General features: G+C 43.1%; 1 protein-coding gene across 1 annotated transcript; it reads right to left on the bottom strand.

Annotated features, from left to right (window-relative positions):
- Positions 1-297: 297 nt before the first annotated feature.
- Positions 298-91,921, bottom strand: slc30a2 (solute carrier family 30 member 2). The gene is made up of 8 exons (XM_078541268.1): positions 91,836-91,921; positions 59,238-59,446; positions 52,909-53,055; positions 14,317-14,470; positions 12,271-12,481; positions 3,926-4,031; positions 1,678-1,812; positions 298-613 (listed from the first exon to the last, which is right to left on the bottom strand). Exons 1-8 carry the CDS (start codon positions 91,913-91,915, stop codon positions 468-470), a joined length of 1,188 nt encoding a protein of 395 aa, XP_078397394.1. The 5' UTR covers positions 91,916-91,921; the 3' UTR covers positions 298-467.
- Positions 91,922-121,896: the final 29,975 nt, after the last annotated feature.

The raw sequence follows: 121,896 nt of genomic DNA, 5'->3' as shown, positions 1-121,896 counted from the left end.
CTACTCTCTTATCTTAGCTCCCTAAATACAAGAAACATACCTAATTTTTAGATCTTGGCTGTATGCTTCCGCAAGTTGTGCCTAATTATTATTGTACTATTACATACTAAGAGTTGTTAAACTTGCACTCAACTCTCTGTTGACCCACGCCCACCTCCCCCTCACCCACCCGCCCCACCACCCCCACCCCCCACCCCAGAATTATCAGAAGTCCTATTGATTTGGTTAAACGCACAGCAGGGTTTCTACACATTCTGGAACAATTTGATCTCTCCTCCTTATTTTCTTCTTCTTTTTGAATTTTTGCTTTGCAGAGGGAAATTGAGTCTTGTACTAAAAGTGTTTATTCCACTGCTCTGTAGTAGGGTAAACTGGAGTAGGTTTTTGAAAATCCTGTAAAATACAGAGACAAATATACAACACAACAACAAACGGCACCTCCTAGGATCTTAAATTTGAAAGAAATCTTAGTCTTTTGGATCTTGACACAGGCTGCAGTCTAACATGTCCTCTGAGAATTTTTCCACTTGAATTGTTGTGGTGTGGAAGGTAAACTTGCTTCGAAGGATTTCTGTGGTTTCCTTCAACACGGTTTGAGCATCTGCATTCTCCTCTGTAATGGCAAGAGCATAATTAACAGAAGGCAACAACGAATAGTTGTTTCAAGCTGCAGATTTCTCTAGTTGCCTCTCCAAGTTCCATTGCCTCACTCTGTTTTAAAGAGATGACCCAGAGAAATAGCTATTTAATCTTTAGTGGTTTATAAGGTTAATTACTTTTGTTCTTTTAAGACAGACATTGCACAACTTCAGCTAAAGAATTGCTAAATGATATTAATCTGTTTAAAGAGATTACTGTATGAATGGTACTGTTGATGCTTTAAAAAAAACCCTCCCTTTGGTCTTCTCTTTTAGTTTTTAAAATTTCCCACATCTATTGAGAGAAACCTTCAGTTAGAGCACTGCTTGCACCAGTCCCCAGAGACCTGCATTTACCATTAACCACAACCCCATTCAGCGAGCATTTACACATACAGGCACACCCTTCATCTCTGATGGTCTGAACCTGGAAGTCGCATCCAAACAATTAGTGTTGACAAAAAAAGCGAATAACATCATTCTCAATAGTAACGATCACAGAATCACAGGACTGTTGCAGTGCAGAAGGAGGCCATTTGGCCCATCATGTCTGCACCAGTTGTCTGAGCAATTCACCTAATACCGTTCCCCTGCCTTCTCCCTGTAACCTTGCACATTGTTCCCTTGCAGGTAACAGTCTAATGCCCTTTTGAATGCTTTAGTTGAACCTGCCTCCACCACACTCTCAAGCAATGTATTCCAGACCCTAACCACTCGCTGCGTGAGAAATCTTTTCCTCATATCACTTTTGTTTCTTTTGCCAATTACTTTAAATCTGTGCCTTCTCATTCTCGATCCTTTCATGAGTGGGGGCAGTTTCTCCCTATCTAGCATGTCCAGACCCCTCATAATTTTGAATATCTCTATCAAATTTCCACTCAGTCTTCTTTTCCCCTAAGGAAAACAGTCCTAACTTCGGTAATCTATCTTCATAACCACAATAAACACTTGAATGGCCACACACTGACAAATATTTCATATCTAAATTGAAAGATAAAATTAAATGGTAATAGCAAAGTGTGTTTATACCCTTACTCACCTATGGCAATGTGAACAGAAAGCACAGGCTGGTTTATTGTCAAGGCCCAGAGCTGGAGACTATGCATGGCTTTCACTCCTTTAATAGAAAGAAGAACTTCCTTCACTGAATTGAAGTCCATTCCTTTTGGGGTACCTAAGCAGGGAAAGTAGGATTTGTTTTATTCATTTATTTCAAAGAATAATATTTGTTCAAAATAGGAAGTGATGCAAAGAAATTTTCTATGGTAATTTTTTTTCTCGAGGAATTGAATTCCAAAACATCCTTCTCTTCTAAAATCATCGCAAAATATACACCATTTCTGACACCAGCTGCTTGCTCAATTGAACCTAATTACAAGCTCACTGTAACAGAGTCTTTAGTTTATCAGTTTTTAATTAATTGAGTATTGTTCGAAGACATTTTGTCAAAGCTTTTTTGTCTTGCACTCATCAGGATAATTCACAAGAATACCAATGTAAGGGAAAACAACAACATTTATACTGTATGAGAACAGAATGCTGATTTGATGGAAAGTGGACTCTGATTGGTAGAGGCGTTGTTGTGGAGGATGCATCAGTTGATGGTGATTGACAGGTAACTGCCAAGCATTGTTTGAAAATTAAACCAGGTAGCTTGACTATGATTGTTCAAGGCATTGCCCTGAGGAACAAACCAGTGAATGGCTGTCACTTATTTTGTTTAGCTGAAACAGGCACAATGTGTGTACATGTTCTTTCTGTCTGCAAAGAACGGGGCCTTGTGTATTATTATATGTAGATTCCAGTACATGCAAAAGACCGGGAGCCCGAATGACAATCTTAAATTAGATGTCAGTGTAATTCTTAGCACACTGAACATTATTTAGCAAATGTTGGCCAATCAAGGAATCACATCTAATGTTGGGCACCATGTTTTGAGTTATGTAAGCATGAGTTTGTACACTGTCCAACATTAGATGTGATTCTGCAATTGGACAACATTTGCTAAATAATTCTGTGTGCTAAGAATTACACTGACAACCAATTTAAGATTGTCAGTAGGGCTTGCAGTGTGGTGCATTTGCATGAACTGGGAGCTACATATACTAATACACAGCGCACTGTTCTTTGCAGACAGAAAGAACGTACATACATCATGCCTGTTTCAGCTAAACAAAATAAATGATAGCCTTTCACTGGTTCATTCCTCAGAGCAACGCCTCAACCAATCAGAATCAAGCTGCCTGCTTTAAATTTCAAACAATGCTTGGCAGTTAACTGTCAGTCACCATCAACTCGTGCATTCCCCATGGCAATGTCTCTACCAATCAGAGTCCACTTGCCAACCAATCAGCACTCTCTTCTCATATGGTATAAATTTGTTGTTTTTCCCTTACATTAGTATCCTTGCAAATTGGCCCAATGAGTACAATATGATAAGCTTCAACAAAATTTTATTCAGCAAAACTTAAGTTCTGTACTACCTTTGTCTTTATAAATTAGGGTTTCACCATTCTCGAAGCCTCACTCAATAGCCTCCTCTTAAAGAAAAGAAATAAGAAACAGGGTGCCCTGTTCCAGTTAGCAGACAAGAAGTGTGTATTTTGTGGTCATCTGTCCGTTAGCATGAGCACAGTGTTAGCACCTTGAGCACCATGCTCTATCACCTCAGATGCAGCTATCACTGTCCATTGTCTGAACTGCGATGAATGTATTGTGCGTTTCCAACATTTTGTCATTTTAATTTAAGTAAAAATACATTCTCCTGATGTATTTATTAGATTTTCTTTTGTTGCCATAAATCTGTACTTATGTTTGAACAAAATGTTTGCTCATCTATCTGGTGTTTTGATCCTATACACAGTCTTTTACTTTTAATCAGTTAGTACAATGGGCGGAATTTTACACTGGCGGGATTTTATGGTCCCGCCAAAGTCAATGGCCTTTTGAATGGCTTGCTACATTTTATGGCCCTCAGCGTGACAGGGCTGTAAAACATCCACTCAATATTTTATACATATGTTGCTCAATGAAGGGTCATTGTTCAAATGACCTGCATTACAACAGTGACTACATTTGAAAAATACCTAATCGACTGTGAGGCACTTTGAGACGTCCAGTGCTCTTGAAAAGTGCTATATAAATGCAAATCTTTCTTCCTTTGTAAGTAAACATTGAGAGATACAAACTACATCTTTTTCATTGATGATCTGGTTGGGGGGAGGGGGGGAATGTGTCGCTGTATATATTGTATTTCTCCAAAGAAATTGCGTTGAAATATGTCCTACCTTCCATGAGTACACGGAAGACATCCTTTAAAATAGTAATAGTGGAACCCAGGACAAAAATGGAGAAAAAGAATGTAGAGATAGGATCGGCGATTTTATAAGCAGGCTGTAATTGAAAAACAAACAATAAAGAGACCAGCTAGCGTGCGTATATTCAAAAAGGATGACACTATAGACAAAGACACCTATAGACCCATGAGCTTTTCTTAAGTTTATTTAAAATTCTAAAATGGATTATAAGATTAATTTTCTCCCCATCTCTCTTGAAGACATGGCCTCCTTACTGAGGTACAGGTGTGCGGGCAATGATTGGACAGCCTTAGGCATGTGTTCATTATTCTCATGCATGTCCCTTGACAGTGAATGTTGTTAGGCTAATTGACCACAGAGGGCATCACAGCTCAGGCTAATCCTGTTGTCATATGACATCTACACAAGTCATTCCAACAGAGGCCACTAAATAGCGATCATGAATTAGACTCCTAACTGATTTCCCTCTTCCCACCCTAGCAGGTCAGATAACTCAACACAGATCAGGGCTCAAATCAAAGACTTTCCTGGTCTGGTAGTTTGGTTCAATGGTTCACTGAATAAATTTACTGAGCCATTGGCTGAACTGGGTTACGTTAATTCTTTTTACAGCTCAATCGCAATTCATCATTATTGATTCTAAGGCTACATAAAGCCATGTATATCAGATCAAACATGCTTCCATTACTTCTCAGAAAATGTAAATGAAATGGTGAATTCATCTATTCTGATCAATCGTAATATACTCCAGAATCCAACAGATGTCTGGATTCCTTCCCTCTTATCCAGGTCATTTATACTTTACATTTGTTTCCCTCAACAGGGTTTTCATCTGCTTTTAATGGAGGTTAAAGCCAGTGACAGACAAGGCCAATAGAACTGCCTCAATTGGTTGGAGGTCAGTCAATGTGGCTGTGGAGCACCACCTCAGTTTGCTCCCAGGAATCTCTGTCACCCTTCTTTAGTCTCCAGTTTCAGTCTGCAAGTCTGCAGCTCCTGGCCCAGCCTTTGGACTAGGTATGTGGGCACTCGTCAATACCCAGCTCAGTCCCTGTGCTGCCAAGTCAGCCAAACCTGGAGTTCAATCCAGCCCCCTGGTTGGGCAAACCTGGCTCAACAAGACTAATGCTATTTGCTCCTTTCCCTGAGAATGATATATGTATATTGAGTCCTTCCTTCTGGATTTCTCATTTACACTTGTTCAAGTTCAAGGTCCTTACTTCCCACCCACCCCCCCCACCCCCCACCACCATCAGATTTTGATATTTCCTTATTGATGGAATGGTCTTCCTCATCTGGATTTATCTTCGAATTTTTTTGGACATTGGGAAAACTCCCTGTCCTCTTTCAGCTGATGCAATGGGACCTTTCGCATCCACTTGAAGAATAGGCAGGCTTTGGGTTTAAATTGTCACCTGAAAGAGAGCATTCTCTCAGTAGCTCACTGGAGTGATGGCTAAGGTACAGTCCTGGTGTGGGTTTCCAAGGCATAATCTTTGAGTGCCCAACGAGTCAGGTTGACACAAGCTGCATAAAATTGCTGGTTTAAAAATTGCTTGTGTTTTAATGCAAATTTGCTTATCCATACACTACCTGCAAAACATGACGTAGGCTGTTAGACAGCGTCATCGTCATTTTGTTTCTGGAATGAGCAACACTCCATACATGAGGGAATTATCGGTTTAATTAAAGTGTATTTCCTAATAGGAAATCGCCTCTGTGAGTAAGGGATATTTTCTACTCCACAGACCTCCAAATTTTACTGCTCATTAATCAGAATTATTTTAAACAGACCACTTACCATATGTGTTCTTGAATTTCCCATTCCTTGAGGCTATTCTCACACTGCTGTAACAGCCTGGCCACTAGATAGCAATGGGACTACATTCCAGGGGAAAGTTTATTTTAAAGGGTAATGACTGTGTTAAGGAATTTTATACAAGTGTGTTAATTAGAATGCTGAATAAAGCGTTCAGTCAAATTTCAGCCCAGTTAAGGTATCTAACACCTTCCCAGAATCAGACTATTATTAAAAAAGTGCTTCCTGATTTCACTCCTAATTGGTCTAGCTCTAATTTTAAGCTCATGCCCTCTTTTCCTAGGTTCTCCCAAGGAAAGAATTTCTTGAGTATTGCTGAAGGAAAAGAGACATGCTGTTGAAGCTTTATATCTTGCATTCGTCATGCCAGGAATACCAATAGTAAAGGGAACAACAATTTATACTGCATAAGAAGAAAGTGCTGATTGGTTGACAAGTGGACTCTGATTGGTAGAGGCATTGCCATGGAGAATGCATCAAGGAACAGTTAACTGCCAAGCTTTTGTTCAAATTCAAAGCAGGCAGGTTGACTCTGGTCAAGGCATTGCCATTGGGAATGAACTAGGGATTGGCTATCCTCAAGCTTTTGGTTTCATTGAAAAAGGCGTAATGCGTGGACATACTCCTTCTGTCTGCAAAGGACAGGACCCTGTGTGTGAATATATGTAGCTTCTAGCATGCGTAAGTGAGCCACACTGGGAGCCTGACTGATAATCTTATATTGGTCTTCAGTGTAATTCTTAGCACAATCAGGAAGCAAATGTATCATATACATATCGGAAATATGCAAGGGGTAGGAGGTTTGCTGTCATTCCATCAAAGAAGTGTTTCTCATGGCAACCAGCAAAGATGTTTATGAGAGCTGGGCCTAGAGGGGATCCCATGACAACACCAGTTATTTGGGCATACATGGTGTCATTAAAACTGAACTCAACTGCATGAGTTGCTGAGTTTGTAAGTTTAATTAATACAGATTCAGACAATGGCGGTGTGTCTAGATCACCATGATGTTGTGACGCAGTGAAAATATCTATGGTTTCCTCGAGTGGTACAGTGGTACAATAGTAATTAGGCTAGCAATGTTGAACAACCACATGGACACGGCATTGCTATTGATATGCAAGCCCTGCATGACCTTCGCAAAGGTGAAGGAATCTTTCACTGTGTATGTGGAAAACTTGCTCAAAACTGGTTGTAGCAACTCACCCAACCATTTGGCCAATTCATGTTGTGCAGAACCAGTCATAAATAAGATAGGACATGGAGGGACATCACTTTTGTGTGTCATGGGCAGGCCATACATATGTGGATGCAGTGATCTGCGAGGGCAAATCCCATTATATATACTACCTGGCAGCTTGTTACTCTTACCTAAATCCAACAAGTGTTTTTGTAACTTGCTTTCAAGCAGGGCTGTCAGGTCATGCTTAATGGCAGGTCCGATAGATATTAATTTGGACCCATCTTATATATATGGTATGTAGGATTAGCCTTCACACCATGAGTTGGCCAGGTGGTTGGCTGAGTTGCTACAACCAGTTCTGAGCAAGTTTTCCACATGCATGGTGAAGGATTCCTTCACCTTTGTGAAGGCCATGCAGAACTTGCATATCAATAGCAATGCTATCTCCATGTGTTTGGTCAATATTGCTGGCCTATTTACTAATGTACCATTCAAGGAAGCCATAGGCATTTGCACCGTATCACTATATCATGGCTATCTAGACACACCGTCATTGTCTGAATCTGTAATAATTGAACTTATGAACTCGGCAATTCGTGCAGAGAGTTCAGTTTTAATGACACTATGTATGTCCAAATAGATGATGTTGCTATGGGATCCCCTCTAGGCCCAGCTCTTGCAAATATCTTTGTCAGTTTCCACGAGAAATGCATCTTCGATGGAATGACTCCTAACCACCTACCTCTTGTACAGTTCTGAAATGTAGATGATATGCTTGCTTCCTGATTATGCTAAGAATTACACTGAAAACCAATCCAGGATTATCAGTTGGGGTCCTAGTGTGACTCACTTACTCATGCAAGAAGCTGCATATACTCACACACACAGCCTTGTCCTTTGCAGATAGGAGGAGCATGTCCACACATTGCACCTTTTTCAACTAAACAAAAGCTTGAGGGACAGCCATTCCCTAGTTCAATCCTCATAGCAATGCCTTGACCAATCAGAGTTGACCTGCCTGGCTTGAATTTGAGTAAAAGCTTGGCAGTTAACTGTTCCCTGGTGCATTCTCCATGGCAAAGCCTCTACCAATCAGAGTTCACTTGCCAACCAGTCAGCGCACTCTTCTCATGCAGTATAAATTGTTGTTCCCTTTACTATTGGTTTCTTGCGAACTGTCCTCATGAGTGTAAGACAAAAGCTCCGACAGCATGTTTCCTTTTTATCAGCAATACGAAGAGTTTCTCTGTACTACTGTCACAGACAGGATGAATCAGAACTACTGAAGTCTTTGTTTCTTTCCCTAATGTCTATAATCGGTATATTTTTTGAAAAGGGGGATGCATCCCTGGTGGTGGTAGTGATGGGGGTGGGAGTGGGTGATGGTGGTCAATTTAAATAGCCAGCAGCAAGCTTTTCATGGGCTTAAATAAAGAGGATTATTTATTCACAAAAATCTAGCACTATATAACTCACTTACTTAGTCTCACACACACTCAAGGTAAGTGCAGTTAAAGAGAATATTGCACTGTTACAAGTTATAAGCAAAAGAATAGTTTGTAATTCACATGATTGGCTCATTTTGGAAAACACACGTTGCAGGCCTGATGAAGAAAACATTTTCACTCCCAAAACTTTGTCTAGGTGAAATCAATAACAGAAGTTGTATGCCAGGTGCAGGTTTCTCTCGAAGAGATGGACATTCTGCAGGTCTTGAGGTTCATTATTTTTAGTTTCATTACTAAGAAGTTTGTTTGCTGTATTGATGGACGTGAAAAGGTACAGGCTGGGAGACCTTACAATGTTGCAGTCTCCAGTTCCTAAGGCATAGGTGAAGCTGCCCTTTCTGTTGCTGCTGTTGCTTGTTTTTTCATTCATTCATGGGATGTGGGCTTCGCTGGCTGGGCCAGCATTTATTGCCCTTCCCTGGCTGGGCCAGCATTTATTGCCCTTCCCTAGTTACCCTTGAGAAGGTGGTGGTGAGCTGCCTTCTTGAACAGTCCATGTGGTGTAGGTACACCCACAGTGCTGTTAGGAAGGGAGTTCCAGGATTTTGACCCAGCGACAGTGAAGGAAAGGCGAATTATTTCCAAATCAGGATGGTGAGTGACTTGGAGGGGAACTTGCAGGTGGTGGTGTTTCCATCTATCTGCTGCCCTTGTCCTTCTAGGTGGTAGTGGTTGTGGGTTTGGAAGGTGCTGTCTAAGGAGCCTTGATGAATTCCTGCAGTGCATCTTGTAGATGGTACACACTGCTGCTACTGTGCATCGGTGGTGGAGGGAGTGAATGTTTGTGGATGTGGTGCCAATCAAGCGGGCTGCTTTGTCCTGGACAGTGTCCAGCTTCAGTGTTGTAGGAGTTGCACTCATCCAGGTAAGTGGGGAGTATTCCATCACACTCCTGACTTGTGCCTTGTAGGTGGTGGACAGGTTTTGTGGAGTTAGGAGGTCAGTTACTCATCGCACGATTCCTAGCCTCTGACCTGCTCTTATAGCCACAGTATTGATATGGCTAGTCCAGTTCAGTTTCTGGTCAATGGTAACCCCCAGGATGTTGACAGTGGGGGATTCAGTGATGGTAATGCCATTGAACATCAAGGGGTGATGGTTGGATTCTCTCTTGTTGGAGATCGTCATTGCCTGACACTTGTGTGGCGCCAATGTTACTTGCCACTTGTCAGTCCAAGCCTGGATGTTGTCCAGGTCTTGCTGCATTTGGACATGGACTGCTTCAGTATCTGAGGAGTCGTGAATGGTGCTGAACATTGTGCAATCATCAGTGAACATCCCCACTTCTGGCCTTATGATGAAAGGAAGGTCATTGATGAAGCAGCTGAAGATGGTTGGGCTGAGAACACTACCCTGAGGAACTCCTGCAGAGATGTCCTGGAGCTGAGATGACTGACCTCCAACAACCACAACCATCTTCCTTTGTGCTAGGTATGACTCCAACCAGCGGAGAGTTTTCTTCCTGATTCCCATTGACTCCAGTTTTGCTAGGGCTCCTTGATGCCACACTTGGTCAAATGCTGCCTTGATGTCAAGGGCAGTCACTCTCACCTCACCTCGGGAGTTCAGCTCTTTTGCCCATGTTTGAACTGAGGCTGTAATGAGGTCAGGAACTGAGTGGCCCTGGCGGAATCCAAACTGGTATCAGTGAGCAAGTTATTGCTAAGCAGGTGCCGCTTGATAGCGCTGTTGATGCCCCCTTCCATTACTTCACTGATGATGGAGAGTAGACTGATGGGGCGGTAATTGGCCGGGTTGGATTTGTCCTGCTTTTTGTGTACAGGACATACCTGGGCAATTTTCCACATAGCCGGGTAGATGCCAGTGTTGTTGCTGTACTGGAACAGCTTGGCTAGGGGCGTGGCAAGTTCTGGAGCACAAGTCTTCAGTACTATTGCTGGAATATTGTCAGGGCCCATAGCCTTTGCAGTATCCAGTGCCTTCAGCCGTTTCTTGATATCATGTGGAGTGAATCGAACTGGCTGAAGACTGGCATCTGTGATGCTGGGGGCCTCCGGAGGAGGCCAAGATGGATCATCCACTCGGCACTTCTATCTGAAGTTGTAGCAAATGCTTCAGCCTTATCTTTTGCACTGCTGTGCTGGGTTCCTCCATCATTGAGGATGGGGATATTTGTGGAGTGTCGTCCTCCAGTGAGTTGTTTAATTGTCCACCACCATTCACAACTGGACGTGGCAGGACTGCAGAGCTTAGATTTGATCTGTTGGCTGTGGGATCGCTTAGCTCTGTCTATCATTTGCTGCTTATGCTGTCTGGCACACAAGTAATCCTGTTTTATAGCTTCACCAGGTTGACACCTCATTTTTAGGTATGCCTGGTGCTGCTCCTGGCATGCCCTCCTACACTCTTCATTGAACCAGGGTTGATGCCCTGCCTTGATGGTAATGGTAGAGTGGGGGATATGCCAGGCCATGAGGTTATATAATGTGTTTGAGTATAATTCTGCTGCTGATGATGGCCCACAGTGCCTCATGGATGCCCAGTCTTGAGTTGCTAGATCTGTTCGAAATCTGTCTCATTTTGCACGGTGGTAGTGCCACACAACACGATAGAGGGTATCCTCAATGTAAAGGTGGGACTTCGTCTCCAAAATTGTTGTGCAAACAGCTCTTAAAGATTAAATAGGGAGGCTAACGTGGCTGTGTTACCATGTGGCTTCTCACAGTTCCTTTTTCCAAATATGGTGTTGGGCTTAAGTTGACTCGCCACAATCTGGGTTGTTGTTTGCACATACAACTTGGAGAGGTGGTGAGGGCAGTGTGTTGAGACAATCACTGTCTTGGTTTCAGAATGACCCATTCAGGTCTAGGGAATACATTTTGATGGTCTCAAGAGATGGGTAGTGATACCTCCTTAGTCTAGAATGTGTCCCTTTGTCCTTTCAAGACAGTATGGTAGTTTCAAATCCACAGATCAAGTCAGATGACCCTTGGCACCCATCTTTTGTAGAATTTTATTGCCCATCTTTAAATGAAAGGTCAGTTCCAGAAGATTCCACACTGAGTTCATGTTTTGAAAGGTATGAATGGGATATGCTTTTACTCTATGAAATCCTCTCATCATTTTAAATACTCAGTTAGATCACTCTTCTAAACTCAAGGGAATATCTGCAAAGTTTGAATAGCTTGTCCTTATAATTGAGCCCTGGTATTATTCTAGTGTTTCTGTGCTGTACCCCTTACAAGCCCAGCATAACCTTCCTAAGGCACTGCAATCAAAACTGAATGCAGTACTTTCAGATAGGCTTCTGTACAATTGAACCATCACTTCCTCACTTTTAAATTCCAACTCATTTGAGACTAATTTTCATGCCTGTGCAATGGTTTTTAATGATTTAGATACGTGGACACTTAAATCCCTTTGCTCCTCCACAGCTCCTGGTTTCTCACCATTGAGAAAATAATGGTGTATAAATGTTATTTTCCAGTTGAATTTAGCATTGAAAGAATTAAAAACAAATTTGTAATTTCTCTGCTCCTTTTTAGTGCAGTGGTTAACATGATCACTGCAAATTCCTGAGTGCTAGCTTAGCAGAGGCATTAATCTATTTAAAATAAATAGGTTGTTGACTTCATTAAAATAGTCAACAGAAATTAGATGCAAATATATTCACCAATGCACTATGAAGAGATCACAGAAGAGTTTCAGTCTATAAGGTGCTTTAAACTACATTTGACAATGTTGTTTTGATATGTCATCACGCGAGTGTTAGATTTACCTCACTGAAATAAACTTGTATAATTAAAATACCATGTAAATACAGTTATTAGAACACAGCAGGAACCTTAAAGAAGATGACTGTTGCTGCCACAAACACTCCGATGCTCTGGAACAAATCTCCAATGACATGTACGAAGGCTGCTCTCACGCTGGTGTTGCCCAGATGGTTTTGTTGGGAAGAGTTTTCATCAGCTGTGCTGTTTTCTAACTCCTCGTAGCCAAATGCATGACCATGGCTATGGGAAGGGTTTGATTGATGGAGTATGACAGCCATTCTGCAACACAAAAAATTGTGGTGACAAAACTTATCAAATTCTTTTTATTTTCAAGGACTTTGGTGAATTAAATTTAAGCTATTTCAGCACTTGTAGCTTTCATATTCTGCAAATAATTTCAATGATATGTCAAATTCAAAGGCTGTTGTAATATAATGTATACACTAGCCTAACCTTGATATATTTTATGACTTTGAAACACCTTGAGCTATCTTAGTGGTGTTCATCCATTTGACACATTCTTAGTTTGAATATTTAATCCACGAAACTAAATAAAGTAAGCTTTTCTACATAATTTATATTTAATTAACACCGTTGAACCTTTTGATGACATTTGTCTGTATTTTTCTGTGAATAAAACTCATATAACACATTGCATCATCCTTAGTGGCATACAATTGCACTCCATTCAACGTGTTAATTAAGAGGGGAAAATCACATTTAAACAAGAGTGTTGTTCGTAAACGTTTGAGTAATTGTGTCCCATGGTTTCCAGGCCTCCGGCAGTTTTTGTATTCCTCATCCCTCCTGTTACTCCTCATGCACAAGGTCTGGCCAACTTTCTGGCCATTGCAGCATGGTCCTGCTGAAGTTGCAGTCCAAGTGGAACAGTCATGAATTTTGAGGGCTTACATGTTCTTAAAAGTCATACAGAAAATGTAAGCAAAGAATTCTGAGCAAATAAGAACAGACTACAAAAGAGATAAGTAATGATTTCTGGGTAACCAACATCCTTTTTCCTACCAGATAATTGTGGAGTGTACTATAATCAAACCATCGCAGCTAAAGCACCATATCTCAGAAGGAGATCTCTTTTAAAGTTTGCCTATACACCTCAGTGGAAAATGCGTGATGTGTGTGGCACTGAGATATACAACACATGAATGTCCTCGGTTTGACCCTGATCTATGTTGCATTATCTCAGTAAAAACACAAACTGGACATAACACTTCAGACTAGAGAGGTTAAGAAAAAGCAGGGTTCCAATCCCTGATTCCTGCTCCTGCAGGAATGAGAGAGGGGTTAGGCTTGACAATCATTCCCACCTTTTTGAAATAAACTCCCAGCATTATTTAGGCTCATGTGAAGAAAGGGTGAGGTACTGAAGGTCTTGAGCAGCTATGGAACTATGCCACAATATGAGTCAGCAACTTCATGCTACAGGGAAGAAAGTAGTTACATTTATTAGCAGATTACTTATTTTGTTAGTCGAAATGTAATTTGCAGTGACTTCTTATGTTTTTAAAAAGCCACAATCATGATGTGTTAATTTTCAAAAACGGGAAAGGAAAATTCAATATAAAAACAGGTTTAATTAAAAACAAAGCCACTCAATTTCATCATCACAATTTAGGTTATAGTCTGTGTATAAGAACATGACATAAAAAAATTAGGAGCAGGAAGAGGCCAAAATGCCGCTCGAGCCTGCTTCGCTCTTCAATAAGATCATGGCTGCACTTTGCCTGATCCCCAGATCTCTAGGCTCCCTCAGAGTCCATAAATCTTTTGATCTAAGCCTTGAATTTACTCAATCAACGACTGAGCATCCACAGCTCTTGGGGATAGAGAATTTCAAAGACGCACAACACTCTGAGGGAAGAAATTGTTCTTCATCTCAGTCCAAGATGGCAAACCCCTTATTCTGAAACTGTGATTGCCTAGTTCTACACTCCAGCCAAGGCAAACATCCTCTCATAATCTACCCTATCAAGCCATCCCCTAATCTTATATGTTTCAATTTCTGTTGGTAAAAGACTTTATGCAATTTTTGTTGGAATTCTGGAATAAAATATTATTTATGTGATTAAATGCTCATGTACATTAATATTGCTTACATGATATTGATTCCGACTGCACACCCAGATGTTATAAGCATGACATGGCTTTCAATCTCAAAATCTTTGCTGATCAGTCGCTGGATAGCAAGGTAAACCAACACCGCTGTTACTGCCCAGATTGACAGTACAGAAAGAAGAGCCCCCAGTATCTCTGTGACACAAAGCAAAAATACAGGCATTAGAGCAAGGCAGTCCTTCTATCACCGTACAGTCCCCTATAGCTCCCGCTTTCAGATTCCCAGCCAAAAAGTGGAATAACATTCATGAAGTGACAGTCAGGAGACTTGTGTACTGCACCATGCAGCTTGTCTCAGAAGCATTTATTATGACTATTTTACAATAAAAATCTATAAGATAAACCGGATTTTAACGTGATTGTTTTAATTAGGCAACAGCTTTGTTAAAATCATAGAAACCTACAGCACAGAGGGAGGCCATTTGAGCTGCCACATCTCTGCTGTCCCTTCGAAAGAGCAGTCGTGCTTTGTTCCACATCCACGCTTTTTATCTGTAACCCAGTAAGTTCCTCATCCTCAAGTACCCATCCAAATAAAATTATTTATGGAATTAGTTTCCACCATTTTTTAGGTAGATTGTTCCACATCCTGACAACTCTGAGTGAAAATATTTCTACTCATCTCCCCTCTAGATTTTTGCCTATGAATTTTCATACCAGGAGCAGCACCAGGCATACTTGAAAAGGAGGTGCCAACTTGGTGAAGCTACAACACAGGGCTACATGTATGTTAAATAACAGGAGCATGCGATAGACAGAGCTACAAGATCTCCAAATACAACAGATTAAATCAAAGCTCTGCAGTCCAGTCACATCATGTGAATAAACAACTAATGGGAGGAGGAGGCTCCACAGACATCTCCATCCTCAATGATGGTCAGGTGTGTACAAAAGACAAGGCTAAAGCTTTAGCAACCGTCTTTAGTGAAAAGTGCAGAGTGGATGATCCACCCTGGCCTCCTCTTGAGTTCTGTACCATCACAAAAGCCAGTCTTCTGCCAATTTGATTCACTCCATATAATATCAAGAAATGACTGAGTGCATTGGATACAGCAAAAACTGTGGATCCCAACAACTTTCTGGCTGTAGTGTTAAAAACCTGTGTACCAGAACTTGCTGCGCCTCTAACCAAGCTGTTCCAGTGCAGGTACAATATTAATATCATCTCCTGACAAAGTGGAAAACTGCCCAGGTATGGCCTGTCTACAAAAAGCAGGACAAATCTAATCAGACCAATTACTGCCCAATCTGTCTACCCTCATTCACCAGCAAATTGATGAAAGGTGTTGTTAACAGTGAGCCACTTGCTAGCTGATACTCAGTGGGTCCTGCGAGGTCCACTTGGCTTCAAACATCATCACAACCTTGATTCAAACATGGACAAAGGAGCTAAATTCTAGATTGAGGTAAAATGATATTAAATGCCTCGATATCAAGGCGACATCTGACCGAGTGTGAGGAGCCCCAGGGCAGAATTTAAATCCCGCGGGCGGGTGCCCTCCCCACCAGATTGGGCATAAAATCGCGCGAGATGATGTTGGGTGAGTGTCCCAACATCATCGCGCACCCGCCATATTTCGGTCGGCGGGCGTGCACAAGAGTCGGAATTGCTGACAGTGAAGCGGGCAATTAAACCCATTAACAGCGCAATTGCGATTTTTAGTGGCTGGTCCAACCATACGGTTGGCGGACAGGTAAACTGGCCAGGCGGCCTTTACATTTTTCATCAAACATCACTCAAGGATGGGATGAAATTTCCGTTAGGAAATAAAAATAAATATCTGGGGACAGCATTTTTATGGGGTTTGCTTTCAGGTGCTTGACTGTGATGCGTGGACTTTTTTTTACAGCTTTACTTCATTATTTTCAGGTCTACAGCTCCCTGAGGCAGCCGTCTGCCCTCAGGGAGCTCTCTCACAGTGCTCACCCCCCCACCACCCACGGTGATGTTGTCGCCTGCCCTCTTCCCACGCCCCAAACCAGCAGTGCTTTTCAGTGTGCATTTCACACGGGCTCACAGTTAATTGGCCAGCCAACGTGAAATCGCGGTCAGGGATCAATCGCGGTCAGGGGTCCGTTTCCCAGCCGCTCCCTGACCCGCCGATCATGTGCGGCCGACGGCCGAAAAATTCAGGCCCGAGTGAAATTGAATTCAACGGGAATCAGGCAAAACTCTCCATTGGCTGGAGTCATACTGAGCACAAAGGAAGATGGTTGTGGTTGTTGGAGGCCAATCACCTCAGCCCCAAGACATCGCTGCAGAAGTTCCTCAGGGTAATGTCCTAGGCATTGTCCATTTCATTTAATGAAAGCCCACATCCCGTGAATGAATAAAAAAAATTCGCTGACGCATTCCTCAGGGCAATGTCTTGACCAATCAGGATCGAGCTGCCTGGTTTAAATTTCAAACAATGCATGGCAGTTAACTGTCAGTCACCATCAGTGGTGCATTTTCCATGTCGATGCCAACCAATCAGCATTCTCTTCACATACAGTAAAGTGAAGAGTCATACGGACTCAAAACATTAACTGTGTTCCTCTCCACAGATGCTGTCAGACCTGCTGAGTTTTTCCAGGTATTTTTGTTTTTGTTCAGTATAAATTGTTGTTTCCTCCCTTACATTGGTATTCTTGCGGGGTAATCTCAGCTGGGGATTGTAACACCATGTAATAGTTGTATTCTCTGGAGACTGTATATACATGATGTAGATGTTGTAGTGCAATGTTTGCAAGCCTGAGCACCCAAGGTGTTGGTGTTGATTAAAGCAATAATTCTCTCAGTATAAGTAAGCTGAACATAAATGGATTGGAATACAGACTTGTTAGTCATGCCAGTGAGTGACTCACCTCTTGACTCTCCCCAAGTTTGGATAAGTGCAGTTCCAACAATGCTCAAAAAGCTCGACACCATCCAGCAAAAAGCAGCCCACTTGATTGCCCCTCCATTCACTTAAACATTCAACTCCTCCACTACTGACAGACCCTGTTTGTAATGTGCACCAACTCGCATGATGAAAGAAGCCTTGGTGATTGGCTTCTTCGACAGCACCTCTCAAACACACAACTTCCACTGTCTAGAAGAACTAGAGCAGCAGGAACATCGGAACAACATCAGGTGCAAGCCACACACCATTATACTTGGAACTATATCACCATTCCTTCATCGTCGCTGGGTCATAAACCTGGAACTCCCTCCCTAACAGCATTGTGGATGTGCCTACACCACAGATCCTACAGTGGTTCAAGAAGGCAGCTCAGGACAAGGAATAGGCAATAAATCTTGGCTTTGCCAGCAATACCCACAACCCATGAACTGGCCTACTTGCCAGAGGGAACAATTTTCCTCTAACTACTCTATTAAAACCTATAATCTATTAGGACACCTGGTGACCTTCTTTGTTCCAAGGACTTAACTTTCCCAACTTCTCATAACTGAAGTCTCTTACCCCTGGAAACATCCTGGTAAACCTTCTCTGTACCCTTTCTAAGGCCTTTATATATTTCCTGAAGTGTGGTGCCAGAATTGTCCACTCCAGCTGAGGACTGATTTATAAAGTTCTAGAATGATCTCTCTGCTTTTAGATTCTGTTCCTCTATTTATAAAACCCCCTCCTTATTAACTTGTCCTGCCGCCCTTATGGATTTGTGTATATGGACATCCAGGTCTCTCTGCTCATTTACACTCTTCAAAATCATGACATTTATAGTAAGCTGTCTTTCCATATTAGTCATCACAAAGTGCATCACTTCGTACATCCCCATACTGAACTCTTGTCATGCTTCTGCCCACTTCCTCATCCTACCTATATTGTCCTGAAGTCTATAACTCTTAGGAAGTCCCGTGGGATCGAGGATGACTTGCTTCCACTCCAGTTCGGTGAGTTCCGAAATGGCTGATAAGTCCAATGCACGACCTGCAGACTCTGCCACATGCGGGGCAGGTGGTGCATGAAGGGTTGGGTATATGGGTTGTTTGGAGGTTTGTGCGCTCTCTCTGATGCCTCAACTTCATCTCTGCCTGTTCCCGACAAATGTGTTCAGTGCCTCCCTCCCCAGAGCCTACTCCATTTTAATCAGTCACAAGCCAGGGCCTCCCGTGAGTTGGCGGGTACCTTTGACCTCGTCGGGGATACTTTGAGGACACCCTCAAGGCCTGAAATTATCTTCATCGCTGTCCACTATTTTGCTAATTTTTGTATCAGGTACAAACTTTACAATGCTGCTCTCACAACTGAGTCTGGGTTATTAATAAAAATTCAAATGAGTAATGCACCCAAAACTAATCCTTGGGGAAACAACGTCTCCCAGTCTAAAAAAACATCCATCCAGCATTGTCCTTTGTTTTCTGTCATGGAGTTAATGTTGTATCCAACATAGGAGATGCAGCAATTTCACACAAACAATATAACACATTGGTACAATTATATTGCATTAGCATAATTTCATCCACTTGAGATTTCAGTTAAAGTAGCAGGATAGCTCTGTTCTGGCTGAACTCACTTCTCACACATTAGCATCATATTTTATAGGCTTTACTCCAACCCTACTGAATATTTATTTTTCTGTATGAGATAGAATTTTAGAGTTCAATGTCAAGTTTAATGTAAATTAGTTGAACCAAAATAATAGAATTTTTTTTTTCTAAATTCCTAAGATACTTGATTCCCAAAGGGGGAGAAAACTTTGTTTGCTATTTGCATCATCCCAAATATTGTGCTATTCCCCATTTCTATTGTAAATGCATACTCTGGTTTAGGATTTTTCTGCAAATAGTGGTGAGAGAAAATCTTCTCCTGAAGCCATTCAAAGTTATAGAGGTTAATGAGTTTCACTTGGATTTATAATAGTGATGCTGGCACAGAGTCCCTTGATACTCTTTCGAGTTATCAACAGTCACAGATTGCAACTCTTTTGACTACAATCACAGTTCTCGGTTTCGGACATGAACCCACAACCCTCTGATTCAAAGACGAGGGTGCTATGAACTGAGCCACAGCTGACACCTCCCTTGATCCTCTTTCGAGTTATCAACAGTCACAGATTTCAACTCTGTCGAGTACAATCACAGTTCTTGGTTTTCCGGGAGTGGGACATGAACCCACAACCCTCTGATTCAAAGGCGAGGGTGCTATGAACTGAGCCACAGCTGACACCTCCCTTGATACTCTTTTCGAGTTATCAACAGTCACAGATTGCAATTCTTTTGAGTACAATCACAGTTCTTGGTTTCCAGGAGTGGGACATGAACCCACAGATTCAAAGGCGAGGGTGCTATGAACTGAGCCACAGCTGACACCTCCCTTGATGAGGGACAGTATGCCATATATACTCAATAACAAAGCCATTGCTCAGCAGGAAATCTTCAGCTGCTGGCTAGTGGCTCATTGGCACATTGTTGTAGCAATCACCTCATTAGTCAAATTCCAGCTGTGAGTGATTTCAAATGAGCAGAGGAATTTGTAATGGGATCAGTAGAATTCTCAGTCCATTCCTCAATCTTGAGTTGTACAAATTACACTTTTAGCTTAAAGAGAGGGAGGGAATTGTTTCCCTCTCCATGACTTGGTCGGTACTTTTATATTGTGTGGCATCCCTTGCAGAGCCAGTTAGACGTAAAACTGCCAGGACTCAGCAGGACAAATGACCTGTTCAAAATGGGCCTTCCCGGCAGAACGGTCTTAAATATCGGTTCTAAATCTACCTTTCGCTGTTTGGATTTATGTCCTCGCCTTACTCTCAACAACACTCCAAATTTAATCTTTTTCATTTTCAGAACAATCTTGTATACCTCTACAAGATCACCTCCTAAGCTTCATTTCCATGTCCAAAATTCTCTAAACCTTCCTCATGACTCAAGAGTCTAACAGCAGAATTAGACTTATGGCTCTCCTCTGCACTCCTCTAACATTTGAATGCTTCTCTTGTAAATCAGTGGTTAGAGTTTGATGCTGTACTCTTAATAGAACATTAAGCCATTTGGTCGTGAAGGTATTTTTATATGCAGCAAGGCCAAAGCGAATGAGGGCAGTATATTATAAAATGTTCCTAAGGAACAAAGTGCCACTGTTAGAAAGGTAATCAATTTCCTCAGATCGATTACCTTTATCTGCAAAACATTTTTGAGGCCTTTTTAAGGGCCTCAATGGAACTCATAGCAATTCTTACCTGAAGAAATATCCATCGAGACTTTACAAGGAGGTAATAGGCCAATTCCTGCGATAGCCTGACAAGTTCCACCAACACCCTCGGGAACATTAGAAGGGAAGGACTGGAAGACTAGCCTACTAATTCAAATGGAATTTACAGTACTTCTTGCATGGAGTGAGATTCTGTCTCTCTCAGCAGCTGAGTCACCAACTCTCCACCCTCTCTGGCCCCTGGAATTTTGTGACTTACAATTCTCATTGTATTGAGATACCCTGATGTAATGATATGGTTCTGGGTCACACAAATGAGAACATTCCAATTTTGACCCTTGGTCTGAGCTGAATCCAGATAGGCAGAGAGACAGCACAATTGAACTCAGCATTCCCAAGAAAAGAAAATTGGTTTGGATTTTCATGGGCTGCTATTAGTGAACTGTATATCAAAAATGCCCTCCCCACTCCTTCTGCTCCTTTAAGGCCCACTTTAAAACCTAGCTCTGATCAAGCTTTTAGCCACTTCTAATATTTCTTTCTTTGCCTTGATATTGATTTTCCTTACCCCTTTGCGAACTGTCTTGGGACATTTTTCTAAAGATGTAAGTTGTTATTGTTGCAGGGAGTGTGCATATTCAGATACCAAATACGAATGCAATTGTCCGGTGATTCAATATCTCACTAGCACTCACTGTTCCAGTTTACGTGAGAATGGCCATTTGAGTAAGGTCCAAAAGAAACCCATATCAATCAATGTCTTCAGGAGAGGAGGAATGAAGAGAACATTTTAAAGATCCCTTTGTTTCATAGGAACTTCCATTTAATATTTGAATTTCTAAATTTATTGTTCACTATAGTGAAGAAAATATTTGCTAGCATTATATCAGATGCTCATTGAGAAACATATAGGCTATAAAGAGCAACTATGTGGATCTAAAGCAATATATTAAGCTTCATTAATCTAATGGAGCATTTAAGAACCAAGGGCTATCTAGTGTATATAGTTTAGTATTTGGTGTATATATTTCCATCAAATAAAGCCACTTGAACCTTTAGAAAAAAATCAAAGTTTGTGAAATTAATTGCAAATTACCTAGCTCAGTTATTCTCAAACTATAACAAAGCCCACAGGTCAGACACAACAAGGGAATTATGTAGGATTACATCGGACATACAGCACAGCAACAAGCCATTTGGCCCAACCATTCCATGCCCCCAGCATTTATGCTGCACTCAAGTCTCCTCCCATTTTTCATCCTCTCAATCTATCATCATAACTGTTCCATGTGATGGGCCAAAATGGCTACAGACCTGAAACCTTTATGTACAAAAGATGACATTAGAGGTCACGTGAGTGTGGCAAGCATTTCTCCAAAGAACCCCATTTTTCATAAAAAGGAAAAAAAACATTGCATGCACTGTCATTTGCAGTTGCAAGTTACCTACACACAAGGTCTACAAGGAAGATCACCATGCATGAACAAAAAAATTTGTTGATTCTAGTCTGTCCCATTTTCATCTGCCCCTACAGACACATTGCACATAATCTTTCAAGTGTTCAGGTCTCCTAATGGTATGGCCTGTGGGTTGCTGTTATCTTTTTGTCTGGTGTCTGCTCGTCTCTGGGGTGATGTTGCCTCTCTAGGGAATGTCATTGCTATGGCTAGTGTTGCTGCTGTGGTAATTGTTGCTGCTGATCTGTTGCATTTGTTGGAGAACAGTTTACCTTTGGGACTGAAGGTCATTCAGTTCCTTGTTCAGTCGGTGAAATCAACTGTTCCTCAGCAGCTGCCTGCTGTGAGAGAGCAGCTTCTACAATTGCACATGTGTTTGTGCTTGCAACAATACATATAGTTGTTCACTTTTACCGTGTATGATCGAGGTGACAATTTATGTACACTGGTCCCAAGTTGCCAAGGGGGCTGTCTCGCTGGTAGGCAGCCTCCAGTTTGCCCACTAGGACATTACCTCACCGCTTCCTCACACAGGGGGCCATATTTAAACTGCAGCCGTGCGCACACTTCTCAATGCTGGCAGCCCAGGACTACTCTGGTGAAAATATGGCCCCAAAAGACCAGAAGAGTGCAGCCCCCCAATTTAGTGACGTATCCCTAGGACGCCTTCTGGACACCGTGGAGGCCATCGTGATGTCCTCTACCCTGGCTCTGGCCGCAGGAGGCCCATCAGTCTCACAACTCTGGCTTGGGAGGCAATGGCAGAGGTGGTCAGTGCCAACGCTGTACATAAGACATCAGCCATCCAGTGCAGAAAACGGATGAATGATCTCATCCGTGCCGTCAGGGTAAAGCAACCATATTATCACTCTAAACTCACATACTCACAAGGCCATCACACGTTCACTGGCATCTTATTCACTGCCAGCTGGGGAGGCAGTGGCATAGTGGTAATGTCACAGGGCTAGTATTCCAGACACCCAGCGTAATGCTCTGGGGACCTGGGTTCGAATCCCAACACGACAGATGGTGAAATTTGAATTCAATAAAAATCTGGAATTAAAAGTCTAATGATAACCATGAAACCATTGCCAATTGTTGTAAAAACCCACCTAGTTCACTAATATCCTGCTCTGACCTACATGTGATTCCTGACCCACAGCAATGTGGTTGACTCTTAAAAATGCCCTCTGAATGAGGGCAGTTAGGGATGGGCAATAAATGCTGGCCTAGCTAGTGATGTCCACATTCCATGAATGAATAATAAAAAAAATTCTCAAGGGTTATCACCACTCACTCTTTCACACACACCCTCACATCTCCATCTGGCCTCATCTCCTCTGGAGACTGCCTCCTCAGCCCTCACAGATCAATGCATCCCTACACACACCCTGGGATACCCCCCTTCCCCAGTACAGCTCACACCCTGCAGCCTCTTCCCTTGCCTGAGGCCTCATCCCCAAGCAAGCCCTAGCCCTGCAGCTATTGAAAAGCTACCCCTGCCTTACACTGGTCTGGTAGGCAGAGACCTGCCCATGAGCCCCCCTACAAGCGATGTGGTGCTGCCTGCGAAGCCTGGTGCTGATGACTTCAAGTGCTGCCCGAAGCAAGATAGACAAACAAACTTTGAAGTCCTGAGGAAAGTGCAGCTTGCTAGTGCATGGCGGTTATGTACAGTTGTGAAACACGTTGGTGAGCAATCACGCTGACGTGCCCAGATGATCCAGCGTGGGGGGATGATTCCAGTGAGCAGGGCTTGTATTGAGATGCTAATGTATTGAAATTAGATTCCCCATGTGCGGCAGTGGGAAACGCAGCCTGCCATTGACAGGTGGAGTGGACGATTGCAAACTGGTTTCACGATAGCGTGAAAACAATTTTTGAACGTCTTGCCATATATCGTGCCCCTCCCCCACCCCCCGCCCCCTGCCCAGACACCCAACACCAACGGGGCTGGAAAATTCCAGCCATCATGCTGCTGGCATTGATACTCTTCTGGAGCACTAGAAATGCCAAACGGTGTGTGCCACCATCTGGACCTCCCAAATGGCATCCAGAGCATAGTCAGAAAACTTCTGCTTTCATCCTACTTAACTTGCCAGTATCCATCCTCCCCAACCAGGGTGGTAAAGACCTTTGCCTTGGCAATTTGCGGCAAAAATTCTTCAATGGTTGGCATGGGGTAGTGAAATCTCTTCAAAACTTTATTGAGGTCTTTTGGATCTATGCACACACTCTGCTTTCCAGGTTTTTTCACTGCTACCATGCTGCTAATACAGTCTGTAGGAGTGTTTACTCTTCTGATTACTCCCATCTTTTCAAGCTCCTCTATCTGATCTTTCAGGTTCGGCTTGAGGGCAACTGGAACTCTCCTCTGAAGATGCTGAGATGGTCTCACAATCTTATCTACTTCAAAATGATATTCAACAGGAAGACATCCAAAACCTGTGAAAGCATCTTTGTAACTTGTCAAGGTCTGTTTAGCAGTCAATGGCTTGGTGCCATGAGAAAGACTGCAAATCTCTTCTGTACAGGGAGGGTTACCAGTCCAAGCTTTTGACTTGCTTCAGCTAAGATGAGAGATTTTCCTTAATATCTACTATCTAGAACTGCAGATTTTCTTCCTTCCCATTTAGTTTAGCTTAGTTTGTCATCTTGGAATGAGCATTCTTCCATCATATAGCCTCAACTTTATCTTCGATGGCTTCATTTTTGTGTGACCACCTTGAGCCATTTCTCACGGGTCTGTGAAGCTCATGATGTTTCATGTAGCACCGATGTCTATCTGACACTTCACGTTAACCTGATGCTTCCTTTCTGCAGTTATCATTCCAAGAGTCACAAACCATTTCTTCCTTGCAACTTGATGGTGCCAACCTGTTCTAGGGTATAGAGTAAGTCATCAGAATCATCGTCCAATATCTCTCCAGCAATCATCTTTATAAGCTTGCTTTTCTTCTTTTCAGCAAAACACTGGGTGTAAAGTGATTCAGCTTCTTGCACTTAGAGCATTCTTTCCCCATGCTGGACATGCTTCCTTGTCTTTTTAATGGTACCCTCTGCAATGTTTACATCCAGTACCCTGGCCTTGATCTTTCTGCTAGCCCTTCTGTAAATAGTTCTTCCTTTTCTCCATTGGCTTGTGCTTGTAAGGACTGAACTGCCTCTTAGGACAGTGTAAAGTCTCATCAGTTCTCCCATCAATACTCTTCAGCTGATGATTAACAACCTCAGAGCTTCTTAGCATGTCAACAGCTTTCTTGAGAATAAGTTTCTCTTCTCTCAGCAGACATGCTCTCAGGGCGTGATCTCTTCTTCCTCTAACAAGATAGATCTCTCTCTATCTCTAACTCACAAGATTCAGCGACATATCTCGGTGCAGTCACATACTGATCAATATTCTCCCTCTCGTCCTGAGCTCCGGTGTTAAACACATACTATTCATAAATAACATTAGTAAAGGTTTCAAAGTGGGTCTTCAAGGCCTCTAAAATTTCATAAGACCATCTTTTGTGCTCCTCAATGAGGTCTAGAGTGCAATACAGCTCTTCCCCCAGCACTGATAACAGTTGCTACTCATATTTTTCAGATGTCTTGTTGAACTCTGTGGCAATCTCACAATTCTGCCATTGAGACTGGAAGAATTTCCAATTCACTCTCAAGTCTCCCTTCATCTCCTAAGGAGCATGTATTGGAATATTCAAAGCCATACTGACTCACCCAGCAGTCAATGTCCTGTACAATGTTGCAGGCTGAAGTTTTAATTATTGAAGTTGCACACTTCTGACACCTTGTTCCATTTGGTGGGCCAAAATAGCGACTGTCCTGAAACCTTTATGTTAAAAGATCACATCAGAGGCCACATGACTATGGCAAGCCACAGTGCACAAAGGCGTTTTTCCAAAAAGTAATGACCCATCTGTGCTACCCATTTGTTTTTCCAGTTTCCCCATAAATGCTAGAACCTACTCCCTTTGGTAGCAAGTTCCACATTGGGTAAAGAAGTTTCTTCTGAATTCCCAATTGGATTTCTTGGTGACTATCCTACTTTGATGACCTCTAGATGTGCTGTTCCCCACAAAAGGAAAATTCTCCCTGTCTCCACTCTATCAAAACCTTTCACAATTTTAAAGACCTCTATTAGATCACCGCTCAGCCTTTTTCAAGAGAAAAGAGACTCAGTCTGTCAATCCTTTCCTGATATGTATACCCATGTATTTCTGGTATCATCCTTGCAAATCTTCTCAGCACCCTCTCCATCACCTCTATATCCTTTTTATAATATGGTCACCAGAACTGCACACAGTACTCTAAATTTGTCTAACCAAAGTTCGATACAGGTTTAGCACAACTTCCATACTTTACATTTCTATCCGTCTAGAAATAAAGCCTAGTGCTTGGCATGCCTTGCTAACCTGACTCAATTTTTGGTGGTTGGTGAAAGAAACACACATATCTACTTTTCCCAAATAAACACACAGATTACGGAAAGTTAGGGAAAGGGTTTCAGTTCTCTCCTGACCCTCTCCGTAACATGTTCAATAAGGTTGGTCAAGTAAGATTTTTGTTTCGAAATCCATGCTATTTATTATTATATTTTTTGTTTCTAGATGTACCTCTATTCTCTCCTTTAGAAAGGATTCTATTATCTTTCCTACCAAGCTGACTCATCAATAATTCCCTGGACATGTTCTGTCTCCCTTTTTAAATATGGGAATTACATTAGCTATCTGTCAGTCCTCTGGCACTACACCTTTCTCTAACAAATTATTAAGTATGAATAAGAATGCCTCCGGTATTTCTTCCCTAGGTTTTTTTTAAAAAATACTTGGATGCAGTCCATTTAGATCAGGGTTTTATCCTGTCTGAGTTTGCCTAGTTTATTCAAATCATCCACATTATTTATTTTAAATGCACTTGTCTCATTAAAATCTCATCATTCAACGTCATATCACCCTGTTCTATCTCCTTGGTAAATATCAAAAGGAAATAATTATTTATTTCTGCTATCTCTCCATCATTACCTGTGATCTATCCCTTAATGGTCCTATTCCCATCCCAGTCTTCCTTGTTTATTGATGTGCCTGTATGATATTTCATAATTTTGTTTTTTGCTCCTTGAAAACTTAATTTCAATGTTCTTTTCTGCCTTGCTAATTGTTTTTCTTTGACTTCTCTTCTAATCTTTTCATGTTCTCATGCATTTCTCAGCTTCCTTCACTTAGTGTTTGTCTCTTTCCTAACTCTCAATCTCACTGGTGTTTAGTTTATTCCTTCCTTTTAATGGAATATATTTTCCCTGCACTCTGTTGAATACCGTTTTAAATGTTTCCCAGTCTCGTTCTACATCATTGTTTGCTATTATTGTTGCCCATTTTATTTTCCCAAGTTCTCATCCCCTCAAAATCAACTTTTCTCCAATTTATTAATCTAGTTTTCATCATATTTTCATCATACTTAGGGGGCCCGATTCCTAATCTACTGCCTCTTTAGTGATCCACCTTCTTTAAAATAGCAGAGGAGTTTCATGTGAATGTGTTAACAAAATTGTTATTGGTATCTTACAGCGAGATGTCAACCCTCGTGATTGCAGTCGGAAGTAAAAATATTGGGATAGTAAGAGCTGCCTCTCAAGTTGGGTCCCCATGCAGGGCAGTCCATTTCCCAAAGGAGATCAAAAGCTGGTCCCTCATTAGCAATATTCAAACAAACTCCTCGACACCTAAAAAATGACTTATCCCAATTTTGGGTTGAACATTTTTCAAGTATCCTTGAGGCGCCCAATGGTCCCCATAATTGGACGTTGTTCTGCCTGTTTTATACACCCTAAAGTAAGTACCACAACATTTACATGAAATATAAACAATATGTTTTGAAAATGACATTAGCATTTCTGACACAGTTGCCTTAGCTCCCTCAAAATCATCTGATTGCAAAAAAATACAGGATTTTCGTAGAACCTACAGTGCAGACTTTCAGATTCTTATCCGCAACATAGTACCTTGCAGCAAATGTATATTGGAAAATCTCGATTAGTGGCTCCACCTCAGAAAAGCAGCCCTTACTGCCCCAACAGTGGAAATTTTAATGTGGGAGAGTGCATGGTGAGGGTGGGGGTGAAATCCCAGCTAAATATGAGCACATTGGGAAACCAGCTCCAACCTGCTGACTTCTGTATTTAACTGCAGCACATTAGGCTGCTTACAAGCACCCCTTGGCAAGGAGGGTTGTTTATTTCAATATGTTATTCACTCATTTACAGCAATGTTAAGGGGGGTTTGGAGTTTAACTTTGGCTCCATGGGTTTCATGGGCTTCCTGGGACTTGCCAATGAAGGCAAGGCAAGAGGAAAGTAGCAATTGAGGTGCCATGACAGAGAAACATGCAATAAGTACTGACACCTCAGCTGTTTTCTTACCTGCCTGTGTGAAAAGGTTTGTTACAGTACATATGTTGAGAGGTTGCATTACACATTTTGGAGGAGTACTTATCTGCATTTCATCTACACCAGGTTGGAAGTCTGATCTGCAGCTCAAATCTATCAGATCAGCATGGGTGCCGCTGACCGTGTGCAACTTTGGACTTCAGATGGAAACCAAAGATGACCAGCATCTGCAGGTCCTGCACCAGCAATAGACTGCAGCTCACTGCTAGGAGAGAGGGGATCCGTAGAAACATGCAACTCTGAGAGAACAGCAGACACATGCAGCTCAGAGAGAGGAGATCAGCAGAGGCATGCTGCTCACAGGAGAGAGGAGATCAGCAGAGGCATGCTGCTCACAGGAGAGAGGAGATCAGCAGAGGCATGCTGCTCACAGGAGAGAGGAGATCAGCAGAGGCATGCTGCTCACAGGAGAGAGGAGATCAGCAGAGGCATGCTGCTCACAGGAGAGAGGAGATCAGCAGAGGCATGCTGCTCACAGGAGAGAGGAGATCAGCAGAGACATGCTGCTCATAGGAGAGAGGAGATCAGCAGAGGCATGCTGCTCACAGGAGAGAGGAGATCAGCAGAGGCATGCTGCTCACAGGAGAGAGGAGATCAGCAGAGGCATGCTGCTCACAGGAGAGAGGAGATCAGCAGAGGCATGCTGCTCACAGGAGAGAGGAGATCAGCAGAGGCATGCTGCTCACAGGAGAGAGGAGATCAGCAGACACATGCACGTTCGGTCGACAGACAGTGGATAAGCTTCCTTGACATACTGGAACACTGGTATCTCAGGAGGTTCACGGTGTGGAGTCAGGTGGTGGCAACCATTTGCAACCTGCCGGAACAAGACCTCTGCCAAGTGGACTTGATGACCTCAATTTACCAGTGATTGTCAAAGTCACCACCACCCTCAACATTTTTGCCTCTGGATCCTTCCAGGGCTCTGCGAGAGACATCTTCAGGATTTTGCAGTCAGCCGGCCACACGTGCATAAGACAGGCCCAACAGTTTTGTGAACTTTGCCTGTGTTGATGTCCATTATAGAATGAGCGGGTGCTTGGGCTTACGGCTCTGGCTGGCTACACACAGGTGCAGGACATCATCAATTGTACACAAAAGGCAATTAAGGCCCACGTAGATCAGCAGGATTATTCATCAATCACATGGGCTTTCACTCCATCAATGTGCGGCTAGAGGTTTATGCATGTGTACACAAGATTCCCAGGTATCTACCTTGATGCCTTTGTCTGGCATGCAGCAGTCCACCATTCCTGACCTCCTTGCATCTGGAAGCAGAGCTACCAGCTGGTTGCTTGGAGACAAGGGATACCCACTTACAAGATGGCTGATGACATCTCTCAGAAACTCAAAGAATGAGGCCCAGGAGTGATGCGATGAACCCGATATCACCACCAGCTGTGTGATTGAACAAGTACCTGGCATGCTGAAGATGTGCTTCGGATGCCTGGACAGATCTGGAGGTTCCCTCCAATACACCCCAGCAAGGGTGTTCAGAATGATCACATTGTGCTGCACTCTGTACAACATGGCACAGCAGCAAATCCTGGACATGGAGGAGGAACAAGGTGCAGAGTACAGATCCTCTTCAGATGATTCCAAGTAGGAAGATGGAGAGGAGGAGGAGGTGGAAGGTGATGCGGGCAGTACACCACCAGTGATGTAAATTGCTACCTGAGATGCTTACTATGAGGGTCACTTAGATGACTTCACTTGTGGAAGCTAACAACCACATGAGAAAGACACTTTCGCACCACGCCTACCCCCATTGCAAGCAATACAAAGCAGTCTTGCAAACAACTAAGCCTTCCTTTCACAGCGTCAATTCATGTCTTTCTATTCATCCCCACACAACTGCCAACCAAGAATGGTTATAATTCACTCAGTGTTGACCTCAAGTCATCACACAAGGAACTGATATTTGAGTATTGCTGAAAAAAGAGACTTGTCAAAGCTTTTCATCTTGCATTCTTCAGGACACCACATACAGTATAAATTGTTATCTTCACCCTATATTGGTATTCTTGTGAAGTGTCCTGAAGAGTGCAAGACGAAAAGCTCCAACATGAGTCTTCTTTCAACAATACTCAAGTTCGGTACTACCAAGCAACAAACTGATATTTGATCCTGTCACCAGGTAGCTGGGAGATCCTTAGCTCCCCTTATCTGATGGAAAGGCACATTGAGATACCATTGATTTCCAGAGACTCTTCCTCTGCAATTAAGAACACAAGAACATAAGAAATAGGATCAAGAGTAAGCTTTTTAGCCTCTTGAGCATGCTCTGCCATTCAAAAAGATCATGGCTAATCTTCTACCTCAACAATGCCTTCCCGCATTATCCCCATATCCTTTGATTCCCTTAGTATCCAAAAATCTATTTATCTCTCAAATTCTAACTTAAATATGCTCAATAACTGAGCATCCACAACTCCCAGGTGTTGAAAATTTCAAAGATTCACAACCCTCTTAAACTTGAGTGAAGAAATTTCTCTTCATCTCAGTCTTAAATGGTGGACCCCTTATTCTAAGTCTGTGACCCCTGGATCTAGATTTCCAAAACAGAAGAAACAGCCTCCTAAAAACATTTGTTGGCTGTGAGATCTGCAGAGGGCCACCTCCATTCCCTCTTTCTCCCTCATGTTCTGAGCTCTCTGTTTTGTAAGGAGGGAAAGAAGAGGCCTATGAGTGAGAGTTATGGCAGATGGATGGAGAGCATTTGTTGAAGGTTTCTTTGAGGGAGAGACATTGCATAAGGATCAGGTTGAGTATCAATGGTGGATGGACAGATGAAGATGTTGGGAAGTGAATAGACAGAGAAGAATTTGTGAACTGCAAGGTAAATAGGTGTAAGGAGTGAAGTGTCATAATAGACTTCAGAGAGAGGGGGATGGGGTGAAACACACATCAGCATATAGGTGAATATGCCATTGCTTTCATCTACCCTGCTCTGCTATGTCATTGAACCACGTCCTAAATTGTTCAGGAGCATGACACCATGCTGCTACCACTGCTGATCTCCATCGCTACCTCCAACTATGCCTTCTTGGTATCCCCAGCTGCATCTTTCTCTCTTCAAATACTTTCAAATCCCTTCATGATACGCCCCTCACCTTCTCTGTAAATCTCATCCAGTTCCACAACCCTCCAAGACATCTGCACCCCTCTTATTCTGGCTTCCTGCACTTTGCCAATTTAAATTGTTCCACCATTGGTGCCTGTGCCTTAAGTTGCCTAGGCCCCAATTTCTGCAATTCCCTCCCTACGTCTCTCCACCTTTCTACTTCACTTTCCTCCTTTAAGACTCCTTGAAATCTATCTAATTGACCAAGCTTTTGGTCATCTGACCTAATGGGCCAGAACTTGCGTGAAGTGGCAATCAGCATCAGATTACCTTGCTGCTCCTTTTTACTTACCTTAGTCTGGAGCTGCACATTTTTTGTCCAGACTTCCAACCAGGGCCTGGTGAGAAATGTGCAGTGCAACACTTCCAGTGTCCTTCCAGTGTAGGACAGCAGCTTTGAGGAAGTGAAGCCACAACCCCTTTTTATGGCATTAGCTACCGTCAACCAGGTAAGTTTAAAGGTCACTGCCACTTTGGGAAGCTAGGAGAAGGTGAGTGTGCAAAGGAAACGGGTAAGGGTTTAGGATGGTCGAGGCTGGGTGGTCGGGAGGAGTCAGGTGGTCGGGGGAGGGGGTGTCAGGTGCTCGGGGGAGGGGGTTCTGATGGTCAGACGGGGGTTAAGTGGATACTCAGAGGTTGGGGGGCTCAGGAGGGTAGGCAAGAGCTGGAGGGGTTGGGAACGTTGTTGAGGGTGAGGTGTATAGTTGAGGGGTTGTCAGCCTGGTGTTTGGGGGGGGTCCAGTGGAGTGGGGTACCGGGAGGGGTGGGGGGGGTGGGGGGCGGGTGTCAGTACTATAGTTACCCAGGGGTTAGAAATTGTTCTAATTCTTCCAACGTTTCCAGGGTAACTATTCTGCTAAGAGAGTCGGAATCATCCAAAGTCTCTGATTAAAATGGGTGTTTCAATGGTTCCAGGTGCAGGGTTTGCCCATTTGAAGTCTAAACTTCCTAGAAAATTACTGTACAGACCTTGCGTAGGGACTTCCGGGATGTCACCTAGCGCATGTTCCAGGATACCTCTGGGGAACTCCAGGATACCTCTGGAGATCGGATGTTCTGGGCCAATATCTCCTTATGTGGTTCGGTTTCATACTTTGTTGTATAATTCTCCTGTGAGGTGCTTTGGGACCTTTCATTATGTCAAATGTACTGTATAAATATGTAGTGGTGGCGGTGGACTCTCCTACTTCCTTCCCTTTGCATGTTTGGAGTATCCCATGTAATGGCTTGACATACTGGATAAGTTTCTACTTGAAATAAAAACAGAAAATGCTGGGAAAAACTCAGCAGGTCTGACAGCATCTGCGGGGAGAGAAACCGAGTTAACGTTTCGAGATCCGTATGACCCTTCTTCAGAACGAAAGAGAAGTATGGCCAGTGGTGCTGCTGGGACTACAGAGCTGTTGGTTCATCCAATTGGCTGGCAGCTCTCTAAGGTGAGACCTCTTCACAAGAAAGGGACAGAAATGCTGCACCCAGCGTTAAATTGCTGCAGGATAGCCATTGGGATCTGGGCTGCCTCCCACCCCAACATGATGAAATTTATACTGTTTAAAGGGGGTGGAGCAGGTGAAACTGGATAGAAAATCAGCGATAGGCAGGGGCTAAGGAGGGATTAACAAAGAGGTCGTGGACACAGACAAAGGGAGTGTTAATGCTCATGCTAAGGGCTAAAGAAGGTGCTGATTGTGGGATAAATGTAAGAAAGCAGAATGTGTGAATAGGAAGAACAAGGGTCAGCACTCTGTGAAAGAACAACATGGAACAAGTAACAGATAGCCCTTAGGGGTGGGGTGGAGGGAGGGGGCAGTGTTTGGGGAAAAAGAATAGAAAAAGGGATAAGGGGGCAAAATAGGGGATAAAACAGTGAATAAATGAATAATAATAAGTACTTGAAATAAGTACTTGAAACAGTTGACTATATTACAGAGAGCTTTTCAGAAGCTACATGCTTGAACCAGGTCCTCAACTAGAAAGCCACACTCCCCGGATTACCCATGCTTGGGACTCATTGGTCAGAGAATGATCACGTGACCCCTGATAGGCAGTAGGATAGGCTATACCTGCAATTGCTACAATACTGGAGTTGAAATTGTGATGTGTGGGTCGTCATCACATCCATTAATGTTAGCTGGCAGAAAACCTGGATATAATAAGGCAATTCAGTAGCTGGGCTAAAAAGCCAGTGACGGGCCCGCTGCACTGGTTCCTGGGGCTGGATTTTATGCGGCGTTGTGGTCCCCAACGTGCCCCAGCTAAAATGTCAGGGTGGGAGCCTGCCCATGATCCCAATGGCTATCCTGCAGCAATTTAACGCTGGGCGCGGCGTTTATTGCTTTAAGGTGATACTTCTGCCCCTTTCTCGTGAAGATGTCCCACCTTAGAGAGCTGCCAGTCAATTGGATGAGCCAGCAGCTCTGTAGTCCCAGCAGCACCACTGGTAGCCACTGGTGGAAATACAGGATGGCCCCACTGCTGAAGAACCCGGACTAACAGGTAAGTCTGGGTCGGGGATCACAGCGAGTGGGGTAAGTAGGGATGGTGAGGGCCAGATTCAAAAGGCCAGGAGAGAGGCTTATAGGGAGTGATAACTTTTGGCGGGGCGCCTCTGATGGACCCAAGGGATCCCAAAGGAGACTCCACCCCCTTTTCCCAACATCAGCCCACCATGTGTATACTGGCGGCATTGAGAATGCCCACTTAAGGGCGTCAACAGGTTCAAGGGTGGGGGCGGGGGCAAGCAGCCCAATGCCTCCCAGGACCCTCAAAAAATTTCAGGCAGATCGGGGGCGGGCAGGTAGACACAGGAAGACCAACTGGATTTGACAACCCCCACCCCCACTTTCAAACCTGCCAGCAGGGTGTGTAAAATCCAGCCCCTGGTTTTCTGTATTGTCGGACTTTCCTCAGCCCACGTCCTGAACTTAAAATTCACCCCTATCTTTCCATTTCCCACAGCAATACTCTTTAGGCCTATCATCTTTAGACAATCATTTTCAATACCCTGACATCATGGATGCAAACTTGGAAAACTTACTTTTATATAACAACTTGGTGGACTTTTTCTTCAACATTTTTGGACGAAGATATTGTAATTTTTCTTTCAGTTATTTGCAAACTTAAGATAATATAATGGGCAGGATTTTTCGCTCGCTCATTCGGGCGGGCGCGTGCCCAACCCGAACAAGCGTAAAATAACGCGGCATGACATTGGGCGAGCGTCCGGACGTCATCGCACACTCTTACGGTTGGCGGGCAGGTAAAAAGGCCAGGTGGCCTTTCCATTCTTTGCGAAACTTCATCCACAGGCGGGAAGAGGTTTCGATCTGTCATTAAAAAAAACCTTTTCATACTAATTTCTAACACGTCCCTGCTCATGTGACAGAGCCTTACAATGCTTTATTTTCATTTTCAAAACCGTTCATCTCCCTGAGGCAGCTTTTCCAGCGCACACCCACGCACCTGTGCGAAGTTGTGTGCTCGCCCTCCTCTCCCCCCACACACAGGCAGCGCTGAGCGCTACAGCACGTGTTTCACGTTGGATGGGCCTTAATTGGCCCGCCCAGTGTGAAATCGCGGTCCGGCCCTGATTGCCGGTGACAGTCGGCTTCCTGCTCACCCCCGCCGAGCCCGCCCGACGAGGGCAAAATTCTGTTCAATGTAGCAGAGTATGTATATTCAGGATTGTAATTAAACTACATTAACTGTCATGTTTATTGACGAGCTACCAGAAGTTAAAAAACAAAACACAGAAAAAAATAAATTCAAAGCTCCATTGTTAATTAGTTTTCCTATATTACACAATAAATAAATTAAAGGACGTTTTTTAATCCAGCTCACTTTGAGGACATTGTAATTGTGGGTGCCCTTATACTTTTGGCCATAGTTACAGAAGACGGATTACGTTTTTTATGATCAATGCGTCCTTTCACAATGAACCACTTAGACTTCAAAGAATTTTTCTCACCAATGTGCTAATATGTATTGCCAGACTGCCAACAAAGATTCATGCCACACTGAATGTGAGTGTGGTGATATATTAAAAAGCAAAATCTCTTTAATTCTCTTTCTCTCTGTTACCATTAGAATCATGATGAAGGCAATGCTGGTTTACCAAAAAATTGCAGAGCTCAAATTAGTGCACTTGGAGGTGACATCTGAAAGTAACAAGCCGGGTATTTGCGTCAGGCTGCCCACTAAATTGTTAATTCAGCAATCCAATATAAATGAAAGCCAGTAAATATTTTACAAGACGGTATATTTTACATAAATACCCCGCTTGGTTCTGCAAACATGAAACTTTCTCCAGGTACAAAGACCCATTGGGTTAATTGGCCCCGATCATTCACTGGCTGTGATCCCAGCAGTTGCATAACCATGGGCAGGATTTTCCCTGTGGCCATGAGGTTCCTCCTGTCAGGCAAAAATTGGGATCAGAAACCAGCATTGTGTGGGGAGCAGTGAATAGGGTGATTTTCCCCAAATCGGTCAAACAGTGACCAGAGGACAGGTTTGCTGTCCAATTAAGGAGGGTATGTGGGTTTTCGAAGCTGGAGGGTCTCATATGGGAAGCAGAAGCGGAATGTCCTTACAGGTAAGCGAGTGACAAGGGACCCCAAGGTGGAATCGCCCTCTCTGTAACTTTTTCAAATCTTAAATAAAAAAATGGATCAAGAAACCAGAACCCCTGTAAAATTTCAGGCAGATCAGGGTGAGAAGGTCTCTACTATTTTCTGATGGATTTCACCAGCCTTCTATTTGGAGTTAAGGCGGGAATTCGATAGCAGTAAATTCAGAGTCATTACCTTTAAGTGCACTGTCCATTAAAAATAAAACGCTTCAAGTCCATTTAACACTTGGGCAAGGAATTCTCTGGAGAGGCAGCGAGAAGACCACTCACTGGATTTTACAACCCTCCCGGGGGGTGCTCCACAGGGCAGCCAATGACTGCAGCTGAAACCAGGCAGGCCTCTAAGCCTGCCTGGAGTGTTGGCCCTTTAGTCTTCAGCTGGGAGGCTGTCTCCAGACAGCAAAAATTGTCTCCTGTTGGCTGTGGGGATTTGGAGGCTGACTGGAAAATTCAGGTCAGCCTCTGACAACTGGCCTTAATAGGCCTTGAAGTACCTTAACTGACTATCTGCCACCACTTGTGGGTGAATAGGCCTCCCGGATTGTGCATGTCTTACTGAACTTTCAGTGCAAAAGAGTTCCTAGCCCTCAGCATCATTATCCATGTAAAGGACGGGCAGAATTTCACTACTTACATGTCTGATCCGGACTTCCAGAGGTAACACAAACCAGGTCTCTACTATTTTCTGATGGAGTTCACCAGCCTTCCATTGGAGTTAAGGCGGGCATTTGATAGCAGTAAATTCAGAGTCATTACTTTTAAATGCACTGTCCATTAAAAATAAAACGTTTCGAGTCCATTTAACACTTGGGCAAGGAATTCTCTAAAGGGGCAAATTGGTTCAATGGAATGCAGTTCTAAGGTCAGTTATATGTTTTGGTAAAGATTTTCATTTATTTACCTGGGGTTTGACCCATTGGGTAAATTTTAGGAGGTTCTGCCAGGGGACTGGAGCCTAGCTTGTGCCTGCCAAAGGTTAGAAAATCAGGCGTTCCATCTTGCATGCAGGCACTCACACACCACATTCAAGTGAAAAATGTGTGAAAATTAGGACACATACAGAATTTTACAACTTCAGATGATGCTCCACGATTGATCAGCACACACTTCCCAAAATACAACGGGCATATGGCAGCTAATGGTTCAGGCTGCCTTGGAGTGTTTCAGCTGTTAAAATTGAATATTTTGGCTGGTGAACATTCACGCCTTGCATTCTTTTCCTCTATTTTTCTGTCGTTTTGCTCAAATCTTCCGTTCATTAAAGACACGCTTTACTGGCCCTTCCAATTACTGATACACAATAAGGTGCACCAATGAGTATTTCTTTGACTATGCCCATAGTTCTACATGGATTGGATAAGGAGGATCAATTTATCAGGGGACAAAATATTTGGGTCCAGAAACATCTCAACTGATATATTCACTCCAATCTCATTTAGCTGTCTTTCCAGACAATGCCACTCTGACTGACATATGTAAGAGGGGACTTGAATTCAAGCAATTGATCTCCATCAACTGGACTATACCAGACTCAGACTTGATGCAAAGATATCCCAATGTTGGGTCGTTTTAAGAACCATATGTCCAAAGTCACTTATTCTTCTCAAGCCTATTATCCTTACCGCACGTCATGTCTCAATTTACATATATACTGTATAATATATCTGAGCTCGAAGAACATAACACACATTGGCATCAATATTAATATCTCCCTAGGTGAGAGAGCATTGTGGGTTAAAGATTTAAATACAGTAACGTGCCACCAAAACACTGCTCATGCGCCACCAACACACCCACTCATTTGTTAACAGCCTTTTTTTAATGGTGTCATCAGAGTGTCCCATCATGGAGAGGCAGAGCACTTTATTAATATATTTAAATTAGGCACCCACAGTGCAATTGGGAGCCCAATTTAAAATTTACTGCTACAGTTGCATGGATTTCTGTGCAGTCAGGCAACCTGGCAGTGAAAGATAGGCAGGAGGTACTGGCTGCAGAAGGTAAATGGTTCTCTGCACTCTCTGTGGGCCAGGTGGAGAGGGAGTGCCCCTTCGAGAAAGCCTTCTCCAATGTTAATTGTGGCCTCTACCTCCTCGTGCCAAAACCGCTGACCTTCCCCTTCCAGTCCTGTCATTCTCTCTCTCTCTCTCTCTCACCTGCCACCCCCAACATCAATCACCACACCCATACCCTGCCAAGTCGCAATGTCTGGAGGTTGTGAAAAGCACAGGGTTGTGCAAGTCTTTCTTTTAGTCGAGCTTTTTAACTTATTTTATAAATTTAATTGAATTAGTTATTACAGCAAAGAGACCCAGTTACATTCACTGCTGTCAGAGGTTGAACATAAGGTGGAGTTTTCCGTGCCCACTAGCGTCGGGCATGTTTGGCGGCATGAGCAGACAATATGGCAAGAACGCCAAAAATCGGTTCCACAACATTGTGAAGCCAGTTTGCAATCATCCCGCTCTGCCGGTCAATGGCGGAGCGCTTTTCGTGCTGTCAGATGTCAGGAACCTCATTGTAATACATCTGCACATCATTATAAGCCCAGCCAGCCAGAATCATTCCCCCCAGCTGGATCATCCACCCACGTTGGCAGGAAAACACGCCGGTGCAGAACACATCTTGACAAGTGTGATGTGCAGTAGTCGGGACTTATAGCCAGGACCTTGCTCACATCACGGACATCAGAGGAGCAGAAGATGCTGGAGACTGACAGCAAAGGGACCCTGGAGGAATGTCCATCGCATGCTGGGTGGATTCTCATGGACTTGGCTCCACCACGAAGCAGCTCACGGAAGTTGGAGAGTCACCGTTGAGGGTCTGCTCACAATGGATGATGGTTGAGGAGGTGGAGAGGAAGGTCCAGCTGTGTTTGGGAGAGGAAATTCTAGGATTGAGTAGGAGATGAAGAGGTGCCGGGGGGTGAGGTTCGGAGGGGGTAACGAAGGCGTTGGGGGGAACAAAGGTGCTGGGGGGGAAAGGTTGGGAGAGGGGGACGAAGTTGTCGGGGGGTGAGGTTGGGGGGCAGGGAGTACACAGGGAGAAGGGGGTTTTGGGGGAGAAGACTACAACTGGGGGGTAGGTGTAAGGGGGAGGAAGATGTAAGGAGAGGAGTTCAGAAGGGGGAGAGAGTCCAGGTAAGGGAGGGAGTCTGAAGGGGGGGGTGTTGAAGTGCCTCATTTCTCACTCGTGTTGCCACTGCAGGAACTCACCTATGGCCACCATGATGGAGCGCAGGTCTGCGCGCATCTCCGCGTTCTGCTGGACCAAGGCCTCCAAGGCCAACTGCCATCTTCCCCATGGAGACTTCATACGTGCATGTGGGCACCACTTCATCAGCGAGCCGGGGGACACACTCCTCCGACTTGCGTGCCACTCTGTTGAGGGCTTCCAACATCTCTGCATGATGTTGCCCTGCCTTCTGCTGACTCTCCAGGATGAGTTGGAAGGACAAATCCAGAGGTTCATCATCTGACTCGGACCTTACTGATGCCTCTTCCCCAACAGTCCACCGAGTGCTGGGAACTCGCACGAACCTGCCTCCTCCTGCTGCGGACACGTGTCTGTGCAATGACCACCAAATTCTGAACGTGAGCCTGCTTTAGATCTAGGTCCAACAAATACAGGCCCAACCTACTCAAACTCTCCTCATAAGAAAATCCTACATACCCAGGATCAGCTGAGTGAACCATCTCTGGACTGCCTCCAATGCTAGTGTATATTTCCTTGGATAAAGGAACCAAAACTGTTCACAGTATTCTAGATATGGTCTAACCAGTGCCTTGTATAGTTTTGGCAAGACATCCCTATTTTTATACTACATTCCCTTTGAAATAAAGGCCAACATTCCATTTGCCTTCCCTATTACATGCTGAACTTGTATACTATCTTTTCGTGATTCATGCATGAGGACCCCCAAATCTCTCTCTGTTACAGTTTTCTTTAGTCTTTCTCCATTTAAATAATATTCAGCTCCTCTATTCTTCCTGCTAAAGTGCATAACCTCACTTGCCTTCCCACCTATTTTTGTGTCATCTGCAAACTTGGCGATAGTACATTCACTTCCTTCATCTAAGTCATTAATATATATTGTAAATAATTGTGGCCCAGCACTGATCCCCGTGGCACTCCATTAGTTACAGGTTGCCATCCTGAAGTGCCCCCCTTATCCCAATTCTCTGTCTTCTATTAGTTAGCCAATTCTCTATCCATGCTAATATACTACCCCCAACACCATGGGCTCTTACCTTATTAAGTAGCCTTATGTGCAGTATCTTATCGAACGCCTTTTGGAAATCCAAGTATATTACATTTATTGGTTCCCCTTCAATCTATCATGCTTGTTACGTCCTCAAAGAATTCTAATAAATTTGTCAGGCATGATTTCCCCTTCATGAAGCCTTGCTGGCTCTGCTTGATATTATGCATTTCTAAATGCTCTGCTATTACATCCTTTATACTAGTCTCTAACATTTTCCCAATGACAGATGTTAAGCTAACTGGCCTATAGTTACCTGTTTTTTGTCTCCCTCCCTTTTTGAATAAGGGCGTTACATCGGCAGTTTTCCAATCCTCTGGACTTTTCCAGAATCTAAGGATTCTTGGAGGATTACTACCAGCGCATCCACTATTTGTGTAGCTACTTCCTTTAATACCCTAGGATGGAAACCATCAGGTCCAGAGGACTTATCAGCCTTTAGCTCTATTAGTTTCCCTAGTACTTTTTCTCTAGTGATAGTTACTGTATTTATTTCCTCCCCCTACTTTTGCTCCTTATTTATTTAGTATTTTTGGAATGCTATTAGTGTCTTCTATCGTGAAGATTGATGCAAAGTATTTATTCAACTCCTCTGCCATTTCCTGGTTTCCCATTATTAATTCCCCAGCCTCATTCTCTAATGGGCCTATGTTCACTTTACCTTTCTGAGAAGCTCCCACTATTTCTTCTTTGATACCCAGTTCTCCATGTGATTGCTGTTAGGGAGCCTGTACACCACTCCCACAAGCAACTTCTTGCCTTTATCATCCCTCATCTCTACCCAAACTACTTCTATATCCTGGTTTGCTGAACTTAGGTCATCCCTCTCTATTGTGTTGCTGTCAACTTTAATTGACAGAGCCACACCTCCACCTTTTCCTAACTTCCTATCTTTCCTAAAAATCACATGCCCTTCAATGTTCAGGTCACAATCTATCCCATCCTGTAGCCATGTCTCTATAATGGCTATTAGATCGTATTTATTTATCTCTATTTGCACTATCAGTTCATCTCTTTTGTTTCGAATGCTACATGCATTCAAATACAGAGTCTTAAGTTTTGCCATTTTATTAGTTTTGTAACCACTGGCCTTATCTGTTGGCTTACTCTTAGATTTGTACTCTCTGTCCCTTCCTGTTTATTATTTCCCAAATTAACACCTTCTTCTCTTACCTTGTCTCTACTCTTTAATGTACCACATATACCCACATTTGATCACTTGCCCCCATAATTTAGTTTAAAACCCTTTCTACTTCTCTAGTTACGTGCTTCACAAGAACACTCATCTCAGCACGGTTCAGGTGTAGACCGTCCCAATGGTACAGCCCCCCACTTTTCCCAGTACTGGTGCCAGTGCCCCATGAACCAGAACCCATTTCTCCCACACCAGTCTTTGAGCCACGCATTCATCCGTCTAATCTTATTTGCCCCATGCCAAATTGCACATGGCTCAGGTAATAATCCAGAGATCATCACAATCCAGAGATCATTACCTTTGGGGTTCTGCTTCTTAATTTGGTACCTAGCTCCACATACTGACTATGCAGAATCTCTTTTCTTGTCCTACCTATGTCGTTGGTACCTGCATGGACCACAACAACTGGATCCTCCCCCTTCCACTGCCAAGTGCTTCTCCAGCCTGAGCAGATGTCCTGAAACCTGGCATCAGGCAGGCAACACAGCCGTCTGGGCTCTTGTTCTTTCCTGCAGAGGACAGTGTCAACCCTTCCCACTTTACTGTTCCCTACTATCACTACATTCCTGTCTTCTCCCCCTGCTTTAACAGCTTCCTGTAGCATGGTGCTATGGCCAGCCTGCTCATCCACCTTGCAGACCTCGCTTTCGTCCACACAGGTTGTGAGCTCTTCAAACCTGATTGACAATCACAAAGTCCAAGGCTCCTCCCCTACTGTCTGCTCAGTCCATTTACCTGCCTCACTCACAGTCACATCCTCCTGCTCCTCACTGCTGACCAAAACAGACTCTAAGAGATGTGACCATCCTCTGGAACAGTGTCCAGGTATTTCTCCCCCTCCCTTTTGTTACGCAGTGTCTGCAGTTTGGCTTCCAGATCAATAATCCTGATCAGCAATTCCTCTAGCTGCTTACATTTTCTGCAGGCGTGTTTGTCATGGATCACCTTAGCGTCCAAAAGCTTCCACATTCCACAGCTGCAACATAACATCTGTCTTACCATTGTTACTTATGTTATTTGGTTAATTTAGTTACTTCCTTAATTAACTTTGTGTAATTCCTATGTATGCTACAATTTACTGTGCTTATTAAATGCTAGTACCACTGACTACATAGGCATGTGTTTTAGGCGTTTACTTTACTTATTTTATTTTAATTTTAAAGTTTTAGTTCTATTTTATTTATAGACCTATCTTAACTCCCGTGTCCTAAACTGGCTATTAACACACTGCCCCAAACCCTAAGCACTTGACGGCCAATCAACTCACTACCAACTTACAAAAGTACAGTGCCTATACTATTTTAAACCCTAGGAACAGAATAAACCTTAACCACTTACTATATACTCACCAGATACTCATCAAACAGCTAGCTGCTTATCCAACCAATCAAGTAGCTTCTTTGCTGTGATGTCACTATTTGCTTTCTCGCGCAGTTTTCAGACTCCCGACTCTCTCTCCACTCGCGCTGCATTCAATCTCCCAAATGCCTCTATACTCGTGCTATTTTCAATCTCCCGACTGCCCACCCACTCATGCTGTTTTCAAACTCCTGACTGCCTCTCCTCTCGCGCTGTTTTCAAACTCCTGACTGCCTCTCCTCTCGCACTGTTTTCAAACTCCTGACTGCCTCTCCTCTCGCACGGTTTTCAAACTCCTGACTGCCTCTCCTCTCGCACTGTTTTCAAACTCCTGACTGCCTCTCCTCTCGCACTGTTTTCAAACTCCTGACTGCCTCTCCTCTCGCACTGTTTTCAAACTCCTGACTGCCTCTCCTCTCGCACGGTTTTCAAACTCCTGACTGCCTCTCCTCTCGCACTGTTTTCAAACTCCTGACTGCCTCTCCTCTCGCACTGTTTTCATACTCCTGACTGCCTCTCCTCTCGCACTGTTTTCATACTCCTGACTGCCTCTCCTCTCGCGCTGTTTTCAAACTCCTGACTGCCTCTCCTCTCGCACTGTTTTCAAACTCCTGACTGTCTCTCCTCTCGCACTGTTTTCAAACTCCTGACTGCCTCTCCTCTCGCACTGTTTTCATACTCCTGACTGCCTCTCCTCTCGCACTGTTTTCAAACTCCTGACTGCCTCTCCTCTCGCACTGTTTTCAAACTCCTGACTGCCTCTCCTCTCGCACGGTTTTCAAACTCCTGACTGCCTCTCCTCTCGCACTGTTTTCAAACTCCTGACTGCCTCTCCTCTCGCACTGTTTTCATACTCCTGACTGCCTCTCCTCTCGCACTGTTTTCATACTCCTGACTGCCTCGCCAGCCAGACTGCTTTCAAGGTTGAGAAGATGAAAACAAATGTCATCTCCTTGGAAGCCAGACATGCTGAAGCCAAGCAGCTAAATAGACCTTCTCCAGTTTTAGTTTTATATTTCAACAGAATATGTGTTATTTTTACATAAATCCATTTCTGACACTATCATAACGAAGCATGTCAAACTCATTAAGATACCACTGCACTTTTTTATTATTCATTCATGGGATGTGGGCTTCGCTGGCTGGGTCAGCAAGTGGTGGTGAGCTTCCTTCTTGAACCACTACAGTCCATGTGCTGTAGGTACATCCACAGTGCTGTTAGTGAAGGAACGGTGATATATTTCCAAGTCAGGATGGTGAGTGACTTGGAGGGGAACTTCCAAGTGATCGTGTTTCCATCTATCTGCTGCCCTTGTTTTTCTTGATGGTAGTGTGGGTTTGGAAGGTGTTGTCGAAGGAGCTTTGGTGAGTTTCTACAGTGCATCTTGTAGATGGTACACGCTGCTGCTACTGTCACGTCGATGGTGGAGGGGGTGAATGTTTGTGGGTGTGGTGCCAATCCAGCGGGCTGTTTTGTCCTGGATGGGGTCAACCTTCTTGAGGGTTTTGGGAGCTGTACTCATCCAGGCAAGTGGGGAATATTCCATCACACTCTTGACATTTGCCTTGTAGATGGTGGACAGGCTTTGGGGAGTCAAGAGGTGAGTTACTCATCATAGATTCCTAGACTCTGACCTGCTTTTGTAGCCACAGTATTTATATGGCTAGTCCAGTTCAGTTTCTGGTCAATGGTAACTGCCAGGATGTTGATAATGGGGGGGGTTCAGTGACGGTAATGCGATTGAACATTAAGGGATGATAGTTAGATTCTCTCTTGTTGGAGATGGTCATTGCCTGACACTTGTGTGGTGCCAATGTTACTTGCCACTTGTCAGCCCAAGCCTAGATATTGTCCAAGTCCTGCTGCATTTGGACATGGACTGCTTCAGTATCTGAGGAGTCGTGAATGGTGCTGAACATTATGCAATCATCAGTGAACATCCCCACTTCTGGCCTTATGGGTGGAAGGAAGGTCATTGCTGAAGCAGCTGAAGATGGTTGGGCTGAGGACACTATCCTGAGGAACTCCTGCGGTGATGTCCTGGAGCTGAGGTGACTGACCTCTAACAACCACAACCATCTTCCTTTGTGCTAGGTCTGACTCCAACCAGCGGAGAGTTTTCCCCCGATTCCCATTGACTCCAGTTTTGCTAGGGCTGCTTGATGTCACACTCGGCCTTGATGTCAAGGGCAGTCACTCTCACCTCACCTTGGGAGTTCAGCTCTTTTGTCCATGTTTAAACCAAGGCTGTAATGAGGCCAGGAGCTGAGTGGCCCTGGCAGAGCCCAAACTTTGCAGCAGTGAGCAGGTTATTGCTAAGCAAGTGTCGCTTAATAGCACTGTTAATGAACTTTTCCATTGCTTTACTGATGATCGAGAATAGACTGATGGGGCTGTAATTGGCTTTGTCCTGCTTTTTGTGTACAGGACATACCTGGGCAATTTTCCACATAGCTGAGTAGATGCCAGTGCTGTAGCTGTACTGGAACAGCTTGGCTAGGAGCGCGGCAAGTTCTGGAGCACAAGTCTTCAGTACTATTGCTGGAATATTGTCAGGGCCCATAGCCTTTGCAATATCCAGTGCCTTCAGCCGTTCCTTGATATCATGTGGAGTGAATCGAATTGGCTGAAGACTGGCATCTGTGATGCTGGGGACCTCTGGATGAGGCCAAGGTGGATCATCTATTGGGACTTCTGGATGAAGACGATAAGATAAGGCCTTATCTTTTGCACTGATGTGCTGGGCTCCTCCATCATTGGGGATGGGGATATTTGTGGAGTCTCGTCCTCCAGTGAGTTGTTTAATTGTCCACCACCATTCACGACTGGATGTGGCAGGACTGCAAAGCTTAGATCTGATCTGTCGGTTGTAGGATCGCTTAGCTCTGTCCATCACTTGCTGCTTATGCTGTTTGGCACACAAGTAGTCTTGTGTTACAGCTTCACCAGGTTGACACCTCATTTTTAGGTATGCCTGGTGTTGCTCCTGGCATGCCCTCCTGCACTCTTCATTGAACCAGGGTTGATCCCCTGGCCTGATGGTAATGGTAGAATGGGGGGATATGCCAGGTCATGAGGTTACAGATTGTGTTCAAGTACAATTCTGCTGCTGCTGATGGCCCACAGCACCTCATGGATGCCCAGTCTTGAGGTGCTAGATCTGTCCGAAATCTATCCCACTTGGCACGGTGGTAGGGCCACACAACACAATGGAGGGTATCCTCAATGTGAACCATAGAACCATAGAAAAGTTACAGCACAGAAGGAGGCTATTCGGCCCATCTTGTCCATGCAAGCCCGAGGACACCCAGGTACCCTTTCTAATCCCACCTTCCTGCACCCAGCCCATAGCCCTGCAGCTTACAGCACTTAAGGTGCAGATCCAGGTACTTTTTAAAAGAGTTTAAAGTTTCTGCCTCTACCACCAACTTGGGCAGTGAATTCCAGACACCCACTACCCTCTGCATAAAAAAGTTCTTCCTCTGCACCTTCTGCCACTTATCTTGAATCTATGTCCCCTGGTTCTAGAATTCTCCACCAAGGGAAACAATTTTATCCTGTCCACTCTATCTATTCCCCTCATAACTTTGTACACCTCAATCAAGTCACCTCTCAGCCTTCTTTGTTCTAAGGAAAATAACCCCAACCTATCCAATCTCTCCTCGTAGCTACACTTTTCTAACCCTGGCAACGTTCTTGTAAACCTCCTCTGCACTCTCTCCAGAGCTATTACACCCGTCCTGTAATGTGGTGACCAGAATTGCACACAATACTCCAGTTGTGGCCTCGTCAGTGTTTTATACAATTCCAACATTATATCTTTACTTTTATGTTCTATACCTCTGTCAATGAAGGAGAGCATTCCATATGCCTTCTTTACAACCCTGTCCACTTGAACTGCTGCCTTCAGGGACCTGTGTACTTGTACGCCAAGATCTCTCACTTCATCTACCCCTCTTAGTATATTCCCATTTATTGTGTAATCCCTGTAACTGTTTGATCTCCCACTTCTCTATGTTAAAATCCATCTGCCACTTTACCACCCACTCCACCAACCCATCTATATCGTTTTGAAGATTATGGCTTTCCTCTACACTAACCACTGCTCAGCCAGTCTTTGTGCCATCTGCAAATTTACCAATCGTGCCCCCCACATTCACATGAAGGCAGGGCTTCGTCTCCACAATGACTGTGCGTCACTGTCCTGCCGGTGGGACAAGACATATCCAGGGCTGGTGATGGTGGTGTCTGGGACATTAACAGTAAGATGTGATTCCATGAGGATGACTATGTCAGGCTGATGCTTGGCTAGACTGTGAGACAGCTCTCCCAATTTTGGCCCCAGATATTAGTAAGGAGGATTTTGCAGGGTGGACAGGGCTGAGATTGCCATTGTCGTTTCTGGTGCCTCGGTTGATGTTAGGTGTCCATCCGGTTTCATTCCTTTTTTGTTGCAGTTTGATACAACTGACTGGCTTGCTAGGCCATTTAAGAGTCAACCACAGAGTCTGGGTCTGGAGTCACACGTAGGCCAGACCAAGTAAGGACTACAGATTTCCTTCCCTAAAGGGCATTAGTGACCCAGATGGGTTTTTACAGCAATTGACAATGGTTTCATGGTCATGGCCAGAATTTTATTGAATTCAAATTCCACCATCTGCCATAGCAGGTTTTGAACCTGGGCCCCCAGAGCATTACACTGGGTCTCTGGATTACAAGTCCAGCGACAATACCACTACGCCATCACTTCCCAGTTACTTTTGAATAATTCCCTCGCTTGGGCTGCAATCATGTCGGAGAGGCATCACCATTCTCCACCAGCTACTACTCGCTAAGGGCTCCAGTAATGAAAAAAATGTATTTTGCTGCAGATGACAGTAGTGCCAGTAAGATAACAATTCCTTGTGGTACATAGCATGAATTCACAGACTGGCTGTTCTTTTTTTCCCTGTGCTGTCACTTCCACTTGCTCCAGCTTACTTGTGCCCTGATCACACCTTCCTTGAATTTACTGCCTAAATTCTCCAGGGTGCCATTAGTTCTGCTGCTGGAGCAGAAGCAGAGCTTATCCACCATCTGCTGTGATGTGCCAGAATCCATAGTGCCACTTGTTTCTGCCTCATCTTGGGAAAAGCCTATAGGAAGAGAAGATTTATCGTGGGCCCCAAGGTAATGCTTTCAAAGAGACGTAAGACCATAATGCACTTTGTATATCATAAAACTTAACACATGTAGCTCCACTGGGAAGGGAGTGTGTAAAGCTAATAACAAATAGATGGTACTTATGGATTGGTGGCTCCACATCAGCAAACCCACCTTCACCAACCTCTTCGACAAATTGTCGGCCAAAGATAATGAGGGCCCTCTCCTCATACTAGGTGAACTCTTTAAGCATGACTGATCTCTTGCCTGTCCTGGTCCTCCCTCTCCAGCTATGCGCAGCCATGGCCTTTAAGCAGAACACATTTAGGAAGATGACAGCAAATATCTGAGTACCCTCAAACAGTATCAGCAAGCCCCAACCAACCCTTCCCAGAGCCACGATTTTTCCAATGAACTAGTATTGTGTTTTAGCTACCAGTATTCATTTCACATTGAACGTTTCTGTTTGTTTCCTTATTGTATAGAAACAAGGGCCCAGATATTGACAGGGGCAGGTTTCATAAGTGGGAGAAGGGACTGAGGGAGTGAGTGGTGGTTCTGAGTTTGCCTGCATGCAGTGAAGTTATAGCTCCACAGTATGAGTCATTTATTTTCTACAGGATCCCCACCCGAAAGTCAGTCTGAATTATAGGTTGGGCGACTCGGAAGCACTCTGGATCAGGCAAGCTGCAGGAACAGGAAAACAGACATCACTCAATGCCAACCCACCCATTTCTGGGGGGTTAAAATTACTCTCAAAGATTCTACAAGCATCTCTACACTTTGATTTTCTATTTGAGATATAAAAGCCCATCAAATCAAGATAGTGGCAATCTTGCCAGATTCTCCCTAGATGACAATCACTATGGCCCAGATTTTGCAATCAGTGGCAAAGCAAGGGTACTCATTACTGCCCTTGAGGAACGCTGCCCACAAAGGTCTAGCGGTACAAATCTGGCACCAAATCAAGGGGATGTCTTGGCACGCAGCAGCAGTAATGTCAGCAAGCAGGTAGACAACCAGTCAAATCAAAGTATTCACACAGACAGCAAACCAGGGAGTTAAAAGCACTAAAAATCCTTCACTTTCAGTTTAAATTGTCAGAATGCAAAATAAGTGTATGACTGTATTAAGTCAGAAACTAAAATAAAGATAAACAGATGTTTAAAAATGTGAAATTTTTAATCATTGTAGACAAATTTGACATTTCACAAACATAGAATTAGCTTTTCAGGCCAATAAGGGTGTAAGCAGTAATTATGAAGTTAGTACGCTGTTAAAAATGCCTCATACGTCAAGGTGCAACTTTTTCTAGAGTTTATCATTGAGACTAACAGTGGTCAGACTGGAAGTTCTCTTCATTTCACAATTGCCAGGTGGATGGCAGTCTCTCAGTGCACTCTGTGGAGGATCATGCACTCACTTTAGGGAAAGTGATGTTTAATGCTTAGTTTAGTTTCTAATCACATAATCAAAGTATATTAATCGAAAAAACTTTGGTACCTTATTATCGTGTGACTGTTATTTTAAAAGCAAACATTGTTACTTGGCAGACAAGTGCTAATGACAGGATGCTGCTACATCAGTGCGAGACTTGCAATCGCTCAAGTTTGAATGAACAATATCCTGTCACTGTGCTGATTATTGCTACTCATGACTGTATTAACTGAATGTATATGGATATTTCACTACCTCACCTTTTAAACATTAATTATTGATATGTACATATTTTATACACACCCTGTATAAATTTTTAAGTATTGTCTACTTTGTAACCCCCTGTATTCGATATTGCTTTGCTTAAAGTTATATGTAACTTTGCAATTTGTCTTAAAAGTAAAGTAGCTCATTCCAAACAACAGCCAGATCACTGAGCAGGAGGACCCTAAAAGCACACAGTCACTGATAGTGACTGATTTAATCAGCAGGCACATCAGGATAAGTATCTGATTTAATTAGGAAGTTACACCAATTAAGCAAGATCCAAGACAAAGAGCTCAGAGTATCCAGCAAGTGACCATGCTTGGGAGGCCCTCATAGCTGCTAGATTTGTGGTGGATGATGACGACATGCAGTGAGGTGACACCATAGATCCTCACATTGCATCTGTGAATGTTTGGCTCTAGTCTGACTGATGGCAGCACACATACCCTCTGTGATAAGGCTCCTGACACGGGTACACAGTGGAGGCCCTAATAGTCATTCGATTCCAGGAGGATGATGAGGCCTGCAGAGAGGACACTCCATAGATCTTCACATAGTCTCTGTGAATGTATGACTTCTGTCTGGCTGAGGGCGGCTCGCTTGCGCTCTGTGATCAGAGTCATATCATGGAGACGCAGCTGTGAAAATTTAATTGCACCTGATCCTTTGTCAGCCTTCAGCACCAGACCCCTTCAGGAGCACAGCGTCACTGGTCACAGATGCTGACAAGATGGGGGCCAGTGGCTCCCTCCTTGGCCTGAGGAGCTTGACATGCTGGGGTCCTAGGAAAAGGGGATTTGGATGGGCTGGACTAGGTGGATGGCCCCAGGTTGTGCACCTCCTCACTATGGGTGCACAAGGGCCCCAACTGACTCCTTGAGGAGAAGGGGAAGCTGGAGTGAAATTGAGCTGCCTCGCACCCCTCTTGTGTACATAGGGGGAGGTGGTGGCACAGTGGTATTGTCGCTGGACTGGTATTCCAGAGACCTCGGGTAATGCTCAGGGGACCTGGGTTCAAATCCCACCATGGCAGATGGTGAAATTTGAATTCAATAAAAATCTGGAATTAAAAGTTTGATGGTGACCATGAAACCATAGTCGATTGTCGTAAAAACCCATCTGGTTCACTATTGCCCTTTAGGGAAGAAAATCTGCTGTCAGTACCTGGTCTGGACTATATGTGACTCAGCACCCACAGCAACATGGTTGACTCTTTAAAAAAAATGCCCTCTGAATTAGGGATGGGCAATAAATACTGGCCTAGTCAGTGATGCCACCATCCCACATCAGCAATGGAGTTCAGCCACACAGCACCGTAGGATGATGACCTAGACCAAGGTCTCCCTGGCAGCTGCCATCCTACCAGTGTTGACCTCGGTGTATTGGCACGCTGGCGCTATCACCTCAGCCTTAAGGCAGATGGACTCCTCCATCATTCCTTGAAATCTGAGGAGTGGACATCCCTTCCTGATGTTCCTGAGCTTGCCTTTGCAGCTCTAGCAACTGAGACATAATCGAGTCCAGGGGTTCATCATCTGACTCGGACTCAGCAGATTTCTGACCTCCAGCAGTCCTCTGAGTGCCGGAGGCCGTTGCCTGCGGTGGATCAGACAATGCAATGTGCTCACCAGATTGTAATCCCAAGGCTACTCTAAAGCTAGATCCCACTGAGGTGTGTGTCTCTGCGCTGGTGGAGGGTGTCCGTGAGCTCTGTGATGGGTCTTCAATGAGGGTGCCTTCAGATTCCTCTTCAGGAGTTGATTGGAGGCCCTGGGTTGCAATCTCCATTGGCTGTTTCCCAGATATGCCTGTGAAAGCAGTGGCCTATGAAAGAGGACACATCACTCACAGCATGGTTTTCTGATGGGTGTTGCACTGCTGGGATCCTCACTTGGTAGAGAAGCGTCAACCTCACAGGAATGGTCCAGATCCTCGCCGGCCAGCTGGATGGCTGTATTTTCAAACTCCGTGAGACCCTTGATTTCAGGCATTCCTTCACCGGTCTGCGACCTCTCCCTGTTGTTGTGTGCCAGCTTGTCCTGCATGAATAGAGATAGAGTGAATGTAAGCAGGACGCCTGCCAGGCCAGATGATGATAAGTAAACCTGGCATGTGTGGGTAGTGAGTGGTCCCATAGGCGGGATGAGGACGATGAAGGTGTGTGTGAAAGAGTGAATGGTGATGTCCCTTGAACTGGCAGTGAACGAGATCTCTGTGAATGTGTTTGTGAGTGTGTGAGTTGAGAGTGATGAGAAGATTGACTTATCCTGGCAGAATGGAGGAGATCAATCATCCTTTTTTGGCACTGGGTGGCTGTCCCCTTTTGCAGGGCGTTGGTGCTGACCACCTCTGCCACTGCCTACTATGCTGGATTGGTGATGTTGCTGTCCCTCCTGCGGCCAGACCCGGGGTAGAGGACATCACGGCGGGCCTCCACTGCATCCAAAAGGTGCTCAAGGGATGCATCATTAAACCAGAGGGCTGCAGTCTTCTTGCCTTTCGAGCTCACGTCTTCTTTGCAGCCGTCCTTGTCTGGAAGCACTGAGAGGTATTCACGTGGCTGCACTTTAAATATGGTGCCTGGGCGTGATGAAGCAGCGAGGTGATGGTGTAGTGGGTGAATAACAGCCGCCTGCTGTCGAAACATCATGTTTCCCAGGAGTGCATTATTAATGAGGTAGGATTGGGACGATACAGTGTGAAAAGCCGCCATTGTGGCCAGCTGGTAAAACACCCTTTATCCCGCCCGCAATCTGGGACAATTCCCCCCAATGTATCTGATCTAGGATCATGTCTTCTAAAGAATTAATTTTAAGGAAAAGATATTTGGTAAAAAAAATATAGACCATAGTGAGATGCAATTGTTTTCTCAACAAGACAAAATGATTGAATAAAAACTTTCAATATAAGAATGTAGCTACAGCAAAATTTTCGGGAGATACATAGAGAGAAGCAACTCATTTTATCTGAGATGCTATTATATGAAATAATTCTATTAAATAGAAGCAAGAAGAGGATTTTTTTCAAACCTGACCTTTGTTCTTCCAAAGCATTGACAATTTAAAGGGTTTGCAGACATCTACCCATTTCCAAATACAGTGAAGAAAAATTCTCCTACCTGACCTATGCCAACCAAAGTTCATTGTTTTTGTGGCAGGACGTGTGGAAATCCAAAGGGAGAAGAGGCTAACCATCATGCTGCCGAAATCTGTCAGTAAATGTGCTGCATCTGTCATGATGGCCAAACTGTGAGCAAAGTAGCCACCTGAAAGGGAAAATAAACAAGGGAAACCCTTTCTTTAATGTCATTTAAGAAGCCATATGGAAGCTCTGGAACAACAGGACATAGCGAATATATTAGGTAGGGTTTCTGTATTAATCACACAGCCATTATATTACAAACCATGATTGGTAAATCGTTCTTTGTGGTGGCTTTGCAACATGTTTTACACATTACACCTGCAATAGGAGCAAGTCAAAATACCAAAGGTGCCAAAATCTTCAAAGCACAAACAAAATGAATGCTGGAAAAAAAGTGTTAGGAAACATGCCTTTTTACAATCCATGTAAACCTCCAGCCTTTCAGCAAGAGATTTAAAGATCTACAATGCGCTTCATTTCACATCGTCACACACCAAACACCATAGCACACAGTGGATAATTTTTTCAGCCACTGTCATTTCCAATCTGCAAAGGGTTTATCACAGAGCCTGCCATTTAAGAAAAGTCATGCAACATTTATTTAACATTTGTTTATTTTTAGCAGAGCCTGTAATGAAAGTTCTTTTTAACCATTTTAAACACCAGGTCAAGTATCCTTTATCTGCAAATCCAAAAACTGAACACAGCCAAAAACCACACTTTTTTGGAACCTCATCGACCTTTAGCATGGGAAGTCTGTGACCTGAGCCAACACAACCTGAGCCAACACAAACCTCAGCAACTGCACTTGACCTTTGGCACAGGAAGTCCCTGACCCGTGCCAACACGAATCTCGTTGACTGCACCCAACCTTTCGCACAGGAAGTTCATGACCTGAACCGACACGATCTAAGCAAACACATATCTCACTGACAGAATCTCACCGACCACATCCAACCTTTAGAAACGTAGAAAAATAGAAGCAGGAGTGGGTCATTCAGCCCTTCAAGCCTGTTCCACCATTCAATATGATCATGGCTGTTTCTCTATCTCAACACCATGCTCCCACTCTCTCCCCATACCCCTTGATGCCTTTAGTGTCTAGAAATCTATCCATTTCCTTCTTAAAAAGATTCAGTGACTTGGCCTCCACAGCGTTCTGTGGTGGAAAATTCCACAGGTTTACCACCCTCTGATTGAAGAAGTTTCTCCTCATCTCAGTCCTAAATGGCCTACCCCGTATCCTGGGACTGTGACCCCTTGTTCTAGAGCCCCAGCCAGAGGAAATATCATCCCTGCATCCAGTCTGTCCAGCCCTGTCAGAATTTTATACACTTCAATGAGATTCCCTCTCATTCTTTTAAACTCCAGTGAATACAGGGCCTAGTCAGTCTAACCTCTCCTCATACGACAATCCTGCCATCCCAGAAATCAGTCTGGTGAACCTTCGCTGCAGTCCCTCTACGGCAAGTATATCCTTTCTTAGGTAAGGAGACCAAAAATGCACACAATACTCCAGGTGTGGTCTCACCAAGGCCCTGTATAGTTGCAGTAAGACATCCTTGCTCCTGTACTCATGTCCTCTTGCAATGTAGGACAACATACCATTTGCCTTCCTAAATGTTTGCTGCACCTGCATGCTTGCAGTGACTGGTGTACAAGAACACCCAGGTCCCTTTGTACATCAACATTTCCCAATCTATCGCCATGTAAATAATACTCTGCCATTCTGCTTTTCCTACTGAAGTGGATAACTTCACACTTATCCATGTTATACTGCATCTGCCATGTATTTGACCATTCACTCAACTTGTCTAAATCGCCTTGAAGCCTCTTAACATCCTCCTCACCACTCACATTCCCACCTAGTTTTGTCTCATCAGCAAACTTGGAAATATTTGGTTCCCTCATCCAAATCATTGATATATATTGTGAACAGCTGGGGTCAAAGCACTGATCCCTGTGGTGCCCCATTAGTCTCTGCCTGCCGCTCTGAAAAAGACCCATTTATTCCTACTCTCTGTTTCCTGTCTGCTAACCAATTCCCAATCCCAATATATTACCCCCAATCCCATGTGCTTTAATTTTTCACATTAACCTCTATGTGAGACTTTATCAAAAGCTTTCTGAAAATTCAAATACACCACATCCACTTGTTCTCCCTTATCTATTCTGCCAGTTTTGTCCTCAAAAAATTCCAGTAGGTTTGTCAAACATGATTTCAAAAATCCATGTTGACTATGTTTAATCCCATTGATATTTTCTAAGTGTCCTGTTATCGCATCCTTTTTAATAGACTCTAGCATTTTCCCTACCACTGATGTTAGGCTAACCGATCTGTAATTCCCTGTTTTTTCCCTCTCTCCTTTTTTCCAGAATCTGCAGAATTTTAGAAGATGACAACCAACGCATCTACTATTTCCATGGTCATCTCCTTTAGTACCCTGGGATCAGGCCCTGGGGGCTTATTGGCTTCCAGTCCCATTAATTTCTCCAACACTGTTTTCTCAGTAACACTAATTTCCTTCAATTCTGCCTTCTCACTAGACCTTTGGTTCCCTAGTATTTCTGGGAAGTTATTTGTGTCTTCCTCCGTGAAGACAGAACTGAAGCAGTTGTTTAATTGCTCTGCCATTTCCCTGTTCTCCATTATAAATTCTCCTGTTTTGGACTGTGAGGGACCTAAATTTGTCTTCACTAATCTTTTTCTTCTTACATACTTATAGAAACTTGTACTGTCCTCTTTTGTGATCCTTGCAAGTTTACTCTCATAGTCTATTTTTCCCTTCTTAATCAACCCCTTGGTCCTCCTTTGCTGAATTCTAAACTGCTCTCAGTCCTCGGGCTTGCTGCCTTCTCTAGCAACTTTATATGATTCTTCTTTGGATCTAATACTATCCTTAATTTCTTAATTCCTTTCAGCACAAGAGGTCCCTGACCCGAGCCAACATGACCCAAGCTGACACGAATCTTGCTGACCGAATCTTGCCGACCGAATCTTGCTGACCTCCCCTGACCTTTGGCGTGGGAAGTCTAGTCATTTGTCTGCACTCGACACGAATCGCCCAGAGTCGCAGATGACGCCATGGGTGGAAACTTATTACAGATACCCTGTATTTATTACTCAGTGATACTTCTTACTTTTCTAGCCATTTTATTCACTTTAGCCAGCCTAGGCTTAGGCCATTGTAATGTAAGTAGGCCTAGATCTATATGCGGTATCCGAAAACCGAAATGATCTGAAATCCGAAGCGCGGTTGGCCCTGAGGATTTTGGATACAGGATACTCGACCTGTAGTATGTTGTAATCATGTGCAGATATTAATTTATGGCAGAGTTAGCTCACTTAATAGGATTCACCCTCCATGATCTTTTTGAGTAATGGAAGCATTGTGCCATTGAAACTGATTGAATATTTTAATGACTTCTGATATTAAGTTCTGCTCCTGTGGCTAAAGACAGTAATCCTTATGATGTTAATGTCCTTTTAAATTTAAAAGATTATTGATGCATCTGCTTCACGTAAGATTTAAAACTTTGCCCAAAATCAAAAATTAATCACTGTAATACAGTCTTTTAGTGACTCCCACAGTCTGACAGTGCCCATTTAAGTTATTTCATCCATAGCACATAAAGGGTTAAGGGGGCATTACCTACCCAGGAAGGCTGTTAAACAAGATCTTTCCCACTTGCATCAACATGTATACAAGGGCTGGGATTTTCCGGCCTGTTGCGGGCGGGACCCACCGCGGGAGAGGTGGTGCCCCAGCCAGAAGGTCCATTGGCTTGCGGCGGGACTGGAAGATTGTGGTGGCGGGCGGGTGCAGGAAATTCCACCCAGAGGCAACAAGTACATAATAATGTCATTTGTGCCAAAAAAAATGTCACTTACATGTGATAAAAATAACACAATTTTATTGGTAAGAGTCACTTTGTAGCACTGTTGATGTTTCCTTCCATCACGTGGTTGATGAATAAGAGTGGGTGAATAGGTAATTGGTTGGAACAAAAACAGAAAATGCTGGAAAAACTCAACTAACAGCGTCTGTGGAGAGAAAAAGAGAGTTAACGTTTCTAGTCCGTATGACTCTTCTTCAGAGCTAAAGAGAAGTAGAAATGTGATGAAATTTACACTGTTTAAGGGGGGTGGAGCAGGTGAAGCTGGATAGAAGGTCAACGATAGGTGGGGGCAAAGGAGAGATTGACAAAGATGTCATGAACAAAAGGACAAAGTGGGTGTTAATGGTAGTGGTAAGGGCTAAAAAAGGTGCTGATAGTGGCATAAAGGTAAGAAAGCAGAGTGTCATAATAGCAGGACAAAGGTAGCAGGACTCTGGAATGAACAAATGACAGATGACTCTTGTGGGGGTGGGATGGGGGAAGGAGATGGTGGTGGGGAAAAAAGATCGAAAATAGGATAAAAGGTGGGGATAAAACAATAAATAAATGAATAAAAATGAAAGTGGATAAAAAAAATAAAAAATTAAAATTGAAAAATAGAAATGAATATTGAAAAAAGGGGGTAAAAAGGGGCTGAGGATAGAGGTTGTTTTTACAGAGTGCTTACCTTTGTCCTGTTATCATCATATTCTGCTTTCTTACCTTAATGCTACAATCAGCACCTCCTTTAGCCCGTACCACTAGCATTAATACACCCTTTGTCCTTATGTTCATGACGTCTTTATCAATCTCTCCTTTGCCCCCCGCCTATCACTGGCCTTCTATCCAGCTTCACCTGATCCACCACCCCCCCCACTTAAACAGTATAAATTCATCACATTTTTACTTCTCTTTAGCTCCGAAGAAGAGTCATACGGACTTGAAACACTAACTATGTTTTTCTCTCCACAGATGCTGTTAGGCCTGCTGAGTTTTTCCAGAATTTTCTGTTTTTGTTTCAGGTTTCCAGCATCCGCAGTATTTTGCTTTTATCTTAGTAGGTAATTGGTTTGACCTGCTTATCGTGGACCGCACATAGCTGAGCAACTTTCCACATTCTCAAGTAGATGTGAGTATTGTAGTTGTGCTGGAACAGCTTGAGGAGAGATGTGGCTAGTTCGGGAGCACATGTGTTCAGTACTAACAATAATAATATTAATAATAACAATTGGGATGTTGTTGAGATCCATACTTTTGCTGTATCCAGTAGAATAGGGCATAATCAGGGGTGGAACTGGCATGATTATTTGAGTCTATGTTACTTAATTAGTCTCTGGGATAGCTCCCTAACCTTGGCATAAATAACCAGATGTTAATGAGGAGGACTCTGTAGGATTTATAGGGTTAGGTATTTCTTACTTATGTCCTGATTCAGTGCATAGACCACATCCAAGCAGTCCCTCTGGCTTTATTCTTTGTAGCTGTTTGATGCAACTGAGTGGGCCAGTATAGACGACAGTTAAGAGTCAGCCATGTTAGTGCTGGACATAGGCCAGACCAGATATGGGCAGCAAGACTCTTTACTTGAAGGACGTTAGTGAGCTGTTTTTTTTTAAAATGACAATCTGACAGCTTCTTCATCATTTTTACTGATACAGCTTTTTATTCCAGGTTTACTTTTTTAAAACTGAATTCAAATTCTCAAACTGGCATGATGGGTACAAAAATCACATTTGCTGATCATTAGTCCAGTCCTCTGGATTACAAGTCCAGGAACATAATCCCTAGGCTACTGAATCTTTGATAATGCTGCATTTATTTGCATCTTTAGAAGATAAATTTCAGGACAGGAGCAGGATGCAGGATAATGAGAATAAACACTGACAGAAATGATTGAATTCTATATGGAATGTGATGATTACCGAGCACATTGAGGCCAGAGAAATAACATTGAGATTTTCTCTGCTGATGGCTTCAATTTGTGATACTGTAGTGGTGAAATGTATCTACTTTCCCTAGAAACAAGTGTGACTGGGTGTAATATTGGTGGATGCTTCTGATTTTTAATAGGGATGGAAGTCTAGGGGTGAAGCTGGTGACAGAAGCAAGACAGATAATACTGAATTCTTCTTCCTGAAATTGTAGACAATTGGTGGGGTTGGCAGGGGTGGTGGGGGGGAGGTGAGGGGTGAGGAGTGGTGGGGTGGAGGGTAGAGGGTGGAGGGTGGAGGGGAGGAAATCGTGCATTTAAGAGGTTTAAGCCATTCACCGAATGCACTGTTTATAGACATCCAGAGTTAGCCTGGGATACTTGGTCATGGGCCTCCCCCTCAGCCGCTGATGCTGCTTATGAATGGATGAGGGTAATTTTGGAAAATTGTAAATAGAAACAAAAGTCCAATTTAACAACATATACATCATACCCACCTACAACTTCTCCAACCATAAATATCAGGCAAATAATAGCAGCAATGTAGAGTTTCCTTCTTGCTTGCAGCTTTTCTCTGTTTTCAATGTCAGATGTAGATCTGCTGTGGCAGTGTTGGCTTGTATATCTCTCCAATTCAATAGAGTTGGCATTGTTTCCATTGTCAAATGGGTAATTTGGGTAGACTTCCTTTGAACTGGAAAAGGGGCTGCAACGTGAAGAAAGCAAACTGATTAACGGAGATAATTATATCAATCAAAAATGGAAATCTCTTATATTTGAAATTATTTTATGCAATTTCATATTTGTTTAATACATCTGTTCATCAGTTAAGGCTTTCAAACAAATTAAAAAGGTATCAGTGCTTAACATGTTATTTCCATAAAACTTAGTTTATAGATATCCACCAGCTTACATAGCACCTACTCTGCATGCAAACTTGCAAAAGTACATACAAACCTGTGTATATGGAATATTTGTAGATGTGCGGTCCACTGAAAACTAAGCCACTTGGCAATGGCAAGCTGTGTAACCAGGTTCAAGAGCTGTGTAATGTAACACAATTGGTCATAGTGTCCCAGGATTTGGATGGGGAAAATCCACCCCAAGGTCCCTGTTCCTGATCATTCAATGATCTCAACTGATTGTGCGCATATGCACAGGGCGAGAGGTGGGACAGGATTGGGATTGGCTGAGTTGCCTCCTGTAATCATATATAGCATGTCAAGACTTGCAAATGAAGGCTGACGAGATACAGAAGGGTAACCAGTTTCTCATTGGATGGATTAGGTTAAACTTACCTCCCTAAACTCTGAAATTTGTATTTAAAGCTACGACGGATATGAATAAGTTAAAAGGGTGGTTTTATCCCCTTGACTCATTTACATGGGACAATAAATACATCTAGGGGGGTTTAAAGAGGATTGGAGGTTATTTGGGAGGAGAATGCGATGCAGTTTTAATTTACAGTGGATTTGAGGCAGGTAGCCTTCAAGAACTCATTCAGCCTTTTTTACTGTCCCAAAATGAGGAGGAACTCAGAGGAAAATGACCCCTAACCATCCAATGTATTAACTTATTATTTACTAGTGGTATTGTGAAAATGGAGCTTAGAGGAGGCCATTTTATTTACTCAACTAGTGACCTAGGCTATTGCATAACATCAATCATAATGGCCTACTTTTGCCCCCAGTTCATATGTATTAGACATTAAAATCATTCTGTTGAAACCTGCACAGTCAACACCAGACCTGAAAGGAACTTGTATGGTGTAACTTAAAAAAATGTTATAGAAACATCTAGAAAGATAACAATTATTCCCTCAGCACAATTAGATAGAACTGAATTGACTCACAACACTAGTTTTATGCCTGGGCAGTAAGATAAAAAATAACCCTCGTGTGAGCATTTAAGTATAGGTTAGATGGGTGGTTGGAGGAAAGGGGAATAAAATGATATCATTGAGAATTAAGAGAATTGCTGTAAAAGATAAACACCTAATTATATTATTATCATTTTAAACTATTCCGCTTTTTCAGTATCTTGCTTTATGATTTAGCTGTTTCATTAATGAGCTTCCCTACATCATAAGGTCAGAAGTGGGGATGTTTGCTGATGATTGCATAATGTTCAGCACCATTTGTGCCTCCTCAGATACTGAAGCAGTCCATGTCCATATGCAGCAAGACCTGCATGGGCAGTTTAGTGGCAAGTAACATTCATGCCACACAAGTGCCAGGAAATGACCCTTTTTAACAAGACAGAATCTAACCATCTTTCCTTGACATTCAATGGCATTACCATCGCTGAATCCCCCACCATCAACATCCTGGGGGTTACCATTGACCAGAAGCTGAACTGGACCAGCCATATAAATACTGTGGCTACAAGAGCAGGTCAGAGGCTGGGAATTCTGTGGAGAGTAACTCACCTCCTGACTCCCCAAAGTATGTCCATCATCTACAAGGCAGGAGTGTGATGGTATACTCTCCATTTGCCTGGATGACTGCAGCTCCAACCACACTTACAAAGCTCAACACCATCCAGGACAAGGCAGCCCATTTGACTGGCACCAAATCCACCACCTTAAACATTCACTCCCTCCACCACTGATGCACAGTAGCAGCAGTGTTTACCATCTACAAGATGCACTGCAGCATCTCACCAAGGCTCCTTTGACAGCACTTTCCAAACCTCCAACCTCTACCATCTAGAAGGACAAGGGCAGCAGACAGATGGGAACACCACTACCTGGAAGTTCCCCTCAAAGCCAGACACCATCCTGACTTGGAAATATATCACTGTTCCTTCACTGTCACTGGGTCAAAATCCTGGAACTCCCTCCCTAACAGCACTGTGGGTATACCCACACCACAGGGTCTGCAGCGGTTTAAGAAGGCAGCTCACCACCACCCACTCAAGGGCAATTAGGGTTGGGCAATAGATACTGGCATAGCCAGAGATGCCCATATCCCATGAAAGAATAAATTGCTTCTATAAATAAACCTGACCACGTAGTTTTAATCTGTATCCACTGGTCTGATTATTGGAATAATATTCCACATTTTTCAGAAGAACCTGGAGAATTTGATGGGCATCTCATGTGATCTCCAGTGAGCAATATGCTGCAATTAGCGATTAGTTGTGAAAGTTCAACATGCACCCTGATTTTTTGCTGTACGTCCAACATCTCTCATAGATGGAAGGATACCAATACACATGGCAAGTAGAAAGCCACAGGTTTTATTCATATGAAACTTTGCTTATAGAAACACTTTGACCAATGAACATAAGACAGGGCCGACTGACCTACTCCTGCTCCTATTTCCTATGTTTCTATGTTTCTAAAAGGCTCTGGGGCCGCATGGTGATGGTATGTATTTGACAGTTTAGTGATCTTTCTTCCTATTACCTGCTATTGGTAAAAACTGACTTCAAATTTTGCATTTTCTGGAGCTACAAATTAGATAATACAGCTAGGCTGGCATGAAGAGGATACACGGAACAATCCCTGTCCCCAAACATGTGGGCTTGTCTCATTTTAATAAGCTCAGAGAACTGTTGACACCTAATGGATGGCCCAGGCAGCTCTGGTGAACCAGATATCAAGCTTAAGCTGCTGCAACACCAGGACTGGACCTCGGGTAAGTAACGGGAAGGGGAAGAGGATAGGATAGTTGCTGAGCATGAGTTGACAGAAGTTTTCAGAAGTGTACAGTGGAGTGTGCCTGCTCCCTTTGGTTCCACAGAAAGGCAACTTTTTAAAAATTAACTTCGCTGCTTGATGGTGACCTCCAGTTGTTGCTTTAAGGAGATAAATTGCATGTGGAACCAAAAAATATAACTGAGTCGAGGTGGCTTGACGTCTGCTCCACTCGCCACCAGCAAATTTCCTGGCATGCACCCTTCACTAACATATTCAAGAGGTCCAAGAAAAATGTTCTGTTTTCACTCAAACAGAATTAGGCTTGGCGCTGAGATAAATTTAGCAGGGTAACTGTTACATAGTCAGGTTCCTGTTGTTATGTAGGATTGTTAGATACTTTGGGGGAAGGATGTTCAAAGGGAAAGATGTGATTAACTGCAGGCAACTCCTTTTCCATTGTACTTGTAATAATCAAAATTACCCAAGAATTTGTAAGCAAAAATATTTGAACATCTTTTTCTCATGTTAATTTCCCCTGATTCTGATGCAGTGACAGCACTTTTTGCTGCTGATTGCAGTTTTTTCACAAGAACCATCTACAATGCATCACCACATGGTGAGATCAAAAGTTGTTAAACAGCACCTCATCGTCAGACTTCTCGTTGCATATTGGCTTGTATGAAACAAATATTAATGCCAGCAAACAATTCCTCTCACCAGCAAGATTTCAAACTTTTCTTAGCACCATGTTTACTGAGACCTGTCCTGGGTGCAATATAGATGAACCTACTCAAAATCTCATTACAATGGTTCTGATCGAAGGCCATCAACACAAAATGTTAACTCTTTTTCTCTCTCCATAGAAGCTGCCAGGCCTGCTGAGTATTTCCAGCGTTTTACGCTTTCATTTCAGATTTCCAGCATCTGTAATATTTTGCTTTCGTTACACTGGTTATTGATTTTGAGAATTTGCCCTCTATTGACCTGCTTACTGGTGCATTGATGGAATAGCTGTCATACCTGAGCAGCCACAGCTTCACGGCGGGAGCTTGTAAACCTAAGTGGTGTGTGGTGTAGTAATGAAGGATGCAGAGCAGCAGGCGTGATTAAGGCTCCGCATCCCTAGGCACGTGGTTTTGCATCTGAGCATTGTTATCCTGTGCTTGCTGGCATATGCTTCAATAGGAGCTGCTGCAGATAGTTAATGCTCTCATAACACACTGTGAACATCACTGATTCATACTTGCACTACTGCATCCTTTTCAATGATTGAAAATTCCGTTTTGACTTTTTTAGAGGGCAACGTATCACGTATTTCTTTTCCTTCAGCCATGCACATAGATATGAATTAAGAGGATAATGAATCATGAAGGGCTGGTATCTGATCTGAAACAAAGCATCCATAGTCTAACAGCAAGGATAGGAACCTATAGGAATGAGAAATGAGGCTGATGAGCTTAGCAAGAATAACAGCATGTTAATGTCCGTGTCAGAATTCCAGCTGACTAAAAAACAAATAAATGCCTGATCAACACCTTATCTTTTTCCACTGGTTACACAGTCATTGGGTAGAGTAATTTATCACCAGTTCATTCATGCTTTTACACCAACAGCAGTTATTCATCAATCATTTTGACAGCTTGTTGAACCATATATCGATATATTCTACTGCACCTCAAACTGCTCTCAATTTCATAAGTAGCACAGTGCACACCACAACATTAACGCTACAAATTATTTAGTTTTACTGGAAAGCTCTCCAGGTGCCAATAAATTCTGTCTGATGTAAAGTCATGTGTCTAGTTTTTCTTTTATATAACCATTAATGGCATTTTTACAACTGTTCTATTCAGTCTTTGCTACATTGCACCTGTTTCACTTTTCTCACTCCACAGTTTTACCGCGTTGTAATAGTGGATTCGGGTTTTTCTCCCAATTTGTATCTGAAAAACAAAAAAATCAGGCGCAAGCCTTTTCTGTCTTCTCTATACCTTCTTGAAGTGTTCTGAAAGGTTCTTTCACATGAGAAATGTAAGTGCATAGAGTTTGAGCATAAGCGGCAGTCCAGGTGCAATTGCATCAGTTTCCTGAATTGATTTTATGCTTCAAGTTTCCATTCAAACATATTTGCTAATGTAAAATCTTCCATGAACCATGGCAATCAGGCAGCATTTTAAACTGTAATTAATAAATATTCATTGATGTATTTCGTTCTTTTAGTTTTATTAATACAGCTGAAAATAGTTTTATCCGAAAAAAGTACATTGAATAAGAATGTTCAGTTCACCACCTGTTAGTAACCTGACTTCAATTGAAAATAATTTTAAAAATCTATTCAAAGTCATTTACTGTTTTAATCGGTACGCAGTAGTCAGCTTCTCAGTAAATTAACTTTTTAAAATATTTAAATCCTATAAAAAGTGCCTATTCATGCCCCTGTGTCCAAAAAAACGTAATTTTAAGAGCCTCCCTGAAGCCCCACAAATGGGCAAACTGAGTGGAAACTCACCATAATTAATTTAATCTGGGGATCCGGTCAGTTTTGCAGACGGGGCCAGCCTTCAGTGTGATGCTTCTCAAATTAGTGCAAACTCGACTTGTGCCGGATGAAACCTGAACTTGAAATTCCTCAACCCTTTGCATTGGCTTGAGTGATTTTGGGTGAATTCTGATGCAAGAGGAAAGTGTACCACAAGTTGTTTTATGTAACAAAACATACAGACAAAATCTAATCTAGATCAGTAAGAAGCGCACGATCAGTAAGGGAAGACTTCGGCCTGAGTAAGACAGACCGAGTGAGTATGTTTGGGAATTTGGTTAAAAGTGGGAATTCGGTTCACAGGGGGGGAAGAAGAGTTTTAGGTAAAGTTTATTGCAAGAAGTACAACTTAGAAGAGTGCGGGGAGTTGTGTAATTGAGGGAGTTAGGGAAGGAAGGGAAAGAGGTGCTCTTTTGCTTTCTGCTTTCTAAGCCTTAGAAAGTGGTCATACTCTGCCACAGGAGCAGAAGCCAGGAATTTGGTGAGTATGTGTTAAGTGATTAAGGTTTATTCTATTCCTAAGGTTCAAAATAGTCTAGCAGCTGGTGGTAGGGTTAATAAGATATATAAAGACAGAAGTAAAATATATAATGGAATAAAATAATTAAATAGTTAATTAGGACACATTATGGATGTCAGGACAGGTGATGTGTTGCAGCTGAAGCATATGAGAGCTCCTGGATGCCAACTTGATCCAGGGCAAACACGTCTGCAGTAGTGTTTGAAGCTTGAGCAGCTTCAGCTCAGAGTAGGAGCTGGAGGCTGATCTATAGACACTGCGACACATCAGGGAGGGGGAATGTTATCTGGATTCTTTGTACCAGGAGGCAGTCATACCTCTTAGGACAGGGACTTCTGATTTGGTCAGGGACATGATAGTGTAACTGCAAGCGAGGCAGGTAAGGGGACTTAGAGAGCAGGAGCACAGGAGCCTCAGCCTTTACAAGTGTCCAACAGGTTTGAGGTTTTTTCAGCTTGTTTGGATGAGAGTGGGGGCTATAGGTTGGATGAGCTCACTGGCCATGGCACCATGGTACAGGACACTATTCAAGTGGGGGGAGCAAACAGGAATGTAGTGGTAGTAGGCGACAGTATAGTCAGAGGGATTGACTCTGTTCTCTGCAGCGAAGAGCATGGGTACAGATGGCTATACTGCCTGTCCAGTGCCAGAGTGATGGACGTCTGCTTGGGACTGGCGAGGAACTTGCAGTGGGAGGGGGAAGACCCAGTTGTCAGGGTCCATGTTGGTACCAACGACATAGGCAGGACAAAGAAGGAGGTTCTACATAGTCAGTGTGAGGACCTAGGCACCAAATTAAGAAGCAGAATCTCAAAGGTCATAATCTCTGGATTATTACCTGAGCCATGTGCAAATTGGCATAGAACAAATCAGATTAGGGAGATGAATGTGTGGATCAAAAACTGGTGTGGGAGAAGTGGGTTCCAGTTCGTGGGGCACTGGCACCAGTACTGGGGAAAGTGGGATCTGTACTGTTGGGACAGTCCACACCCAAACCATGCTGGGACCAGTGTCCTTGTGAGCCGCATAACTAGGGAAGTAGAGAGGGTTTTAAACTAAATAGTGGGGGCAAGGATCAAATTTGGGAAGATGATGTAAATCAAAGAGCAGAGACAAGATAAAAGAAAAAGGTATTATTATAGGAAATGAAAAACAGTGACAGGAATGGATAGACAGTACAAATCTAACAGTAAATCAACAGATGCAGCTAGAGGCTATAAAACGAATAAAAGGATAAAACTAAAAGTTCTGTATCTGAATGCACATAGCAATCAAAACAAAACAGATAAACTGAGAGCGCACATAGAAATAAATAATTATGATTGGATAGCCATTACAGAGACATGGCTGCAGGAGGATATGGTTTGGGACCTGAATATTGAAGGGTACAGGATATTTGGGAAGGACAGGAAGTGGGGAAAAGGTGGAGGGATGGCTCTGTTAGTTAATGATGGTGTTAGCACAATAGAGAGGGATGGCCTAAGTTCAGGAAGCTAGGATGTGCAAATGGTTTGGGTAGAGATGAGAAATGGTAAAGGTAAGAAGTCACTTGGAGTTGTGTATAGGTCCCCTAACAGTGACCACATGGTAGGATGGAGCATAAAGGAAAAAATAATTGGAGCATTTCAGAAAGGCATGGCGATAATCATGGGAGATTTTAATCTACATATAGACTCATAGATGTCTACAGCACAGGAGGTCATTCGGCCCATCATCTACGCACTGGTCAACAAAGATCTGACTACACTAATCCCATTTTCCAGTGCTTGGCCCATAGCCCTGGAGGTTATGGCAACGCAAGTGAATATCTAAAAACTGGACCGGAAAAGTTAGTTGGGCAAAGATAGCCTAGATGAGGAGTGCATTGAATGTTTTTGGGATAGTTTCTCAGAACAGCATGTTCTAGAGTCAACCAGAGAGCAGGCTATACTAGACCTGGTATTGTGCAATGAGATGGGAGTAATTAATGATCTCATAGTGAAGTAACCCCTAGGTAGCAGCGACCATAATATAATTGAATTTTATATTCAGTTTGAGGAAGAGAGGAGTGAGCCTTAGACCAAGTTTTTAAAATTAAATAAGGGCAATTAGGAGGGCATGAAAGCTGAGCTGGCTAAAGTGAATTGGCAAATTAGGTTAAGGGATAGGTCAATAGGGATGCAGTGGCTAATATTTAAGGGCATATTTCAGAATGAACAGAATAGATACATTCCAATGGGTAAGAAAAAGTCCAAGGGATGGACACACCATTCATGGTTAACTAGAAAGGTTAAATATAGTATCAAATTTAAAGAAAAAGCATATAATTGTGAAAAGATAGGTGGCAGGTCAGAAGATTGGACAGAATGTAAGGAACAGCAAAAATGACTAAAAGACTAATAAGGAGGGAAAAATTAAAGTATGAGAGAAAGCTAGACAGAAATATAAAAACAGATAGTAAGAGCTTAAATATAAATATTTAAAAAGAAAAGAGTTAACAAAGTGAGTCTGGAGAATTGATAATGGAAAACAAGGAGATGGCAGATGAATTGAACAGGTATTCTGCATCAGTCTTCACTATAGAGGGTACAAGTAACACCCCAGAAACAGCTATAAACCAGGAAATGGAAGTGGGAGGGAAGTCAGGAAAATTAGTTGCCAGAGAAGTGGTACTATGTAAATTGTTGGAGCTGTGGGCTGACAAGAGCCTGGGTCCTGATGGACTTCATCCTAGGGTCTTAAAAGAAGTGTCTAGTGAGATAGTTGATGCGTTGCTTTTAATTTTCCAAAACTCCCTAGATTTGGACAAGGTCCCATTAGGTTGAAACATAGCAAATGTAACTCCATCATTCAAAAAGGGAGGGATACAGAAAGCAGGAAACTAAGGCCAGTTAGCTTAACATCTGCCATAGGGGAAATGTTAGAAGCTATTATTAAAGGAGTTATAGCAATGCACTTGGACAAGCTCAAGGCCATCAGGCAGAGTCAACATGGTTTCATGGAAGGGAAATCTAGATCTAGGGGTCACTGTTTAAAAATAAGGGGTCGCCCATTTAAAACAGAGATGAGGTGAAATTTTTTCACTCAGGGGGTCGTGAGTCTTTGGAACTGTCTTCCCGAAAAGATGGTGGAAGCAGAGTCTTTGGGCAGAATTTTCTGCCTGTCGGGCGGATGGGCCTGACCCAATCTCCGGCGGGCGGGGAGCCGATCCCCCGCCGGAGAAGTGAGCCCCGCCGCCATTTTACATAGGCGGGCCAATTAAGGCCCGCCCAGCGTGACGTCCGGCGGGAAGCGCTATGCACTCCCTGTGCGGGCGGGGGGGATTCCCCAAAAGCGAGAGTGCGCATGCGCACGAAAAAGCGCACATCTCCCTGAGGCTAAGTGCAGCCTCAGGGAGATCGCTGACACTTTTAAAAACATTAATAATAGAAAAAAAAAATCCTTAACATGTCCCCCTCACGTGACAATGTCACATGAGATGGGACATGTTCATAAATTACACTAAAACTTTATTAAACTTTTTAAAACCCTACATGAAACCTCATCCCACCGGTGGATGAGGTTTCATGTTTTCTCTATTCCCCGCCGGGGCTCCTGGCTGACCTGCTAACCTTAAGGTTGGACGGGCAGGTCCTTTAATTGCTTAAATGATCCTGTCCATGGCCTCAATTGGCCATTGACAGGTTGGCGGGCGCACAGCTGATTTTGCTGCGTCCCCGCCTTCCTGAAAATTTAAATGGGGCGGGATGAAGTCAGGGGTTCCGCCCGACATCATCCTGCATCATTTTATGTGTTGGCGAGTGGGCCCCGCCTCCTGCTTGCTGACGGCAAAATTCAGCCCTTTGAATATTTTTAAGGCAGAGATGGATAGATTCTAATAAGCAAGGGGGTGTTAGGTTAACAGGGGTAGGTGGGATGCAGATTTCAGGGGGAGAATTTTCTCCCCATTGGTGGGGGGGGGGGGGGGGGGGGTTTGGATGAGAGTGGGCGGGGGCACGATCGCAGCCTGTGATTGGCTGCACGCTGCCATTTTACGTGGGCGGGTCAAATAGCGCAGAAATCTCCCTGAGGGACAGAGCTGCCTCAGGGAGATTAGTTTGATTCTTTTAAATTTTAATAAAGAAAAAAAAAAATTTAAGATGTGCCCTCTCATGTGACAGTGTCACATGAGCTGAGACATGTCAATGAACTTTAATTAAAACTTTTATTCAATTTATAAACACTTCATGAAACTTTAAGGTCGGACGGGCAGCTCCATTAAGTATTTCAATTGCTATTTAAATGGCCTTAATAGACCTTTGACAGTCCAGTGGATGCACAGCTGACTCTGGTGCACGCCCGCCGAACTGAAAATCTGAAGGACGCGCGGTGATGTCGGGACACACGCCCAATGTCACCGCGCATCATTTTACGCGTCGGCGAGCAGGCCCCACCCCCATTTGCCGACACGAAGATTCTGGCCCTAGGTTACTATCAGATCAGCCATGATCTTATTAAATGGCAGAGCAGGCTCAAGGGTTGAATAGCCTACTCCTGCTCCTTTATCTTATGTTCATATGTACGTATGTAATCACAGTGCATCATATTGTAGCAAACCAACACTCTGTTAGTGCTATAGGAGAGCAAGTTTAGTGATGAGTCTTACACATCATTTTGCCAACACATTAGAAAGGAGTCTCGCACCAGTATAATCACAGTACTAGTCATATCTCATTCCAGCAGTGCATTACATGTTGATGTGCGTATTTGGAAGGATACTGAATTCAGATATGAATTCTAATAGTTTGATATTTTCTTCAAACCTCAGCATTCTCTCTCTTTTGTCATTCCCATCCTTTCTTAAAAGTAATAAGTTGCACAGGTATATGGTTCCACATGCATGTATATTCTGGTACATGAGACAATTATTCATGACTCATCTTTACGACTCATAGAACAGGGCCCCATGCACTGGGATTGTATTTCAAGAGCTGAGGTACATGCTCCCATAATTTTCCATACATTAAAATTTGTATTTAATTCAGATTGTCAGAAGCCTATTTGATGGAGGGAGGACCCTTATCTTGTCTTCATTTACCACTTATACACTCATAATGGCCAGCAGAGATCACTAGATGTCAATCAGGACTTGGAGCCCAGCTGAATTTTATTGAGTTTCCCCTTCCTAGTCCGAGAACATTGAGGCCAGTTTCAGCATTCCCCACCACATCCCAGATAAGATCAGTTAATATAGTCTTGATCAGGAATCGAGTTCGGGATCATCCTAGTCTGTGCAATTCAGTACCACATCATTTAGGGAATTTATCCTCTAAACTATTGGAGAATTCACACATAGATTAACAGCCAGCAGTTAAAATGTAGGTACATAAATTAGAATTTGAGAATGCAGCATTGCATTTAAGTAGTCCAATAACATTTGATTTTTTTTTAGATTAAAAACCTTGATAAAATACAGCTTGAGAAACTCATTTATAAACTAAATTCAGTAGCAGATTATTAAATATTTGCCAGAAAGGATGCAGAGGATAGGATGAGGTAGGCCCAAATGAGCAGAGTTGTTTAGTGGGGTGTCCTTGTCAATATCCAGCTCTGCCAATCAAAGAACTTTTACTTTATCCCTACTCTCTATCTTCTATCTACCAACCCATGTCACAAGATTACCTCTAATTCTGCTCATTGATGTGCCCTCTTGTTTTGCTATCCTGGTATATCTGTAAGCATTGTTCTGCATCTATATTCTCTATTCTCCTAAGAATCTTATATACCTCTCCTCTGCAATGTCTCTTTTTGAGCTTGAAAAGTCCCAATTTATTTAGGATTTAGTGCAGTATTGAATGAGTGTTGCATTTTGGAGGTGCCATCTTTTGGGTGAGCTGTTAATCCCAGGCCTTGTATACTCTCTCCAGTACATGCAAAGATTCCCTGACCTTATTTCAAAGAAGAGAAAGAGAATTCTTCCTGGTATCCTGGCCAATATTTTCCCTCAACCATGGCGTCATTATGTAATTACTATCTCATTTGCATGGAGCCACCTTATAAGGTGTGAGTGCTTCACCTGTCTAAAGTAAAAGAGGTCAGGTACTAAAGGGAATGAAGTCTTTGTAAAATGGAATCACCCACCCATTATTGCTCCAAACTTAATTTATGATGCTTCATTGCTGCTGCCATGAGCATTGTGTAACTCACACCTTCTTTCTGAACAAAGCATAGCAGAGAGTGTCCTGAAGACATCCAAGATCAGGGCATCGGCACCAGCTGGATCTGATCATCACCAGACATGACTTTCAGAACAGCATTCTCAACTCAGACAGCTACCACTGTGATACAGATCAATCTCTATGGGGGGAATAAGGTTAGGATGCAATTCTGAAGTTTTTTCATTTAAAGCAGAAACGCCGTCTCACATCAACGTCAGCCATACTGGCTATCCAGATAAAAACCAACAGTTCTGTGACTTGATTAAACAGGTGACCTCTTGCATTCCCACACAGAGTGCAGGAGCAAAACAGAAATACTTCGAGACACATTCTACAATAGTGCACTCTCAACATATGGGAAGCAATAGTGGAAAATTGCTGACTGGTCTCAGGCCAACATCACTATAATGGAACATGTCATTGAAGCCAAGCAGCCTGGCCTCATTAATTAGAAGAGATCCGGGTGAGGAAGCTCTGAATACACTAAGAGCCGCTCGAAGTAAAGCCCAACAGATTGCTAGATGCCGCGCCAATGACTGCTGGTTACAACTCTGCCAGAATATCCAGATGTCCTGTGATACAGGGAATGCTAGGGGTTTGTATGAAGGGATCAAAAAGGCAACAGGTCCATCAGCAAAGAAAACAGCTCCACTGAAGACAAAGGCAGAGGAGGTCATCGCAGACTGGAATAAACAGTTGGAGAGATAGATGGAACACTACCTTCAGTTGTACTCTAGGGTGAACAATGACACCAAGGGAGGTCTAGACACCATAGAAAACTGGTCTGCCTTGGCAGAGCTGGATATTGAAACCACAGTAATGGAGCTTAACAAAGCTATTGACCTGCTCATCATGAGCTAAGCTCAAGGTGCTGATGGCATACCGCCTGAACACATCATGCATGGGAAACCAACACTCTTGCAGTAGCTACACAAACTTCTCTGCCTTTTTTGGAGGGAGGGTACAGTTGCCCAGGATATGCATGATGCAAAGATTGAAAACCTGTTAAAGAACAAGGAATTTCAACGACTATCGAGGCATCTCCCTGCTCAGCATCATGGGAAAAGGATTTGCCCGTGTTGCCCTTGTCAGTCTGCAGATCCTGGCTGAAGACATCCACCCCAAATCACAATTTGGTTTCAGAACTGGAAGATCTACAAATTACATGATCTTCTAAGTCTGGCAACTGCAAGAGGAATACAGAACCCCAAGGTGTTCAGAAATGCCTGAGGTTGGAGGGTGGGGGAGGCGGTTGAGGGGGCTTTGGGAGAGGGGATTCTAGGTATGTCTGTCTAGGGAGGGGAGCTGTGGAGAGGTATATGCGTGTCCGTGTGTTGGAGAGAAGCAAGGAGCGTTTGGAAGCAGCATGGCCCTGTGAGGGAGCAGTGCATGTAGCATCAATAAGGTCAAGGAGCCAGACTGTAAATAAAGAATTTAACAAGTAGAATGCTGTGACGGGCACAATCATTCATCTGAACACGTTCAGATAACTGAGCACACTGCGTCAATTGAGTTCAGCTGCTTCAACTCAACTGATGTTTTGTGTGCTGTCCTTTTGAAGCTCCTGCTCCCATGTCTCTAGTCACCCCCACTCCTCTGTCCTCACTACCCCATCCCACTCTTCTATCCTCAGCACCCCACTCCCACCACCCCACCCCCAACACTAGAGTTGTTGATAGCTTTACATATCTAAGTTCCACAGTCACCATCAATCTGTCACTTGATGCTGAAATCAACACATGCATCACAAAAGCTACAGCTGTTACCGTCCAAGCTGAGTAAGAAAATGTGGAACAACAGGAACCTGGCCGACAGCACCAAACTGCGAGTCCACCAAACCTGTTTCCTCAGCACACTCCTCTGTAGTGGTGAGACCTGGACAACATATACTGGGCAGGAGAAAAGGCTGAACAGTTTCCACCCTTGCTGTTTCAGACGGATCCTTGGCATCTCTTGGCAGGATAAGGTCATCAACTCAGAGGTCCCTGGAGAGTGTTAGTTCCATCAGCATACACTCATTGCCAAGCCGACAACGTCTGTACTGGCTCGGCCATGTTCGTCACATGTTTGACGGTTTGATGGTCGTATACCTAAAGGCCTTTCGTACGGTGAACTGGTTATTGAGTCATGACCTCCTAGGCGTCCATACTTCTGCTGCAAGGACACCTGCAAGTGAGATCTGAAGATGCCACTGACAACTAGGAGAAAGTCGCTGATGGCTGTGACCTTTGAAGGCTGACTGTTTGGAGGGGCATTGGAAGAGGCGAGCGGAAACAAAAGCTCAGCTGGCTGAGAAGAGAGCCCAGAGAAAACAATGGCCAGTGAATCGTGCGCTTTCTCAGCCCCCTGTCAGCAAACACGGCAGAGCCTGCCATGCCAGAGTGGGGCCCCTGAGTCACACCAGGCGACACATAACCATAGAGTTCACCAACATGATATAAGCCATCAGTTTACGAGATGGAAGGCTGCCAGCCTTCAGGGTATGAGAAATGAAGATGACAAGATGCAACGCTGAAATTACCAACAGATAAAAAGTATCTGAAAGAGGCTGGTTAATGTTTCACTTAGAAACCCTTAGGGTATGTGTTTTGAGCTTCTGCTCCTCACACAGCGCCACACTTGAAGGGCCATAGATTAAAGAATTGGACACAGGGGTCAGCTTGGCTGATTTGCAGCACTCCCAATTTTCCAGTGATTAATTTGAGTCACATCACTGAATTTTACGCTTTAATCAAAACTCAGTTCCATTCAGATGAATGGTTTCCATCTGAAAAATTGATCTTTCATTTCTTCTTTCCAATGCTGATGGATATTTTGTACTTTACATAAATATTCAGTTTATCAAATCCCAGCTAGCAGATTCAATGACCTGAAAGGTAGCTAAGCGACCAGCTAGCATTTTACCAAACATCAAGGCATTTTTACACATTACTGTTTTACCCTTTTTGGCAATGAATCTACAGGCATGACATTTTCATACTGCATATTCTGAATGGGTAATTAGGAAGCATTTGGAATTGTAACATTTTTGTACAAAATTCACAGAATCACAGAATCACACAGTGCAGGAGAGGCCCTTCGGCCCATCGAGCCTCCACCGACACGTGAGAAACACCTGACCTACCTACCTAATCCCATTTACCAGCACTTGGCCCATAGCCTTGAATGTTATGACGTACCAAGTGCTCATCCAGGTACTTTTTACAGGATGTGAAGCAACCCGCCTCCACCACCCTCCCAGGCAGTGCATTCCAGATCATCACCACCCTCTGGGTAAAAAAGGTTTTCCTCACATCCCCCCTAAACCTCCTGTCCCTCGCTTTGAACTTATGTCCCCTCGTGACTGACCCTTCAACTAAGGGGAACAGTTGCTCCCTATCCACCCTGTCCATGCCCCTCATAATCTTGTACACCTCGATCAGGTCGCCCCTCAGTCTTCTCTGCTCCAATGAAAACAACCCAAGTCTATGCAACCTCTCTTCATAACTTAAATGTTTCATCCCAGGCAACATCCTGATGAATCTCCTCTGCACCCCCTCCAGTGCAATCACATCCTTCCTATAAAATGTCAAAGCTCAAGACAATTAGTGGATACAACATTCAAATCATAATGAAGCACTACATGTGGTGGAATATTGAAGAAGTCTAAAAACTCAAAAGTCAACAGTAAAGAGGGACATGTTGTAGATTTTCAATTTGTATATGAAATGTTGACTTGAGAACTGACAGAGGAAAAGAAGACATTGGAGATAATTATTATTATATGAAAAACAAATACCAAAACAAAATATATTTGATATCACTACATAGGTGATAGATAGATAGATCAATAGATAGATCGATAGATAGATAAATAGAGAGATAGATAGAGGGCCTGGCTTTCCCCTTCGGTTACATCTGAAAATCAGCCTAGTTCAGGTGGGTGGTGGCATGTCCAATATGATATTCCCGGAGGTGTATTATAGTGAAGGTCAAATGATGGAAATAAAACTGGCCCCACACTAAATCATCCAACTTTGGGTTCTGCTCATGCCTGTATAAAATATGCAAATGAAAGACTTGGGATTTGGCCTGCTCAAACTGACTTTTAAGCCAAATTAGAGCTTTATGTGCTTGTAACATTTTTGTGATTTTTTTTGGTCTGTTTTATGTCTATTAATGCACACATTAGTTAGTTTTGCAAAGTATTCCAGCAGTTAAGAATTTGGCCTTTTTCAAGCAAATGGGGTTTCTTCATTATTCCTATTATTGCTATTGGCATTTTCATTCCACTGTAAGAAGTGATGTGGATCAATATTCCTTTGGGCTTTCTAAACATGTTGCATCATTTAGACCAGAAGCAGCTCATGAAAGCCCAAATACAGATGCAACCACATTTCATCTGCACCAATCACTAGCTCGGTCCTTGCATTTATGGACCTCTCCAGGACTGCTTGGATAACCCTGAGGATACCTTGTCTATACTGCTTCTGTTTCACAAGGGCTGCTCTAAAACTGTACCATCTTCTACAAGGTAACCTGAAGGCAATATCTGGAACAAGTTCAACTCTTACTGTAAAAGGGAAGGTTACCACAGCATAAGACCATAAGACGTAGGAGCAGAAGTAGGCCATTCGGCTCAAGTCTGCTCTGCCATTCAATGAGATCATGGCTGATCTGACAATCCTCAACTCCACTCTCCTGCCTTTTCCTCAAAGCCCTTGATTCTCTTACTGATTAAAAATCTGTCTATCTCAACCTTGAATATGCTTAATAACCCAGCCTCTACAGCTCTCTGCGGTGAAGAATTCCACAGATTCACCACCCTCTGAGAGAAGAAATTCCTCCTCATGTCTGCCTTAAATGGGTGACCCATTTAAAAATTAACAACAATCATAGGTCAGAGTTCTGCTGAAGGGTCATGAGGACTCGAAACGTCGACTCCTTTCTTCTCCGCCGATGCTGCCAGACCTGCTGAGTTTTTCCAGGTAATTCTGTTTTTGTTTTATCATAGGTCAGATATAGTTTGACCTGACATAATACATACAGACTAATTAGGGATAATTATATGAAATTAGAGAGCTGTAATTCCTCAAAGTAATCTAAGAAAGGTTGACAAGCTACATAAAATCCATCAGTGGGGCCTCTTGTACTGTATTTTATTTTCTCAAGTTTAAGATTCTGCATAAGATCTTGTATCCAATTAGTTAAAGGAGATGGGGCAGACTGTTTCCAATTTAATAGAATAATACCTCTAGCCAATAATCTTGAAAAGGTGAGTGCATCAGTCTGAATTTTTATCAGACGGATGCCACTTGGTTCCATTCCAAAGAGTGCGGTAATAGGAGAAGATTCATCGCTGCTACCAAAAATATGTGAGTGACATAAAAATGTTTGCCCAAAACAAAGCCAATTTAGGACACGACCAGCATATATGAGCTAGAGAGGTTGGGGCAGTATGACATTTATCACAGGTTGCATCAAAATTTGAATAAATCTTAGATAATTTTACTTAGGATAGATGGATACGATGCAAGGTTTTGGGCAGAATTTTCACCCGCTCGAGCATGAAGTGACGCGCGATGACGTCGGGCGAACGTCCTGACACCAACACGCAGTCATGCGATAGTTCAGTCGGTGGGTGCGCATGGGAATCGGTAGCGCGCCCGCCGACAATTAAAAGGCCTATCAAGGCCATTAAAGTGTCAATTAACTCAAATTTTTTGCTGTCCATCCAACCTTACAGTTGACGGGCAGGTGAATCAGCCAAGTGTCCTTTACATTTTTTTGGAAACCTCATCCGCAGGCGGGATGAGGGTTTCCAACATCAAATAAAAATAAAATATTTAAAATTTAATTTATCACATGCCCCTACTCAGAGGAAACATGTTCAATGACATTTTTAAAACCTTTATTTCTAACTTTTCTAAACTCTTCATCTCCCTGAGGCACTGAGCTGCCTCAGAGAGATTTTCAAGCACTCACTCACTCACGCGCATGCATGAAATTCCCCGCTCGCCCCGCTCACCCTCCCCCCCCGCCCGCACAGGCGTGCTGATCGCTGTTGCTCGCATTCCACACCTGGTATGCCAGCGCGAAATCACGGTTCGGCCCCAATTGCGGGCGGCGGGCGGCTTCCCAACCACCCCCACCCACCCTCGCCAAGCCCGCTGGACAAGGGCAAAATTCTGCCTGTTAAATTGTAGCAACACGTGTCTTGCACATGCAGATGAGGAACGTACATGAGAGAGAATAGACTTCCAGTTGTTTTCTGATAAGTCTGAGTCAAAATCTTGCTCCCAAAAAGTTTTAAAGGTAGAAAGCAAAGGGCAGTATCATGAAAAAATTAGAGAATACAATTTGGAAATGAGCCCCCTAACAAAAGGATTTCGTTCAAATATAATATCAATCGGTGATTTAGGAAAACTGAGCGATTTTTTTTTACATGCAAAATCACTGATTTGTAAGTAGCAAAAGAAGAGTGTGCGGAGCAGATCATATTTCCGGGAGAGAGAGTCAAAAGAAGCAAAAATATTATCAATGTATAAGTTAGCGAGGGTTTTGACGCCTCTCATGTGCCAGACTTGAAAGGCAGAATCTCCCAATGAAGGCGGAAACAAATGATTTGCATCAAAACGGCTGTATAATGAGAGAGATTGCTGCCCAAAGTGTGTTCTGAACTGAGTCCAAATCTTAAGTGACTGTCTAACGATAGGGTTTGAAGAAAAGTGATTGGCTGAGAAAGGAATGGAGGAGCACAACAGAGCAGGCAGAGATGTGGAATGACAAGAGGCTGCCTTCAATTGCACCCACACCAAACTAGCCGAGTCCAAATGAAGCCAGAAAGAAATATTATGGATATTAGCAGACCAGTAATAAAACTGAAAATTTGGCAGTGCCCAACCACCTAAATGCTTGGGTCTTTGTAGAAAAACTTTAAGAATTCTGGGTGTTTTCTTATTCCAAATAAAGGAAGAAATTAATTGGTCTATTGCAACAAAAAAACGGTTTTTCATAAACAAGGGAATGCACTGAAATAAGTATAGAAATTCTGGCAAAATATTCATCTTCACAAAATTTATACAACTAACTAAAGAAAGGGGTAAGCTAGGCCAACGTGTTAAGTCTTGCTTCATACGTTCCAACAAAGGTTCAAGGTTGAGCTTAAAAAGGTCTCCAAGGGATCGAGTAATTAAAATTCCTAAATATTTAGAACCATAGAACCATAGAACACTACAGCACAGAAAAACAGGCCATTCGGCCCTTCTAAATGAATGTGCTAATTAAGAATGGATGGCAGGACACTCAAGGTACAGCTCTAGTGGGGGTGGGGTGGAAAGACTGACAGGGCATTACAGGTATAGATTTAAAAATAATGGAAATAGGTGGGAAAAGAAAAATCTATATAAATTATTGGAAAAAACAAAAGGGAGGGGGAAGAAACGGAAAGGGGGTGGGGATGGAGGAGGGAGTTCAAGATCTAAAGTTGTTGAATTCAATATTCAGTCCGGAAGGCAGTAAAGTGCCTAGTCGGAAGATGAGGTGCTGTTCCTCCAGTTTACACCTCCATCCCCCACCAGGATGGTCTGAGGGCCCTTAGCTTCTTCCTTGAACAGAGGCCTGAACAATCCCCATCCACCACTACTCTCCTCCGTCTGGCTGAACTTGTTCTCACACTGAACAATTTCTCCTTTAACTCCACTCACTTCCTCCAAATAAAAGGTGTGGTTATGGGTACCTGCATGGGCCCCAGCTATGCCTGTCTCTTTATGGGGTATGTGGAACATTCCTTGTTCCAGTCCTACTCCGGCCCCCTCCCACAACTCTTTCTCCGGTACATCGATGATTACTTCGGTGCTGCTTCATGCTCTCGTCGGGACCTGGAAAAATTTATTAATTTTGCTTCCAAACTCCACCCCTTCATCATTTTCACATGGTCCATCTCTGACACTTCCCTTCCCTTCCTTGACCTCTCTGTCTCAATTTCTGGTGATAGACTGTCCACCAATATCCATTACAAGCCTACCGACTCCCACAGCTACCTCGACTACAGCTGCTCACACCCCGCTTCCTGTAAGGACTCCATCCCATTCTCTCAGTTCCTTCGCCTCCGTCGCATCTGTTCTGATGATGCTACCTTCAAAAACAGTTCCTCTGACATGTAGAGCTGAACTCCAGCCCACTAGAGCTGTACCTTGAGTGTCCTGCCATCCATTCTTAATTAGCACATTCGTTTAGATAATATCACCACCTTCAACACTTCTTTGTTCCTTTGTCTGTGACATCTTTTGATTATCTGCTCCTATCACTGCTTGCTTGTCCCTACAACCACCCCCCGCCCCCAACTTCTCTCCCCCAACCTTAAACCAGCTTATATTTCACTCCTCTCCTAACTATACTCAGTTCTGTTGAAGCGTCATGAGGACTCGAAACGTCAACTCTTTTCTTCTCCGCCGATGCTGCCAGACCTGCTGAGTTTTTCCACATAATTCTGTTTTTGTTTTGGATTTCCAGCATCCGCAGTAGTTTTTTGTATTGATCTCCTGATGATCGGTGGTGGTTAACCCTATTGGAGTGGTGATTTCAGTAATAAGTTGATAGGAAGCAAACTGGCGAAGCTGATGAGCCAGGAGTCTATCGGTTCTTTCACCATGCTCATAGATTGTACCACGTGATCTAAGCATAAGCTTCTCTGTTTGTTCAGTAGAAAGAAGATCAAATTCAGCCTGTAGAGCCAGGCACTGTTTGTATAATACTGGGGTAGGCGCAATAACATGCTGCTGATCCACGAAGAGAATTTGCTCAATCAATTAGGACAATTTTGAGGTATTGTGTTGTTAAGTTGAGCAGTATATGAAATTATTTGTCCACATTATTTGAAGGTAAGCCTTCATACTCTCCCAGACAGTAGCAAAGGAAATATCTGGAGGAGCATTAAGTTCTATAAAAGTATCTATTATTTTTTTGTTTATTCATTCATGGGATGTGAGCTTCACCCAGCATTTATTGCCCATCTCAAGTTGCCCTTGAGAAGGTGGTGGTGAGTTGTATTCTTGAACCGCTGCAGTCCATGTGGTGTGGGTACACCCACAGTGCTGTTAGGAAGGGAGGTCCAAGATTTTGACCCAGCAACAGTGAAGGAACGGCGATATATTTCCAAGTCAGGATGGTGGGTGACTTGGAGGGGAACTTCTAGGTGGTGGTTTTCTCATATATCTGCTTCCCTTGTCCTTCTAGTGGTCGTGGGTTTGGAAGCTGCTGTCTAAGGAGCCTTGGTGAATTCCTGCGTCTTATAGATGGTACACACTGTTGCTACTGTGCATCGGTGGTGGAGGGAGTAAATGTTTGTGGATGTGATGCCAATCAAGCAGGCTGCTTTGTCCTGAATGGTGTGAAGCTTCTTGAGTGTTGTGGAAGCTGCACTCATCCAGGCAAGTGAGGAGTATTCCATCCCACTCCTGATTTGTGCCTTGTAGATGGTGGACAAGCTTTGGGGACTCAGGAGGTGAGTTACTCACCGCAGGATTCCCAGCCTCTGTCCTGCTCTTGTAGCCACAGTATTTATATGGCCTGGTCCAGTTCAGTTTCTGGTCAATGGTAACCCCCAAGATGTTGATAGTGGGGGATTCAGTGATGGTAATGCAATTGAACATCAAGGGGTGATGGTTGGATTCTCTCTTGTTGGAGATGGTCATTGCCTGACACTTGTGTGGTGCAAATGTTACTTGCCACTTATCAGCCCAAGCCTGGATATTGTCCAGGTCTTGCTGCATTTGTACATGGACTGCTTCAGTAGCTGAGGAGTCGCGAATGATTTGTTTGTTTATTCGTTCGTGGGATGTGGGCTTTGCTGGCTAGGCCAATATTTATTGCCCATCCCTAATTGCCCTTGTTCAGAGGGCATTTCTAAGAGTCAACCACATTGCTGTGAGTCTGGTGTCACATGTAGGTCAGACCAGGTGAGGACAGCACATCTCCTTCCTGAAAGGACATTAGTGAACCAGATTGGTTTTCTACAACAATCCACAATGGTTTCATGGTCATCATTAGACTTTTAATTCCAGATATTTATTGAATTCAAATTCCACCATCTACTGTGTTGGGATTTGAACCCAGGTCCCCAGAGCTGAACATTGTGCTGAACATTGTGCAATCATCAGCGAACATCCCCACTTCTGACCTTATAATGGAAGGAAGGTCATTGATGAAGCAGCTGAAGATGGTTGGGCTGAGGACACTACCCTGAGGAACCCCTGCAGTGATGTTCTGGAGCTAAGATGACTGACCTCCAACAACCACAACCATCTTCCTTTGTGCTAGGTATGACTCCAACCAGCAGAGAGTTTTCTCCGATTCCCATTTACTCCAGTTTTGCTAGGTCTCCTTGATGTCACACTCTGTCAAATGCTGCCTTGATGTCAAGGGCAGTCACTCTCACCTCACCTCGGGAGTTCAGCTCTTTTGTCCATGTTTGAACCATGGCTGTCATGAAGTCAGGAGCTGAACGGCCCTGGCAGAACCCAAACTGGGCATCTGTGAACAGTTAAGCAAGTGCCGCTTGATAGCACTGTTGATGACCCCTTCCATTAATTTACTGATGATCGAGTGGACTGATGGGGCGGTAATTGGCCACATTGGATTTGTCCTGCTTTTTATGTACAGGACATCCCTGGTTAATTTTCCACATAGCCGGGTAGATGCCAGTGTTGTAGCTGTACTGGAACAGCTTGGCTTGGGGTGTGGCAAGCTCTGGAGCACAAGTCTTCAGTACTATTGCCGGATTATTATCAGGGCCCATAGCCTTTGCAGTATCCAGTGCCTTCAGCCATTTCTTGATATCACATGGAGTGAATCGAATTGGCTGAAGGCTGGCATCTGTGATGCTGGGGACCTCCAGAGGAGGCTGAGATGGATCATCCACTCGGGACTTCTGGCTAAAGATTGTAGCAAGTTCTTCAACCTTATCTTTTGCACTGATGTGCTGGGCTCCTCCATCTTTGAGGATGGGGATATTTGTGGAGCGTCCTCCTCCAGTGAGTTGTTTAATTGTCCATCACCATTCATGACTGGATGTGGCAGGACTGCAGAACATACATCTGATCCGTCAGCTGTGGGATCACTTAGCTCTGTCTATCACTTGCTGCTTATGCTGTTTGGAATTCAAGTATTTTGGTGTGGTAACTTCACCAGGTTGACACCTGTTTTATGTATGCCTGGTTCTGCTCCTGGCATGACCTCCTCCACTCTTCATTGAACCAGGGATAATCCCCTGGCTTGATGGTAATTCTAGAGTGGGGGATATGCCGGGCCATGAGGTTACAGATTGTGTTCAAGTACAGTTCTGCTGCTGCTGCTGATGGCCCATAGCACCTCATGGCTACCCAGTCTTGAGTTGCTAGATCTGTTCGAAATCTATCCCATTTAGCATGGTGGTAGGGCCATACAACACGATGGAGGGTATCCTCAATGTGAAGGCAGGACTTCGTCTCCACAATGACTGTGCGGTGGTCACTCCTACCGATACTGTCATGGACAGATACATCTATGGCAGGTAGGTTGGTGAGGATGAGGTCAGGTATGTTTTTCCCTCTTGTTGGTTCCCTCAGCACTTGCTGCAGACCCAGTCTGGCAGCTATGTCCTTCAGGACTCGGCCAGTAGTAGCTTGGCAGCACCCCACCCAGAGTACATTCTGAACCCTTGCCACGCTCAGTGCTTCCCCCAAGTGGTGTTCAACATGGAGGAGCACTGATTCATCAGCTGAGGGAGGGGCATACGTGGTAATCAGCAGGAGGTTTCCTTGCCCATGTTTGGCCTGATGCCGTGAGACTTCATGGGGTCCAGAGTTGATGTTGACGACTCCCAGGGCAATTCCCTCCCAACTGTATACCACTGTGCCAACACCTCTGCTGGGTCTGTTCTGCCAGTGGGACAGGACATCCCTAGGGATGGTGGTGGTGTCTAGGACATTATCAACTTTGGTACTAGGACTTAGATTGCTGTTGTCATTTTCAGTGCCTAGGTTGATGCCGGGTGGTCTTATTTGTGACTTTACAGCATTTTGTTACTGCTGAGTGGCTTGGTAGGCTATTTAAGAGTCAACCACATTGCTGTGGGTCTAGAGTCACATGTAGGCCAGACCAGGTAAGGACGACAGATTTATTTCCGTAAAGGGAATCAGTGAACTGGATGGGTTTTTACAACAATTGACGATGGTTTTATGGTCATCGTTGGACCTTCAATTCCAGATTTTTTATTGAGTTCAAATATCACCATCAGGATTCGAACCCAGGTCCCCAGAGCATTACCCTGAGTCTCTGGATTACTAGTCCAGCAACAATACCACTATGCCACCACCTCCCCTTGCAAGGAAATGAGTTTAGTAAAATCCTGGTCCGCTAGAAGAAGAGTCAAGATGCCGTGGTGGATGAGAAACAGGTTGGTCATGGAATTGTATTGCTAAAACTAAGGAGGCATGATCTGAGATCACAAAACTGTTGTATTTGCAAGATTGAATAAACAGGAGCATCCTCTTGTCAAGGAAAAAATAGTCAATATGTAAGTAGGTGTGGTGAATAGGAGAGAAAAAGGAGTATTGTCTTACTGATGGGTATAGGAAACACCATGGGTCTATCAATCTAAGTGTATCGAGAAAAGACCTGATGGCTGAGGCTGATATTGATATTGGAACAGATTTTGTGGATGAGTGATCTAAATGTGGGTTAAGAACACAGTTAAAGTCTCCTCCAAGAAAGTAAGTGATATGAATCGAAATCAGGTATGGAAAGTAAGAAGTTTGAAATGAAATGGTGAGCATCCCAGTTGGGTGCATATACATTAGTTAGATTCAATGGACAGTTAAAAAGTCAGAACAAAAACAGAATTACCTGGAAAAACTCAGCAGGTCTGGCAGCATCGGTGGAGAAGAAAAGAGTCGACGTTTTGAGTCCACATGACCCTTGAGGACTCGAAACGTCGACTCTTTTCTTCTCCACCGATGCTGCCAGACCTGCTGAGTTTTTCCAGGTAATTCTGTTTTTGTTTTTGATTTCCAGCATCCGCAGTAGTTTTTGGTTTTTATCTCTGAGTTTAAAAGTCAGCCTTGTACTATAACATAGTGGCATTAGGGTCAGCTGTAACCTGAGTGTGAACAAAGGGAATTCCTTTATGGATTAGAATTGCTGCACCTCTCACTTTACTATGAAAATTAGAATGGAACATCTGCTCAACCCAACCCTTCCTCACTCGAATGTGTTAGATGTACGTAAATAAGTTCCCTGCAGGAAGACAATGCCCACTTTCAAATGATGTAAATGAGAGAGAACTTTATTTCTTTTACTGGGTCACTTAGACCTGTCACATTCCAGGTGATAAAATGAATTGGATAACCACCCTGTGAGGCCTTAATATTAGTGGACATAATGATAATAAAAGCATATCAAATCACATGGTCCCCACAGGTTAACCATTACAAACAAAGGATTAAATAGCTTTTAACCCGAACTCATCCACCTGAAGAATGTTAAAAACTGACCAAAAGGAAAATATATGTGTCTATTTGGAAGAGAACAAGGAAAAGAGAAAAAAGAAGAGAGAAGTGGAGGGGAAAAATAGAAGAAGGAAGGGAAGTAGGAAAGAAAAACTTATATCACCTCCCCATACGACGTGAATGCTACCCCTCATAGCTAGTGTGCTGTTCATACTTATCTTACCAGTGTGTCTTGAAAAGAGAGCCCACGTTAAAGCAATATATAATCAAATATCCCAAACAAAAGTATTGTAAAGCTCAGCACATGCTAAACAAGGTGCAGAATCTGTCCAGAAGCAACAGTTTTGTAATACAGTGCTCGACAAGAGAGGGAGAATATAAAAAGAGATTCAACCCTCAAAAAATTCAACTGTACATGTGATATAAGGTTAAAAAAAATAAACACCTATAGGTTTTATGTAAAACTTCTTGCAATTAGTGCAACTTGGACGTAAGATACAAAGAAATTGGTATAACCAGCAAAACTTTTCGTGTAACAGAACACATAGTTACCTAATTAAGCATTGGGTACCGTTTTGTCCTGGGTGAAGTCATGATATGACTTATTAAGAGAAGGAACAATTGTGTTTTTAAAAAAGGTTGAAGCTTCTTGCAGCGTGTTAAAAATCTTATTCACTCCGTTGAAAGTTGCCTGCAGGCAAGCAGGGTGGAGAAGGCCAAAAATTAAGTCCGGCTTCACAAAGTTGGATTTTAACAGATTTGTATTCTCCACGACCCCGGGCTAGATCCATGCTGAGGTCGGGGTGGATAAGTATCTTCCTTCCATGAAAGTATAGTTGGCCCTTTTCTCTAGGCAGATGCATAATTTGCTCCTTCGCTCTACAGTGATGCAGTCTTAGTATTAATGGCCTTGGGGGCTGGTCATGCTGCGGCTGCCACATCAAAGAGCGATGGGTTCAACCCACCACCGGCAGTGAGTCGAAACTCTCCTTGCCGAAAACCTCCAAAATAAGTGCCTCAGTAAAAGTTGTCGGGCTTCCTCGCTCTGCACCCTCGGGCACCGAGAGAATCCTTAAATTTTGTCCACGGCTGCGATTCTCCAGGTCATCCACCTTCGTCAACGATTTAGTGTTTTGGGCCTCCAAGCTGGGTGCAGCGGGTCTTCAGAGCTGCAATTCTGTCACTTGAGTCAGTCGCTGATTGTTCAACATCCAGCAGCCTTTGACTGGAGGAGGCGACAAGAAGCTTGTAGAGTAGCAACAGAGGAACGCAGTTCCGAACAGAGTCCACCAAATTCAGGGAGAATAGTGCTCTGTTAGTCAGCAAGTGTGCTGACAGAATTAAATTCAGCGTGGGAAACCACCATGTTGTTACCAGCTGTAGCATCAGACACAGCAGTCAATAAAGCACCAGGCCTGGTTTCACTCTGATTGCGCTGGCCTCTGGGTTTAGACATTTCAAATGTATGTTGAGCATCAGAATAAACCCCAAAACACTGGCAATCAAAAAACGGAACCTTTTAACCCAATCTCAGTCATTTTTATAGGGATAAATTACAGAAATCGTGAGAGCTGTCTTCATCCCATCACATGACCACCCCCCCCCCCCCCCACCCCCCCAAACCCCTGACAATCTGATATGGGTTGTCAGCATAATTCTTCAGTACACTACAGGGCCCTGTTCTTTGCAGGCAGAAAGAACATGTACATACATTGCGCCTGTTTCAGCTAAACAAAATAAGTGACAGCTGTTCGCTGACTCATTCCTCAGGGCAATGCCTTGACCAATCAGGGTCAAGCTGCCTGGTTTAAATTTCAAACAATGCTTGGCAGTTAACTCTCAGTCACCATCACTGGTGCATTCTCCATGACAATGCCTCTACCAATCAGAGCTCACTTGCCAGCCAATCAGCACTCTCTTCACACACAGTCTAAATTGTTGTTACCCCCCTTATATTGGTATTCTTGTGAAGTGTCCTGATGGGTGCAAAATGAAAAGCTTCAATATGTCTCTTTTTTCAGCAATACTCAAGTTCTGTACTACCAAACGACTATTTAGAAACATCATTATATGTGCCACTGGCCATTACCTCAAAACTGGATATATTGCCTTCATTATGGGGACGTCCACTGTGCCAATGTTATTTTAAGAAGAAGAAACACTGGATGGAATTTGTTCGGTGACCAGGACTATCCTTTGTATCCAAGGCTGCTGACCCCATTGAGAAACCACCTAACAGAAAAGGGACACTGCAGTCTGGGTGACTCAGCAACTGTTTAATTCCTTGGCAATCATCTCCACATTCAAGAAAAGTTTGCCATGCAGTTTTGCACAAGCTGCAAAATAGTGTAAAATCCCATTTTTGCTCTTATCAGCCATTGTGATTATAATCTTTTAAGAATATTTCAATGTTTAATCTCTGAAAATCATCATTTTGTGTCTTCTTAGATCTGCCTTATGGGTGCATCTGCATACTACATAACTAAACAAAGTAATTTTAATATGAGCATAGAAAATAAGGTCGGCAGCTGAAGAGAGTAAAAACTGCTGAAAGGAAACCAGGTAGAACTGTAAAAAAAACTTGGCCATATCAGGAGACAAGGAACCATACCAAGGCTGGAACAATTGTGAGCATGTATTGCTATCGTGCCATAAATGATAAAATCTAATCTACCTTGATACTGTTCCTTAGCATTGTGAATCACACATGGTGCCCTATGTGTATTTCAAAGAGTTCTAGCGTGTGAAGAAGCATTCTATGCTATTGGGTTCCATTGGATTAATGAAGTGCCAAGCTTTTTTTAATATTTTGTTCTCCAGGTTACTGTGGGAGATTGTGGGTCCCATTCTTCATGAATGCATGTTTTACAATATCACCACAGAAAGGAATAGTAGATAATGATTGCACACAGGACTGTATATTGCTTACATCTGGATGCTTTGATAATACTTGAATTGTTTCTGTTTTAGATAAAATTCTGATTTTGTTTGTATGTACTTTGAATTTCAATAGTATTTTTCAATGACAAACATGTGTATAATCATATCTCATGGAGCCACAGAACACCAGCTTCAACTTGTCTGCAAAGTGAAAAAAGTATTTGTAAATTAAGTGATAATTTTACATTTTGTAAATAATTAACAGTTAAAAGTTAAACAAATTCAATGCAGATTTAATGTCAACAGATGTTACACAGTAGTGCGATGTCACATTATTTGTGTGAACATTCCAAATACAGGTCTTTAGCATTAGAACATACAATGTGACCAAATCTATAGCTCTCAAGATACAGTTATTCTGATTTCTATGGCCTACCTCCAAGTCTGCAGTAACGGACCTTTGCAATTCATAAATACATTATTAAGACAGGTGACTTAGTATTTTAGCTGGATTCAGTTCGCTTTATAAGGTTCAGCATTTCAATTTTCAAAAATACTCATTTAAAAACAAACGTAAATCTGCAAAACAAATACGTTTACAGGTACAAATCCTTTTGTTGCAGAGAAATTAAAATTATGGAGCTATTTTTAGCAAATTTCTTTTCGATTATTGATATGGAATATCATTTTCCGGAATAATTTTTTGGTAAAACAATTATCAGGGTAATAGCCTAATTTCTCGCTTACAATTGCATCCATTTTTGTCTGCTCTCGCTTTCAACAGTTTATGTGTTGACGTGTTAAGGTCTTCCTTGTGATGAAGATTTCTTATTTGATACAAATGTGCTTTTGCTTACCATCAGAAAATCCCACTTAGAAAATGTTGATCATTTTCAAGGTTCTTCGGATTCAACAGAATGCCACATTGTAATTTTGGAATCTAGCAGATCCGTAGACTTTATGGCATACCAACGGAAAATACTTATTTCTTATATGCAGAATGATTTGCAGAAGGCAAGTAAAATGGTCCTCTGCATTTAATTAGTAAATCCAAACATGCCATTTCAATGTTTCCTTTCTCAACAGATCAGTTCATCCTTAAACTCCTCATATTTGTGCTGTAATAGATCTACAGCTTCGATCTCTTGGTCCCAAATTAGGCTTTCGACATTTTTTTCAGGGATAGAGTTGAAATCTGAAATGATTTGAGATATTTGTATTTTGGGGAGACGGTTGGGGGGTGGGGGGAGGTGGGGGTGTTGGAGGAGGGGAAAGATAGACCCAACCCGTTACAATGGAAACAAGTCTAATCTCCACACAATGCATAGCAGAGCAATTATTTATCTGTATGGATTCGGAGGTGTGATAACAAAAATGTTTTATTCTTCGAATATCCTTTGATCGGTACACCACTAGTATTTAAACTTCGTGCAATGCTTCCAATTCTGAAAGATTTAATATTGAACATATAAAAAAACCTATCAGTGCTGTTTCTTAATTCAATTACGCTGTATTTCTTTACAATACAGGAATGAGATTCGCCGATTTCACAAGAGCCTTATGCCGGATAAAATTAGCTATTGATTTGTCCCAGCCCTGATACGGCTGGTTTCACGCAACAGCTTAGGTCTATTTCACAGCTGAAGTGCAGCGCCCTTTCCCGAGTTCGTTATAAATCTGTATTAAGCGTCTACATTGCCACCTCTGAAGCACGCCAATTAGACAAATCTGATTGGATTGACGCAACTGTCCCGGGCTGAGTAAGAGAGTCAAGAAAAAGCGGGAGGCGACATGCTGTAGGCTTGGGTTAGGAGAATAATAACGTGTAATAAATAAACGTGTTTGAATTTCATCAGTGGCCTTACATCCAGGTGGGGACCAAGGTATACGTGATACAATCTGACTTATAGGGCTCCTAGCCCAAGAAGGTATCTCTGCAGCTTTAGCATTTTAATAACAACTCATGGGAGTATTGAGGGTAATTTACCGCATCTAAAGACTAAATTAATCAATGATTACTGTCCAAAAATGCTGGAATCACATTGGCCAGTGTTGCAGTGTTGGTGGAGTATTTTACTATATGTCATGGGAAACCTTTTTAGTCCATTATGAAGTACGCTGTGTTGAGCTGATTTTTAAAAAATTTTATCCAATATTTTAAACTTAATACACTGGATGAAGCACACTGGTCGCTCGTCTCTTTGGTAAGCCATGAATGAATACAAGTTTGGCAAATATCGTGGCGTATTTACTAAATATTTGAAACCATGGGCTATAATCGTTCCTTATATAGAAACTGTCCATATGCATGAATAATTCTTAGGACACACCACTGTGACATGTAGAGATAGTGGGGAATACTTTCCTGCGTGTCAAGTTTGAGAAATATCTTTAGTCAAATTGCTATTACAATATGCAGGAGTAAAACATTGCTTCTTCAACTGTGCTCAATGAGGAAAATAAAAGCCAACGTATTTATTGTTGAGATGCTGCCCTGTGATTTAATTCATATAAAGCATCTTTGTTTTAGCATCGCGTTTTGTAAACCCTGCTATTCTTCTATCAGATGCAGCTGAAATTGTGGTCAACATTTTAAACGCTCCATTTAACAAGGGCTTGTCCTGAATGGATTCCAAGTGTCAAATGCCTTGAAAGAAATAAGGTATTTGTGCAGTTTGCACCTTTCAAAAGTAAACGTTTCAGTCAAAAACTATCCAATAAATCACAGTGGCAGGATGGGAAAGAAAGTGTAGGCGATTTAAATAAATATTTTCATAAATGCTGAACGAATTTCTAAAAATCCTTCTTATAAAATAGCATCAATCATTAGTAATGCCTTTTGCATGATCTTGTGAACGATCAGTTCCCCGAGCTATTAATCACAGATTGTCTGAAATGAAACCAGGCGTGAAAATGATTTTCTCCACACAAACTGCTGTTGCAGGGGTCTGTTCTGAGTGTAGATTTTAGCTCAATTACAATACAAATGTTGAAACCCAGCTGGAAATAGAGACGAAATCTGCATGTTTCGGAGGCCTTTGAACATGAAACCATACAAGGTATATATAAAGTGGGTGCACAAGCTAAATTAAAACTAATGTCCGAGTATTTAGTGTGCATTAATCGTATCAAGGATAATAGCTAATATAAAATTATGAGCATATTACCCACAATCTACCGTAGATAATAATTATGATTAAAACGCAGCAACTGAACTGACCACGCTCTCCCGCTTGCGCACCAGTGTGTAGACTGCAGGGTGTGATAACGCTGCCAGGAGGATACATCAACTGGTTCCAAACTCTGCCCGGCAGATCTCCTTTCAAACTACATTTAATCCAACAAAATCAAAAGTGAGGAGAGCGATGAAACCAGAATTTAAATGCACCCCCTACAAACCCACAGGACTGTAGCGCTTCAGTGAGCCGATTAAACACCCTGCCTCATCGTCTTACTGTAAACCTGACAATTTTGCAATCACTCTGTCACATTTACCCGGGTAGCCCCGCGTATTTGCTACATATTTACCCCATTTACTGAATAGCGAGCTAGCCAAACATTTACTCACAGCCAACCGTACCAGCATCGCCTCAGCGTAAATATTAGCTCGTTTAACATAAAAGTGTGTTTAAAATGCAAAACGCCAATTGTGTGTGTGATAGCTGGTAACATACAAAACGGCATTCCACATCCTTGCATTTGGTTACTTGTAGTTAAACAGCCTACAGACAGCAATTTTCTTTCAATTGATTCATTTACTATTAACTACATACCAATGTATTAATGCATGGTAACCTTCCTTAATGCAAGCACATCTCAATCTATAATAACTGCACTGTAATAATAACAGCCTGGTATGCTCTTTTCTTACCTTTTGAGGCGGAGAGTGTACATCCTCGCCTTATTTTCAGTTATCAGATTAGCTTTTTCTGAATCCACAAACTGATCCATATTTCCAACTGCAACAATGCAGCACAGTGGAACTTAAAAAAAACACTAACCGGATATCCTTTTGACTGAGTTAAATCACTTCAGTGAAGATTCTCTCTGTTTGAAAGTCATCTCAGATCATAACATATGTCGCTAGGGGGGGTGGGGGAAAAAAAAACGTTTCCTCCCGTGCGGTTAGACCGGATAAAGTTTCTATTGCTAAGCTGAAGCTGCTTTGACTGAGAGGCTTTTTCCCGCTGTGCTATATGTTAAATAGGAGAGTGAGTCGTGTGCAAAGGGCAATCCGAGCGGGTTTTGACGGTAAGGGGCTCTCAAACTGCACACTGTGCGACGTGTGCCGACACCACTGTCACATCTTTCAGACCCCAAGGCTGCTGAGACGCGGTGGAGAGTCCTCTTCCCCGGAGACTGACAACAAGTACATGCGATCAGCCTCCCTCCTGCACACCTCATGGCAAATCCAGTCCCTAGCATTCCCAGCTCGATAAGTATTGGTAAAGCAGAATGTTCACTTTCATGACATTTCTGCAGCTGAGCTGTAAACTTATCCCGTGTCGCTGGCGTTACTGAGTAACTAACGTGCGGCACACAAACCTGAATTTCAATTGCACCAGGATAGCCTCGGAAATGCAGTTTAGCCGCTTTCCCCGCAACATAAATGCATTTTATCGCAACGTGCGAGGAGTCCAACGGGTATCAGAGAATTTAGTTATTATATGTAGAAAATAGCTTTTAGGAGCGTAGATTTGATCCGGTTTTATTCAACTCGACAGGCCTCTTTAAGTCAAGACAGGGGGGATCAGAGAGTGCAATGTCTCATTTGGAGGGTGTAGGAAGAGTCAGGCGTTACAAGGAGACTAGCTAGAGTGGCGCTCAGACTAATGTCAGTCTCTGCAGCGGTCCCTCTATTGTCACTTCTCCATTCACGTTTTCCTGTGATAAGATTCATCGTCACAGCTTGGGGGTCTTCACATGATCTTTCCCAGCTGGCACGCATTTCATCACCTTTTGAGGACAATGATCTGCAGTCATGCAGCGTATAGTTTCTGAATACTGCAGTCTTCTCGTATAACTCTTGTCACTGAACATTTCATTTCTCAGCATTGGTTTACTACATCCCACCCTGCTGACGGGAAACATTCTTCCTTCCTGCTTTCCCAAGACATCTTCATCAAGGTTCACCTGTCAGTATGGTACTGAAGTGTCAACCAGACACTGGCCTCACAGACTATCTTCTTCACACCCTCACTATGATTCACTTCCTCCAGAATAGTTTGGACAGACTACCAAAAATTCTTTCACCTAAAGCAACATCTCTTTCTCAGATCTCCCTCTGTGGAGTGCACAACCTGGCCAAGCAAAAACTCATTCTCCTCCTTATCATGCTGTAGATTTGGATACCTGCATCATGGGATAAACTTCAAGGGCAGTAATGGCCAGCTCCTTGGTGCTGAGGCTTCACAGTGCATGAAATAGAAACAGGTATGTGACCACTGAGCAAAGCTATCATAATGGGTACAATAGTCATTCTGCAAGCAACTGATTTTTGCATGGAGCTATTATTTACACAGCTCAGATAGGTATAGCACTGTACAATGCAGAGAAAAAACAGAATGTAATAGTGAGTGAAGCCTATTCAAAAATCTATGGATACCAAAAGTTGGCATACCATGCACTTCTTGTACAAATTAACCTCATTTTCAATGTCACTATTTTTCAGTCATGCTTTACCTGTCAACATTTATAATACATTAACGTTGGTGTTACACTTGTCATTGTTGATCTATATGTCAATATTTGGCTGTCTTTTTTAATATAAATCCTTGCAGATCATAGGACAGTAGACCACACTGTTGCACCTTCTACTACAGCTTGCTATTTTGCTTTTTAACCCAATTTTCAGTTTTCCAGCTACTCAGCATCTAATGTTTGAGTTTAACCTGGTCTTCCATCCAGTCCCTGGGGCAAGCAGGTCATAACCCTTATCTGCCTGAACCTTTTGGCCATTTTAGCTCCTGGGTTATGGTCTACCACAACACAACTGCCCAGCTTCCTTTCCTCCATAGTAGTGTTCAGGCTGAAGCCTTGAATTTAGGCATAACCACCTGACCAGTATGTAATCACTCTATTGGGATTTTGGACCCATCTACATCCTTCATGTTCTTGCTAATAGTACTCAGGCTGTAAGCCTACGACCTTTCACCTCATGCTCCCTTGCCAGGGGAGGAGCCAAAGTTTCCAATATCACGGGGTAGGCAGGCCCTGTGGGTCCACCTGTAGTGGTTTTCATGCCCATCTACTTTATACTTCACGAAAGGCACTATATAAATGCAACTTCTTTCTTTATTTAATGAGATACTCTCCCACCATACTTGCAAGCTCCAATGAGATCAATGCCAGAGGGTAAGGTCAGATGCAATTCTGGTAGAATCACCAGGATCACATTCTGAGCAATGTAATTAATTTTCACCAATTAGGTGTTTCCAGACACTGGGAGGAGATTACAGTGTCACGGGGAGGAGATTACAATGGCACTGGGAGGAGATTACAGTCTCACTGGGAGGAGATACGGACTCAAAACCTTAACTGCGTTCCTCTCCGCAGATGCTGTCAGACCTGCTGAGTTTTTCCAGGTATTTTTATTTTAGTTTTTGTTTTGTAGCAATAATATACTGGTTTCATACTATTAACCTAAAATTTACAATTTCACAAAGCTTTGTTAAGATGTAGGTAACATTATTCTTCTTTGTTCTCAGCCATCAGCACAATTAATTAGCATTTCTTAGCTCCAACTCCCATTTTAGATTTGTGGTAGTTGTTTAAAGTGCAAATACTTTGTTCAATCCCTCTCTTCTCTTTCCAAAACCTCCTGCTTGTCAGTTAAAAATAATCATTTTTATTTCCCCTTACTTCCTAAAGTGGTTTTGTAATTCAGCACCCAAGCACATCATAAAGATTTTGCATGGGATCTAGACATCTGTTGCACCAAAATATGAGAGGTAAAGTCCTTGTTATGATTCATTTGCTTGCTTTGGCACCTTGAAAGAACTGATAAAAGTCAAGGAGAACTATTATTGGACCGTGAAGTAGAAATTAAGTATATTAAAACATTTATAAGTCATATGGTGACTATGTAAGATTATCTGTTCAGAGTCACCATTAATGTTCTAGGTCCTTTTCTGCTAATTGATAGTTATTCATTCTCAAGATGTGGGCATTGCTGGCAAGACTGGCATTTGCAGCCCAGCTCTAGTGACCTGAGAAGGTGATGAGCCTTTTTGAACCAGTTTATGTGGAGAAGATGCTGTGTAACAGTTTGATACAACCAGGTGGCTTTCTAGGTCATTACAGAGGCAGTTAGAGTCAAGCAACCTTGATGTGGGATTAGAGTCACATGTAGTACAGCAGTTTTCCCATGAGTGAAACAGTTGGATTTTTGTAAAAATCTGATTTTTACAGGCACCTGCTTTTTATTTCCAGATTTTTTAAAGCTGGATTCAAATTCTCAAACTTCCATGGTGGGATTTGAATTCATGTTCTCTGGATTATTAAACCAGGTCTCTCGATTACTAATTCAGTAATGTAACCACTACGCTGCTATATACCCCTCATAAACAACATGTGTACTTGTTGGTAATTCAAAACTACTTTACCAAATGGCTTCATTCATTTTCTGTTAGGTAAATTCAAAAGTGGTTATGTTAGTGAAAGAATTAATTTGGGCACCTAAGATATTTCACATACATCATCTCATACCAGTGTTGTCAGATGGTTTCAAAAGTTTGGAAAGGAGCCAAGAAAAGATAAAAAGATAAGAGATCTGCAAAAGATGTAATCAAAAATCAATAGGTAGCACTATCCCTCAGCTACATGAATGTGAAATTTAAAACTGTAGTAGAAAAAGATACTTAAATGGACAACATAAGACGGCAGTTTATCTTCTAGTTTATCAGCTGCATGTTTACATTGTTTTTTTTCTTCTTGTCTGTCGGCAGCAAGTTTACATTGTTTTCAAAACGTTAATCTAGTACCTACACTCCACTGCCACGTTTGAGAGATTGTGTAATTTTTCCCTGGTTTGCAGAAATTCAAATTTGCATCAATTTGTGAAGTGATTTGGAGGCATTCCCATTTTCTTTTAAATGTGCAACATGATTGAAATACAACAAGGCTTGGCAATCATTGCTCATTGGGAATAATAATCACTCACTTTAGTTTAAAGTATTTCAAAGGCTGATATTTTTAAAAATAAATGCAGCTCCATATGTTAACATAAGAACATAAGAAATAGGAGCATCTGTAGGCCATATGTCCCCTCAAGCCTACTCTGCTATTCAATAAGATCATGACTGATCTTCTACATTAACTCCACTTTCCTGCCCATCCCCACAACCTTTGACTCCCTTAGTGCCTAAAATCTCAGTCTTGAGTACGCACAATGACTGAGTGTCCACTACTGTCTGAGCTAGAGATCACAAAGATTGGCAACCTTCTGAGTGAAGAAATTTCTTCTCATCTCAGTCCTAAATGGCCTACCCCTCATTACCTGGGGGAAACAGCCTCTCAGCATCTACCCTTGTGGAAACAAATCAGGTCCGTACCCTAAGCTAACTCTATTTGAACATTTTCCACTGTTTGTTCACTGTCTCATCTGCTAATTTTTCTTTCCAATTTATCAAGGAGATGAAGTCAAACTACCTTAGCAACTTGTGAAGCGTTTCCCAGTATCTGGATCAAGAATATAATTGGCAAAGATTTGTAGGAAATATATCAGCCATGCTTACAACAGTTCCAAGATATATATTTTATGTGAATTTTCTGAAAAACATGGTCCAGATATAATCACCTTGTCGATGAAATGGTTTAGCTGGGGTTATTATCCATGTACGAACATATGTACGAACATGCGAGTTAGGAGCAGGAGTAGGCCATTCAGTCCCTCAAGCTTGCTGCACCATTCAATAAGATCATGGCTGATCTGATTGTGGCCTCAGCTCCACTTTCCTTCCTACCCCCTAAACCCTTTGAATCCCTTGTCAATCAAGAATCTATCTATTCAGCCTTAAAAATATGACCCTGCCTTGACCGCTCTCTGAGGAAGAGAGTTCCATAGACTCATGACCCTCTGAGAGAAAACATTTCTTCTCATCTCTGCCTTAAATGGGAGACCCCTCAATTTTAAACTGTGTCCCCTAGTTCTAGTCTCTCACAAGTGGAAACATCCTCTCAGCATTCCCCTATCAAGTTCCATCAGGACCTTATGTGGTTCAATAAGATCACCTCTCATTCTTCTAAACTCCAATGGATACAGGCCCAACCTGTCCAACCTTTTCTCGTAGGATAACCCCTTCATCACAGGAATCAGTTGAGTAAATAGAACCATAGAACACTACAGCACAGAAAACAGGCCATTCCGTCCTTCTAGTCTGTGCCGAAATATTATTCCGCTAGTCCCATTGACCTGCACCTAGTCCATAACCTTCCAGACCTCTTCCATCCATTTATCTCTCTAATTTATTCTTAAAACTTAAGAGTGAGCCCGCATTTACCACGTCAGATGGCAGCTCGTTCCACACTCTCACCACTCTCTGAGTGAAGAAGTTCCCCCTAATGTTCCCCCTAAACCTTTCCCCTTTCACCCTAAAGCCATGTCCTCTCGTGTTTATTTCTCCTAATCTAAGTGGAAAGAGCCTACTCGCATTTACTCTGTATATACCCCTCACAATTTTGTAAACTTCTATCAAATCTCCCCTCATTCTTCTACGCTCCAAGGAATAAAGTCCTAACCTGTTTAATCTTTCCCTGTAACTCAACTCCTTAAGACCCGGCAACATCCTAGTAAATCTTCTCTGCACTCTCTCAATCTTACTGATATCCTTCCTGTAGTTAGGCGACCAGAACTGCACACAATACTCCAAAGTTGGCCTCACCAATGTCTTATACAACCTCACCATAACATCCCAACTCCTATACTCAGTACTTTGATTTATGAAGGCCAGTATGCCAAAAGCTTTCTTTACAACCTTGTCTACCTGTGACGCCACTTTCAGGGAATTATGTATCTGAACTCCCAGATCCCTTTGTTCCTCCGCACTCCTCAGTGCCCTACCATTTACTGTGTCCTACCTTGGTTTGACCTTCCAAAATGTAACACCTCACACTTTTCCGCATTAAATTCCATCTGCCATTTTCTGGCCCATTTTTCCAGTTGGTCCAGATCTCTCTGCAAGCTTTGAAAGCCTTCCTCGCTGTCCACAACACCTCCAATCTTAGTGTCATCAGCAAACTTGCTGATCCAATTCACCACATTATCATCCAAATCATTGATATAGACAACAAACAACAATGGTCCCAGTACAGATCCCTGAGGCACACCACTAGTCACAGACCTCCAGTCTGAGAAGCAATCATCCACTACCACTCTCTGTCTTCTCCCACACAGCCAATTTCGAATCCAGTTTACAATCTCTCCATGGATACCAAGTGTCTGAACCTTCTGAACTAACCTCCCATGTGGGACCTTGTCAAAGGCCTTACTAAAGTCCATGTAGACAACATCCACAGCCTTTCCTTCATCTACTTTCTTGGTAACCTCCTCGAAAAACTCTACAAGGTTCGTTAAACACGACCTACCACGCACAAAGCTATGCTGACTATCCTTAATCAGCCCTTGGCTGTCCAAATAATTATATATCCGATCTCTCAGAACACCTTCCAATAATTTACCTACTACTGACGTCAGGCTCACTGGCCTGTAATTACCTGGTTTACTTTTGGAGCCTTTTTTAAACAACGGAACAACATGAGCTACCCTCCAATCCTCCGGCACCTCACCCGTGGCTAAGGACATTTTAAATATTTCTGCCAGGGCCCCTGCAATTTCTACACTAGTCTCCCTCAAGGTCCGAGGGAATATCATGTCAGGCCCGGGGGATTTATCTACCTTTATTCGCTGTAAGGCAGCAAGCACCTCCTCCTCTTTAATCTCTATATGTTCCATGAAACTACTGCTTGTTTCCCTTCCTTCCTTATACACTATGCCAGTTTCCTGAGTAAATACTGATGCAAAAATACTGTTTAAGATCTCCCCCATCTCGTGAGGCTCCACACATAGACGACCACTCTGATCTTCAAGGGGACCAATTATGTCCCTTACTATCCTTTTACTCTTAATATACTTGTAGAAACCCTTCGGGTTTACCTTCACATTATCTGCCAAAGCAACCTCATGTCTTCTCTGAACTGCTTCTAACGCAATTATGTCCTTTTTTAAATAAGGAGACCAAACCTGCACACAGTACTCTAGATGTGGTCTCACCAATATTCTAGAGAACTATAGCAAAACATCTCTACTTTTATATTCCATTTCCCTTGCAATAAATGGCAACAGCCCTTCAGCCTTCCTAATCACTTGTTGTACCTGCATACAAACTTTTTGTGATTCATGTACCAGGACACCCAGATCCCTCTGTACCTCAGAGTTCTGCAAACTCTCCCTATTTAAATAATATGCTGCTTTTATATTCTTCCTGCCAAAGTGGATAAGTTTACATTTTCCCACATTATACTCCATCTGCCAAATTTTTGCCCGCTCACTTAACCTATTTATGCCCCTTTGCACTCCTTATGTCCTCTTCACAACTTATTTCCTACCTATCTTTGTGTCATCAGCAAATTTAGCAGCCATACATTTGATCCCATCATCCAAGTCATGAATATAGATTGTAAATAGTGGAGACCCCAGCACTGATCCCTATGGCACTCCACTTGTCACATCTTGTCAACCCAAAAGTGACCAATTTATACTTACTCTCTGTTTCCTGTTAGCTAACCAATCCTCTCCACCATGAGCTGTTATTTTGATGTGGGACCTTGTCAAATGCCTGTTGGAAATCTAAGATCACCACATCCACCTTTATCCACATTGCTTGTTATTTCCTCAAAAAACTCTAATAAATTAGTCAAACACAATTTCCCTTTCACAAAACCATGTTGACTCTTCTTGATTGCATTGAGATTTTCTAAGTGCCCTGCTATAACCTCCTTAATATTCCAGCATTTTCCCTATGACAGATGTTAAGCTAACTGGCCAGTAGTTTCCTGTTTTTTGTCTCCTCCTATCTTGAATAGAGGAGTTACATTCACTATTTTCCAATATGATGGGACCCTCCCAGAATCTAGGGAAGTTTGGAAAATTAAAACCAATGCATCTACTGTCTCAGCAGCTACTTCTTTTAAGACCCTAGGATGAAGTCCACCAGGACCTGGAGGCTTGTCAGCTTTTAGTTCTAATAAATTTCTCAGTACTCTTTTCCTGGTGATTGCAATTGTTTTAAGTTCCTCCCTTCCTTTCACCTCTTGTTACCCTCATTAGTCATAGATTTCACTCCTGTAATTCTCTGATGACAGCTTTGGACATAATAAATTTGAAAATTGTTTCTTGTTGAGGTCTGAGTTTTTTGCTTGAATGTTCTTGACTGAATAATATTGATGTTCTGGGTGACTGGTCATGAACAGTACATTTTTGAGGCGGAAGCATAACAAGGCAAATCCTTGACACCTTAATCCAATGTTTTTGGTAGGTGGGCTGCTCTGACAATACCGTTCAGTAGAAAATGGGGTGGGTTGGCAAAATAACTGAAGCATGCTCAATGCACTGAAAGAGGCATATTACCTTTCAAAGAAGAACTATAATAAGGATGATACCAGGAGGAGGATAGGGGAGAACGTGAACCACTTGCACCATACCAGCCAGTGTCCAAGACAACAAAGATGCAAGGAGAACTCATCAATTGTATCTTTCTCCTTGAGGTCCATACATAGCACTCTTTGCAAAGATAAGGACACAATTCAGGAGTCTGTAAAAACAAAAGTAAACATTCCCATTATGCACAAAATCATTTTCACACATTAATGCTTACATAAAAAGTAATGACTGCAATTTCATTAATGTAATAGTGCTTGAGGTCTCTTGAAAGCACCTATGTACAATTTTGTTATCTACCTACCTTTACACATTCCAGCCCAATAGGGTTCTGCCGCTGTGTCAGAAATAGTCTGTCCTAGACAAGCTGTGGGGGTGTCAGTGATGAGAGGTCATCTATCTAAAATTGCCAGTAAAAGCATGAGGAAAGGGATTAGGAGAAATTTCTTTACCCAGAGTTATTAGAGCATGGAATAATTTGGTCCAAACCATTACACGTTTAAGTGAAGGTGAATAAATATTACATAGAATTACATAAAATATACAGAACAGAAACAGGTCATTCAGTCAATGCCGATCTTCATGCTTCACATGAGCCTCCTCCCACCTTTTTTCATCTCACGCTCTCCTTTTCCTTTATTTCTCAATTCATTTCTCAGTCATGTACATATCTAGCTTCCCCTTAAATGCATCTATGCTATTCACCTCAGCTACTACAACAAGAATATGCATTTATATAACTATTTCATGCGGTAGCAAGTTCCAATCTCTTGGTAAAGAAGTTTTTCCTGAATTCATTATTGGATTTATTAGTGACCTTATATTCAGAATTCCTAGTTTTGGCATCTAAAACCATTTAACTCCTTTCACTGTTCTTTGTGTCCAAATGTATTATTTCACATGTTTCTGTATTGAACTGTGTCTGCATTCTGTTTGAAAATATATGCATTCTCCTGCAATCTCTGCATTGCCCTTTAACTTGGCATTATTAACAAACTTCAATATAACTCTTCTGTTTATGGCCAAATAAATAACAAGACATCCTACCACAGATCCCCAGGCAAATCACTACATCCTGCCAACCTGAAAAAACATCCTTTCACCCTCTGCTTTGCTTTTTGTCCCACAGTCACCTTTCTGTGCAACCTGTTCTCTTTAATGCCATGTGCCTCAGTCTTCATAAAAAAAAAGTGTCTTATATGGCACCTTATCAAATGTCTGAATGCATAAAACATCTTGATTTACAATGACGAACCACAGGCATAAGAACTAAATTTGAAAAGGTTTAACTAAACTCAAAACCTGTGACGGATGCTTCTGCATACAGATGGGTCTTTATCTACCAACATGAAATTTAAACATCTAAAAGAAGCTATGATGTGCATCCAAAAACTCATTACAATAATAACATATTTTTGGCTCAGCAATGTGAGCAGCAACAGAGGAAGATACAAGACTGTGGGGAGTGAGTAGGACAGTATGATTAGTTTTGGATTACTCTGGTAAAGAACCAGTGCAGATGAGATGGGCCAAATTGACTCTTTCTGTATTGTAAGTCTCTGTAGTTCTACAGTTCCTATAGACTGTTCCAATTGTATATAAGGATAGTTAGTAAGCAATCCTTCTCAGCAGCTAATAAGCATGACTTTTTTTTAGCCTGTGTCATACTTGTGAAATATCCTCATTACCTCTCTGTTGTATTCTAGTTAAAAGTGTTGGCTCAATTCTGTTTTAGGATACTCTTGCCAAACTATTCAATGGCTGAGACCTGCAAACTCTTAGTTGGACATTTCAATCAATATTGGGTACTTGACCCCAGTATGAGATTGTGTGAAATAATTCACTGTCATCCCCATTGCTTGCCTTAACATTTTCCTTTAAACAAATTATTTTCCTTCATATATCCTTCCAAATGGAGCAGCTTATGGAGGTTGTATTGACCTGCTGTAGAATTATCTTCCACAACTGCTTGGCTCTTCTTTCTCTCATGCCATACACAACAATCATCATTAAAGCAAGCCTTTGTATTCCTTATTCCCTTAATACATGCCTATTTTGGGGTTAACAGCCACATCAGCGTTATTATTTTGATTGCTCAGCTGTGCACAAATTATATTTCAACCAGCTAAAAAAGAAAATGCACACTGAGCACATCTGTGAATTTTTGTGGGTACACTAAAATAAGGGGAAAAAATTAACTCACAATCTTTTTCACAACAGCCTAGGAAACCGCAAGAAATGAAGTAAAGCAATGCCAGAAATCTGAAATAAGGACAGAAATTGTTGGAAGTGCTGAGCAGCTCAGGCAGCATCTGTGGAGAAAGGAAGCCTTACAGATGAACAGCTTACAGGGAGAAACCAAGCCAAGGAAAAGGCAGAGGAGAAAAAAAAAAGCTGTTGTTAAACTCCGCATGGAAATACAAGGTGAAGCACGATGCTTCTGAAAGAATTACTATTCCTGGGTCAATGACAAAAGATATTCACAGAATCACAGAATTGTTACAGCACAGAAGGAGGCCATTCAGCCCATCGTGTCAGCACTGACTTTCTGAATGAGCAATGCACCTAGTGCTATTGCCCCATTCTCTCCAATCTGTTGGTCCCTCAGAGCCAGAATCAGATAGTGGCCAGGTGCCAGCAGAATCTCAAAAACATACATAGGACACCTTGAAGCCAGCTCTACCACTTTACCATTAGAAGCATTTGGATGTATAGCTCTTGCATCGCAGCATAGCCACAAGATAGGCAGTCACATCACAGAAGTTAATGTTAGAACAGCCAAGCACATTACACATGCTACAGACATTCGCTATTACTACACTAAGCAATAATTCCTTCACTGAGTCATTGAAATAGTTATTTTATTTACAGTTTATATGTAAAACTTGAAAGCCCACATTAGGAGTTGATCACAGAAGTTCAGTGGTTTTAATCTGGGCCCAATGATGGGGTTGAATGCCGGATTCCTGATAATTGCCTGGTCCATAAGTGTCCTTTGGATTAGTGGATATTGAGCTACTGGATGAATATTCAGACCCTTATCCTTTTTATATTCCTAGTGAAGTCCAGTGAAATGCCTCTACCAAAGGCTGTGTACTGTTAGACACACACAACTCTTTTTGCCGTGTACTGCAGCGTCTTGAGTACTGCAAATGCTGAGTGGTCCAAGTGTCAAAAAAGATTTAACACCCAAAAGACCTCCATGATGATTGTGCTTGCCCTCACATGTGCCTCACTGTAGCTTGTCTGAACTGTGTCATGGAGACTAAGCAGAGTAACCAGTCTTGCAGCAGGGAAGCAAGAGCAACTGGCAAGTATACCTCCTATCTCGATTCTCCCTGGCAGAAATGATTGTTTCAGGGTGAAATTAAATGGACTCCATGGATGTCTTGTCTTCACATGCTCTGTGATTCTCACATGAATGACCCATACCCTTTCAGTTTATGTGTGCTGTAACATGATCCAAAGATTACATAGGTATAATCTCTGCAGTCCTGTCATATCCAGTTGTGAATGTTGGTAGCTAGACAATTAAACAACTAACTGGAGGAGGAGGTTCCATGAATATCCCCATCCTCAATGATGGGGAAGCCCAGCACACCAGTGCAAAAGACAAAGCTGAAGCATTTGCAGCCAACTACAGCCAGAAGTGCCAAGTGGATGGTCCATTTCAGCCTCCTCCTGAGGATCCAAGCATCACAGATGCCAGTTTTCAGCTAATTCGATTCACTCCACATGATATCAAGAAACGGCTGAAGGCACTGGATACTGCAAAGGCTATGGGCCCTGACAACATACCAGCAATGGTACTGAAGACTTGTGCTCCAGAACTTGCCGCATCCTTAGCCAAGATGTGCCAAAACTGCTACAACATTGCATCTACCCAGCAATGTGGAAAATTGACAAGGTATGTCCTGTCTACAAAAAGCAGGACAAATCCAATTTGGTCAATTGCTGCCCCATCAGTCCACTCTCGATCATCAGCAAAATGATGGAAAGTGTCGTCAACAGTACTATCAGAGGCACTTACACAGCAATAACCTGCTCACTGATGCTAAGTTTGGGTTCTGCCAGGGTCACTTAGCTCCTAACCGTCTTGGTTACCGTCTTGGTCCAAACATGGACAAAAGAGTATTGCTGAAAAAAGAAACACGTGTAGGCTTTTCATCATGCACTCATCAGGACACTTAGAAAGATGGAAAGCTTAGACATTCATGTTTTCAGCAATACTCAAGTGCTGTACCACCAAACAACTATGGACAAAAAAGCTGAACTCAAGAGGTAAGGTGAGAGTGACTATCCTTAACATCAAGGCAGCATTTGACCGAGTGTGGCATCAAGGAGCCCTAGCAAAATTGAAGTCAGTGGGAATCGGGGGAAAACTCTCCACTGATTGGAGTCATACCTAGCACAAAGGAAAATTGTTGTGGTTGTTGGAGGCCAAGCATCTCAGTTCCGGGACATCGTTGCAGGAGTTCATCAGGGTAGTGTCCTAGGCCCAACCATCTTCAACTGTTTCATCAATGACCTTCTCTCCATCATAAGGTCAGATCATATGTTTTCGGATGATTGCACATTGTTCAGCACCATTTGCGATTCCTCAGATACTGAAGCAGTCCATGTCCATATGGAGCAAGACCTGGACAAATATCCAGGCTTGGGCTGATAAGTGGCAAGTAACATTCACGCTACACAAGTGCCAGACAATGGTCATCTCCAACAAGAGAGAACCAAACCATCTCCCCTTGATATCCAATGGCATTACCATCACTGAATCCCCCCACTATTAACATCTTGGGGGTTACCATTGACCAGAAACTGAACTGGGCCAGCCATATGGTGTGTGGCTACAAGAGCAGGTCAGAGGCTAGGAAATATGCAGAGAATAACTAGAGTAACTCACCTCCTGACTCCTCAAAGCCTTTCCATCGACAAGGCACAAGTCAGGATGGAGGGAAGGTCATTGATGAAACAGTTGAAGATGGTTGGGCCTAGGACACTACACTGAAGAACTCCTGCAGCAATGTCCCAGGACTGAAATGACTGGCTTCCAAGAACCACAACCATTTTCTTTTGTGCTAGGTATGACTCCAATCAGTGGAGAGCTTTCCCCTGATTCCCACTGACTTCAATTTTGCTAAGGCTTCTTGATTCCATAATCAGTCAAATGCTGCCTTGATGTCAGGGACAGTCACTCTCACCTCACCTCTTGAGTGATGGAATACTCTCCACTTGCCTGGATGAGAGCAGCTCCGACAATACTCTAGAAACTCGACACCATCCAGGACAAACCAGCCCACTTGATTGGCACCAAATCCACCACCTTCAACATTCACTCCCTCCACCAATGACGCACAGTAGCAACAGTGTCGAGCATCTACAAGGTGCACTGCAGCAACTCACCAAGGCTTTTTCAACAGCTTCTTCCAAACTCACAAACTCTACCAACTAGAAGGGCAAGGGCAGCAGATGCATGGGAACATCACCACCTGCAAGTTCCCCTCCAAGTCACTCACCATCCTGACTTGAAACAATATCACCATTCCTTCATTGTTGCTGGGTCGAACTCTGAACTCCCTTCCTAACAGCACTGTGGGTGTTCCTACACCACATGGACTGCAGCAGTTCAAGAAGGCAGCTCACCATCAACTTCTCAAGGACAATTACGGATGGGCAATAAATGCTGGCCTAGCTAGTGACATCCACATCCCACGAACTAATAAAAAATATCTGTAGCGTAATAGGTTAATAGAATAGGTATGCTAATGAGTGATATAGACTATGGCATATCAGTAACATCAACGTGACATCATGTGCTAGGCTCTCAAGAGAGAGAGAGAGGGATGGAACATTCTGTACTCAGGAGAGACATACTTCCTCTGCAACCTTAATTACATATAGTGTTATTAACTAGTTTAAAGCAGGCACCAGAGTAAGACTACAGTTAGTCTAGGGAAGATAGGTCACGCATACCAGTAGCCAAGAGTACACTGAACATGGTGGCAACTTAAAGCATGGTAGCAGTGGTGATGACACCAATCAAGCCGTAGATTTGTGCCATCAACGGAACCATGGCAAGAAAGTGGAGGAAAACCTGGTAGCAGAAACTTACTGAAGAGGCACACTGGAAACCAGTAGTGATGCCAGCACCTGTGGAGCAGTCATGCCCTTCCCGCAGCAGTTCGAGGACTTTGAGGGTCCCAAGGAGAGGCCCGAGTTGGAATTTTGGAAGATCTTCCTCAGGTATGAAGCTGCATCAGGATTGCACACTAAGGATCAGCAGCTCCAGGTCAGTTTATTCCTTTATGCCATGGGTCCGGTAGCTGATGATGTTTTCCTGAGGTGGGGGTGGATGAGTCCTTCACAGACTTCAATACCATCCTTAAAGACTTTAACACATATTTTAGTCCACGACAGAATCCCATGATTGATCAAACGGTTCGGTATGGGAGGCAGGCTGAACCCAGAGAGGTAAACTGGACTATAATTTGTCAGGACTCTAAGGCATTGGATAACTGTTTTAAGGCCCATGGCCGCACATATACAAAACCTGCCAGAACAGGCGAAAGGGCAGGAAACTCCACAGCAGCAACCATTTTGAGATGCTTACTTTGTGGTGCAAAGAAACAACACAGATGCCAAAACTACCCAGCATGGTATGCAGAATGCTTTGAGTCTGGAAATACTGGATATTTCAAGCATTTCTGCAAATCCAACAACTTTAATTGAGGTAGAAGACAAGAAAATGTTTATGAAACACACTCCATCCAAGAAATTGGAAATCAAGACAAAGACAAAACTACAGAGTTTCTAGGTGAAGTTAATGGTCTTAACCATGATTACTGGTCAGTTACAGTGCAAGTTAAAGGTTTTGACACTACCTTTAAAATTAATGCTTGAGCTGGTGTTACTAGCATACTAGCAGATGATCTAGACTGGCTTCAACCAATACCCCTTCACCCATCAGACATTAAATTGCAAAGTCCAGGCAGCACAAACCTTCCAATCAAAGGCAAGATAATTTTGTTACAAGGGGTGACAGACCACTGATTCCCTCTATGTTGTCCGCAGTCAACATACATCCTTACTGAGTGGAGATGTTGGCTGGGAATTCTGGAAAAACCAGATGAAGGCCAACACTTGAACAATTCAATGCCTTTCATGGAGCAATCTTCAACCTTTTATGTAGAACCAGTGGAACTTCAGCCTGCAGCAGCTAAGGAGGTTTATTCAATCAGCAGCAAGTTCCTTTCCATCACAGAAACACCATCCACTAAACCTCAGCTGCAGATCGAGGTTGTGATTCCCTCAGTTCTTTACGGAGCTAGGTCAGAGGTGACGGATACAGAAGGCACTGCGGCATACAGTGGCCATCCACATAACAATCTTTTGGACCTGAATTGGCTTTTCCTGAAGAAAGTAATGAGGGAGAGAGACCGCTACAACACAGAGTGATCTGTTACAGGATGAACTCCTAGAGTTTGGTTTGTTTTTCCAATCGACAAACACACCATATTAAGTCTCTGATGCCTTTTTTTGAGGAGTCAGTTGTGTTTGTTGCGGCTGAGCAGCATTTAGATCTTTAGAACACTGAGCCTATCAATGCAATATCTACTCTATTGATGGTTGACCATGAAGAGTCTTCCAGGGAGGATGATTTGCTTGATTCCAGGCTTAAGTCTATGGATGATCACACTGCCAAAGAGTTGGTAGCTACTATTTCCAGGGGTGAAAGTCAATTGATGGTCATACTTCAGACACAGCTGAAAATCTTCTTCCCACTAGAGCTGTTCACCAGCACAGAAGCCGAGGGAAAACCCTCAGAGCTTCCAATGCTTCAAGATCCTGTACAGGAAACTTGTCTACAAGTGATTTGTCGATAGGAAATTTGTCTTCATATCATCTTATAGAGATTCATCCTATTGCAGAAAATGATGTTGTCTTATCTGCATACCCCCAAAAATTCTTCCCATTGCCCATGGAGCGGCTGTACTGCAGGAACTCACCAAGGCTCCTTAGACAGCACCTTCCAAACCCACAACCACTACCATCTAGAAGGACAAAGGCAGCAGATAGATGGGAACACCACCATCTAGAAATTCCCCTCCAAGCCACTCACCATCCTGACTTGGAAATATATCGCTGTTCCTTCATTGTCGCTGGGTCAAAATCCTGGAATTCCCTCCCTAACAGCATTGTGGGCGTACCTACACCACAGAGACTGCAGCGGTTCAAGAAGGCAGCTTACAACCCTCTTCTCAAGGGCAATTGGGGAATGGGCAATAAATGTTGGCCTAGCCAGTGAATCCCACACCCCATGAATGAATTTTAAAAAAGCCTCACACAGAGAAAAGTGTGGCAATGATACCACTGCCTACAGAAAGATAACATTCTTTCCAAAATACCATCAGGAAATCATCTCTTCTTTGTTTCCTGAAAGGCCTACAGGAATTTTGTTGCTTTTCTTCTCATCGTCCAGATTCGACAAAATCTCAGATCTTCAATGCCTTTTTCGTCTTCGACGCAGCAGTGAATAGTACGATTGTAAAAGTCTTCATTGAAGTTGAAGATCATTCGTCTTCTCAGATCTTTCCCCAGTGTGCTTTGAGGGAGCAACACATTCCTCAGAGTCCTAATTTCTTCTCTTCTAGTTCGAGAGAGTCCAAGTATTGATGTCCTTTGGTCTTCTCTTGTGTTGACAAAGGTCTATTGTCCTTACAGTTCAGCAGTCCCGAAGCCTACACTCTGATAACCAGCAATGTTGCAAAGTTGCTTTCCCATTTTGCTCAAGATGATGTCCTCCAAGGAAAAGAAGAAAGCCCACATATCTCCAAGACATCTTCCCCAAAGGTTGAGAACACCCTGGGAGACTGAATCGCTCATTAGAGTGTCTTGGGGGGGATGGTGGAAGGGCTGGGGAATAGGAGTTGGGTGGAATTTGTAGCAATAAAAGGGAGTTACAGAATGTAAATGTAAATAGCTAAAACATTGTTTTACACTGTTGTTAAGAAGTTAGTAGAATACTTGGAAGAAGCTGTAGTGTAATGGGTTGATAGAATAGATATGTTCATGAGTGATGTAGACTATGATGTTTCAGTGACATCAGCAGTCATGTGCTAGACCCCCAAGAGAGAGGATGGAATACTCTGTACTCAGGGGAGACATACCTACTCTGTAACCTATGGTGTAAATAAACCAGTTTAAAGCAAGTGTCAGAGTAAGACTACAGTCTGTCTAGGGAAGATAGGTCACACATGCCAGGAAGCAAGAACCATGTCAAGAGTCCACAGATCATGGTGGCAGTAATCCATCAGGTTTTTAGAAGAAACACAATTGTGGAAAAACTGTTTTTTCCCTTACAATAGTTGCTGCTGTGAAAGGGATTAGATTTAGATGGTTGTATGTGAAAAAGCAGCATCTGTCACACACTTGATTGCACTACAAATTAAACCAGATATATCCCTGAGGGACAGTGGAAAGGTTTTGTCATGTAGAAACTCAGCATTGTTATTTTAACTGCCAGTGGGATGGCAGATCCAATCATTGAGTACATCTGCAGGTATTGTTCTAAGAGGTAGCATATGTCACTGTCACCCTCCTTCCTTAGCCTAAGCTTCCTCTGGCACTGCTTCTCTAAGTGAGTGATTTAATGGACTATGTAGCTGTGTTCTGTGGCAAGGTACATTCTGTGTGTCCTTCCCAATGGCCCCTGCAGTCATAGGGTTGAATTTTCACCAACAGGGGCGGGCAATGTAAGTCAGGACCATTTCTGGGTCACAAAGACCTCCCCCAGGGAACAGAAATAAGCCCCAAGTTTCATGGAGATGACCAGTTAATTGGTGTGGAGATAGGTTTGGCAGCCAATTAACAGCCACGGGGAAAGAATTGGAGGTGGGCCAACTCAGGTGTGGGCCTGATTTAAACTCACATAGCAACCACTACTGTGGCTGCTGCGTGAGTGCTGAAATGAACATTGAAAACTCGCAGAAAACTTAATTTCAATGATGTCTGAGGAGAGCTGGAGGCCTGAAACCCAGGGCAGGGCAGCCCCTTGTTTTTCAGGCACAGACCTGGAGGTGATGCTGGATGCCATGAGGGAGAGGAGGGAGATACTCTTTGCGGAGGGTAGCAAGAGAAGGCTACTCACTGAAACCTAGTAGACCTGGATAGACTTTGCTGCCACTCAGTAGCAGAAGGATGCTGAGCAGAATCTGGATCCAGTGCAGGAAAAGGTTCAATGACCTGATATGCTCTGACAAGGTGAGTGCTACCCCCAACCATCAGGTCAGACTTCTGGGTATTCACCCTCCAGCAAGACCATAAGACATAGGAGTAGAAATTAGGCCATTCGGCCCATTGAGTCTGCTCCGCCATTCAATCATGGCTAATAAGTTTCTCAACCCCATTCTCCCGCCTTCGCCCCGTAACCTTTGATCCCCTTACCAATCAAGAATCTATCTATCTCGGTCTTAAATACACTCAATGACCTGACCTCCACAGCCTTCTGTGGCAATGAATTCCATAGATTCACCTCTCTCTGGCTAAAGAAGTTTCTCCTCATCTCTGTTCTAAAAGGTCTTCCCTTTACTCTGAGGCTGTGCCCTCGGGTCCTAGTCTCTCTTACTAATGGAAACATCTTCCCCACGTCCACTCTATCCAGGCCTTTCAGTATTCTGTAAGTTTCAATCAGATCTCCCCTCATCCTTCTAAACTCCATCGAGTATAGACCCAGAGTCCTCAAACGTTCCTCATATGTTAAGCCTTTCATTCCTGGGATCGTTCTCGTGAACCTCCTCTGGACCCTCTCCAGGGCCAGCACATCCTTCCTGAGATACGGGGCCCAAAATTGCTCACAATATTCTAAATGTGGTCTGACCAGAGCCTTATAAAGCCTTAGCAGCACATCCCTGCTTTTATATTCTAGTCCTCTCGAAATAAATGCCAACATTGCATTTGCCTTCCTAACTACTGACTCAACCTGCCAGTTAACCTTAAGAGAATCCTGGACTAGGACTCCCAAGTCCCTTTGCACTCTAGATTTATGAATTCTCTCTCCATTTAGAAAATAGTCTATGCCTCTATTCTTCCTACCAAAGTGCATGACCTTACACTTCCAAGACACACCGGGCGAGAGGCCTCAGGCGTCATGCTGCTCCTGAACATGGGAGGATGTGTGCCCAGGCCACTTAATGACTCCCCAGAATGACCCACAGCTCTAGCGCTGCTGAAGACCTGCCAGGACTGAAACATGTAGCTTTTATGTAATGGCCATTACATAACAGTGCCTTATCATGGTCTCTTTTGACCTTGCATGAGTAATGGGCACATAATGTCTGACAGAGGGCCCAAAAAGGTGGAGGAGTCAGGACTGCAGATGATGAGGATGTCTGGCCTGTTAAAATAGGCAGTCAAGTTGAGATGGCGATTACAGAGGGCACTACATTCATTAAGGCGGTGCATATTGCACTCCACCCCGTCTGACATCATACCAAGCATACCAGCATTGGAAAGCATACTAGCATTGGGAAGCCTTAGCACTGCAGAGGGTTCTGCTCTCTAAGGCTGGTGCTCATGATCTCTTTGTGTCTCACACAGGTGCAGATGTCCACCTTCTTCCTAGCGAACACTAGGCCAAGATGACCAGCAAAGATCCAAAGAAGCACTGTCACACCGTACAAGCATACCATCCATCAGTGCAGATGCAGTCACCTTGATGGGTCCTTGTGCTAAGTTAGATAGGGTGGCACTGGACGTGCAGCACATCACGAGTTTGCAGGGAGAGATGCCAAAGGCAGAAGCAGCTGTGGGCAGCTCACCCCCAGGTAGGAGGGCAGAAACACATGCAAGACAATAATAGCAAAATACTGCAGATGATAGAAATCTGAAATAAAATCAGGAAATGCTGGATAAACTCAGCAGGTCTGGTAGCATCTGTGGAGAGAGAAACAGAGTTAACATTTTGAGTCTGTATGGCTCTTCTTCAGAGCTGAAGGGGTAGAAATATGATGGGTTTTATGCTGTTGAAAAGGCAGGGAGGGGGGAGCAGGTGGAGCAAAATAGGAGTTCAAGGATAGGTTGGAGGTCGCGAGAGATTAAGTGACAAAGATGCCATGGACAGAAGGTAATGATAGCATTAAAGACTAAAATAGTTGTTAAAAGCAGCATAAAGGTCAGCTCTGTCTGAAAGTCAGATAATAGAATGTGTCAATAGCAGAACAAGGTCAGCGCTTACTGAAAGCAAAAGCTGAGAACAAGAAACAGACTAGCACTTGGAGGTGGTGGGGAGGGGGATAAAAATCAAAATGGAGGGCAGAGTTCATGGTCTGAAGTTGCTGAACTCAGTGTTAAGTCCAGAAGGCTGTAAGTGCGAAAGCGGAGGATGAGGTGCTGTTCCTTCAGTTCGTGTTGGGCTTCACTGGAACATTGCAGCAGGCCAAGGACAGAAATGTGGGCATTAGACAAGATGATGAATTGAAATGGCAAGCGACAGGAAGGATGGGGTCATGCGGACGGAGTGAAGGCGTTCCGCAAAGCGGTCACCCAGTCTGCGTTTAGTCTCCCAATTGTAGAAGAGACCGCATTTTAAGCAGAAAATGCAGTAAACCAAATTAAAAGAAGTGCAAATGAATATCTGCTTCACCTGGAAGGAGTTTTTGGGACCTTGGACTGTAAGGAGGGAGGAGATAAAGGGGCAGTGTTACACTTCCTGTGATTGCATGGGAAAATGTCACGGGAAGGGGATGAAGAGTTGGGGGCGAATGGAGGAGTGGACCAGGGTGTCACGGAGGGAATGATCCCTTTGGAACACTGACAGGGGAGGTGAGGGGAAGATGTACTTGGTGGTGGCATCATGTTGCAGTTGACAGAAAAAGATGCGATGGAGATGGAGAAACTGGGAAAATGAGATGAAGTCCTTACAGGAAGCAGGCGTGAAGAGGTGTAGTTGAGGTAGCTGTGGGAGTTGGTGGCTTGTAATGAAAATTGGTAGACAGTCTATCACCAGAAATGGCACGGGCGCCCATAGCCACAACTTTTATTTGGAGGAAGTTAGACAAGTTAAAAGAGAAATTGTTCAATGAGAGAACAAGTTAAGCCAGGTGGAGGAGGGTGGTCGTGGATGGGGATTGTTCGGGCCCCTGTGCATGGAAGAACTGGAGAGCACTCAGACCATCCGGTTGGGGGATGGAGGTGTAAAGAGGTTGGATGTCCATAGTGAAGAGGAGGTGGTTAGAGCTAGGAAACTGGAAATTGTTGAAAAGACATAGGGTGTTAGAAGAATCACAAATGTAGGTGAGAAGAGACTGGACAAGGGGAAAGAGAATAGAGTCAAAATAGGAAGGAATAAATTGAGTGGGGCAGGAACAGACTGAAACAATGGGTCTACCAAGACAGTCCTGTTTGTGGATATTGGGAAGGAGGTAGTAGCAGGCTGTGTGGGGTTGGGAGACTATGAGGTTGGAAGCTGTGGAGGGAAGATCTCTAGAGGAGATGAGGTCAGTGAGAGTCCTGGAAACAATAGCTTGATATTCAGTGGTGGGGTCATGGTCCAGGGAGAAGTGGGAAGAAGTGTTTGAGAGTTGGCACTCAGCCTCTGCGAGGTAGAGGTCAGTATGTCAGACAACAACAGCCCCACCCTTGTGACCAGGTGTGATAACAAAGTCAGGGTTGGACCTGAGAGAACAGAGTGCAGCAAGTTCAGAAGGGGACAGGTTGAATTGGGTGAGAGGAGCAGAGAAATTAAGATGGCTGCTGTCACGCTAACAGTTCTCAATGAAAAGATCAAGAGGATGTAAGAGGACAGGTGGAGGGGTCCAGGTAGAGGAAGAACACTGGAGGCAAGTGAAAGGGCCCCATTGACTCTTTGGGGGAAGGACTCCTACTCAAAGAACTGAACATGAAGACAAAGATAGTGGAAGAAGAGTTCAATGTCGTGCTGAGCCCGAAATTCATTGAGTTGAGGGCGTAAGGGGAGTCTTTTGCTGAGCATAGAATGTTCAGCATCAGAGAGAGGAAGGTCAGAAGGTATAATGAATACATGGCTAAAGCTGGGATTAGAAGAAGGGATGGGGTCAGAGGTATGGGAAAGCTGCCAATAAGTTGTTGGAGCTTGTGTATCTTAACACCTGAAAGGAAGAGAAAAAGTTTCTTGTTAAGGTGTCGGATGAGGCAAAGAATGAATTGGAACTGGGGACGAGGACAGCTTTGGGATAGGGTGAATCGGTGCTGCTGGAGAGAGAGATCGAGTGTGTAAATATGGCGACACATGGCACTGGGTGTGGATCTCAGGATGAGGCAGGAAAGCAGTCCGAGGAATGTTGCATGACTCAGAGATACCTGTAATCCTGGGTGGATTCGAAACATGAAGGATGGAACTTCAGTTGGAATCCATGTGGGGTAAGTCGGAGCCGGAGACAGTCGCTGAGGAAGGAAATATGACTGTGAAAGTGAGTTTTGGTTAAAGATTTCGAAAGCAAGTGTTTGGTTAAACAGATGCAAGGCCTCAGGAGTCACAGGAAAGGAGGGTGGACCTAGGCCAGTGGTAGCAGATGTGCTCCCACATGTCGGAATTTCCTGAGGCATTGTGTGTTAATTGCATAAATTAAGGTTAAGTTTGTACAGGTAGGGGTCAGTCAATGGATAAGTACTTGTGCAGATATAAGACACTTGTTGACACTGGTGGTGGGTTGTAGAATTAAGAGCTATGCATTTATTATGTCTCACTTTGTGAATAAATCTAAAACTAAGTTAATGACTTCTGGTCTCCTCCTTCACCAACTGGCAATAAGAAGCTTAACATGGTAGCAGGGGATGGTTGCCTAAAGGTGAAGGGTGGAAACTAAGAACATTTTTTAAGCCAGAATATTACAATCCGAGCAACCTTGTGAAGAATGGCTGAAAACAAAGGTAAGTTGTCAGGGTTCAATTACCTGCCGACGTTCTCAGAGTCTGAATCTTATGACCAGTATAAGAATGAAGTGAATATGTGGACGCAGGTTAATGTCCTGACCAAGAGGAAGCAAGGTATGGCCTTGGCATTGTCACTTCCTAACTAAAGTAAAATCAGAAATTGGGAGCTGGAAGCCCATCAGTTGGATACTGAGGAATGTTTGGCTCTTCTATTAGGTTTCATGGATGAGATTTATCAGAGAGATGATTTTTTGGATGCTGCAAGGCAAGGTCAGACTTTGATAGATTTTGAAAGACAAATAGTCATTTCATGGACTTTAACAGGCTGTATAAAAGAATGGCAGAAATTACATTTGGGGATTCCTTGTTCAGTGCTCGCATTTAAATTGTTGGATTATTCTAAGGTGTCACATATGGACTAGCTCCTGGTTTTAACTGGTTCTTGGAAAGAAACTTCTTCTTGCAGCAGATGTCTGCTGCCTTGAAAAAAATCCTGGGGAAACAATCCTTTCCAGCAGCCTCGATGTCACAAAGGATGGAGGATTCAATGATAATGGCATTTTGAGATCCTGATCCTGGACGCAGGCGTCAACGCAAAGGAAAAAATACTGACAGAAGGAGTGAGGATGAAAGCACTTTTAGCAGATTTGGATACCACAGCAGATGACAGGATTGGAGCAGCAATAGTAGCTGAATGAACCCCAAGAATGCCTGGGGAAACAGTTAATAGGTACTTCAGGAATGTCTCAAAATATCATTATGTTACTAACTGCCCAAAGCGGAACAGCAAGGCTCTCAAAGTGATGTATGACAGAGAATTTGAAGACTGAAGGTGATGATAATGATCAGTCTGAAGAAATTGTACTAGTCACAAGAAGCTCCGGTGATGAATGTATTAGTCATGGATTCATTTAACTGTGCAGTGTTAATTTGTAGTTGCACTTCAACAGTGTGTGGAACAGATTGGCAAAAATATTATCTAGATTCACTCAGTAGTGATGATTGACATAAAGTCAGGGAGTATGAAAGTTCTACTTATTTTAGATTTGAGTATGACAACACACTGGGGTCACTAAAGAGAGTGGTGATTCAATGCAAAATAGCACGAGTAAGCTACTTTACTAGTACCGACATAATCTCTAGTAAAGACACCTTTGCTGTTAAGTAAGCTTTCAATGTAAAAGGCACAAGTAAAACTAGACCTGGAGCATGATAAAGCAATTATTTTTGGAAAGTCAGTGGATCAACAGTTTACCTAATCAGGGCATTATTGTATCCCCTTAACAAAAGGGGTGTTCAGAATGTTAGAGAAGTATTAAGGTATTAAGACTGTATTAAGGTATTAAGAAGTATTAAGGTGATAATCAGGTGAAAAAGGCATATGGGACACTTGCCTTTATCAATTGAGGCGTAGATTATAAAAATAGGGAGGTCATGTTGGAATCGTATAGAACCTTGGTGAGGCCACAGCTGGAGTACTGTGCGCAGTTCTGGTTGCCACATTATAGGAAGGATGTGATTGCATTGGAGGGAGGAGGAGGAGATTCACCAGGCTGTTGCCTGGGATGAAACATTTAAGTTATGAAGAGAAGTTGGATAAACTTGGGTTGTTTTCATTGGAGCAGAGAAGACTGAGGGGCGACCTGATCAAGGTGTACAAGATTATGAGGGGCATGGACAGGGTGGATAGGGAGCAGCTTTCCCCTTAGTTGAAGGGTCATTCACAAGGGGGCATAAGTTCAAGGTGAGGGGCAGCACGTTTAGGGGGGTGATGTGAGGAAAAACCTTTTACCCAGAGGGTGGCGACGGTTTGGAATGCACTGCCTGGGAGGGTGGTGGAGGCGGGTTGCCTCACATCCTTTAAAAAGTACCTGGATGAGCAATTGGCACATCATAACATTCAAGGCTATGGGCCAAGTGCTGGTAAATGGGATTAGGTAGGTAGGTCAGGTGTTTCTCACGTGTCGGTGCAGACTCAATGGGCCAAAGGGCCTCTTCTGCACTGTGATTCTGTGATAAGAATCAGAGAAAAAAAAACAGAACTTGTCTTAAAGCTGCAAAGGCAATTTTCACCATTCTTGTTGAAGATGAAAATCCTGCTAAAGGATGCAGGTGTGGTTGATGAGGAGTATCACCAGCAGCGTTGGCTGTCCCTCAATTTTATGATGCTATCTACTCAGGGTCGCAAGTTACTTGGCAAACAGATTTAGTCTTTCTACAGTAATACATGGCAAGGACAAAATGGTAATTGTAGACATAGTCATGGAGAAACGAGATAGGGCTAGACTTGGGGTTTCTGACTGATAATTGAGGGGAGTTTGTTAATGATGAATTTAGAAATATTGTTACAATTCCTGTGAGGGAACTGTAAATCAAAATAACCAAATTTACTGAATGATCCAAAAATGAAGACATTATCCACACATTACACTTTTGCGTCTTTTATTTTAACACAAATCAGAATCGACATAAATTAAATGTGCATTAACAGGCAAATGATACTTCAAATAAAAAGGTACGTTTACTTTTAATAGTCAATAAAACAAAGATAGATCTTATAGGACCACAAGCACCAGCATTATCCTCCACACAAATGTGGCACTACTTGGCTGCACAATTCCACAATATGCTGTTCTTCTTTACTCATGAATGGTAGGTCAGGAGTTGTATCCAACAACAAGTTTATCTTTGAGTTTAATGGGTACGATTATCATCAGCAAGGCACACTTCTACAAATCCCCTTTCCCTTGGGTTACAACAGTCCTGATGGTGTAGCTTTCCAGAGTTCCTTTTCAATCAACAAACCAATAATACCCTGGATCATGGTTTGTCCACTTCTGTGAAAAAACCCTGCTCTTCAGCATCTCTGAGCTAGTCACACAGTTGTCTGGGTTTTAGACCTTTTAAGCTAGCTTGTACAGTACCTCCAAGAGCTCCTGTCTCCTTTTCTGAGAAACAGATAAACTGACCTCTTACTGAGAGTGATTTGCTTCTTCTTCTCACAAGAATTCTCTGTGTTCCCCTCTCTGTCTCTGTCTGCATTTTCTTTGTGTCTGTATCTGTGCACTGATCACCTTCATCCCCAGCTTCTCTGCTTGAGTCTGCCGCTCTCCTTTGTGTCTGCCAGCCAATTGGTTTCTTTCTTAACTTTCTTCCTGTAGGTACTTCTTCCAGGTCACATGCACCAGTTCTTCTTATTTTCTGAGAAAATTGCAATTTATTCCTTTACAATTGATGCAAACTCTTAAAAGTCTTTTCAAAACATTCTTAAAAACAATAGATTCCACAGACCTTTTAAAGAAATTGCAAATTTTCCTTACTGTGCTGCTTCTGGGTCAAAGGTCGTCACGTCATGTGTGAAAACATGAACATTGTTCATGAATACAGCAGCTGAAAATCCTTTCAACAATGGACTCTGAGAAAAAAATCACATGAAGATAGATGAAATGCTGCATAAAATCTTAGCAGATCAATCAAACTGCAAGTTGGCAACAGGATAGCATGGATGGTTCATGCAAAGAATTTGCTTCAGATGGTTGGTTCTGCACATTTGAATGCTTTACACTGAGAGAAGGTCTTTCATCTATGTTGAGGACTGAAAGAAAATTCAGAGTTCTAAAGCATCGTATAATACCATCTGAGATAGACTTTAATTCTGGGGATATGGTGTACTACAAAAGAGAGGGTGATAAGGAATAGAATTGACCTGGTAAAGTAGTAGGGCATGATGGTAATAAAGTGGTTATCCAACATGGTGACCTAACTAGTAAGGTTCGTTCCTCCTGGTTAATCAGGATTGATTACAAACTCTCAGAATCTGAGCAGCTGACCGAAGGCGATACAGCACCCTGTACCTCACATACTCATATGTTTTGCGATGACAGGCTGAGGAACAGAATACAATATATCAGGGGCGGAAAGGTGGTAGGTTGAGTGATCGTGATACACAAGACAAAGCTATCACATCCAAAGGCCAATTGCCTAAAGTCCATTTTTTAAAATTCATCATGGGATGTGGACATCACTGGCTGGGCCAGCATTTATCGCCAATCCCCAATTGCCCTTGAGCAGGTGGCAGTGAGCTACCTTCTTGAACCGCTGCAGTCTATGTGGTGTATGTACACCCACAGTGCTGTTAGGGAGGGAATGCCAGGATTTTGACCCAGAGATAGGAACAGCAATACATTTCTAAGTAGGATGGTTAGTGGCTTGGAGGGGAACTTCCAGATGGTGGTGTTCCCCTCTATCTGCTGCCCTTGTCTTTCTAGATGGTTGCGGTCATGGGTATGGAAGGTTCTGTCTAAGGAACCTTCGTGAGTTCTTGCAGTGCATCTTGTAGATGGTACACAATGCTGCCACTGTGAGTCAGTGGTGGAGGGAGTGAATGTTTGTGGATGGGGTGCCAATCAAACGGGCTGCTTTGTCCTGGATGGTGTCAAGCTTCTTGAGTGTTGTAGGAGCTGCATTGATCCAAGCAAGTGGAGAGTATTCCATCACACTTCTGACTTGTGCCATGTAGATTGTGGACAGGCTTTGGGGAGTCATGGGGTGAGTTACTCGCTGTGGGATTCCTAGACTCTGACTCTTGTAGCCACAGTATTTATATGGCTGGTCTCGTTCTATTTCCGATCAATGGTAACTCCCAGGATGTTGATAGTATATTCAGATGACTTATATCTCAGAAGGCTCCAGTGAATGGAGGGATGCAACTATTGTGGGATGTGCAGGAAAAGCTACTGGCAAGTTTAAATATTGGTTAAATTTTCAATATGATGGCCAAGAAGTGAGGTCCAAGGTTTGGCAGAATGGGGTAAAAGAATGGAAAGTAAGAAAGCACAGTGCAAGTTCTAATAGTGGGTCTGAGAGTGATTGTTACTTTAGAAAACGATCATGTACTGGAGAAAAAGTCTCCAACAGCGCGAGACAGATATCATATAGTAATTGTTCCGAAAAGCATCAAAGTGCAAGTAGAGGCCACAGCTTGAATAGAATACACGATCAAAGGAGAGCTACACAATAGTCTCGGGATAGGACTAAAGCAGGAGTCCTCATGACAGTGAAGTTTTGCTGACTGCCAATAAGCTGCAGGGTAAACTAACAGGAAAAGCAAAACAAATGGAATCTGAAACAGGACGGGTCACCTGCTATTGACCTAGGCACCAGAAACAACAACGGCAATCGCAGCCCTGTCGACCCTGCAAAATCCTCCTGACGAACATCTGGGGGCTAGTGCCAAAATTGGGAGAGCTGTCTCACAGGTTGATCAAGCAACAGCCTGATATAGTCATCCTCTCGGAATCACATCACGGGTTACATTAGCTATTTTCCAGTCCTCTGGGACCCTCCCTGACTCCAGTGATTCCTGAAAGATCACCACTAACGCCTCCACTATCTCTTCAGCTATCTCCTTCAGAACTCTGGGGTGTAATCCATCTGGTCCAGGTGATTTATCCACCTTCAGACCTTTCAGTTTTCCTAGCACCTTCTCCTTGGTAATGGCCACCATACTCACCTCTGCCCCCCGACTCTCTTGAGCTTTGATGAATCAGTGCTCTTCCATGTTGAACATCACTTGGAGGAAACACTGAGGGTGGCAAGGGCGCTGAATGTTCTCTGGATGGGGGACTTCAAAGTCCATCACCCAGAGTGGCTCAGTAGCACCACTACTGATCGAGATGGCCAAGTCCTAAATGACATAGCTGCTAGACTGGGTCTGTGGCAGGTGGTGAGGGAAACAAGAGGGAAAAACATACTTGACCTCATCCTCACCAACCTGCCTGCCGCAGATGTATCTGTCCATGACAGTATCGGTAGGAGTGACAACCGCACAGTCATTGTGGAGACGAAGTCCCACCTTCACATTGAGGATACCCTCCATCGTATTGTGTGGCACTACCACCATGCTAAATGGGATAGATTTCGAACAGATCTAGCAACTCAAGGCTGGGCATCCATGAGGCGCTGTGGGCCATCAGCAGCAGTAGGATTGTACTCGAACACAATCTGTAACCTCATGGCCCGGCATATCCCCCACTCTACCATTACCATCGAGCCAGGGGATCAATCCTGGTTCAATGAAGAGTGCAGGAGGGCATGGCAGGAGCAGCACCAGCACCAGCACCAGGCATACCTAGAAATGAGGTGTCCATCTGGTAAAGCTATAAAACAGGACCACTTGCGTGCCAAACAGCATAAGCAGCAAGTCATAGACAGAGCTAAGCGATCTCACAACCAATGGATCAGATCTGAGTTCTGCAGTCCTGCCACATCCAGTCGTGAATGGTGGTGGACAATTAAACAACTCACTGGAGGAGGTGGCTCCACAAATATCCTCATCCTCAATGATGGAGGAACCCAACACAGCAGTGCG

The sequence above is a fragment of the Cetorhinus maximus genome, chromosome 5 (genome assembly GCF_964194155.1).
Source record: "Cetorhinus maximus chromosome 5, sCetMax3.hap1.1, whole genome shotgun sequence".
Taxonomy (NCBI): Eukaryota; Metazoa; Chordata; class Chondrichthyes; order Lamniformes; family Cetorhinidae; genus Cetorhinus; species Cetorhinus maximus.
The sequence above is the reverse complement of the archived record's forward strand: the minus strand, read 5'-3'. Positions and strand labels throughout refer to the sequence as shown.

Excerpts from the sequence above, each read along its gene's own strand:
- slc30a2 (XM_078541268.1), bottom strand. The coding sequence starts at position 91,915 with ATGGATCAGTTTGTGGATTCAGAAAAAGCTAATCTGATAACTGAAAAT. Across the intron at positions 59,447-91,835 it reads TACACTCTCCGCCTCAAAAG|CCCCTTTTCCAGTTCAAAGG; the intron begins GTAAGAAAAGAG and ends TTCACGTTGCAG. Across the intron at positions 1,813-3,925 it reads CTTCCGTGTACTCATGGAAG|GTACCCCAAAAGGAATGGAC; the intron begins GTAGGACATATT and ends TTCCCTGCTTAG.